Below are 107500 nucleotides of genomic sequence, written 5' to 3' on the forward strand. Positions count from 1 at the left end.
ATTCCCCGACACACACACATGCATGCACACACACACGCACACGCACACGCACACACACACACACACACACACACACACACACACACACACACACACACACACACACACAAACAAAGATATGCAGATAGACACCCATAAACACCCACTCTGAAACACACGCACACACAAACACACACAGCCACAAACACACAGATGTGCAGATAAACATCCATAAACACCCACACATAAACACACACACCCACCCACCCACACACACACACACACACACACACACACACACACACACACACACACACACACACACACACACACACACACACTCTCAAACACACACACACACACACACACACACACACACACACACACACACACACACACACACACACACACACACACACACACACACACACACACACACACACACACGTAAGGTCAACACCAAGGCAACAGGGTATAAACAGGATGAGAGATGACGGGGGAAGAGACGAGGAGTGAGAAAGAATAACAAGGAAACGGAGAAGAAGAAGGGGGACACCTGAAAGACAAATGGTGACCAGAAGGGGAGAGTCACAGATATCCGTCAGGTCCACTTGTCTCTCTGGGTGGCCCTGAGGAGCCAGGGGTGTTTCATGTGGACCTTTTGTTTATGCCACCGCTCTCCCAGGTCCAGGTCTCGAGGTTTGTTTGGATGACAGAAGTGCCGATGGCAACCTGCAGAGATAGCTGGTGTGTTTCCCAGGGTCCTCGATGGACAGCGGTAGATTCGTTTTCGGTTCGGCCTTAATCTGCGCTAATGGAGTGCGGCGGGCGTGATTAAGGTCGTCACCACAGAGGGGTATCTTAGCATTAAATAACACCTTGGATGGATGATGATGAGCACTGATCGCCGCCTCGTCACAGACGGGTGACGGCGCTATTAAAGTTCTGATCAACGCCTCGACACAAGCACACACTTTGAAATCTGTGTTGGTCCAAGGACACGCACACAAATTGATGATGGCATGTTTGTTACCCATGAAGAAGGAGGTGGAGGAGGCAGAGATAATATGCTTTTCCGCACCAAACAGCTGTTAGAAGGTATTTTTGTTTGTTTGTTTGTTTTTCTGTCTGTCCCACACAAACTTAAACTCTCTCCCTCTTTTGCTGACAAACACAACCACACACACACACACACACACACACACACACACACACACACACACACACACACACACACACACACACACACACACACACACACACACACACACACACACACATTCTCTCCGTGACATCAACACCACACACACAAAAAGACACACAGACACACACACTCGCACATTCTGAAATACACAATTACACACACACTCGCACACACTAAAACAATCAAACACACACATGCCCTTCTTCCTTTCTAATAAACACCACACACACGCACACAAACGCACACACACACACACACACGCACACACACACACACACACACACACACACACACACACACACACACACACACACACACACACACACAGAGTCCCAGTGACACCTCCAGGGCTAAAGTGGGGGTGAGGTCATGCTTCTAGGAAGGGATGGAAGCAGAGTCCCACCAGCTGTGTGGCTGGTGTTGCTGTGTTTGGAGGCCAGAACCCGAGGAGATTCTCCATCTGAATTCAGCAGCAGGCTTCCTCAACCTTAACGGACCCCCAACTGAAACTGCTCTGCTGTAACCATACAAACCGACAGAGAAGGAGGAGTTCAACCGGTACCAGAAATAAAGATCAAGGGGTTGAATTGCAGAGTTCAAATAAATTACATTAGGAATTAGTTTGTACTCATAGTTTCATTGAGTGAATATTCTATTTAGAGGGATGGTGGTAATGATTCCAGATTGAATAGAAAATGTCATATACGTCCAATTAACTGTGGGTAACTCGTTAGACAGATTTATCTTCTCTTTTTCGGATGTTGATGCTTTTAAGCCAAACAGTTGGGGGGATGTAGAAGCCTCAATGGCCTTCATTAGTACTTGAATTCAGAACCTCCTACTCTTAGTTTACTTACTCGCGCCTTAACATTAAATACGATGGGAACTTGTTAACAAAAGAGGATTTGTTTAGAGTGGTAGCAGTGTTTTTTTTATCAACAGAAATAAACAAACATAAAACATTTAGACTCTTCTCACCGGTTGTAAAAAAAAAAAGAACAGAAAAAAAGAAGAGAAAATAAAACGGTGGTGAAATAAATACTGGTGGACCGCTGATAGGAGGACTTGGAGAACAGCGATCCACCTGGAACATTATCCCAGAGCTCCAGGAACCCGTTCTGGCACAGACCGGTTGGAGAAATGTCAGCGGAGTTCATTGACAGGGGGTTACACAGGACAGACTGAAGGCATACCGGGATTGCATGCCGCTCATTGAGAAAACCAAAGCGTTTACTGCCACTGCAACGGGGGGAAAGAGAGAGAGCGAGGGAGCAGTGAGGAGACAACTGAAGAGCGCTCCAAACAGACCACAATAAAGCACAGATTCCAAGTGGCCATGTTTCTATCGAAGTCAATAACTAGTTCACAGAGGACTTTTGAAAAGACTGAAACGCAACCATCTGCCCACTTGCAAAGTCCCAGCCTAAACATACACCGTGATTTACCCGGTCCCTAAGCTTCTCCTTTAAACATGACAGAATGAGGAGCTCCATTATGAGGTTAGTGTGACCTCATACTACAGCTGCCGGTGCGATAATGAAAGGAAAAACTCTGGGCTACCCGTAAACAGAGACACAAAGACAGACACACACCTCATCTCATGGGCAGGAACGGGGTCAGTGCCGGGGACCCAAGGTGGCTGCCTGTATGCATACCAAGGGATTTCTCGGGGCGAATCACTTCTTAAATGCCACACAAGGCATGGCACACCAAGCCAAAGAATGTTTTCAGCGTCGTCCAGTATTTCACGAACTGTGTGACTTGAGAAAAGGAATCGTATGATAGCCTGGGGGGCTTCAAGGTCCACTGCCGCACAGAGGAGACTCATCTGCCAAATCAGAACATATTCATAATCCGAAAATACACGACGAAAGTGTTTTGTGTGGTTTGTTTGTATGTAGTTTGTAATTTTTTTTATAATTTTTGTCCTTTTTTATCTACAATACAATAAATTATCATTAAGAACGTTAATTAATTGTTCCAACAAATTGTATCTGGCTTGTGAAGAAGAAGAAGAAGAAGAAGAAGAAGAAGAAGAAGAAGAAGAAGAAGAAGAAGAAGAAGAAGAAGAAGAAGAAGAAGAAGAAAATTAGAAGAAGAGGAAAAATTTAAAAAATAAGTGGTGGAGAAGAAGAAGAAGAAGAAGAAGAAGAAGAAGAAGAAGAAGAAGAAGAAGAAGAAGAAGAAGAAGTAAAAGAAGAAGATAAATGTCTCCTTTGGCTTGCATCCTGGTCCCCTAGATTGAAGGCTCATGCAACACTCTCCTCTCCTGGCATAGACCAAGCTGTTTGGTTTTCCCCTTTGCAAGATTTCATTCACATCTGTTACCATGGCAAGCAGCAAACAATACACACACACACACACACACACACACACACACACACACACACACACACACACACACACACACACACACACACACACACACACACACACACACACACACACACACACACACACACACACACACACACACACACAAACCCCATTATGCAGTACAGCTGCGAAGTACAGTAGTACGTCATCTATATATGTGCAGAGTGAGCCCTCTAGTGGGCGATAATAATCAATACCAATGGATCTCTATCTTCAATTCATGTGAAAGAATCGCAACTCAAGTAGACCATGTGCTCTTTTAACAACAGACCAGATCAGTTGTTAAATTTGGTCAGTTGATAAACTGACCAGATTTTTGATAAACATACGTTTTTCGGTCAAACAAGGGGTTTATGGACATGATTGATTTGAAAAAGCCGAGAAATGCGCTCAATAAAATGGATGGGTGAGGCAAACAAAAACATAAATGCCTGTTTTCCAAAGGCAATAAAACCACCGAGTCATAAGCATGAGCTACTACTACTAATAATAATAATAATACATTTAATTTAGAGGCGCCTTTCAAGACACCCAAGGTCACCTTACAGAGCATATAGTCATCATTCAAAACTATGTAAAACAGACTAGGAATAAAAGGAAAACAGAGGTTAAACATGAAGAATAATAATAATTAATAACACTCAAAGACGCCTAAAGTGAAGGGGGGACCTCACTAACCACCACCAATATGTACTGATAGTATATCCTTTATGTCCATAGAATAACATGGATTTTCTCCTTACTCTGTGTAAGAAGAAAAGAGGGACATATAGTCAAGCTGTGAGTCACTGCTAAAATTGAAGAAAATGTTACAACTTGTTTTTGCCTTGTTAAAAAGCTATGAAAGGAGAGGATGCAGTTATATATTTTTTTGTATCTGTAGTTATTGCCTCATCCACTAGATGGGCTATTTATAAATTTAGAGCCCTTCTATTCATTGATTGCGCTCCAGAACATGAATTAGTTGATCGTATCCACTATGTGAAATGAAGTCTCTAGTTTCATTCCCCTTTGTCAGTCTTGATTATGTCCTCTCTGTGATTGACAAGCCTTGCCCGTTCCTTATAGCTTAGTTTATTCAGTTAGTAGTTTTGCTACCTAATTTCGCATTGCCTGTGTTTCTGTTTTCCTCTCTTGCTTCTTCTGCATTCGGGTCCTAACTCATCACTCACCATACCTTTTTACTACAGGTTTTAGTAAGGCTCCCCTCCGGCCCATCGTACATCCAGCACATGGTTCTCCAGCCCAGCCCGTGTATTAGGCTGTGGTGGGGCTGCCAAACATCCTGCCTGTCCCTCTACTAGGGGGCCCCAGCTGCTGCCTTACAAAATCTCGATTGTGTGCTGTCCTGGCTCCACAAATGTGAAACAGGCTCCCCGTTGAGATCAGGACAGCAGAAACCCTACACATTTTCCGTCACAGACTGAATACTCATCTGTTCAGACCGCATCTCTTGTTTCTATAATGTAGCCTATAGCATGGGAAGCAGTTCGGCTATTTTATTCGTTTTATGTCCTCGTACGTTTTGTACCATTTCCATACGTTCGATGTATGACTATTATACATTTTCGGTTGCATCTTAATGATGGAATGCACTTGATGTAAGTTGCTTCGGACAAAAGCGGTTGCTATAAATAAGTGTAATGTTGTAGTTGAAACATTATTTCTGTGTAGCTTAACTGTTTAATGAGGTGCTTCAGGTGCACGTTCAGGCATCGTCAAAGTCCCCCGTTGCTTACTTTCATCTAATGCATACTTTATAGTGGTCTCCTCCCCTCAACATCAACCATCTAACAACCAACCAACCAACCAAACAAAGGAACAACTTGCGCTGAACCCACGTTCCTACTCCACAGGGACGCAAGTTCTGCAAGGAGAGCAGAACCAAATATTGGGACCATGCCCTTCATCACTGTCCCATGTGTAGAAATGATGACCTGACGTTGAAGTGAATAGGCCTTGTCTCTGAGACATCGAAACAAAAGCCTATAAGCCCGTTTAGGGTGTTTGTCGCTAGGGGAGGGCTGGTTTCTTTCCATGATTTGGAAGTAGCTCGTATCGACTCTTTCACAGGCGTGCAGATTCACTGTGAAGATCTTTCCTTTCTTGATTTGATGTTTTATTACAAGGGGAAGATCCCACAAATAGGCCTACATTGGAAAACCGACATGCCGTGTTTATGTGTATATAGGAGAATATTGGTTTGCTTGTGCATTACAAATATTTCAAAATGTAAATAAATGCACACAAAAACATACATCACCACTTCCCCTTTGCATCATTAATCTCCTGTTTTGTATGTATAAGTATGGAAGAGATATGTCCATTAAGGAGAGATCAAAGCATACTTTTTGTTTTGGTTGTATGAATTTTACATTTGATTTGCTTCATAAAATGGAGCAATTCACAATAAATGCTCTTGGATACTGAAGTGAATGGCCAGCTTGTGGAAACTCCATTCAATTCAGTATCCAATGTCTGACAGAATTAATTGGAGAGGAGAGAATCACAAACTGTTATTGTCCTTCTCTTCCTCTTGTATAATGTGGACAGGTAAATAAAGATTCAGAAAGGAACCTTATAACCTTTTCTCTATTTCTGTTAGTCTCATTGCAATCATATTTTTCTTTTTGAAGGTCGTTACCAGTACAAAGAAAGTCTATCTATTGGATGAGTCATTTGCATATGAAAGTGAAATAAATAAATATTCTGCCTCATTATATGGTAAAGCTTATTCTTAGCTTTGTTTTGTTTTTTCTAAGTAGGGCATTCACACCTCTTTCTCAGTCTGTCTTATTACCTGAGTTATATATTTTTCAATCAATTAAAGTTGCATTCAATATATATTCAGTCAGATACACTCAATAATTGCAATTATTCCTATTGTTTATGGATTCATATTTTATGATGCACTCGTGCAAATATACAATTATTCAAAACTGCACAATGATAAAAGTCGATAGTAGATTTCCTTGAAGAGACAATTGAAATAATTCGGTCACCCCTACTTTATGGAAGGCCAAGCATGTCAAAAACTATCCTCACCAGTAGATGGCGATCCCACACAACTGAACGGTCAAGGCTGAATTGTATATTTTTCTTTCTGTGTAGGCCTACCTGTTCCATGGAACACATCACTTCTTTAGAAGTGGCTTTTCTCGTCATTAATGTATGACAGTTAAGTTTTTATGTGGGTGTCTTTTTGCTTTTATAGGGATGATTTCCTTTAGGCCTATAAGACTAAAATAGGAAAACTCTATAAATCCAATAGCAATCTCCAATTGCCGTTAGCAATCTTCTGAATCTCATACGGGTATGGCTTACTGTTGAAATTACTATTTCAACTTTGCCTTCTTTAAAGCAAACAACTGGCATCATTTCAACTAAACAGCATCAAGCTCAAGAGCTTTTTAGAAATTAAAACTCACTCAACAAATGTTGGATTTAACCCAATTAGGCCTATGGGCCTATCTGTTTAGAACATATATTTATTCTGGAGGAGTACTATATGTAAGCGATAATGTACAGCGAGTCAAGTTTAAAAAGTATTACTTTGCTGCGTTGTTATAATAGGCCTAATAATATGGCATTTGGTTGATGTATACAGTATTTATACATGGTATCATTATCTTAAAGACTATAACAATAAGGTATCTTCCAGAGAAACCCACAGGAAATAACTATTCAACCACAATTAAGTGGTTTCCTCAAACCTCTGCTACTACACACAAGTCTGCATAAAGCATGCAACCATAGACCTACCATCTAAAAGAGTTTTTGAGTGAAGAATGAGAAAGCTGAAGTTCCACACACACACCTGATGTTAATCGAGAATAGCTAACAAGTATGTCGATTACAAAAGTGCCACAAACAACGAAATACTACATCGCAGTAGCATTTCGTTTTTGGTCCAAAAGGCAGTAGCCTAATATGCAAAATCTGCTAATCAAACACTAACACAGAACACCCGCAGAATGCACTTGCGCTCAATATTGCAGGCATGTATTTTTTGGCATGTATTTCCGATCAGGGCGATACATAGATGTCAGATAGATGGATTGATGCAGCCTACATAAAATGTGCATAATAATAACAACAATGGGTACATTCAAATATTGCCCGGGGGCCAGATATCGTCAGGTCTGTTCTGTGTGCTCCCGAGCAACATTACCTGTCACGGCGCATTCCTTTACGCGCGCCCCCGTACCTACTCAACGTGCACGTGGTTAAATATTGACCCGCACACAGCATGTAGAGAGAGGAGAGTTGGACAGTCACAGAAGATGAACATATAGGCGCTCGCGTGTCTCTCAAATACTATTATTCAACATCGCTGTCGCCCATACATGGACGAAGCAGTTCAATTGTCGCCCATACTTGGATAACTACATTATGCCGTCTGTTTAGTATTTCCATCGCTCTGCGGTCCTTATTATTTTGAGTGTGTGGCGGAAAAACAGAAAAGATATGGATTACTGAAGATGGGATCGGCTAACGGAGGGGAACTAACTCCACCCAGCAGAGAGGGTTTGGGGCAGGCGGACCCGGCGGTGCCACAACACAGCTGACCATTCGACACTCTTGGCAAGTCCTCCGGAAAACTTCGGTGGGGCCAAAGTCCACTTTGGGTTGTGAGCCAAGTGTGTCGCACTGTACCGGATAATCACACGCGAGTTTTTTTTTTTTTTTTTTTTTAAGACTTACTGTAAAGATGGCGGTTGTACTGACGACGGGAGTTCCAGGTAACGGCCGAGTTCAACAAAGTGGGTTTCTGGAAGTTTTGGTCAAAGGGAAGTGGCACAAAGTTTTGGCACACTTGAACGAGGAATCCCTGACTCTGAGCTGTGATGAGGGGGACACCGGTACGACCGACGCCGTCCGCGCCAACAGCCTCATTAACGGATCTTATAACGGCAACAACAATACCGCCGGTCACCCCGGCGACCCCGGCACGGAATCCGACACGAGCCCCGAAACCGGGACCGAGCGGGATGCCCTCAAGGACCTACCTGAGCAAGTGTCTGAAGCAATAGCCAACCAGAAGAGGTGCGTCAAGGTGACCAAGCAAGAGGTCGGCGGGCTCGGGGTCAGCATTAAAGGCGGGAAGGAGAACAAAATGCCCATTCTCATCAGCAAGATCTTCAAAGGGCTGGCCGCGGACCAGACCCAGGCTCTGTACGTCGGGGACGCCATTCTGTCCGTGAACGGTGCGAACCTGCGGGACGCGACCCACGACGAAGCCGTTCAAGCTCTGAAGCAAGCCGGGAGAGAGGTGATCCTTGAAGGTATGCAGTGTGTGTATGTGTGACAAGGGGACTGTTTTTGCTGTTGGTTTATATGACAGATGGGGTTGGAGCTCCAGCATGTAGAAACAACGATATATAGTGTGTGTGTGTGTGTGTGTGTGTGTGTGTGTGTGTGTGTGTGTGTGTGTGTGTGTGTGTGTGTGTGTGTGTGTGTGTGTGTGTGTGTGTGTGTGTGTGTGTGTGTGTGTGTGTGTTGGGGGGATATAGAGCAGTATTATATGTGGTTTGGGTGGTCAAATTGATAGGCTTATCTAATGAGTTATCCTAATGACCACCTAATCTCTTTCTTGTTGTTTTACAAAATATCTGGCAACAGTTGCAAGGAAGACTCATTTTTTTATGTCAAATAATGTTCTGGTGATCATTAGAGATGCCACAAACTCTCAGGATCTCAATCCCATATTCCATAGCAGATGTGCTCCATTTACAAACAAATAGTTATACACGAATAAGGTTTAGGGCCAAGAAACAACCAGCATTCATCTACCAACGCAAATGAGCCAAGCTGGAACGATACATTTCCTGTAAACTGACAGGAAATGACTCACTATCGGTTCTCCATGGTGAGCCAACCACTGATCCTGTTGTCATATTGTATGTGTGTGTATGTGTGTGTCTGTGTGCATATCTAAACAGACATGTACGCACACACATACAGTCACCGGTGGTCCAGTCTAGACTCCGATGCCCTGCAGTGAATTCCAGGTCCTACTCATACAAGTAGAGCTAGGACTGAGCTTTGTTTTGCATTTGTATCACAGAACCAGAGACACCGGCACCTGTTTCTAGTAAATCAATGTTCATGCACCACCTATAATCATCTGATGAGGTCACTGAGAACATTTAAATGCTCAGTGACTGTTTTCTTGAGTGTTTCCTCATAGGTATTAGATGATTGCACCTATCCGGCTGGTCTCAGCAGAACTGTTCCATCCCGGTGTTTGTAGATAGACTGCGTGCTTTGGACACACTTTTAGCTGAGACGGCAAATTTCTGTCATATCCTAAACACATTCATGGACAGCAGTTGTCATAACACTTTCCCCAATTATCGCACTGCTGATATGGCCGTGCTTGAGTGAATCCAAAACTTCCCCAGTGGCAATGAGGTCTCTCTCGTAATCATGTCACATTGGTTATCTTGCTTTAAAGGCCAAATAATTATCCAACTACTTGGAAATCACTGAGCATAAGTGGTTGTCTGCTCGTGTGGAATCACAAATTGATTATATGATAGATTTTCTGATTTAGAAAAATCTACCTTTTCATTTAACCGAGTGAGTTTAAATGAAAAAGTTGATGCCACCAATCTTCCCAGGAGGATACATATGTATCTATCTACCTACCTACATTGGTGTCTGTCCACCTACCTACCCGTTGGCCAAGAAAGGTTGCTGCAATCAGAACCAGCTCCTCCCCTGAAATGTTGTTGTGATTGAGCTATAGTGGGGTCCTTATTCTCTCCTCCACTCTCCCCAACCCACCCCTCTCTCTCACACTTTTAAGAGAAAAGTCCTAAAGTGAAACTCTTCTAACCCCTATGCATGCACACAGCAGTTCCCTTGTTTCCCCCAAGGCCCAACAGGGTTAGACCTGGCTGAGCATTATCAGTAGGAACTGGCCCTATCCGTCTGCCTGCCCTGTAAGGTCCCCAAGTGGCGTCTACTCACACTATGCCCTAGCAAACGTGCTGATGATGCTGCAAAACAACCAACATTGTGTGTGTGTGTGTGTGTGTGTGTGTGTGTGTGTGTGTGTGTGTGTGTGTGTGTGTGTGTGTGTGTGTGTGTGTGTGTGTGTGTGTGTGTGTGTGTGTGTGTGTGTGTGTGTGTGTGTGTGTGTGTGTGTGTGTGTGTGTGTGTGTGTGTGTGCACAAACAAGCAATTTTAATGCCTGAACACTAACCGTACATTATTTGTATAAATTATTAACACCTCTGATAAACAAAGGGAAGATAACAAATAAAGCAAATAAAGTTTTTTAACTCGAGCAAGTGTGTGAAGAAATGAAGCTCTTCAATGGAACTCTTATTGGCTGTGACTCTGGGATTGTATTCAGCTTTAAACTTTTGCTATAACATAAGCAATATCTCTGATGATACACTCTGAATGACTTAATACATAGAAGGAAACAGGAGGGACGGCTTTGGGTTTGTTTAACAACTTGCGTGTTTGTGTGCAAATCTGGGGTGGAGGGCGAAACCTTATTTAAAGCTTTCTATCCTTCATAATTGTGCAAATAAAGCTTTAATTCAGCCACAGCTCTGAATAGATGGTGGAGTGGTCCCAAACCCCACCCTCTCTTCCCCGGCCGAATTTTGATATATATCGTGCAATATTGAGAATATGTTTGGCTCATTATCACAGAGTAGGCAGCAGCAGTTCATGCACACTTAACTCCCATTCCCTTAATGAAATATCAACAGACCCCAGAGGACGTGCACACACAGCCTAACGGGCATGCAGACCCCACCCCATCGGAGGTCTGCCTCCACGGGAAAGGAAAGACTGAGTCTCCTTCATGCAGAAATGCGCTTTCTATGCCCCCACTGTAGCCGACTAGCTGAGCCTGCCTATGTATTCTTTATGAACAAGTTCTGTGAAAAAACCCATAACTTGCACAGCAGATTCAATGAATACCTTCTGTGTGAATTAACTCATTCTTCCTTTGTTATGTTTTGTCTTTAAAGACGTTGATGATTTTATAAGGGAAATAATTTCTGCCTTTTCTCTCCCAGACACATGTAGTCATGAAGTCCATATGTTATTAGGATTCCAGTGTTTGGATCCAAGTACCGGTTTAGGGCCCTTCATCATGCGTGCGTGCGTGTGTGTGCGTGTGTTTGTGCGTGCGTGTGCGTGTGTGTGTGTGTGTGTGTGTGTGCGCGTGTCCCCCAGAGGAAATTCACTGGGCCTTATCTGTATAGCAGACTCCCTTTCACTAGTCAGTCTGAATTCCTCCCCCTGCGCTGTTTGTGATTCACTGACCTTGGTTTGTTCATCACTTTCATGTGTAGGCTCCGCCAGTCCATGTAGCCACAAACCATCTCCTCCCACAGTCCTTAAACATCCACCTCTTTAGTGATTCTTTCTATACACACTGGACATCTAGTCATGGCCAGTCATTAGGCATTACATCACATCCCATCACTGAAGTTCACTTTCCCCATGATGCTCTCTTTAAATACTTTTCACCCAATGGCAAGGTGTGCGTGTGTCTCCGTGTGTCCTGCGTGTGTGCGCGTGCGTCGAGTTGTGTTGGAATGTGAAACTGGAACGCGTCGTTGCTGGGGTTCGATTCAGGACACACTCATTCATTGTTCAGTGGCCTTGGTGCATCCTCACCTTGCTATCCCCCTGTCTCTCTTCTGCGGGTTGGCACTGCAGTCAGCCTTGTTTTATACGGACTGCTGTGGGAACTGACTCTCACTACTGGGTTGCTGCACGGATGCCCCCGCTGCCACCCAGAGGAATAGATTACTCGCTGGATCCACAAATGCCACCGGCATTATGCCAATTATAACTGGCAACTACACTGGGAAATGCCAATTAAACAACCGGGGCATTCTGGGAGTCCCAGAGAATTTAGGGCAACAAAACAAAACAAAAAAGGACTGCACTCTTTAGTTATTTTCTTCTTTTTTTTTAATTTGGCATCCTTTCCGAGTTCCCGTTTCCAGATATGGAAAAAGTAGTTCATTCTGGTATAGATTTAATTTTCCAGGTTTGGAAGATTAAAATTACCACCTAATGCACTGAGTAAGCTAATTGAACTAGTTTGTGTTCAGATCAAACTGAATTCTAAATTATGTTCTTTAAAGAGGGATGCACACTGGAGGTGTGTTTGTACAAAGATGTTCCGCCTTCCTCCTCAGTGCACCAGAAAGTAGTCCTACTGAATGTTGTGTGGGTTCAGAAGATGTGAACGTGTCTGTCAAGTCTTCTATCTAGGGCAGGCTTGAATACAGATGTACGTGTTGTTAATCAAGTGTGTTGACGAGCGAGAAGACGCACACAAACATATTGGAAATGTTTTCAATAAAATTGAACCTGGCCAATGACCTTCTGTGTGACCGTGGTTTCCCCCAAGCCCAATTAAAACACTGTAATAGTGCTAACCTTCAGAAAAGGCTTTTGCAACATTGAGGTTGTGGAAATGATTTTGATATGATTTGTGATTTGTTCATTTTGTGAAAGTCATGTGTTGCATAATTAGATGAAGAATGGAGCATTTTCCATGCACTCAAAGTGAGTTTGGTATCGAGGAGAAAGTCTGGACCATTTTGAGAGAAAAAGGGGTGAACTTTTTTGGAAAGAGTTCAGAACATTTGGAGAAGGAGAGAGTTTTAGGCAACAGTCGGTCACTCTCAAGGAAAAATATGAGAACTTTTAATTTGAAGCTTCCTTCTCCTTTCCAGTGAAGTACATGCGTGAGGCCACGCCCTACGTAAAGAGAGGCTCCCCGGTGTCGGAGATCGGCTGGGAGACGCCACCCCCCGAGTCGCCCCGGCTGGGCTTCTCTCCGTCCTTCCAGACGCCCCCAGTGGCCCCGCCCGGCTTCGCCCCCGCCCCGCCCCGGCCCCTGCCCCTGCAGGGCGACCGGCGCTGCATACCGCTCAAGATGTGCTACGTCACCCGCTCTCTGACGGAGGTGGACCCCGACAAAAGGTGGAGGGGGGGGCACACACACACACCGACACACACTGAATCACAGACCCTGTGTTTTATTATTGTCATGAATGATGCGTTCTCCAGTGGGACGTTGGCCTGGCATATATTGGATTTTTGGGTAGACTGCTTTCCTTCTGTAGCTCCGTGTTCTGTTACTTCTCCTCTGTCTCCCCCGTCCTATCCCCCTCTCCCCCCTCTCTCTTCCTCCCTTGTGTATTTGTGTTCCCATTCGGGAGGTCTTTGTTTTCCATCACTAGTTAACTGAATATGTCCATCCGTACAAATCTGATCTTCTCTCTCTCTTGGCCTCGTGCCCTTTTGTGTTTGGTTTTCCTAAACTTAATGAAGTCACTTGACAAACAAATACCCAATTAGCATGGAAAGGTTACAATAACAGTTTTCATCAAATCGGGGATTCATCAAAAACATACGAGACGGAAAGTGGATGAAATATTGGGTTCTTTGTATTGCTTCTTGCAATTCGGGTCGGTTTCTGATCCATCCACTGTTCGTTCCCATCCCTCCTGTTCTTCCCAGCCATTTGCAGAGTGAGTGAGTGTTTGTACTTGCTTGCTTGTTGTGTCTGGGGGCATAAGAGCTTGCGTGCGTGCGTGTGCGCGTGTGTGTGTGTGTGTGTGTGTGTGTGTGTGTGTGTGTGTGTGTGTGTGTGTGTGTGTGTGTGTGTGTGTGTGTGTGTGTGTGTGTGTGTGTGTGTGTGTGTGTGCGTGCACCCGCGTCCTTGCATACATGTTTTTTTTGTTGAAAGAAAGGCACAGCCTTTAGATAGTTCAACTTCACGTTTCCTCCAAAGCTATTGGTTGATAGAGACCGCATCAAAGTCACGTTGCAACAATACACAGCAGACGCTTCAAAGTTACATTTCATGCCTGGCACATCCGGGATTTGTTTAACACTTTAAATGTGCAGCAAAACAACGTAAACGTTTGCCGCACAATCACACACAAGCACACAAACACAAGTCAGGACTTGTGGGCAAGATGAGAAGGCTTCTCCAGAGATGCTGTTGGCATCATTTATGGCAAATGTATTTTAACAGAAGCAAAACCAGGAAATAAACACGTTGTATTTGTGCTGCATTCTTGCCAATGCCAATTTATATGAGTTATATTGTTTTGTTGCTGGCAAGGAAACACAAACTCCAGCTCAAGTAATATTTGGGGAATTTGAGAAGCAAGATAACATTTGTTAGGATATTTTGCAGCACCTGGGGTTTTTGTCTGTTCTGTGTACCGTGAGTCATGTGACTGAAGTGACTACACCTGAGTGGAAGGAAATGGTCAAATACTGAACTCAACAATAGTGTGCAAATGCCGTAGAGCAAGGCTTCCAGTTATGAACTCAGTATCTTTGTAAAACATGAAGATAGAATTCCTATTTCCTAAATAATTTATAAAATTCATCCGACTTGTATCTTCTTTAGATGTGAATGCCTTGCTTTGGTTTAATCTGTCCATCATTCTATCAAGCAAGTTATATTTTGGAGCTTAAGTACAGAAAGTAAAGATAAAATGGATACTTTTTCTTTTGCCAAGGAACTTCGCTGTTTCGTCACCGTGTTTTAAATATTGTTTAAGGTTGTTTCATTTACCAGTTGACTACTCGCTTCCGTTTATTATGTTTTTGCTGTGGTGTTATTATTCACATTTAATCTTCGCTGTGCTAGGCTACAATTATGTCCAGTCAGCGTTCCGTTTGGTCAATGTTTAAGAGATACCTCACTCAAAAAACACAAAAAACAACAGCACAAACCCTTAGGCTTTTGATGTTCCCACATCTTCATGTCAGTATCCTCGAGGGAGAAAACTAAACTCGACTTCAACTTTTGGCGTTCACATGTTCGTGACACATTAGCCCCAACCGATTCATCTTAGAATCCGAGCCTTTGTATTTGATTGGCTGTGTTTCCCGTGTTTCATTCAACATTAGCCAGTGGTGGAGTTGGAGCGGTCAAAAGGGCGAACTCGCTCGGTTGAGCATGTGAGCCTCCGAGAAGGACATGGAACGAGAAAGGAAGCGGGTGCTTGTCTCTCCGTTACTATAATTAGTAATGTTCTGCATTTCCCCATGGAATAGCATCTTCCTCAGGGCGGCAGATGTCTGCGAGCACCCACGAGCATAAGCTGACAGACAGCTGAAGACGAGGCTGGGGTTTATTTTGGAGTGCAGAGGAGCTAAAGGAGAGAGGGCCAAAGCAAGCGGGGGAACTACACAGAAGAAAAAAGAGAATAAATAAATTAGTGGGAAGCTTGAGAACAGGATTGCAGAGGGGAAGGATGAGCATGGATAATATTGACATGAGAGGCAAGACGAGAAGAACCCAGAAGAGACAATAAGGAAAGGGAAAGAAGTTGTGTTTTTTTTACATCATTTTTACGTTGGGATAAAGTCCTTTCTATTAAGTTACTCATCGTTGGGCCAAGAATCTTCTTTACACTTCCACGATAACTACCCAGCATTGACGTCATTGAACTTTTGTACGGTGCCTTATCTAAACAACGATGCCACTGTTTGACATTTTCTCATGCTATTTAGACGGTTCAGTTTAGAGCTTACTTAAGGGTAAACATAGCCCAGAGCTTTCAAATACTGTAACCAGAGGTTGCTCCAACCTAGAATACTACAGCACCGTGTACAGCAGTCCCATTCACATCACAGTAACTCTTGAGTATCTCTGGACAAAATGCTAAGTTTTGGTGTATCAAACGTAGTGTAGTGTAGTTATGTTTTCACCAGTGAAAGAAGGGGCAAGTATAAGTTGCAGAAGCACAACGCAAGCAAGGACCAATAGCCCCATAGGGAAAAGATGAGAACACAGTTCTGATGTGGGTTTGACGAAACATCAAGGTGTGCTGGATATCGAGAGGTTTCTGGGCTGAAAGGACATGTGAAGGACGTGTCGTCTGAATGAAGTCCTCTATGTAGTCTAGAGGGTTCTGTCGATTCCTAAACGGCTTCCTCGCTGTTGTTTTTCCAGTGCTTCCTTTCAAAGCCTCCTGGACTCTGGCCCCCACCCATCAAGCAGTCGAAGTCCCACTCTGGGACAAGCACCAGCATTGACAGCCCACCACACACACACACACACACACACACACACACACACACACACACACACACACACACACACACACACACACACACACACACACACACACACACACACACACACACACACACACACACACACACACACACTACAGAACTCCAGCGCAGACATCCCCCAGCCATGACTGGTCCAGCCTCCCCCCCCCCAACATACACTCATTTTAATCTATTTTTAGCCCAGGAACACCTGGAGCTCATCTGAGAGAGAGAGAGAGAGAGAGAGAGAAAGGGTCTTCCCCACACAGCCCACACAGTAGAGGGAAAATGGGATGCACGTGAATTGTGTTTATCTTTTCCTTTTCTTCTTCCAGAGCCTTGGAATAATTACACATTAAAATATGAAGGGGGATGGAGGTTTGGGGAGCATGGAACAGCTATTACTTGGTTGGGTATTTTTAGCATCTGAGTCAGCCGTTTCTTTAAGTGTAAGTAAACCCCACTGTTCGAGCGGAGACTTCTAGGAAGGGGAGGTGACTGGTGTCCCCACGGCTGGGACCCACGGTGACGTGGTGATATACTTCTTTAAGCTAGGCCCATTGTTGTATATCTTTTTTTTTATTTTTTATTTTTTATTTTTTTATTTTTAATCCCACCACCACCCCCCCTCTTCGGAGGACAACTTTATTTTTATTCAACAAAATTTGATTTACAAAAGTAAGAAATAGGAGAGAATAATAATAATGATAATAATGATAATAATGAAAAATAAAATAAAAATACTTATTATAAGTTATACTATAAGTGTTGGAGAAGCTTAGCCCTTCTACCAGATGCAGACATCAACATCAACCGCTGCCCAGACAGAGCTCCGACCGTCCACACACGCCTCGCCACCGGTGTCCCCTTCATCCTGAAGTCAGAGTGCCTCTGAAAAGGCTCTTCGACGTCTCGAAAAGAACGCAACTTCAGTTTGGAGCAGAGTGCAGAATGTTCACAAACTGGTTGGTGGTGTTGGCCGAACCTTAAGATTTTACCGCTGTTTTCTCACAAGTCTTATTGAAGTAAATGTGGTCAAATGGCATATATTACCATGATGAAGATCATGTAAGACGTATTAATGCTTTTAAAAAATGTATTTGCTTCAAGGTTCAGTGGCCCTTTTTGAGAGTTTATCCCCATAGCAACAGAGAACATCGCCGATGGCTCCGCTCCAGAATGTCAAAAGAATGTCTTATTTTTTATTGAACCTTAATTTATCGTTTTTAATTTATTAATAAAAACATTTTAGTTTTAAATCTCAGGAAGATTGCGGCATAATCATTGTCAACACTGTCAGTGTGTAGAATGTATCGACTGTGTTTGACGATTACTAGGAATAAAGGGAAGAATGATTACCTTTTAAGGTGATTTGTCAGGCCGGACCAAATTAATTTACAGTTAATTCCTGTCTCGGTCGCTCCATATTAGATCCTTTGGCAGTGGGTCCAGGTGTTTATCTTGTTGTTGTCAGGTTTTAGTAGGGGTATTGCCCTGAGGTTTATTCTGGTAAAAAATGATCCCCTATAAGTCTTGTGGATGATATCTAGAAGAACACCCATTCACTCTTATTTGTGTTGCTCGCATCCCCTAACAACCGTGTTTTTTTTCCATGAAACTTTACTTTCCTTCAATTGAGGCGAGTCTGCATGTAATTCTAGTTCTTACTGCAGCAGGCATTAGTATGCTGTAGTTCATTTAGCTGAATCCTGCTGAAAGAATATATTTATTCGCTACAATTGCTAATATCTGGCCACCGTCTGTCCGTGAGTGTTTTGATACTACACTACTATATAATCAGTTGGCGTCTGTTAAGACATACACGTATGGCTCTCTCTGATTCCCTGCTAGAGCCTTCTGCTTTTGTCTGATTATAACTGAAGAGAGGTAGACATATACTATTGTAAGAACCACCAATGGATCTTGTACATTCATGTATACTTGTGGATGATTAAATTGCAATACAAACCAACTAAACCCAAAAGCAGAAGATAACGATCAGTTTTAATCGTAAATGATCATAAGTAGACTAATGTATAAAAATCCCAAAGCCCTGTCAGGACACACAGAAATAAACCGAAAACAAGGTGCTAATTAACATCAGCTTCATACCTCGACACCACACAGACAACAAGCAATTACTTGGGTGGCAGGTCTTTCAGCGCCATTGCCCCCCAACTCTGGAATTCCCTTCCTCAATCCCCCCGTGACCGTCCCTCCTTCCCTCTTTTAAAGCTCATCTCAAGACCTTTCTGTTTCAAGAACACTTCTCCTCTTCCACCACTGCATAGACCCTCTGTATAATTTTAATTTGTATTTGTGTTGTTGAACTTTGTGTTGTGCTGTCTTGTTCCGTATGTGCTCATGACACTGTAAAGCGACCTTGAGTGTGTGCAGTAAACTTATTATTATTATTATTATTATTATTATTATTATTATTATTACTCATGGGTCAAATCACACCGTCTGGATGTGCACATCGTCTGAACTGCACATGTTCTGTTCGTCCCTGTCTGCGGCCGGCGGCAGGCACGTGGAGCTGCACTCCTCGGACGCCCGCCATACCCTGGTGCTGCGCTGCCCCGACCGGGCCACCAGCCAGGCCTGGTTCTCCGCCATGCACGCCACCACTGCCGCACTCACACAGGTAGGCTTCCACAGAGGGCCGAGGCCTCCTGGAGACGCGCCACCGTGTGTGTTGTTTGTGTGTTGCATACCTCAGACCTTACCCAAAACCACCCCTCCCTTTAGCTCGCCTCTCCTCGCCTCTGTTTATTGGTTTGTTGGTTTTGTGTTTGTGTTTGTCCTGCCTCTGAAGATCAAAGCTGCTTTCGCCGCGGGCCTTTCTAATCACATCCGCTTACGGGATGTTATCGCTCGTTATGTTTCCGAGTCTACTCTAACAGATTAAAGAGTTCGGTTTGACTGCGTCAGGCCGAAGGGTTTGATATATTCACAAGCTGGTGTTTAAATGGTTAAATAACACATCCCCATTCCTCCATTGTCGTCTCCTTTCTGAGCTGTCATCCGGTCATTCAGTGACGCGTGGATGCAAATGGGCCAGTATAGTGCGTGATCACTTTAAGTAAACGTTGTTAATAGTTTGCAGTTGCAATGTGATCATAAGATTGGGTAATGCTTTCCATTAGTGTCCTTGTTAGTGTAATTACACATGTAATAAACAATGCAACGCCCCATAACCGCATGTACTTAATTTGTAACGTTATGGACCAGCCTAACCCAAACCTACCCTAGAGTGGAGCTTGGGTATTCCTTATCGTAACCCCTTTACCACAATGCGTGTATCGATGTACTGTGCTGTTCCGTAGAGTATATACTTTTGCATGACGTTACGTTGCTAATAAGACAGTACCTGCATGTGTACAACTACATTGTTAGTGTAGTGTAAACCTAAGGTAGTTTTCTTGTATGATCTCAAACCCTATCCATGTATTATTGTACGATCCCTAACCCTATCCATGTATTATTGTACGATCCCTAACCCTGTCGTATTATTGTACGATCCCTAACCCTATACATGTATTATTGTACGATCCCTAACCCTATACATGTATTATTGTACGATCCCTAACCCTGACCATGTATTATTGTACGATCCCTAACCCTATCCATGTATTATTGTACGATCCCTAACCCTGTCGTATTATTGTACGATCCCTAACCCTGACCATGTATTATTGTACGATCCCTAACCCTATCCATGTATTATTGTACGATCCCTAACCCTGTCGTATTATTGTACGATCCCTAACCCTATACATGTATTATTGTACGATCCCTAACCCTGACCATTTATTATTGTACGATCCCTAACCCTGTCGTATTATTGTACGATCCCTAACCCCGTCCATGGATTATTGTACGATCCCTAACCCTATCCATGTATTATTGTACGATCCCTAACCCTATCCATGTATTATTGTACGATCCCTAACCCTATCCATGTATTATTGTACGATCCCTAACCCTATCCATGTATTATTGTACGATCCCTAACCCTATCCATGTATTATTGTACGATCCCTAACCCTATCCATGTATTATTGTACGATCCCTAACCCTATCCATGTATTATTGTACGATCCCTAACCCTATCCATGTATTATTGTACGATCCCTAACCCTATCCATGTATTATTGTACGATCCCTAACCCTATCCATGTATTATTGTACGATCCCTAACCCTATCCATGTATTATTGTACGATCCCTAACCCTATCCATGTATTATTGTACGATCCCTAACCCTATCCATGTATTATTGTACGATCCCTAACCCTATCCATGGATTATTGAACGATCCCTAACCCTATCCATGGATTGTCTCCCTATGCTAGCGGGGCCTGGCGGAGTTCATCCATAACGCTACGAGGGCGGGTGTTTCAGGCAGCAAGGAGATACGCCACTTGGGGTGGCTCGCAGGAAAGGTACAGCTTCTGGTATCTGTGTGCGTCTCAGGTGTCCAACCACATTTGATCACACATGCACGCGCGCACGCTCACACTCAAACTAACCTTCTGTGATTGTGCCTTCCATACAATGAATACCTATACAGTTACTTGGCAACACATTCTTAGCATAATGTTTAACAGACGACCCATGAACTTTGAACTTTAAAATCCTGAAATGTAATTGGCTGAAACGTTGCTACAAAGGGCAGCTCTTGTCCTTCAGCTGAGCTCAGCACAATGCAGGTAGAGTGATCAGTGATCCATATAAGACCGTGACCTTATATGGGATGTGCATCATGATTAACAACCGCAAACGGCATAGTAACGGGCTGTGAAAAACCTTTATTCTGACGTATGCATATTATATGACACATATTTGGGTGACTAAAGGCGCCGATGCAAACATACATACATACCATTTGGGCAATTGTAGCTGGGCCGATGACACCCATATGCTAATTTTGCTGTTCAATTTAATTGGTTGCGATAAAAATAGAGGGTTCAAATGATAATAGAACATATTAGAATTCTAAGGAAGTCATCATTAGGTGTTTGTTTTGTTTACTGTTTTCAGGCTTGTTTTCAAAATCTCAGTCTCCAGGGTTCCACTGGTCCACGGCCCAGTATGGGTTTAAAGCCCGGTGGTTGAGAAATCACTGCTCCCGTTAGTTGGTATTCACGGAACCAACCTCCCTAATGAATCCTGGATAAAGGTGTCTGCCATTGAGGATTACCGTATTGCTCGTCTGGTTTCCGTGGTGATCTCTGTGATGTCTGGCGGCCAGAGTTACGGGGGATGATTATTATTTTAAGTAATGTTAGAGAGTAGAGAGTTCAGACACCCCAGAGTTTAACCCTGTGTGATCAGCTGTCACGTCTTTCTTCGTGGTGGGGTACACGCAGCTCCTGGCAGCCGCTCAGTAGATTGGCTCATCTTTTGTTTATTGCCTCTTCCAGACCTTAGGTCATCATTACTCAGCGCCCTACAGAATGCTCGCTTCGTGGACCTTGGTATTACTGTCTGCCTGGGGTCCCCGGCCGTCCCTGGTCCATAGCGAGTGTGTTGCAGCCGTGTGATGCCCTCTCTGGGCGGTCGCCTCGGGTCCGGTGGGTCTGCACTGAACCTCCCCAGCTCTCCATTAGAAGGTCTTTCCTCAGAGAAGCAGTGTATGAACATGATGGAGGAGCTGTTCGTTCACTTGTGTGCAGTGTTCCTCTTGTGCCGTGTTACTTTTTTAATCTCATAATGTTTCCAACGCTTCCACGCCCACACGTTTCTCGCGTGTGGGCGTGTGCGTGTTCGGAAACCCGGGCAGGGAGATTAGGTTAAACGTTAGGCGTCTGCCCGTGTACATAATTGCATTTGCGTGCCTGTATTTGGTAAACATTGTGTCAGCGTTTAATCATCTGCTGGCCCGTATAGTAAGACACAAAGTCATATAAGGGCATTTCCCTGTTATGCTGCGCTTAGCGCATTCAGTGGCTGTGGTATCTTAGTGTCATGGCCCGCGGGCACAATGCAGTGGATTTTCCTTCCGGCCGGGGGTGGGGGGTGGGGGATGGGGGGGGGGGATGGTCTTTGTTGTGTCATTCAGCTGTTTGGATGACATCACACATGATCGGGTGGCAGTAGCCACTAACGCCTCTGCCTCTTAAGGGCTGAGGAAATCCCGACCATTCTTCACAGTGAAATTGAAAGATTGCGTTGTCCGCCGGCCTGCAGGTCCATTGATCTCCAATGGCCCTCCAAGGCCAATGCAGCAGTTTCGTATCAAGGAGTTGCCTTTTACTTTGATTGCACCATTAGACTTGGAATGAGGCTACCATGAGGCTAATTCATCAAGGGTTGATGAAGGGCATCTACTACAAAAAGAGGATTTATCTTTCACTAGTGAGTGAAGCCCTGTTTGGGATTAAAGCTCAATTGAATTTGCACCCATGTCTCAAACAGGAACTAGAGTTTGGTAATGCAGAGTCAATATTCTCAGTTCCTCTATTCTTTGCTGCACTATTTTAAGCCCAGCGATGTTGGACGAAGGTCCAGCAGTTCTCTACAGTCTAGAATACGGTCAGGGAGAGTAGCAAAACCAAACTGCTGTAGTCTAAGTTGACAAATGCATGGTCTGCTGAAATGCTCCCAAGCATTGTCGAAGACCTTTCTAAATAATTTTTCATCTTCCGTCTCAAGGATGGCATTATCCCCGTTCACGATCAAACACCGCACAAAGACTACCTACCCGGGTAACTGCCTTATTCACAGATCCTGACAAATCATGACGTGCGAAAGATAATATTGTTCCGATTCTCAAGAGAGAGTGAGAGATGTATTATGCATTGGAATGAAATGAGAAAAAGCCCCAAAGTGGGTCTCAATACTTTCCGACACCAGCAGTTACCGCTGTCTGTATCAATGGAACAGACCCTCGGCACCGCCCTGCTTTCTACTGGGCCGACGGGCCCTTCCTCGGCTGTCATCTCTTGCTGTAGAACCCTTTTAACAAGGCATATTTCAATAGTGGATGTGGGCAGCGCCGGAGCAACTATATAATGTATTGCGACATTCGAGTTTTAACACATTTTTAAAAACAATGTGATTCCTCTCACTTTTTCTCCCCATGGCACATCCCTCTCCGCCGCCATGGATATATCTATAGATCATTATTCATTTATGATACAATAAGAGCACTTGGTTCATCCCTGAAGGGGAATGCCGGGGCTACAGCAGCATAGAAGTCGCAAATGCAAAGTAGTCTGGAAGTCAAGGGGCTTTATTAACAGGGGCAGAGCTAAATGCCTCCGGACACGATTGGATAGTCGTGCAACCAATCAGAGCAAAAGGTGTGATGTAGCTCCGAGCTGAAATTAAACTTTGACCAAATCCAGTCAAAAGTGTGGAAAACGCAGGATTTTTTTTCAAGAAAAGAATATTCAAGGGTAGTTGTTCCTCTTTTAAAGAAAGGCTTTTGGATAAACGGTTGCGATTTGCCTAACCCGGGCCTGGTCAACTGGAGTCTGTCAGAACCGAAGGGGGACCGGACTACTGCCAGAGCAAATAAAATAACAGCCCGCAGAATCTTCTTGTTCCCAGGCTAGCATAAGTACATTGTCATACACACACACACACACACACACACACGCCCTAATAAAAACTACACTAAAACACAACAAAAAAGTATTTACATGCATTTTAACTCTGCTAACTTGTATGAGTCATACGATGAAGCATATCATGTTTCACTCTGGGTGCGTGTGTGTGTGTGTGTGCATGTCAGACGGAGAACGAGAAGGAGCAGTGGAAGCCTGTGCTGGTGGTGGTGACGGAGAAGGACCTGCTGCTGTACAGCAGTCTGCCCCGGAGGCCTGAGGCCTGGAGAAGCCCTGAGCACACCTACCCACTGTTAGCCACGCGGTGCGTACAGACAGACAGAGAGACACACACACACACACACACACACACACACACACACACACACACACACACACACACACACACACACACACACACACACACACACACACACACACACACACACACACACACACACACACACACACACACACAAACACTGGAGGAGCCCTGAGCACACCTACCCACTGTTAGCCACACGGTGCGTACACACAGAGACACACACACGGAAACCCACACACACGGAAACCCACACACACACAGAAACCCACACACACAAACACGGAAACCCACACAGATACACAGACAGAGACACACAGAAACAGAGAAAAACAGCGACAGTTTGATTAGAAATGAGATGAGCACCAGGTGCATTTTAAATTAAACCTTCAGGCCAAACACAGTTTGCTCAAGTATGTTGTTGAATAAAGAGCCAGTGAACCCGGCTGGAGTTCTAACACTGAGAGATTTAAAACGGGTATTTCTGTGTTTCGACCAATGGCAACTATTTTAGTACCGTCATTGTGTACGAGCTATATAGTGAGGGTTTTTTAAATGAAATGCGCCAGTCACCGTGGTGTTATACTGAGAAGATATTAACCCTCTCTTGCACGCGGACATCAAACTAACCCGCTGCCCAGACGGAGCTCCAAGCATCCAAACGCACCGAACCGTGATACCATTGGTGTCTGGGAAGCCTAACTCTCTCTCGGTCAACCACTGCCCAGAGAAGGCTCCACACTGCGACTAACAAGGTCATCACAAAAAGACTGTTACCCACGTACGATAGAAAGTGGAATTTTTGCAGTGTTTTGGGGAGACACCTGTTATCTCTAAAATACAGTTTTATTTTAGTAACCGTGACAAATTGGCATACATTAATATGTGCACGATGATATAATAAGTAGGATGTTATGCTTTGAACCATGTTCAAAGCAAAAAACAAATACAGCAGCAGAGTGTAAAGTCGTCTTTTCAGAAGTGATTAATGTAAAACCATTGCCTTTCAGCCATGGTTTGAGTGTCAGGATCTTTACAGGACAGAGGTGGCAAGACAGGAAAAACCTACCAATGTCTCCTAATCATGACTGTAGGCCTACCACATTAGGCAAACACACACACCCACTCCTCCTCTGTTATACACACAGGTCTACTACACAAACAGGTTTATTAAACACACGCACCTATACGTAAACCATCAGCCTCAGTCGCGCGCACGCACACACACACACACACACACAGAGAGAGTTAGGTCTGTTAACTGTTACATACAGAAAAAACACATCAATCATACCTTAAGCAAATATACACACACGCCTATTCTCTGTTTGCTCTCTCACACACGGACACCCCACAATACAAACCTACCAACTGTTAAACATAAGAAACCTTGAATTGTCTTTCGTTTGGCACTGATGGACTGCATATTTAAAATAAAACACTCCCTATCTTCAAAGAAACATGGATTTACTAAATCCTAAGAATAAAGGAAGGAACAATAAACAGCTCAACCAAAGCATCCCATACAACTTGCACACGGCTTCAGCGTGACTGGCAAATCTTTAAATGTCTAGTGATGTTGAAAAATAAATAGAATATACTTAAAAATAAATCCAGAGCCCCTTTTCCCGAGAGCCGTGTTGTATCATATCTCAGAGAGTTACTTTGACATGCTGGCTCGCATCAGTTGTTGGACAGGACACATAGCGGGTGCTAGGAAACAGCTGTTTGCAGGGTGAGGTCATGTCTCTGTCATTATTTACTGCGTCTGCCATCCTACAATGCAATCCATTGTTTGGTGGGATTTCTCCACCGGTCTCATGGTAGTCCTGAGCAACATTTGATAACTTTGGAAACTTTGCTTATTGAGATTGTAAATCTTCACTCAATTATCGTTATATCCGTTTTTCGAATACATTTTTGTGATTTGTGTATTGATCTCCATGACGTTGATCTTCACCGTTGTTCTGTGATTGTATGTCTACGTAAATGCGCTTTGGCTCCAAGGTATTTCTTTTGTATTTTCCCCCCACCGCTCCATTCCAAGCAACCCCAGAGTTAATTCTAAGCCCGGTCTATTCACGCTTTCTGCACACAGACAGGCTTTTATGTACTTATACTAGTTGTTAGGTTGCTTCTGCACAAAACATGATTTGGACCTGTCACTCTCTGTTTGTGTTTCATCTTCTTCCCCTTTTCATATATGTTCCTTTTGAGGAGCACCTATGGTAAGCTCCTCTAATCCTAACCACCGGACCAGTACTGGACCAGAGGGGTGGGTAACCTACCCTCGTGAGACCATCCTAATCTCAAAAGTTCACATTTCAGTCCCTGGCTAAAGATCAGTCTGGTTGGCCAGTAATTGATTCCAACATATGGACTCAGTCTTACGCGGTTAAAGAAAACTCCAGCCAGTCAGATTAAAGAACTAAGTGCCGCTCTTTCCAAGTCTAGTTGGAAGAAAAGCGATAAAATCTCCTCTGCCTTCAGGGTACAGCTCGGTTCATCTTTCAACATGGTTATTCGGTCGATTACAGATAATTGAGTTTCGATTGCCTCGTCGATTGCTACACTTGTGTCGGACACTGCCATTGTTTTTGAAGTGCAGCAGACAGCGGTTCAGCGCTTCTCGCTTTGTCGGGACCTGAGATAATGACCCTTAGTCAAAGCTTCCCCCGCACTCACTGCTCGATCCACATTACCCGCTTGGAAAGCTGAGTTGGCGAGGACAGATCCTACGGGCCAGGTGTTCATCGAGAAACTTCAGTGTGAGAAATCGGATCTTAAGCGGGAAATGGAAACATGAACCGGCCAGATCAGACCGTTGTCACGTGTCTAAGAGTCCCCCCCCCTTCAATAAAGCTTCACCTTCTCCTCCAGCGCCATCCTGCTCGAGGCTCTCCCACACAAGTGTGCATGTGTGGGGCGCCACGCTGGCACTCCGCCTACCATTAAAGGCTCAGTCCTCACCGCAGCGAACCGGGTTCGATTCCTGACCGTGGTCTTTTGTTCCTATGCCTTCCTATATCTTACTCTGCAATAAAAAGGATAAAACCTTCAAAAATAAGTGTGCATGTGTGACGTGTGTGTTTGTGTGTGACAGACTGGTCCACTCCGGACCCGACCGGGGGGGGTCGCCCCATCGCGGCACAGAGCTGTCCTTCGCCACCCGGACGGGCACGCGGCTCGGCATCGAGGCCCACCTGTTCCGGGCCGAGACCACCCAGGACCTGTCGGCGTGGACCAGGCACATCGTCACCGGCTGCCACGCCTCGGCCGAGATGATCCGGGAAGTCAGCACCAGTGAGTGGTCCAGCAGCTGGGGCTCCTACCGTGTACAGTGTGAACTCTGTTCTACACAGCCGCGCAGGAGTAGAAGGAGACCTTTTGGGTCTTAAGGGAATATTGGCGAACATTTCTGTGTTGTTTGGGGGAAATTCTGTTAAATGCAATGATTTCTGGCTAAAACCTCTTCTCCGGATTGGTCGTTTACTATTGGATGCCCACCCTTGCCCAAGCGAGGGCGACGTGGGTTTTTAACAACGTTTGGCCACGCCCCCTCACACTTGCTCCTATGGAAGCCATTGTGTCCGTTTTTAAAAACGCTAAAACTGTCACCACTTCTTGAATCGATTTTATTAGGCAGAAGCACTGCTCTAATGGGGGTTTACATACCCTTAGAGAATGGACAATCATCTTTAGATTGGAGACACTTTAAAATTGCAAGGCAATATATACACTACACTTAAGTGCTCTCAACACAACAAATCAACCACAGTTTGGTACAATTTGCAACTGCAAAAAAACAAGCATTTCTGAGCCATATGGAGAATGTGGACAAAACATCAGTTATTTACAGAAGGGGATTTGGGGATATCCTTCTATGTGTACGAGTGTCTTAAGTCTGCTTGTGCACTGCAGTGGAAACTGGCAGTCCTGGTATCTTTGACAATATCTTCAGTCTCTTTTTCTCTCTTTGTGTATGTGACTCTCTCTTTCGCTATGTCTCTCTCTTGCTATCTCTTTCCCTTTGTCTCTTTCACTATGTCTCTCTCGCTATGTCTCTCTCTCTCTCTTACTATGTCTCTCTCGCTATATTTCGCTCACTATGTCTCTCTCTCTCTCTTACTATGTCTCTCTCTCTCGCTATATTTCGCTCACTATGTCTCTCTCGCTATGTCTCTCTCGCTATGTCTCTCTCGCTATGTGTGTGTGTCTCTCTCTCTCGCTCTGTCTCTGTCTCTCTGTCTCTCTCTCTCGCACCCTCTCTCTCTCTCTCGCACCATGTCTCTCTCTCACCATGTCTCTCTCTCTCTCTCGCACCATGTCTCTCTCACCATGTCTCTCTCTCTCTCTCGCACCATGTCTCTCTCACCATGTCTCTCTCGCTCTCTCTCTCGCACCATGTCTCTCTCTCACCATGTCTCTCTCTCACCATGTCTCTCTCTCTCTCTCTCTCTCGCTCTCTCTCGCACCAAGTCTCTCTCTCACCATGTCTCTCTCGCACCATGTCTCTCTCTCACCATGTCTCTCTCTCTCTCTCTCTCTCGCTCTCTCTCGCACCAAGTCTCTCTCTCACCATGTCTCTCTCTCACCATGTCTCTCTCTCTCTCTCTCTCTCGCTCTCTCTCGCACCAAGTCTCTCTCTCACCATGTCTCTCTCGCACCATGTCTCTCTCTCGCACCATGTCTCTCTCTCACCAAGTCTCTCTCTCACCATGTCTCTCTCTCACCATGTCTCTCTCGCACCATGTCTCTCTCTCGCTATGCGTGTCTTTTCTTCTTAGGACATTGTTGTTGTGGCAGCTCTATTGTCTCCCTACGGTCCAACATCTCTATCTATAATTACACCTTCCCGAGTCACCAAGTCCTGGCTACGCAAGAGTGCAGCAACAGGTGGCCCGACCTTCTCAATGTTTCAGGATGTGATACATAACAACAAAATGCTCTCCCCAAATTAAAAAACAAATAACAAAAGTGAGTCTGTTGTTGCAAACTGCTTGTTAATAGCTCTGGAAGCTTGCCCGCGTCTTTGCGACTAGCGTAGCGTAGCTCCTCTCGCGCCGCCAGAGCTGACTTTTAAAATGCAGAGATTCAACAGCAGCTGCTTTAGAACAAACAATGTTTTGCCGCAAGTACGTGTACAGGTTAGGTCTGAGGGAGCGTCTTCTCACCGGCGCTTGGGAAGATTTAGACCCGTAAACATCGAGCATGACGCTTATTGTGCGTAACGAACACAACGTGGTGGAGACGGATCGTGAAATAATCGCCATGTATCCTTAAATAACTTTCTTCCCACCGGTCGTTATGGCAACCCACTTTCCTCCTCTAACCTAAAGTCGTGTTGTGCTCTCCGGAGTCCCTTTGCAATCACACTTTGTTTACCGCAGTCTTCAGCACAGCTTCTCCCAAACCCCCGCCCTTACCTTCACCACCCCCACCCTCAGCTCCTCCACCTCCTCCCTAACCTCCACCAACATCACATCCTCACCTCCACCACCACCCCCACCTCCTCCATCACCTCCACCACCAACTTCACCTCCTCCTCCTCCTCCACCCCCAACCTCACCTCTTCAAGCTCCACCTCCTCCACCACCTGCACCACCACCAGCCCCGCCCCTGTCTCCCCCCATTGTGATGATACAAGGCCCCTAGTCATTGCCTAGTGTGTGGGTGTGTCACACACTGCATGTGTGGAACTGTGTTGGTGTAGAGAGAAAGGCAAGGCGACTTTATTCAAATAGCTAATTTCATACACGAGGCCGGCTCTGGTGGCTAGTGTGTTTGTGTGCCAGTCACACACAATGGATGTCAAACATAAATATAGAGTGATGGAAAGATATTGGACATCCATTGTGTGTTGGTGTGTATCACGCTACAGCCATCCCAGTGTAGGGCTAGGAGACGATCAGCTGTCTGCTCCCGTTCATCTGTATTGTATTGATCAGCGGTGACATTAGCACAATGAGGAGGAGCTGGGAGGCTGAGGGGAGGAGCAGAGGACTGTTGTGTGAGGAGATCTGCTGTGGGAGGAGATCTGTTTTTGTGAGGAGATCTGCTGTGGGAGGAGATCTGTTTTTGTGAGGAGATCTGCTGTGTGAGGAGATCTGTTGTGTGAGGAGATCTGTTGTGTGAGGAGATCTGTTGTGTGAGGAGATCTGTTTTTGTGAGGAGAACTGTTGTTTGAGGCGATCTGTTGTGTGAGGAGATCTGTGGTGTGAGGAGAACTGTGGTGTGAGGAGAACTGTTGTTTGAGGCGATGTGTCCAAAATACTAATTATCAACCCCTAATGAAGCCTAAACGTGGACTTCAGGGATATAAAATAAGCATTCTGGAACTACGATATCGTCTTATCTTGATAGCCAGTTTTATAGTATCAATTGATTAAGATGAGCAGATATGGCAATATCAAATGATCAAATCTGAGGTTAGAAATTGAGAATAGGAAAACTAGCTTCAGTTTTAAATGTCTGTATACTTCAGTGTAATGACCCTCAGTTAGGCTAGCCTGAGATCGCCGAATTGCATACGGCAATTAATCGATAAACCTCTCTGTTCATTTTCGACTTCCACAGAACATCACAGACGGGCACAGACCAAAATGCCTCTGGACACAATCAGATAGGCCTACAGCAAATCATAGCAACAGTTGGACGTTTTAAGAATGGTCGGTTGAATTCATGAGCACAACGTGATATTTAACAATTATTTTGTAGAATTACCACTAGTGATCCCCGATGGTACATATCTCCTTATTTGCGAGCACTAACGTGGTTGTCAAAGTGCGTCAGGACATTGTTGAAATGTTGTAAAGCAAAGATGTTTCTGTGTCTCTTCCATCCATCTCCTGTTGTATACGAGGAACGCTGTGTTCTCTAAAGCCTAGAGCAGCGCTTGTTTGTTTAGATACTCTCAAGGTTTAGAATGGCGCACAATGTTGAACAAATACTTCAAGTTCCTCAATTACCTTGAGGAACTGGAGACAAGTATCACTTCACTGGGGTAAACGATGGGTTTTCTCTAGTTGTACACACACACACACACACACACACACACACACACACACACACACACACACACACACACACACACACACACACACACACACACACACACACACACACACACACACACACACACACACACACACACACACACACACACACACACACACACACACACACACACCACAACAACAAAAATGAAGATGTATCAGATAGGGGGGTAGAGAGTGAGAGAAGGCGTGTTCATGTGGTGGGAGAGCGATGGTGTGGTGATGACAGCTGGGCTGTGCACATGTTGATAGTCCCGGGGAACAATGCTGCAGAGTGGAAACGGCCACGAGCGGCTCCTACAGCAAAGAGAGAGCCGTCGGTTACACAGAGATTGCATCGGCCCGCACTCTGCAAGACCAAACAAGAAGACTGAGGTTACTAGAGGAGCGTGACAGAGACTGTCCGCCTCTATTATGAATGACACCCAAAGCACAAGGAGCATAAATTTCAGTGCGTATTTCTAGTGCGAGCCGCAAAAAAGAATTGGAACCCTATTGTTTTTAATGGTGCGAACCGCACAGAGCGCCGGTGTGGCGTGGCTGTGCCATTTCGGCCGCTTCATGAAGGACCCAAGTCTGTTTTTGCATTTCAAAAAAATGCCTTAATTGCCTTCTGTGTACCGACACGGCCATGGGCTTTGGGCTAGATGTTGCAATCTTGAAGGGGTTGTGTGTGTGTGGGGGGGGGGGGGGGGGGGGCTAGGATGGTAGCCTACCATGCTACCCTACCGAGGCTTGCCTTGCATTGGTGGTCGCCTCCAGAGTTCAATCAATCAATTGAAACTCGATGGGGTCATTGTTTGGGTCAATCTAACCTTTTTTCCCACGGTGTGCTCCACTTGTGTTTTGCTATTTTCTGTTCAGTGTAAGAATGGAACTGTGTTAGTTAGGACGAAGAGGGGGGGGAAGTGTCCCAGTGTTCATTTCAATACAGCGTGACGTAATAGGTGGAGATTGTATTTGCATCACCTGTCCCGGGTGTCTGTCAAGGTTAAGTCTGGTCACATGACACAATCCAAATTGTGGTAATATTCACACTATACCGACATGTTCCTCACAACGCTGAGGAAAAAACATCCTTGAATCGAGACAAGCGAGAACAACTTCGGCCGAAAAAACCCCACTAAAACAGGCGTTCGGGGCGTCTCGATGGCTCACCAGGTTCTAGAGCGCGTTACCTAAAGGACCCCGGGTTCGATTCCTGCCCGTGGTCATCTGCTGCATGACCTCCCTTCCATCTCCCATACCTTCCTGTCTCTCTAACCCTCATCATAAATCACAAAAGTGCACAAATGAATCTTTAAACCCATGGGGTGTCCTCCAGGCTGCCTGTACCAGGGCCAGGAGTGCCGCCTGGTGGTCCACTACGAGCAGGGCTTCTCCGTGCTGGCCGACCCCCCCGTCGGGCCTGCGGGGGGGGGGTGCAGCGGCGGTGGCGGGGGGGGGGAGGAGGTGGAGGAGGAGGAGGAGGAGGGCCGGGCGGCGCTGCTGGCCTACGCCTTCGAGAAGCTCCGCATGTCGTCCGACGACGGGATCCGCATGCTGTGCCTGGACTTCGGGGGCAAGGAGGGGGAGATCGTGAGTGTCCGGTCACCTCGGGAGTCGGTCCCGGGATTCAGAACACTGGCGCCATATAGTCAAGACGTTTATTTTTTTACGACCCATTTTTGCAACCACTGGAAAAGATGGGTCGTACAAATTAGTTTTGAATATATTGTGCCAGTGTATGGGCTGTTTGTTGGGGGATGCCACGTAAAGGCACCATGCATCGTGACCACAATGTATTGAAGAATTCATTTGTGCGACGTATTGCAGTGGCTGCAAAAAAAATGGGTTGTACACATTTAGAACGTTTGACAAATCGGGAAAATAAGCCCCTTCAGGGCGAACCGGGCCCCCCTGCTTCGCGTCGGGGCCCCCCTGCTTCGCGTCGGGGCCCCCCTGCTTCGCGTCGGGGCCCCCCTGCTTCGCGTCGGGGCCCGGTTCGCCCCATCGGGACCCGGTACGCCCTGAAGTGGCTTATTTTTCCGAAAGTGACCGGCGTTCTATACGTAACCCCTTGCATAAACTACATATTTGCATATCTCTCAGAGTGAGCTGTTACTTGATTTAATTGACAGGAGTAAAATAAGTAAATAGAAAAAGTAATCTGAAACTATCAAGCTCCACCAATTTAGGAATATTCTTTTTTGAATAATTTTGGTCTGGCAACATTTGTTAGTTAATAGTTGTTATTCTGCATTGGTTTAATAGGAATGGAGAAGCCATAACCATGTCTGGAGACATAATTGTCGCTTTAACACCAGTATGATTATGCAAGTCAGGTGTTTCATTACAGAAAAAACACATTTAGTTTATTTGACAGGTTGATGAAGCCAAAGATTTGATCTGTTTGGGAAAGAGGAAATGTAAACCATCCTATTTTTTTTTTGATTAATTTACTGTGAGCCGTGTGTGTGAGTGTGTGCCCCCACACATAGTCAAAACACCACAGATCTTCAATTGTTTTAGATTTCGATTTTGTATTCTCAAAGGATTTTAATGGTTTACAGCAGGGGACTTCAATGTTTTCCAGGCCAAGGACCCCCAAACTGACAGAGAGATGGAGCGGGGATCCCCTACTTATATATTGTATAAAATTGTGTTTTATATTAAACTGGTCCTATAGTGCCATGTATAAATGTACCTTGTTATTTTGCATTCAATACTAATCTATTTAAATAATACACAGGTTCATATATTCATGTTTTTATTTTAAACATGTGCGAGGTACAGTGAGTAGGGTGGCCATGGCACTGCCATTCATAAACATAACATAACATAATAAACTGATACCTGCCAAGATCAACAATGTCTATTCAAATAGACATTTTTAAAACATAAATGTGGAAACGAAAATTAGAGATGTTTGTTAGTGTCTTTCTTATCACTCCGCAATAGTCCGGCAACTTATCAACCCCAGTGTGTCCGGTTGCTAAGCGACGTCAACGTCTTTGGCGGACAATTTCTCTGCTGATCGCTTATTTTCCCGATAATGGCCGGCGTTCTGTACATTATCCCTTACATAACGGCACTCTCTCGCTCTCCCAACAGTCTTGGCTGCGCACTCTCATCAAAGTACGTATTATTTGCGGCGGAGGAGGGGGTAGATTAAAAGACCGGACGAGAAACTGACGTCACATTGCTATCCTCAATTGAAGGAGCAGGCAGAGAAAAGCTCTCTCCTGCTGGGCTTTCATTAAAATCAAATACATAAAAATGTCGCAGCAAGTCCTGATGTGTCAGGTGTGCGCGAGGGACATACGAACATACGCTTACCACTTTTATAAATGCCAAATATGTAGTACATCCGGATCGATAGTAATAGATCTATTCCGATTAGAAATCTGATCAAAAGTGTCCGTGTAAACGCGGCTAGTGTGTTGGATTCATGTTAATGTGTACTTAAAGACATTTCAATATGTGGAAAAAATTGCGGGGAGAATCTCTGATCAGCCAAAACTTTTGCGACCCCCTCCCCCCCCTCCTCTGCGGACCCCCTAGGGGTCGCGGACCCCATGTTGAAGAACTCGGTATTAAAGATTAAAACAAACAAACACACACATGCATTGTACATACAAAACCACTCGCACCATCAGCAATTCCACCTGCCAGGCATGGATGATAGTTTAAATCGCAAGGTCATAGCTGTGACTTCATCTAAATTCACATCCACACACGCTATACGAGTGCAAACAAAGCGTTGTACGTAAAGGCGATTGTCAGACTCTTCAAATCGCAAATTGAAAACGGCTGTGAGATAGTGATGCAAAGAGAAATTAGCTTCTTCCTCTAAGCAGGCACGAGATCCATGGTCTCTAAACCAGAGGTCTCAACAGGGGGTCTTAAAAGTTTTGGTTGATTCGACATTTTTTTTATATTCCCCCCGCAAATTTTTCCACAAATTTAAATGTCTTTAAATACACATTAACATGAATCCAACACTCTAGCCGCGTTTACACAGACACTTTTGATTCGATTTCTAATCGGAATAGATCTATTACTATCATGCGATCCGGATGGACTATATATATGGCATTGTACAGATGTACAGAACGCCGGCCATTATCGGGGAAATAAGCGATCAGCAGAGAAATAGTCCACCAAAGACGTTGACGTCGCTTTGCAACCAGACACGCTGGGGTTGATAAGTTACCGGACTATTGCGGAGTGATAAGAAAGACACTAACAAACATCTCTAATTTTCGTTTCCACATTTATGTTTTAAAAATGTCTATTTGAATAGCTTTTATGCATGATTCCATGCAATTGACAGACATTGTTGATCTTGGCAGGTATCAGTTTATTATGTTATGTTATGTTTATGAATGGCAGTGGCATGGCTATGGAGTTAGAATCATGCCAAAACCCGCACACACGCAAAACGTGTTTTGCTCACGCATAACGATTCACACACACACAAAACGTGTTTTACTCACGCACAATGATTCACACACACGCTCAGTGTGGTTTGCAAATGCAAAACATCATTCACAAACGAATGCATTTTGCTTCAGAAACAAATACAGTATGTTTTACACAAAGACAAAGTACAAAAAAAAATCCTTCAAGTACACAAAACAATTCTACAAGTACGGAACACGAAAGCTGCGCGTGGATCGGAATGCATTTGCGCACGGATCAGCAAGGCGGAAAATTTTAGTGCCAAAAGTCACGTGACAAACAAATGTCCTGTGATTCACACTACACAACAACAGGTGGCGTTGTTCCTGCCAAACCGCACGGATTCCGTACGGATTAGCACTTTTACCGCGCCATTCTAGGGCCAGTTAGTGGCCTTCTTGGCTTTCCATAGAATCCACACACGGTTGGCCGGCATCAAATAAAGATTTTGGGGAGAAAAAAAGATCGTCCTGGCGGCCTTAAACTGACTCAACAGCGCCACCTGCTGTTTTGTATTGTGAATCGCAGGACATTTATTTGTCACGTGACTTTTGGCACTAATTTTCCGCCTTGCTGATCCGTGCGCAAATGCATTCCGATCCGTGCGCAAATGCATTCCGATCCACGCGCAGCTTTCGTGTTCCGTACTTGTAGAATTGTTTTGTGTACTTCAAGGATTTCTTTTTGTACTTTGTGTAAAACATAATGTATTTGTTTCTGAAGCAAAATGCATTAGTTTGTGAATGATGTTTTGTATTTGCAAACCACACTGAGCGTGTGTGTGAATCATTGTGCGTGAGTAAAACACGTTTTGTGTGCGTGTGAATCGTTATGTGTGAGCAAAACACGTTTTGCGTGTGTGCGGGGTTTTGGCATGATTCTAACTCCATACATGGCCACCCTACTCACTGTACCTCGCACATGTTTAAAATAAAAACATGAATATATGAACCTGTGTATTATTAGTTAGTTATCTTAGTATTGAATGCAAAATAACAAGGTACATTTATACATGGCACTATAGGACCAGTTTAATATAAAACACAATTTTATACAATATATAAGTAGGGGGTCCCCGCTCCATCTCTCCATCGTTTGGGGGTCCTTGGCCTGGAAAACGTTGAAGTCCCCTGCTTTAATAGAACCTGGCCCTGACTCACTTGGCTAATGCTTGACTTATCTGTTGGATTCTCTGTATCATTCTGTTCCTCTCTGTGCCCCGTGTGGGCGCCTTTGTGTTCAGCGCAGTACGCGCCTTTCTGTTCAAACAGTTTTCTTTAAACATTTATCTCTCGGATGGGCCTCCTCGCATCCCTGACCTCCTTCTTCTGCCCTCTCCCCTCCTCTTGCTTTGTGTTCCCAGCAACTGGACCTTCACTCGTGTCCCAAGCCCATCGTCTTCATCCTTCACTCCTTCCTCTCCGCCAAGATCAGCCGCCTCGGGCTGGTGGCCTGACCGCACCCTTCATATCAGAGGCCGCGGTTTGATCGGAAACGGAAGAAAAACGAAAAAGAACCACAGAAGTGACTTATTGAGAACCTCTCTGGACAGGGGGGGGGGGGGGGGGGGGGGTGTTAGGGGAAGTCCACGTTATTATTTCGGTCTCGGACCCGTAGGTCTCGTTCTGTCGACCTCAGTCGTTCTGCTCATCCCGAGGCGGGAGCCGACGCTGGGACCGATGGGTGGGCGTGCACCTCTTTCCCTGCGGAGCCAAGAGGGAGAAAGCAGGGGGAGGACAACAGCCTGTGGAAGTGAGGACGTGAGACCCCAGGGTCGCGTCTCTTCCCAAGGAGAGGAGCCGTGGAGACGTGACCGACGGACTGAGTTCACATCCACTGTGTTAAGGGTTCCACGACACAACTTGGACTTTAAGTGGTTTACTTTTATTTTTTTATTTAGAGAAACCGAATTTGTGTCTGTCTTTTTGGCGGGAGAAAGACTTGATTGTAAAAATTGATCGTGTACAGGATTTAATGTGAAGAGTTTGTTGAAATATTTTATATTCCAAAAAATGCAAACATAAATTGAATAGCAATGGATGATGATGAATAATGATGCAGAGTTTCTCCTGAAATTTCAAGTAAATGTAGGTATTATCATTAGCCAACATCTGGCATAAATGTTTTGGATTTGAGTTATTATCGCAGGGACGGTAATATGAGAAATTGTTTAGCAATTAACATTTTGTGACCTTACAAAATGTTAATGATAAACATTCCCTTCTTTCAGCGAGGCACAAATTGCTTCAATAACCTCAACATGACATCTGATCAAATTAAATTGCTGCCAGGTTTTTTAGCACCAAGTTTATCTGACTTGGGGCACACAAGTGAAGTACATTTTGAAGTCTTGGTTGATTTATCATTAACCTTATTTAAATCACTCAGATTTTAGCCTATAGTTTTCTAAACATTCACCAATGAACCAATTGCAGAAAGTCTTGGATTATGCCTGGTATCCGGACTGCTCATTGATTAACCATGTATAATATTATTGATGAGAAGAAAGAAGAAGAAACCTTAACTATGCATGTGGCCTAGTCATGGTCTGACTAGACCTGAGGAAAGGAGAATGTGGAAGTAATTTCCTAAAATGTTTCCGACTGTGTTTGACTTCTGAATAATGAGTAATTCCCAAGTATGGTGCCGTTGTATTTCAAGTATCGTCCCTGATAAAATTCCAATCATAGCAACACTATCGGTGCGCAAAGGAGCAACGGTCAAACTTGTTTCTTGAAAATGTGTGACAGAATAGTGTTTTGTGTCCTCAAAATATCTGCTTGCCTGAACATTCCTTGTGCCTTCCAATGGCTGTCCAGAGAATATTTCTGATATTAATATTCCTACTTAAAATGTGATGTCACAAAGTAGCAGTTTCACCAGAGGTCAAAAGGGCGGTGTATGAGAGCGCAGTTTCAAAGGCAAGAACACAAATGATTTACGGTTTATATTTTGTTAACTCACAACTTTATTTAATGCCAGACAGATGTATAACAAATAACCATTTTATGTTGTCAAGTCCCACCTGGCAGCGGGAAGGAATGGCACCGCTAAATGTCGACTCGTACCATTCATCACAGATCTGCTGAATAACAGTGGCTGGCGAATATACGAGTTTCAAAACGATATTGTTTCAATCGGATCATGGCGCGCTCTGAGACGCTCTGAGACGACGTTAGAGGTAATTGGATGTTGTTGGCAGCTGTTGTACCTTCATTAAGGATGTTGAAACCTAGCGTTTGATCCAAGGCTTTGCACAAAAATCAAGTATTTATCAAATGCCTGATTGTAAAAAGTTTGTCACTCATTGCAACCAATAATAAAAAAACATGCTGCGGCTAATTGTTTGCCAGGTGGAAAAGAGTTGTTGATCTGTTGAAAATAATGTTGTTTATTTGCCCTGAAAGAAGATTTCTGAAGGAAGTGCAATAATTGTACTTTTTGGGGGGATTATGCTGTAGGGAAAGAATTGTGTGTGGGAGTGTGTATGTGCGTGTCTTGTAAATGTGTCTTGTGTCTTGTGTGCGTGTGGGCGTAAGTTGAACACTTGATTAGATAGGGTAGGATAAGCCAACTCAGCAGACTGTCCCCGGTCGAATGAGATGGAGGACGAATGAGTTTTAAGTAGACGATGATCGAAACAATCCACATTGTTACTTGATCACAATGAAACAAGGAGATGTCTTCATGGATCAAACCTGGCATTCACAGATAGGCTACATGTCGAATGTATCTGTGAATGCCACACACACACGCACACAACTCAGTGGGGAGCTTGCGTAACACAGTTATTGTTTCTGGATGATTATGTGCTTTAATCATATCGTTGAGGGTGCAAAAAAAAGTGTTTACATACTCATTCAAATGTCTATCCCTCCGGCTCCATTCCATTCATTCCTCTTGATAACAATGGCTTCTGCTTGTGGGCGTAAACAATCACGCACACACAGACAAACTCACAAGGCAAGTATAAGTGCACACCATGCAAGGTATTCCCTCAAACCTTCTTGTCAAGATGACGCATCAGCAGAAATGCAGATATAAATTAAAAGTAGCATTAAAGGCACCCAGTGCAACTTTCGAGGCTTAAAAATAAACATTCAATTTCTAGTCTATTTCTAGTCTATTTCTACAATTTCTACTTTTTTACACGTAGTAAGTTTCAATAACTCCATACCATTACATACCGACATTTAAGCAGCAAAGATGAGACGTCGTTGTGTGGTGAGAACTGATACAAAATCGATAACAACAACAATGCCGCCATTTTCTTTATTTTTTGTAACCTACAATAAATAAAGCAGGCTTCCAGTCAATGGAAAAATGGCTTCTCCCCACCGGCGATTGTTGTTGTTTACGATTTTCTATCAGTTCTCACCACACAACGACGTCTCATCTTTGCTCCTTGAATGTCGATATGTAATGGTATGGAGTTATTGAAACTTACTACGTGTAAAAAAGACTAGAAATTGAATGTTTATTTTTCATTGAATGTTTACATAAAGTTGCACTGGGTGCCTTTAATGTTGCAGTTTCCTGTCCCAGTAAGAACTGTGTAAAAATCACTCATGTTCGATGTGATATATATCTTGTAACCTTTTACACACACACACAAATAATAGGCTACCATTGACTACTTTGGCCTACATTGTGCTGAAAGGACAGCAAAACTACAAATTGCCTTTGTGATTGGATCGCACTCGTTTTTCATTGTCCTGCAATTGATTTCATTACCAAATTTGAAAACAAAATGTTCCTCCAGGGGACAGCTGACGTGCGACAAGACCACCCGTTTGGAACACTGATGCTGGGTTGGCAACGAAGAGCGTGCGCATTTAGTCCAAACTAATGAAAGAGAACATCGCTGTGCTACTGAGCCAGAGAGAAATCCACATCCAAACACACCAGAGATCAACTCTGAAGCCTCACTGATAACACACACCCATAGCCACACACACATCAGTGTTTTCTATTGAGACGGGGAGAATAGGACTGTAAGCTTCTCAATTGGTGCATTGGGTAACTGCCAAATTGGCAATTAGCATAATAGAGTAGTCCATGTGTGAGTGGTTGTGAGTGTGTGTGTGTGTGTGTGTGTGTGTGTGTGTGTGTGTGTGTGTGTGTGTGTGTGTGTGAAAGGGGACACTTCAACAATACCCAGAGTTATGCTTGTATCTACTTCCCCTCAAAGGGTCTCCGTTCGTGTGTGTGTGTGCGTGTAAGTGGAATGTGAATGAATGGCGTTTGTTTGTCCTCTGTCTCCTGCTGCATTCCTCCTCAGTGACAGGTCCTCACAAGTCCCTAACACGGCGGGAGAGGATGTGTGTGTGTGTGTGTGTGTTTACGTAAGGTTCAATCACTGTATATCATACTCTTATCTCTATAGTCACTTTCATGTTCAGCCCCCATGTTGTGTTTTGAAGCTCCTGTTATTCCAAAGAGAGTTATTATTGTTGGGTCGTTTATTGTTTAGGTTCCTCCTCGTTTTACTACTGCCAAGCAAAGCATGCAGAACAGAGGACAGCCATCTTGCCGTTGGGGATTCATTACTTGAAAGGTTTTCACAGGCTTACAGGCTTTGCCACCTTACCAAGTTCATCCCAAATATCTAAAGAGGATGTGAACAATAGATACTGTCAAAAGCTGTAATGAATCTCGGGTTGAAGATTTGAAAACGAATTAGGGTCTTTGTCAGTCAAATTATAATTTTTTTATTTTTTTTCCACACTTTCTTTATTGTTTTCACCGTATGTGCAATATGGTAAAAAAAAATAAAAAAAAATCTGAATGCGGTGCTCGTTATAGATGGATGTATAATTAAAATGATTGAAATGTATGTATGTATACGTATGCATGGGAAAGCTAAAAGGCCAAAGCATACATCTTTCCCTTGGGTCCATGTTAATGCAGGTGATGTAGGCCTCCTAGTCAGCTGCCTTTACATCTCCACTCTCTTAACTGCAAGGGCCAGAGACTCAATACGTTAGAATCTTCTTGAAGGAGGCAATCCTAAAATTAGCTCTAAAGAAAGATAGAAAAAACATAGGACGCTAAGAGAAAAATGTGCCTGCAGGCTTGAAGCACAATCCCAGCCGATTTAGGACCATTCCGCCAAATCCTACACACTGCATCATTTGTTTGTTTTCACGCTGGGTGGGTTAAAAAGTAATTTTGAAAGACTGCTGAAAAGACACCAAGAAATATTTTGCTTTATTCATGCCAAGCTGAAGGATGTTTGAGCAAAGACCTTTCTATATTATATTATCTATTATTCTGCATAGCCGGCTCAGTTCATCTCCAGAGAACCCTAGGGACCAATGAATTATCAATTGACATTATTATTAATGACACACATTATTATAATACCCGACCCTCTATGCACATGCTCAGTAGCCCCTCAGCCAATGACTTGTCTTGAACCCGCGATCCTCTAAAAGTTTACATTTTAGAATTCATCGGTAAACCTTTATATAATAACAATAACGCAGCACAATAATAGACTCACTGGGTAACACCATGCAGCGAAATAAGATCAACTTAGGATAGAGGAGGGGCTGGTCTATCATGTTTGATTAGAGCCCCGAAGCAACAACAAACTGCCTTTATATATGTGTGTGTTAGCATATGTGAGCTTGGCGTGTGTGATAACAGGGGTCCGGACAGAAATAATAACAACTTGTAAAAAGAGAACGAGGAAAACATGGAAGAAGTAGACACGTGTGAAGACGTGTTTAAGGAGCCCAGCTGAGGTGCCCTTGTAGGAGTTTACTCCACGTTGAGCCGTCTCTCTCTTCCTCGTAGTGATACACAGCCACCGCGTGTCTTACAGCATGGCTCCCCGCCGTCTTCCCAAAGCTCTCCCCGTCTCTAATGATCTCTCACTGGTCCCCTTCACTTCAATCTGCCGGCAATACGTAGCTCAGCATTTCAGAGGCACTCACTTAATATTCCCTTTTAAATTAGGGTTTTATGCAGCCTTCTTAATTTTTCATTGCCATCCTTTTGCAGTTGCAGCAGCAGTAGAGTCGGAGTGATTAGTGGCTATGGCGTTAGCAGCATTGGAGCTACAGAAAAGTGAGAGGTTCAATGCTCATAATCCTATAAGGATTTGTCGAATTTGGCTGTATGTCAAAAGCAGAAAAAGTAATGGGTGGAAGATCTTATATTTTCTATTCTTATTTTTCTTCCAAATGTATAATTCAGTCATTTATTTACTATGTTTAGGATTCGTTTATCTAGCAATATGCCTATTTCAATGTTGAACATGATAATTATGTTACTTTTTACCTTTGCGCTTTAACTCAATGAAATCCCCATTATCAGGAGTTGCCTTTTCCGTGTGTTGAACCCCCAAACCAAACCTGAGGCCCTGGTAAAACATCAAGGGCCAACATCATAACATTGGTGTCATAAGGCTTTGGTCAGTGACACTTAAGGATGCATTGATTTTTGACCCTTAATGAATATTGGTTAATGCAGTCATACACATTAACTAACAGGTAACTAGCAGTAGACTCATGGTGTAGTAATCACTGAGTAATATGTTCGTGTTACCTTACAGATGAATAAGAGACACATTATGTGGGTCATATTGTAAAAGGTTAGCCTCTGGTCTTATGAGGCAGATTACAATTTTCCAGGCTGTGGTTGTCAAGTGGCCACGGTCGAGTCGCCACTCGGCAGTGAGATCTGACTCAGGGAGAGATTATCTTCTCCAGTTTCTAGTTTTTCAGCGGCAGACGCAGGTAAATCTTCTGTATTGTTTGTTGATTTCACGCTTGAGCTGACCCTCCGTGTCGGGTGTGTTGTATTATCCACCAACATGGAATGAGAGGAGAGGAGGGACGGAGAGCCAGACGATCAGCATGCAGACACAGTGCTGCATATATATACAGAAGATTACACAACCTGTCTTTATGAGGAGAAGGATTTATGTTACACACTCGACATGTGCACGCACACACACATCCTCTCCTGCCGTGTTGGGGACTTGTGTGAGACACACACACACACCTATCTCTGACTCTCACAATTTATGTTACACACTGAAGATGTACACGATTATACTTCATAACACTTTGATGATACTTCTAGTCGAGACACACACACACACACACACACCTTTGTGACTCCCACGATCTGAAAGCTTTCAAAGAGATGACAAGATGAGAAAGTATCGCTATTTCTCGTACCTTCTCTTCATCACTCTAGCATAATCCATTGTCTGAGCTTTTTTTTTGTTGCATGCCTGCTCTTACTGCCAGTCACCATCATCTGAAGGTGAGAATGAAAGATAAATCCCAATATGGGTCAAATGACCATGAATCCCATTAATTTTACAGCACAAGTCAAGCCTGGGATCACGGTGGGTTTAATCAGGGACTTTATATTATCTTTATGGTAAGACTGGTGAAAGGCTTCACAGTCTAACACAATCAGTGCTATGGTAATGCGGTTATGAACATAAATGTTAACAGATGGATTTAAAAGAGAGGATCCCAGTTATCTTATAAGGTCTTTCAGAGGGGGATGGAAAACGTCCATCTGAGGAACATTATTTGTTTCATTCATGGGGAACAACTCTCCGCAATCAGTCCCATGCTGTACGAATGTATCGCTGGTGAGGGCTGAGGTCACCTGGTTCAAACAGCTTGGAGCCACAATATGCATCAGGGTATGGAGAGATAGCACGAACAACGCAGATAAACTGATGGCAGAAACGAAGAATGAGAATGAAAACAAAAATTGTTTTGTTGATGAAGACAACATTTAAAAAAAACATTTTATTGTCGCCTTGAGGAGGGATAAATATGACACATCTGTTAGGATATAACATTTAGAGCGGATAAAACCAGCGGAAATAACATCACAAATAATTGATAAAATGCGTTTAAAAAGCGAAAATAAAGACGGGGCATAAAAACAACACAAAACTAACATAAACCCTGGCGGAAAAACACAAAGGGAAAACAAATAATGGACATTGATAATAATGTTATAGTCTCCGGAGTAAAATAAATAGCACACAATTAAGGTTTGCATTGATTAAAACAGGCAAGACAAAACGCAAGACAACTTTAAAAGGAGAACTTAAGAAAATGAGGCAATTACTCCCAATGGCTCCCTGCTGGTGCCATGAGTTACCGTACCACAACATGAGTCTGTGCTGTGTGGTCGTGTTTGGTCCGACTGCCATTCCCTTCAAAGTAACACAAAAACACTACTGTGCGGAAGACTCGGAAATACAGTGGTAGAAGTTTCCGAGTTTAAGGTAGAAGAAGCCAGACCCTGGCTGGCTGACCAGACTTAATGAAAGGAGAAGCTGGCCGTGGACGTGATCAAAGGGGTCTGGAGAATTACTCAACAGAAGTATTGCATGAGGGCCTTGTTGTCGGCCTCTCTTACTGAGAACGAAAAACAGCAAACGTCCCTAACGACACAAGTGGGTACGTTGTCGACGCAACGCCGCATTTCCTCCGACGCGAAGCGCTTGGAGGGGCGCTTGGAGCGTCCCGTTGCCACGGGGACGGATGGAGCCCCGTCTTTGATGACCTCCGAAGGCTAGTCGTACGAAATGTTCTCTATTTCCCCGCTTTCTGCTTCTTTGAGGTCTTCTCCAGCTCCCAGTCGATAACCTACAGGGGGGGGGGGGGGGGTGGTTCAGACCAGAGGGTTCGCGGTTAGAGCGCTGCATAGGGACGGTTCAGTGACAGAGCTACCGGGACCAGGCCCGGGAGGGACGGAGGGCCTACCTGTTTGGCGTTGCTCTTGGCCGCCTTCTTCATCTCGTCGTGCAGACCCCGAGACGTCTTCAGATCCTTGGAGCAGAGAAGCACTTGTATCAGACGCAGAGCTTTGGACTATTGTCTTACCTTGTCATTTGATTCTAACTATTCTGGATGTAGTACCAGTTTCATTTGAACTATTCTGGATTGAACACCGGTAGCCTTGTTGTTTCCAACGCACGTTTGAAGTGTACACTCTAAGCTTGAAGGATGGCTTGCCATGGGTGTCAGTTTGGTTTGAAATGTGCTGGGGACAGAGACGCATTGGGAAGGGCATTTTCAGAAGTGCTGGGTACAATGAGGATGCACTCTTTTTTCTCTCTTTAGTGCCGTTAATAAAAGTTCTGAAAGACAGCATACCCATGTAGTCAATTACTGAGAAATAAAATTAATACAAAATCTGGCTGGCACGTTCTATGAAGAAAACTTTTAAAAAAAGCTTTAGACTCATGCACCCCCCCCCCCCCCCCCCCCCCCACACACTTATTCCAGAATTCAAGCAAAGCAAGAATGGCCAAAAGTCAATTTGTGTCAACAAGAGACTGACTCCAGCGACTATCAATTGCAAGTAAAAAACAGCCGACCAACAGCCGAAAAAACACAAAAGACCTCGCCACAGCACCAGCAAATCTTAAGCAATCAATATTGCATCTTACCTTTATTTATGTGGCAGTGGTCTGCAGATGCATCCCGTGGTATAGCCTACCACATCCATTACAACGGGTTATCGTTCTGATACTGTCCATGGTACTAGCAGCCTGCACTGGTGTTTCTTACCTATGTATTCAGGCTAAAATGACTTGATTGTCTGATGCCTCATCATTGCATCCCAGCCAAAGAGTATTGGTATTATTAGTTTTGGCTAATTGCAGCAGAGGTTGTACCGACATGCTGCTGCAGTTTCCCCCTCAGGGATGGAGAAAGTATCCATCTAATCTCATATAACCACCTGTGTTTCACCTGAAGCTTTGCCTTTACTTTAACCCTTGTACTTCAAACTCTTTGTCTTTCTGAGCATCCATCCAACAGCCTTCAAGGGGCATTCAATTAACTAACTTTACTTAAAGGTTAGTTTACTCTAACCGTGGATATACACGACCTTCAGTTAGTTGCCCAAGAAGCGATGATGGCTTTATTGCCCAACCTGAATATGTTGTATTCACCGCACAGTGTTTTGTCCATTTACCTGTCCACCCCCGGCATAAACGGGCTCAGTTTAAAGGCTTGGTTATGGTCCCACGTTGACGCAACGCAAGGTGGTTTATGGATCCATTATGTCCTTGGCTGCGGACTCTACTTACGTCCACCGCCAGGTCTTGACGTGCACCTCCCCAAATGTGTAACCTTGGGTCGAGGCGACGCAGCAAAAAAAGGGCTGTGATTGGTCTGCTCACTAAAACCGACGTCAAAGCGTCTGTGTGGTCATTGCGTCGGGTTGACGTGGAACCACGACTGAGCCTTAACTCAAGACGGGAAGCCGAGCGAGAGAGGGAGAGTGCCGGCGGGAAGTGAGTGTGCAAACCTTGAGGTAGAACTTGGAGATCTCAAACAGTCTCTTGCTGCAGGCGCTGAAGCAGGGGTGCTTGGCGGTGACACCGTGGGCCTCGAGCGTTTTAGCCACGACCTCCTTCAGCATCTGGGACGCACAGGACGACAACAAACACACGCCACATCAAACAGGCCGTGTAACTCAGGTTTACACGTCGATGTGTTGACACAAGAGCTTGACGTCGTGTTGGGCACAGTGTAACCCCAGCCTTATCGCGACTATCACTGGCGAGTGGGGGGGTCAAGTGCAATCACTTGTATGTATTGCAGGGCCGACCGCGTTCTCTGCTTGGTGTGAGTGCTAGACTCCAACAGGGGTCATTATCGAAAAACATAAAAGGGATAGTGTTTTTAGAAAGAAAAAATAACATTTCAATGCGTCACTGAAACCTGCAGACTCAAAACACTGCAATTTCTCTCGACCAAAAAGGGTCACAGATTCCTTTTTATCTGCGTCCAAAATAATCTCATAGCGCCGCATAATTCGTTTTTTTGTTGCTCTTTTCTGAACTCATGTCTGGGTGATAAGTGTGTTTGCACAATAATCAGCAGAACCCAAGGTCTTCCACGTCTGCCTTCAGATTGTGGAACCGCATGAGGAGCTAGTGTGTGTGTGTGTGTGTGTGTGTGTGTGTGTGTGTGTGTGTGTGTGTGTGTGTGTGTGTGTGTGTGTGTGTGTGTGTGTGTGTGTGTGTGTGTGTGTGTGTGTGTGTGTGTGTGCGTGTCATCTTGGCAGCTGTGCGCCATCGTTCACAAGTCACTGATGTGGGCCGGCCTTTTGTCTCACGCTCGCAAATCCTGTTCTGTTTAGCTTGAGGGGACGCGGTCCTGATGCAATTTATTCAGTCCGCAGAACATCGAATCCTATAAGAAATGCACTTCATTATGCCTCGGTGTGCCGGAGTGAGTGTTACAGTGCCACCGAGCATCAGTGTTTAATGTGTGTCTATTTGAAGAGGAGCAGGACCTGAAATGTGCTTTATATCCTGATCACCAGCTTGACAAGAGAGCAGATTTGGAAGCAGAATGAAAAGGCATCCCTATGACAATGTGGGACTTGTGAGGAAAACTCAAGGGAACCATCAAACATTTCTTGAGAAGCAAATTAAAACACGGTTCTCCAGCGTTAAAACTCCATAAGACACACACGTTGTTCATACAGATATCCTCCCCCCACGCCTCCCTCCCTCCCTCCCCCCCTCCCCCCCTACCCTGTGGTGCTTCTGGGAGCGGGACTCCTTGGCCTGCTGCTCCTGGCTGTGGACCTGGAGCGGCCCCTGGTGGTCGGGTCCGGTAGTGTCCGCCGGCGCCGCGGGAGGCTGGCCTGAGGGGGGACGGAGACGGGAGGGAGGGGCAGCCGATGGGGTGTGAGCGATGGTCAGTCAGCATGGGCAGTCTCGTCTTCCATAGGTTCCATGCGGGATACGTGGTTGGTTGGATGAGACGGGTACTTTGGAAACTTTTGTTTGTAACCGCGGCAGTAGAGGACTAAACGATATATCGGATATAATAATGTGAGTGTGAGTACAAGCCACAACTTAATTCGAATAGTGCATGGCGAATAAAATAATATGTTAATCATCATAAATATTGATGTGGTATTTCTATTAGCGTCTTCTTCTGAGCTCTTTGGTGGGTGAAAACTACTTTCTTTGTGGCCCTTTAGGCAAGGTCTCAGCGAGGGGGATTTTAATCTAACAGAGACATCTTCTTAGGTTTAAATAAACCCCCAAATCTCTGTCGGCTTCTGAAGTGCAAAGAAGGCCAGCTATAAATGGCCTTCCCTACTCGTACTCTGTTGTACTACATTCGGTCGCGTTTCGCAGTATTCAAGCCAGCATGCTTTGTTGGCGATTCTTCCCCACAATCCTTTGCTAAAGCAGAAGATACGTCACATCACCTGAGCCTACGACAACACGTGTGCTAATCGGTGAAAGCACCGGTAGTGTCTCCCAATTGTACGCGTACTGTGTGTGCAACAGTGCGTACTTTGTAAGAGCTGTAATACATTAGTAGCTGCAATACGTATTAAAAGTACAAAAATTTAAATGTATGCGATTTGGAGGGCAGCCCTTGATGACTTGAATGGGAGTCACCTGTGTTAGTGTACGATGACGCCTCTGTTAAGAGGGACTATATGCACGGATAAGAGCCACATCTACAGTGCATTGCGGGTGTAAAGTCTGCTAGCTGTAGACGGCCGCTTTTTCACATTTATAATGAAAAAGGAGGCTTGGTAATAATTTGTCAACACTGATGGAAGCCAGCAAGGTCTTCTTCTGGAGCGTGGTTTGGTGAGGGGTCAAAGGTGGAACGCTTTGTCCACAGCCCCTCGACCAGTAACAACCAAATGTATTAACGGTTCGTAGAAAAAGTTAGAAAATTCTGTCGTACGCACTCAATTCTGAACGAAAAAGTTTGGATCTCCAGCATTCATATCTTATTTTCATGGTCAGAGCCCGTTTGAATCCCTTTTATGATTACTCTGCTATGAAATATTTGAATGCAGAGGGATATCTTTCAGCATTTGAGCATTGAACTGTAGTTACATCAAGTCACATCAAAAAAGTATTAATTTGTATAAAGTCAAGTCACGCATTAAAAATAAATCTTAAAATGAAATGGAAGTTATAAGAAATATCAGCAAACAGGAGAGAAGTGCTAAACCTGCAGCATGTATGTACAACATACTGCCTCATTTTCTTTAATAAAATGTTGAAATAAAAAAAATGAAATCCCAGATTTTTCTCTCTACCTGAAGATGGACGACTGGGGGGAGGGGCCAGAGAGCTGGGTAGAGTGGAGGCAGAGGTCGACTGGGACCTGATTGGCTGCTGCCTCAGTGACCTCACCGAGGGGCGTGTCCCACTGCTGCCGCTGCTCTGGGAGCACAGAGAGTCACTGCTCTCCGACTTCACCAGCCTGGGGGGAGCGGAGGCGATTAGCACCGCGACAACACATAGGAAAAGTCTTGATCTGCCAGACAAAGTCTTCATCCCCACACACACACACACACACACACACACACACACACACACACACACACACACACACACACACACACACACACACACACACACACACACACACACACAAGACAGACACACACATACTTCATGACACGTTTATGATACAAATATTTATGGAACAAACACACACACACACACTCACAAGACACACACATACTTCATAAAAAGTTTATGATACCAATATGTACAGAACACACACACACAAGACAGAGACACACATACCTCATAACACATTTATGATACTAATATTTATGACACACACACACACACACACACACACACACACACACACACACACACACACACACACACACACACACACACACACACACACACACACACACACACACACCTCTTGCGCGGCGGCCCCCCCAGCGCGGCGGCGGCGTCTGCCTCCCGGGACCGGCACTTCAGGCGCACCACGTGGGCGTTCTGCAGCTGCAGCAGCGCCTCCCCGTCCGGCACGCTGCCCGGCTCGGAGGCCACGGCGGGGGAGGGGGCGGGGCCGAGGGGGGCGGGGCTCAGGGCGAAGGGGAGGGGCTCCTTGGAGCAGGTGGTCTGCGTCTCGAAGCGGACGAGGCGCGACTGGAGGCGCACGAAGCCCAGGTCGCGGTCCAGGGCGCTGAGCTGCTGCTGGTCCAGGCAGAACCTGACGGGACACAAGAACGCCACTCAGGAACCGTGTAGGGCTCAACCATCCGGGGCAATTAACGAATTGCGAATATTTCGAGCAATATGACGATGGCGATTTAGTAAGCGATTTTTCTTTTTAAAGTTCCTTATGTTCTGTGTTCACTATCAAGCGATGAATCATTGTATGACCAACACGACGTTCGCAGCAGTCAACGTATAAAACGGCTCTTTCCTTTGGGCCAGGCCTATGTGCTGAGATGAATGGACCTCTATTCAACTATTGACTTGGGAAAGAAAAATAAAATCGGACTGATCTCCAGTCAGTAAAAGTAACAAATCACCCACAAAATCGCAGCCTTTATTTACGGTCGGTTTGAATCCGATTAATCGTTCAGCCCCGACAACCAACCCGACTACGGCCCTGGCCGACGGTGTCTGCTGCAGACTTGTCCAACTTCAAAACCCTCACAAGTCGCCAATTCACCACCAAGGGGTGAATCGGACTGGCCCACTTGCACACAGATTCCCTCTTTCATTTCCAGCAGTGGGTAAATGCTAGATTTATACATTTATGCATTTATACAGCGCTTTTTTGGTCACCAGTGGCCGCCCAAAGCGCTTTCCATTCATGCAAACATTCACACAGCGACGGCGGCGTCAGCCATGCAAGGCGACAGCCGGGAGCCGTTAGGGCGAGGTGCCTCGCTCAGGGACACCGTGACACTCCGAGGAGGAGGAGCCGGGGATCGAACTAGCGACCTCACGGTTACCAGCCAACCCAGTTCTACCTCCTGAGCTGCTGTCGCCCTTGATGATGCAGAACCTACTTCTTTTTTTTAGTTGCGTTTGTATATCGGGCCGAAGGAAAGCTGCACTACTCTGTGGTCAGGGGGTAACCATGTGCTGCGTCCGGCCCAGAGCCCCGTCGCTGGCTCTGTGATGCGTTTATCCATCCCCCATTGGAACGCTACGCAGTGCCGGCGGTAAAGAAATAAAACACGCCTGTGACTGTGGCGTGTGTTCAAGGCCCAATATTCAATCCGCCTCAAAGTGAATCAATGCTCTGTCCCCATGAATTGGAGAAAGGAGGGAGTGAGTGAGTGAGTGAGTGAGTGAGTGAGACAGAGACATGGGAACCATCTCTCGCACGTCGATTGGGAAATTAGTATTCGGTATATGTTGCCAATCAAAGGCCCATAATTATTTTCTCTGACAAATTTGTGCTTCTATAGGTCGACAGGCAGCGACAGGATAGGACATCAATCATGTGGCGCCAGCTGACCCACTGTCGCAGGGCGGGACTAGGCGGGCGAGCGTCCATGACGGACATGGAGGGAGCTTACTCTATCCCGTGGTAGTTGGAGGCCGACGCCTCGCTGAAGGGCAACTGGCTGGCCCGCCCGGGAGACAGGTCCGGAGACATCTGGAACACGTTGCTCCTGCCAGGGGAAGAGCAGAGGCACGAGAGAGGGAGAGTTGAAAGAGGAATCCACACAGAGAGAGGGCGATCCACAAAATTGGGGAGACAGAAATGACCGTTGAGAAGATGGGTATGGTCGCGTTGGAGGAAAGACGGAGGCAACGGAGAGAGAGAAAAACTTAATAGTTTAAAATATTGTTCAAAGGAAGACTTTGGGATTTTTTTTACCTGCATCGTATATTGAGCCAATGTTGGGGCTAATGCAGACAATTTTTTTGGGTGTCTAGCGAAAGATAAATGACCACATTTAATTACTCTGTAGGCATACTTTCCATGTTAGAATAGAATTGCCTGTCACTGGCAAACACAAACCCTTTTAGAGGACGTACACTGTCTTGACTATGGCTCCTGCGTTCTGACTCAATACTGGACCCCTTCCAGAAGTTGCTGTCTGCATTAGTCCCTTACATCCAGAATGAGTGTTTTCCTTTCAGGCAATCTTATCTCAAGCCTTTCAAGGAAAATCCCCCCGTGCGCAATCAACCTCTTTTAAGGCTCATCGCATTAAGGTTGCAGAACAACAGAAAACCCATTACAACGTCTCATCAGAACCGCCTGTAGCCCCTGAGCCGTGAACACTCGACTCACAGTCACCATTGTGTACGCACCCGTCCATACATCCGATCCAACGGCTGAAGTTACGTTTATGAGGATCATTTATGAGTGAAAGTGGCGAGTCGACGGCCGGCGTTTGCCATCGAGAAACCGAAGCTCTGCGATTAACTTAGTAGTTGATGACTATGGAAGCACATCAACTCCAAGTCGCACACGATGCGACCAATGAGGTACGTGCTGCAAATATGGATTTGTTGTTTTGGCGTGCCTGATAATATACTGAGATAGAAAGGAAGGTACGGGAGATAGAGGGGAGGACATGCAGCAAATGACCACGGGCAGGATCTAAACCCAGGGTGGTTGCGTTCAGGACTGGCCCTATATGGTACGCGCTGTACCCGGTGAGCCCAGGGGGCGCCCCCAGATAGGGACGTTATAAACGGGAGGCCGACCTCCTTCCGTGTACATAGACCCACCCCCTGCAGACCACCAGAGGCTGAAGCTCCCCGGCGGGCGTGCCGTCTGCGCTGAAGTGCTTCAGCAGCTCTTTGGCGTCCAACAGCGCCGCGGAGACGCGCGGGCTCGCGTCCTTCGGCCCCAGCAGACTGTCGCTGGAGCCCGGCGCCGACGACGGACCAAAGCTGAGGGGGTAGACAAAGACAAAAGAAAAAGACACATCTTAATGGCCTGGTGGCTTCGACACACCCTTTCTCCATCTTTACACACGCAGCACAGAAGTGCGTTCACGGTGGATCAACTTTGCGCCCCCCCCCCCCCTGACTTGAAATCATCCAGTAATCAGCCGATTTCTCCGTGATTGTTGGAGCGGCGCGTACCGGTTCCTCTGGCGCCTTCTCCGGAGGTTCTCCACGTTGCGGAGCACGCTCCTCTCGGGCCACTCCGACGGCTGGCCGGCTCCTCGACGGGTCCCTGCGCGAGCGGAGTGAGACGTGTTGGGAACAGGAAGTCGTGAGGTGCGAATTTGATGCGTCTCGGTAACTAGCCGCACAGCCACCCGACGGCATGCCCGTGAAAACATCCAGACCCCATTCGCAACGTCATCAGAAGCTAGGTTATGTTTCCAGCCGTTCTCGGAGACGGAGAAAACCCTGAACGAGGTGAAAATCTGTACCTGTACTTTGGATCTCTCATTAACTCTCCCTAGATGCAAACAGGCCGAGACGGTTGTGAGGACATTGTGCCTTTCATGCAAACTGATGTGTTTTTAATCTAGGATTAGGTTTAGGGTTAGGGCCGAGTTCCCGGTCCAGATAGCCTACCTGGAGCCGTGGCGACGCTGCCCTGTTGGTCCTCCGGGGGGAAGGGGTCAGTGGTTACTCTCAGGTGCTGCTCTGCGGCCCGGGTCTGCAGGGTCTTTATGAGGCTGACCGGTATCGTGGCCGTCGAGTGGGCATCCACTCGCCTCTCTGAAAGAAATTTTAAATATAAAAAGGTCATATCTCAACTTAATTAGAAGTCAATCGCTTCGCCCGGCTTGCTAGAGCAAGGGTCTCCAAAACTGCTGGGTTGCAATTACACGCTGTTGTAACGAGTTTGAAGAGTCTCCCACAGGATGAAAGATTCTAGATCCAATAAAATATAGGACGTTCTGCACAGTGTCGATATTATATTACATGGCCCATGGTAAGGAAATCCATACATTTATTATGAAAATAAATATTTCTAAAAAATATATATATGTTGTTAACTGTTCTATACTAAACAAAGCCATAAATAGGAGTACAAAGTTAAATGGTGTTTATTATTTTTTGATTGTATTTGGCTGCTTCTGGTACAGATTAATTGTCCCAATCCTAGAGTATAAAAAGGCGATGAAAGACGCTTTGCCTGATGGGATAATTCCTTCCAATAACCCAAAGTGTTGGCGAATGTGTCGTGAAGTGTGGGCTGGCATTTCAACCACAATTAATATCGCTACACTGTTGGGACGTTCTCCAAGCACAAAAAGACGCTGCCTCCAACCCCAGCGGTGGAAGATCGTCACTCCCCCCGGAACCCACCCGCCGCTTTGATGAGCCCCTGCATTTGTTTGGCTTGTCTGCACCAGACTTCCAGCCAGGGTCTTTTGAACACTTGGAGGACACAATGGGGGCCTGCTGAAATAATGATGTGCCCGCAGGACGTTCCAGAGACAGTGTCGGGGAGAGACTGAGTGCCCCCTCCCTCCTCCCACCTCCTCCCTCTCCCTCCTCCCTCCTCCCTCCCCCCTCCTCCCCCCTCCCCCTCTCTGGTGTAAGGGGCTGAGTGCCTCAAGTTGGATCCCCTCTACCCGTCTTTCTCCTCAGGCGACGTCTTTAACAAGCGGCGCAGATCATCTGAATCCAATCTAAACAAGCCGCCGCGGCCATAAAGCAAACCTCCAATATGTCCCAGGCTTAGGTAGCTGTGTAGCTCGGGGTGGGGATGAAGATTGAGATATGTGCAGCTGCCAGTTACTATTGAAAGCAAAAAATGTTGTTGTCCATTTCGGAAAACACGCATTCATCCGATCGTATTCCTTTCTTCGCCGGCATTCTGGCTGTTAGGAACGACCGCGTTTCAAACAGGAAAAATAAAAACAAACAAACGTGCGTTGATTGAAAACGTAATAAGATGAACATTGAGTGCGTTTCCTGAAGGAGAACGATAGGCTGAAGATCCGACGGATGACTCCTGATGATATTCTGTGCCATTCCCCCCCATTGGCTCTGCAGGGCCAATGTTACTCCAACGGGGAGTAATATTTCATATCGGGTATGTGAAAGGAGGCTAGAGCCAACAGCTACAGCGTACAGAACAGGTGAGGGTAAGTGAGTCAGTTTTGACATTCTGTGGAGGATTTCAAGGACTCTGCCGTCGCACTCGCCGTTGGCTTTTAACAAGCAGGAAGAAATAGAAACCTGCCAATCAGCCGGCTCCAAGGGCGGGGCATCAGTTGACGATGTTGTGAAGTTGCGTCGGACAAATCCAGAAAAACATCAACGCAACACAATCCCCCACAGCTGGGCTTTAAAACACTGTCTCCTTCTGCTACATCTGTAGTGGAAATGCCCAAGGTCACTGGCAGTCTACAAATCAATAACGCCGCTATGGACTCAATGGGGGCGACCTAGGTTCCTCGTCTCACATCGACATGGGTTTAGCAGCGCGCCCCACAGGTTCTGCCATTCAACATGTACAGAGACTAATTGGGTGTCTGGAGGATAAAGGACTCACTCAGGCATTCCTTAAGAACCAGCGTCTGGGCCCGGCTCGCCCGCCGCACGTCGTCTCGGCGGAAGCAGGGCAGAGAGTCCAGGAGGCGTCCTTCTGTCTTTCCTGCTCGCGCCGGGGGAGGGAGAGGGAGAAGGAGAGGGGGGAGGGAGAGGGGGGAGGGAGAGGGAGAAGGAGAGGGGGGAGGGAGAGGGGGGAGGAGAGGGGGGGGGAGACGGGAAAGAGACGGGAAAGGTTAGAGTGAAAAATAGCCACACACACACACACGCACACGCACGCACACACACACACACACACACACACTCTAGATTTGACCAGGATTTCAGGCCGATGCATTTCCATAAAAGATTGCCATACATGAGTGCATTCCAGTGCTTTTTCACGAGATTAAAATTTTTCCTCTCTGGTTTGCAAAAATGTCAACAACAGAAATGTCAAGGCTTTCAAGTGGAACAGCACGGGCAAGAAAAGGAGTAAAGCCCACGTGCACAAGTACACGCGCACTAAATACCTGATGAGAGCAGAGACTTTTCTCTCAAGAGCCCATTTACGGTCGCCACGGCAGCAGCTCCATTGATCTGATTGGCCGAGTGGAGCATCCGGGCTCTGCAGGCTCCGCCTCCACCTTCCTCCGAGCCCTGGACCAACAGGAAGTAGTGGGCGCCCTCGCCTTTGACCTCCACCTCAGGCACTACACCCCGGAGCAAAGCAGGACCCCAGAGGTGGGGAAGTTAGTGTCCAGCCTGCCTGCCTGCCCTGGGAGTCCCTTGGGTGCGTTCTGCAGTGTGTCCATGGGAGAGATTGCGTTACCAGGCAGAGAGCTGGGCCTCTTGGCCAGGGTGTCCCTCCATCGCTGGGAGCTCAGCTGGCTGGCTACTGGCTGGGCCATGGGGGTGACCACACAGGACAGGCAAAACAATGCTCCCACCTGTTGGGGATGGGTTGTGCAAGATATATGGAATGTTTATTTTATGTAAAGGTGTAGGAGATTAAATGCAATGTCAAGGAGGCGCAATGAACAATCTGAAAAAAACAAAAGGGTGGATTTTATCCAACCGGGGGTGAGTGTGAGCCATTACAGGCTGTTTGAGAACATGCCTTTACTTGTGCTTTAGTGACATCACGAGTCCACCTAAATGCATGCAGGATAGATCAGTCTAACCAGTGGACTGAAGCAAATGCTGCTCATCTAGCCATCATACATCTAGGTGGACACGCCCACTTGGGATGTCACTGAAACACAGGAAAAGGCAGAGTTTCAAACTGCTTGTAACGGCTAAACACACTCACACCTGGTGTCATGATATCAACCCCTTTAAGCAAAGAAAGGCTAGGTACACATCACGAGTCCCGTAGCAGCAGCGACCAGAGAGGGAGCGGTTACCTCTCCACGTAGCGACGACAGCTGATCCAACAGAAGCTTGCACTTCTTGGACTTCCCAGACATGCGACTGTGCTTGTGAATGAAGGAACTATACACCGTTTGAAAAGGTCTGCCTCAACCATGGACATTCTGGGACCATTATTATAAATTGTTATTATGAGGCCGAAAAACAATTGTATGTAAATTGTTAATACTATTATTATAAACGAGATGTTCACAGAAGATTTTCGCAAAAAAGCCTGTGCCTTATGATTTATGGCCTCACAAAAAGGGGGTGAAAGGGACTGTAAGAGGGACCAAATTAAATGTACATGTACCACAATAAAAGCGTGGATCTTCCCAAATTTATTTTGCATACAGAAAACTGGCTGCCCCACCAAACCGCCACACACACCGCCACACACACCGCCACACACACCGCCACACACACAGACACATATACGGCTTCAGGATACAGCTGGAACTCTGTGTTGGACAACAGAAAGTCAGGTAGTTCTTTCAGGGAGACCATCTGCATCAGGTCCAAGACATTCCTGTAGTAATGGAAGACCTAGGGATGAAGAACAACACTGCATTATAATAAAGGGGGTCGGTGAGGGGGATGCATGCATGCAAGCAGCCAACAAATACATCTAATCATTTCCACATTATACTAATCATCGTGGCTTGTTTGTTCTAGTTTTTGGGATTCTGTTTTACTGTATGCATGCATCTTTTCACACAAATACGATTCATCATGTAAATATCTTTCAATGGATCAGGTCTCGTTAGGAAACAATTAATCAAATCAGATAATTATTACCTCAAGTTGAACTTGGGCGATACACAAAGCTTTAAAGGACCATGCCACCTGTGTGATTACATATAAGTACAGTGCTTGTGTCCTAGATCCCCCTCTAGCCTGAAAGGTCAAATATCGGAGTCACTGTTTGATAAATGCACGATTGTCTTTCACAATAAACACCCAAGAGGAGAGCTGCCAAGACATATACTCTATGGACACTTACTGTGGTATCATTTGCTTTGGGCCTATTTTAACAGAGTGTGCCACCTTACCCTTTTTTTTTTTTTTTTTTTTTTTCAACGTTTCCAATTAATAACAGCATGTAATTTACTTACTAGTCCAGAGGTAAGTTTGCTAGAGTGGATGTGATGAGCATGAATTTAACACGCAGGACAGCCATCAACCTTGACACGCATCCCCCCGTCCTCAGAGTACAATATCAGCTTTGTTCAAGCACCACGAGCCTGCTATGTGAGGGCCTGTGTGCGTGCATCATCACTAACAATGTGCAGGGTGTGAGTTCTCTCCATATATCCAACAAACTTTGTAGACAGAAAAAAACAGAAAGGGAGACGGCGAGGCGGGGTAATAAATAAATATATAAAAAGATGAATAGCAACCCAGAGAAAATTAGATAGAGATCAATCTCGCAGGCCCTCAAGACAAGCCCAGAAGATTGGGAGCTGTTGAAGCGGAGCCAAACTCGCTGCCAATTTACTTTGATGGGGGAAACGCAGGACGATACTGGAATGACCATTCAATCCCCGTCACTGTTGCTAGATTGCATCAGAGCCCGTGTGCGCCTGGCTGTGTCTCCAAGTCACACACGCGTTCTCCCGCGCCGCGTCCACACTAATTGAATCCTGTAGCTTTTCTTGTCATGTAGGGAGTGGTTATGAAATAAGAGAGGGCTCAGGAGAGCAAAAATAAAAAATATGTTGCGCCACAAATGACCTTAAATTCCAACTAGTTAAACACACAACCTGGACATTACAATATGATAAAAAAATCCACCGCGACTTGTTTTTCTCTGGCGTTGTTCTAAGCTACAAAAGGTACTAGAGTTACCCTGTGTGAGGACATCTTGTACGAAACTTTACAACCTACCGAGGTCTCGGAGAAAGCCAGAAAAATGGCACTGACAAAAGCACCCATAATGTCCCTTGAATAAAAAAAGTAATAAACGCATGCCTTGTCGATGCACAATAATCATTTATAAAGCCTGGTGTGGAAACAAAGGCATGCAAACGGCAACGCATTCTAAAAGCGCTCTGCTGTCAATCAATTATTTATTGTTCACATTGTTTTTTAGGCTTGGATCAATAAAACATGGGGCTACTCTCAGAGCTTGTCACTCACGATGATGGAAGGAGATCTTTGTCTCGTTTGGTCCATGATAAAAAGGGACGGCTGATCCCTGGCCGATCGGCAGCAGGGTTTCAATGAGATCAGGGTCATAGGGGCGGGGAGCGGGAACAACTGTGCTTTTGCAATTCACCAACAGCCAAAGCACTCACTAGTTATAGGGCTCGACTTCAACAGACCGGAGAAGAGGTGGCGATGCACAGGCTAAACAATCCTATCAATTTAATAATAAAACCCCAAATCCCAACCGTTTCTCTAACCTGATTACCACATTACCACAGCTAAACGGACAAGAAAGTTGCAAATCATGGACGGCAGTAGTTCAGGAGGTAGAGCATTTTGGCGGGTAAACGCAAGATTGCTAGTTCGATCCCCGGCTCCTCCTAGCCGAGTGTTGAGGTGTCCCTGAGCAAGGCACCTCACCCCTCCCGACGAGCCGGCTGTCACCTTTCGTGGTTGACGCCGCCATCTGAGTCGCACCTCCGAGGAATTTATGCATGAAGAGGTGAATGTCAGGCAATATTGTAAAGCGCTATATAAATGCAGCCCATTTACCATCATGAAAAGACCATGGTTTCTGCCTTGGTGGTTAAGCAGACTGGATTCATATGGTCTGTCTGTGTTGGATGTTTTTATTTACTGTCAGAAGAGGAAAAGCTTCAATAATAAAAAAAAAACACTCTTGACTGCGAGCCGTGACGGGAGGTATTCACTGCCCACGCATCGCCGACCCCAGCAACCGCCCTTTTGAAGACATTCACAGGGGCACGTCTTTACTCCTAGACGCAATTATGCCTCCGACAGGAGGGGGGGGGTCTTTGATTTTCAGCAATGGGTATTTTTTATCACACACACACACACACACACACACACACACACACACACACACACACACACACACACACACACACACACACACACACACACACACACACACACACACACACACACACACACACACAGTGATTCTGGGCCATCTGCAGCCGCAGTGGGGCATTACGCTTAAGGCATAACAAAAAAAGAGCAATTAGTCTAATTGATACTGTGACGTCATTGGAAGGAGATAAACACAAAACTTTCATCACATGTTTCAGGGATATGTCCTCTATGTGCATGGACAGTTTCCAGTTCCTGCCTCCTTCGGACTCAGACTTGCTAACGAGTCTGGGCATATAGCTTAGCATTTATTCAAAGTACATTTTTTTAAATATCAACCCAAAACATTGACGTTTTTTAAGGGGGGGGGGCCTCTATGTCCCTAAGAAGTTTCCAGTCACTGAACCACTTCTCAACAGTAGTTTTAATTGATTGAATATTGAACAATTTAGATTTCCTTATAAAATTGCCATTTTTATAAATGTATTTTAACTCTGAGTGGGGCGTGTCCATAGAGCATGGGTACGTCACTTTGGGAACATAGACAGCCATTGTAGGTCCGAGAGGCAAAATTCTTCAGCATGCAAATAAATGACAACTAGGTATCCACAGATACTCTGTTGTGAATACCTCATTATAATAATAAGCATGATAATGAAACATCAATGTAGACTCTACCGGATCCCCACCCTTTAAGCTAATCCCTTTGGTTTCATACAGAACATATACTTGGTTTCTTTGTAAATCTGAAGAATTGTGGTGCGGTACATAGAGAGTAAGAAGAGTCAAAAAGAGACTTCCCTAATGCCAGACGGCAGAATATAATTAGTTTTTTAGATCACAGCTTTTGTGTTTTCCTCTCAAGGACACGACCTGAATGCAGACATGACAAAACAGACCCGACTGTGAACGGATCGGCCCACTCCCAGCATACCTACTGTATCTCACTCCAAAGGCCTGGCAAATCCGGGCCTACCTATTGTGTCTCACTCCCATGACCTGCCCACTCTCAGCCTACCTACTGCGTCTCACTCCCATGCCTCTGTGGCGGTCTTCCCCCATTGATCGCTGGCCGAAGAAATAGATAGATGAATAGAATACATCATCTTTACGTTTGGTTTTGGTATCAACCCCTTGAGTGAGCCCAATCTTCCATAACCATTTAGCACAAAATGAAAGCAATGCATTTAAAACAGCTAACCATGCATTTAAATAGGATATTTCTCCCGTGTCATCCCTTGAGAAGACTCCAGCCCTAAACAGCGAATTTAGGGTATACAGGGCGGGGAAAAGAAATACAGAAGATACATACAGAACTGTCAAAGTGTTCCAATTTGCACACGCAGCAAATCATCCCTGTTATGAGGCTGTGAGTGTGTGTGTATCTGTCTCCGTGTGTGGGTGTTTATGTCTTTCTGTCTAAGGGTACAAATGACATAAACAGCTCCTCCATGAGGGAAAAGGTATTCAATTGAAGGTGGTTGAGAAGACTGTCAGAGTATGTACCCATCATTGGGTGCCAGAACAAAGCCATCTGGCGGGTTGCAGATCTAATGAAATACCTTTTGCTTCAACACACACACACACACACACACACACTGTCATACAACACCTTATCGCATGAATAACCCACCTGCGGTCACATAGTACTCAAGTTATCATCATGGTAAACAAATACTTGGAAACAGGCGATAGTTACATATAATGCATACAGACACGTTTATGATGAACACTACATATTGTTAATCATGTCATTATCATTAGAATTCTGTTGTTGAGGATTGTAAGCCAATTACAATTCCACTGAGGAGTCCCTTTGCGGTGACTAGAAATCGATGTCCGAAAAGATTTTCAAAACGGCTAATCACAGTCACACCTGGTGGTATAATACACCTTTAAACCTTTGGTATGTAAACAGCAGGAACTGGCTGCTACGTCAGAGCGCTACGACAAGTTGTGCTCGATTACAAGCCTGTCACTCATTGACTTTTTCTCCCAGACGGCTACAGTGTACATACTCATTATTAGAACAATCGTTTACGTGTTATGTGGATAACACACGCACGTGTGTGTGTGTGTGTGTGTCAAAATCCGGAAGGGAATGTCTTCAGGGTATTGAGAAAAATTGTCAAATGCTTTATTTTCTAATAGGAACTGCCAAGTGTTGTCTTTTTTTAACGAGATTGGTGTTTATCACAACAAAAGTAAAGGAGTATGAAAATGGAAAACGGGAATTGCCAACAAACCAATCCCAGTGAAAAACCTTTTGGCTACAATAAAACCAACCAAGAGATCACATTAAGTACACAAAAAATAGCACAGTGTGCGCGTGCGTGCGCACCAGGTGGAGTCCCTCAAGGCGTGGGGGCCGGACGGACTCGTTCAGACTCACCTCGGGTTGCAGGTGCTGGGCAGCAGGGCCGGAGGAGGAGCACCTGGTCGGACCGTCACCCTCTGCAGTACGGAGGGAGAAGCCCCCGAACCTCAGCTCTGAGGCACACTGAGAGACAGGTGGAGAGAGAGACAGAGAGAGAGACAGGGACATAGAGAGAGAGAGAGAGAGAGAGAGAGAAAGAGGGACAGAGAGAGAAAGAGGGACAGAGAGAGAGGGACAGAGAAAGACAGAGAGAGAGGACAGAGAAAGACAAAGACAGAGAGAGAGAGAGACAGGGAGAGAGAGAAAGACAAAGACAGAGAGAGACAGAGACAGAGACAGAGACAGAGACAGAGACAGAGACAGAGACAGAGAGAGAGAGAGAGAGAGGGAGAGACAGGTGGAGAGAGACAGACAAAGAGAGACAGGGAGAGAGAAAGAGAGAGGGACAGAGAGACAGGGAGAGAGACGGGAGAGAGAGAGGGACAAAGAGAGAGAGACAGGGAGAGACAGAGAGAGAGAGAGAGACGACACACGATAGAAGATCAACTTAATGAATCAATTAATATATTGAGAAAACGTATTCTCTGCATCTAACCCATCCTAACTGGCTACAGGAACAGTGGATTGCCACACAGGGTCACGCCCGGGGACCAACCCCAGTTGTGGGCGCCCTGCCTCGGTAATGGGCGGGGAAGCGGAATCTTGAACACTTTGAGGTGCGGGGGGAGGAACCGGAGCTGCCAGAGGAAACCCAGAAAGACACTCTGATTTGAACGGCCTCAAACACAGAGCCTGCTTCCTCCCCACACCGACGGTGCTGACTGAGCGACTGAACCACCCTGCACGCTCAGTAACTCGCCCCCACACACACACACACACACACACACACACACACACACACACACCTGCAGCCGTCGCCGTCTCTTATTATATAGGGGACCGCCTCAGTGAAGCGCGAGAGAGCTTTAATCCCGGTCGGCTCCTTTGCATCCGGAGTTGGGGGAATTCTTCTTCTTGGTTTGGCAGCGCTCTCCCGCGGTGACGCCCGAACTGATTGACTGGCAGGCTGCCCGTGCGGCTGCCTCTTCTTAAAAGCACGCCTGGTGAAAAGGTCACCCCGGCAGGGACGCTAGGAGTCTGTCTGCCTGCCTCAGCATCCCCGGCTCAACCCCAGTACGAGGGAAGCGATTGCGCGAAAACTTTGGCAACTAGACAAGGAAATGGCTGTCTCTCGGAGTGCGGGCAGAGATGGACGCAATCCTGAAAAGCTGTGGGAGTTTTTCTGCTCAAGCAGGTAGACTCCTGTCGACAGAGTTTAGGGAAGTGGAAAGTCCCTTAGCCGCTCTTCTCCAGTTGCCTGGGTTCATTGAGGGAGCTGGATGGTGCCAGAGTTACTAGAGCGGAGGCAATACAGGGTGAACCCGTATCAGGCCGAGACAGGAAGGAGTCTGAGTGCATTGAATGTCTTGGAATATGTTGAATATTGTGTCACTGTTGAAAACTTTTTATTTTCATTGACACAACATGCAAGGTTTTGTTCCTCACACCAAGACACACACACATTATTTATTCTAATGAATAATTTTTAAGATGTTTGGTTGCTTTCTTCCCTCCTCAAACTATCTTAGTCCAGAGGGGCGTTTAAGGTCAGGTGAGAGGTGGCGCTGATAGGGCAGAGCAGTTTATCACGCATCGCATTCATTCCACTTAGCATGACCTTTATATTTTGTATTCATTTTCAATCAGACCCCTCTATTCAGGTCAAACTTCTTTACATAAGACTAAATCCATAATGCTAATCATCCTCTACATGTCCTAGCAGCAGAGGGGGGAGGCACACTACCACGGGTGGCCACAAGGGGGCACAGAAAGGTTATTTTATGCAGGGTTCCTCTCTCCTTGTGGACCCTCCTTGCATCCAACGCAAGGGCCTGACCTGCACCTCCCAAAAATGTTAACCTTGGGTCGAGGCGACGCAGCACTAAAACGCTCACTAAAACCCGACGCAGAACCAAAACAGGTTCACAACTGCGTCGAAGCGCCTGCGTGGTCATTTGCGTTGCGTCGACGTCCGACCATAGCCAAGCCTTTCGCCTGTGGCCCCGCAAATACCACAAACAGCTTACCTTTTTCTCCCTGATCAGCAGAGCTCCTCTCCACTGCTCCTTGTGGTCTATGCAGCTGTCCATCTCAGCAGGCCCCACCACAGTGGCACTCAGAGAGGAAGCCACCGTCTGCCACCTGCACACATGATAATACGGTCTGGGTTTTCAGTTGTATTCATGAAGGGATCCCACAGGCTAGGATCCAAACGTTATCATTGTGTTAAGGGACTTGGATCGGTTGCTTGAGAGGCATGCTATAGGGAACGAAGGCAAAGTTCACACTCAGCGTGGATACTATTGGAACTATTCAGGCTTGAAAGGAAGGGCTGGTTGGGGAATTTGTGGATAAATGGTTATCCATTTTTGATCAGACAATAATAAAAATGCAGAGGAAGCTGAAAAAAGTAACTACCTTTCCAATATTTCCAAATCATTTACACGTGTTAATTAGCCTGACTCAAGCCAGACTGATGGACTGAAGTCAAACATTTCCTAAAGCACAAACAAAACCAAAAAACCCATAACGGGCCTTTTTGCTGAACAGATGGCACTGCTCGTACCGTTTTGGGGAAAACATACCGTTCCCTAAAGACGGAGCATGTGCTCGTTGTACTCATGACCACTTCTGATATGCTTCCAGGAATGGTAAATATGCATATAAAAACAGAATGAAACAAGATATCGGATCTTAGGAGGCATAACAAAAACGTCTCTGTGAAGGAAAGGCCAGATACTGTGCTTCAAATGAACGTTCCCTAGAAGCAGGAGGGTTCTGGGAAAAAGCCGGCCCATACAAGCTTCTTCCATTCTGGGCCATTGCCAGGGATAGTTTCAAGGTTTGAAGATGAGAAGGTGATGCATCGGGGAGAGCAGTCGATGCTGGTTTCTTCAGGTACATTATTATTCTATTCCATGTCGTTCCCCTTAAATCATCGTACTCCGATGAACTACAGGAAGACCAAAATCTGGAGATGACCTCCATCCACAGCCAGCCGAGGGAGGATGATCTACTGGGTTAGTAAAGCTCTCCACTGTTTCACTCGTATTCTCTTCAGTGACAACCTGAGAGAAGGGTTAACCTATAGACAAAGGGGGTGGAACCCCTGGAGACGTGATTCAAGGCATTACCCATTCCAAACTACTTCCCATTTCCCGGGAAATAATTGTTTTATTTTTGTTTACTTTTAGATCATATTAGAATAGGCCTATATCTGTAAAATATGCAAGTCTCCAGTTACTTTCCACAATCAAGCAGCCGTTAAGACGCTCCTGCCACTATTCCGGCTACGTCAGCTCAGGCATGGAGCATTTCTGTACAGGGACCATCTTTTGAGTACAAAGTCCCTCGAGTTAATTGCTAGAAAGCCAACTTAAAAAAAAAAAATGAACTAAATAAGTCAACCAAGATTTCTATTAAGCAGTGTCAGTTGTTATAAGCCTATGACTATTTGTCTAATATTTTGTCATAATGCAAGAGAGCAGTATGCCTGTTCTGTTCTTAAAAAGTGTAACAAGTTGATTTGCAGTCTGCACATGCATTGACATGCACTTTTTTCTTTTTTTTCTCAGGGTCGAATCCATTTGATTTATGACTGGACGCCTTCCTGTTTTATTTAGAATCGGCCCTAGCATATTTTGGGTGATTATGCTGTGAATTTAGTATCATTATGAGCCATATTCAATCCCCTGTATCGGCAGCTGTTTGCAATGCTGAAGTAAAGTTAAAGAAATTGGTCTGTTGACTTTGGGTGATGATTGACTTTATTACTATATATATCTCACGCTGCTTGGCTTTTACATAAGGCTCACACCAGCAGTCTTCCCCAACAGAACATTGAATCCGTCTCAGCTTATAGGAATGACGTTCAAAATGCCAAAATTACTTGCTTTAACAGAGACGGATCACATGCAATGAACTTTGCATTTCATTATCCTTGCAGCGAAAGTTAAGATCAAGCTGCATACAAAAGTGAACATTTTGTGTATACTAATGTGGATTGACATAAATACAGTTTAATGGCCTTACTGATAATTAATATCCCCGAATAATACACTGAAGCTGAGGGGCAGGTTGGGAACCCATAGGTTTATGAACATATTTCCTTCTGGCATTAAGTGTTACTAGAAATATAACCAATGCATTTTGACGGCAGCTGAAGTTAAACCAAAAAAATAAATGCAGTTCCCGGGATATAGTTTGCTTCAGTTGCCGGGAGAGAAAATGTTCCTGTTTCCAGGAAAAATAGAAGACCACAGCCAGTACACATGACAGCTTGGACAATTGTTGATCAACTCCTCTTCAGAAAGTTCAGGAACTCATGCAAACAACTTTGGCACAGAGCGAATGTAAATCTTAAAATCACACCCATACAGTAAACGTGGCCCACAGCCAGTTAATCACTACGTCCGTGCGGAGTGCTGCATGTTCGCTCACCCTGCGGCATGCGGGGTCACCAGGGTGATCTTGGCGGAGTGCCAGCACTCCATGTGTTTGAGGGCACCCATCAGAGGCAGCAGGTCCCTCAGGGAGGTCGGAGGTGGAGACCCGCAGAGCACCAGCACGTCCACCAGGGCTTTACCTGGCCACAAAGACAACACGCAGCACACCTTTAGACCTGCACCCTGTACCCGTCACCATCAGCAGCCTCTAATGGGTGGAGATATAGCTATGGTTCTAGCTATATTGGATATTGTTTTAGTTTATGTTTGCTTTAGATTTCCGCTAAATCTTAACCACATTGCACTTTCTATTTAACTTTGCCTTTGTTTCCTTTAGTTATCCATTTTATTTTATCATTTGACAATGTTTCAATGTGAAGCACATATGAGTCTGCCTCATGTATGAAAAGAGCCATATAAATAAAGTTGCCTTGCCTATATCCTTTTCTAGCGTCTGTCGTCTGAGATTTTCCCAACTAGGGGGTGGTGGTGGGGGGGCTAATAAAACAATTTATAGAGAATAGCTCCATTGATGGATTCAGTTGTTGATGGGCATATTGATCTACAGTAGAAATTCACAGTGCAGTTTTTATATTAATGTATTTTTAAGACAATTTGTAGTGTATAAACCAATCTCCTTATCTGCATAACGAGGTCATGAAGGATGGCAGGAAGGTCATTCTGGCAGGCTGTGTTGTTGATAACAATAACACGATAAGCCAAGTGTGTTTAATGTGCACTAGTTCCTGAATGCTAACCTATAGCAGTCAGCAAGTCTGCCATTGCTGATAATATACCACTAGAACAAGTTATTTATTCACAATGGCTGGCAAGCAACATAGCAATTAGTCGTTTCTGTCATCCTTGAAAAAAACTAATTATGCAACATTTTGACTTGATCTGAGCATCAAATGCACCTCAACACAAAATACACTCCAACTGTCTGTTAAACCACCTCCATATGGATAGTTATTGTACCAAAACAAACTTGGGAATTAAAGCAATGACAAACTCCTCCCTTGAGTCAGACAACGATGAAAGTGTGTGCTGGAATATAAACAAAAAACAATGTTCTATCTTAAACTAAATAACATTTCTAAAGCTTATCTAAAAAGTATAAATGGCCGAGCCTCAATTCCGTCCCAGTGCCCAGTCGAGTGTGGCTTTAGCATTTGAAGAGAACACCATTCCTAAAGGGATTACGAGAGGCGGCTTTTAAGGCTAATGGCTGAAAGATTGGCCCGGAGTCCCAAACACTGCATGGAAGAGTTCAAAACTGTTGTAATTCCTGTTGTTCGGTCACCCCAAAACTTAAGTGAAAGTACTGTGTCAGCACTGTGATGGTGCGTTAATGTCCGCATTAGGGATGTTTTCATAGATCTTCTATTCATATCTCAAGCTGATGGGTTTAAATAAAAAACGCTTTACCTATGTTGTCACTTAAACCAGCAGAAACACTACACCTATGCTTCTCCACTACCCAGGCCTAAAAAAAAAATTTGTTTGGTTCCGGTTTCCGACCGACCCTGTCAATTTATGTGCGACCCAAATTATTTTATGAGCTTTATAAAAAAAAAATAATAAAAAAAATAAAGATTTTTTTGATGCAAACTATAATTACGTTTTGGTACAGCACCTCTTCATTCTGTACAAGGATGAGCGAATTTTCTCGTTTTTAAATGAAAACAACCTACCTATCATTCGCTGCCGCTGGAAAAAATAAAATAAAAAAATAAAAAAAATCCCCTACCTACCCATGACCTCAACTGACAACCAACAGGAACCAAACTTTTTTTTTTTTTAGGCCCCACACGTAGAGGAGGACTGAAAATCCAATTACTAAAAACAAACATATTGGTTGATTATGCTCACACACATCACGTGCACTATTGTGCCATGATGTTATTGTCAGTAAATCTTCTGAAACTACTACTGGACAAGTCAGGGGACACAGTGTCACTTTCTTCTGCCCATCCCATTAGAGGGGATTTTTTTTAAGGAATGACATTGTGTTCAACCATGTGTGACTTCTAATAGAACAGCAGATTGAGGTTCAACTCTCCAGGGGTACTGCAAGGCGTTTGGCCCCACGATCAATCAGCACCTTCTCAATATTTCAGGGATGGTGGTGGAAACGCACGTCTAACACACCTGTCCAAAATCAATCCTCGGAGGTTTTTAATGGAGTTCTCTTTTGGACATTGCATAAGCAGTGTTTGTTTCACCAAACTCTTTTAAGTAGTAGAAAATAAGTCACTATATGCAAAAATGTTAGAGACCAGCTAACTGGTCTCTGTTCACTGCTTGATGCACTCAGAGTTTTTACATTATAAATATGAAATATGTTCATGTTCTCTTCCCCTTGTAATTGCTGATCAGCTCCACCAGGAGGCTCTAAAAGTCAACTAATCATAAACGTTGCGGCTATTTTAAACAGCTTATGAGAGCCTACATAACCAAGTCCCCAAGAGTACCCCAGAGAGAATGATATTGAATTGTTTTGCGAATGCTGTTTGCATAAAACCGCACCATATGGCTCAGGCAAAGTAAAGTACAGCAGAGAAGACGATAAGGTTGAAGACCTTACTTTTTTTTTTTCTACATACCTGGTGGTGGTAGTTTGTCTGACAAGAGATGTAGTCCTTCTGCTGCCTCCTCAAACAACCTGTCAGGACATCAAAACTGAAACTCAAACATCAGGAGAACAGACTGTGATCAAATACACCATGTGATCACACACATTAGCACACACACACACATGCCCATGCGACACAACCATGCACAAAATGAAAGAAGAACTTACTCTGCCAGTGCAGACTGCTCATCCTGTGTCTCCCCTTCTCTTCCCTGGTCCTGCAGAGAGCTGTGACACAGCTGCCAGGCGCTTGGGCTCTCCTCTTCCCTGTCCCCCTTCGGTTGGCTTGCTCTCCCCTCTTCCCACTCTGAACTGCAATACTAGCACAAACACATGTGCACAGAATGGCATTGTGAACCTACACACTCGACTCAAGGCAATTCATGGAAAATAACAATGTTATTAGTTCCTGAATTTGGTCGCGACATCCACTGAGTCTTGCACAATGTGGCACTTATAATACCACTTAAAATGATTGTCCGCTCCAAGGAGGGACGGATGTTTCAAGCTCTTCTTAAATGGGTCACATTGTTGTGTTATAATTTTGAATACATGTTGTGTATGTGATAAAGGCTAGTCATTATGTGTATATCGTCAACATACTAGTGCATGCATATTGTCGTACAGCAATCGCATGTTGCCATGGCAACATCAGAGAATAACCTATGAACGACTTTAGCGGGCAATAGCCTTTATATAGTCATTTATATTGAGGCATAAAGAAGCAAAGCCAAAAGGTTGTGAGATGTCAGGAATCTAAACCAGGACATTTCAGTTGGGAGAGGAATAACCAGTCGTCTGACTTTCCTACTGCCTTGAAAACTATTAATTAAGCATTTATAACCACACACAGACTTCAAAGGTTTCTCCAAATGTTCAGGGGTATAACTGCCTGCTGGTGGAATGTGGGACTCAAATATTGTATATCATTTTGTAGTTACCTGACCAAATCCATGGACAGCCTCGATGGCAAAGAACCACCTCTGCCCTGATGGGTAGCCACTAAGCGAACAAGCTAGAGGAAATGACAGAGGGGATTTGAAAATATTCACACAATGGGTTTGACAGTAAAACGAAAACTGGACAGATAAGCAGAATCCTACCTGGGAACGCGGAGACCCTCGGAGATTCGTCACAGGAGATGCCCCTTAGACCATCATATATTTGCTTCACTTTCTCTAAAGCTGGGATAAATGGCAGGGCAGGTATAATCAATGCAGTAGTTGTATTTGTTTGATGCACAATCATGCAAACATGTTATAAGTGAAAGAAAACATAAATAATGAAAACAAATATATTAGTAAGTGAAACAGAAATACTAATTGTGCAAACTAGTGTATGCCGTGGATCATAACAATAGCAGTGTAATATACGACCAAAAATAGCATGTCAGCACGAAGTAATCACACTACATAACAGTCGCTCATAGACCACAAAACACCATCAAACAAATAATGTGATATTTCACATATTCTGAGTAGCAAAACATAACCTACAGCAATATCTACCATTACTGGCGACCATGTACCAGTACGGTGACCCAGTTCCACTGTAACGTAACAGTTCATTGGTATAGCTGGGCGAGTAAACATTGAGGAACAACCACTATGCCGTAATAGATTGAACTACTCACAACAATCGTAGTGCGTCTACTGCATTGATTACATCATGATATTGACAGACATATTACTTCTATCGACTGAAGTTTCGAAGCTCGAGATAACGTGATAGCATGTACGGTTAAGGACATTGTCAAGAGCAGGTTAGTAGCTATGGCTTACGTTTAAAATCATCCAGACATTCCGATAACCGAGGACAGAAGGATAAAAGCATCACGTATTTATCCATGTTAAATAATTAAAAAATGTATGCTTAAAAAATTGCGATTAAAATGTGATAAAAGCCTTCTCGTAGTGTCAAAACTCCCGCTAAACTTTAAAGGCCTAAACTAGCGGCAGCCGATCTACTTCCGGGCCGAGATGTTCAAAATAAAAGACATACGACTTTCTACTACGGCGGGCTACATGCTGGAATACAGAGATAGCGTAGTGCTTTGAAAGGGTGCAATGATAACTACTTAATATGAACTATGCCCGAGGAAACATGCAGTACGTACTTATTAATATTTATCGAAGTTTGTATAGCTGTTAATCGTTATCATAGTTTAAAGGGATTTTCTTTAAAACTGAAACAGATCAAGCACACACAGTCAATGCCGGAACTTCTCATCCAAGTTTCGCGCAATATCTTTTGACGGACAAATGCAGGCTCTATCCAACCCATTCTCAGCGAGTTACGTAGAAGGTGAACTGTGTCGTAATACTCATATCGAAGTTTGCAATGTTATATGTACAAAGATGCTACTCAGCGACCTGCAACTGTGTACCTAATGTACGACTGCCGGGATCGAACCAGTTGTGCTGTGTATAGGTTTGTTATTTTCACAATGTATAAATAGCTAGTTACCTATTCAGACAACTGCGCTGGTTTAGCTCAGTGGTTACTTCCTACAAATAATCTATTCTGATTTCCTGTACCATCCCATCCCGGGATCGGACCACGGGCGCTGTCCAGCGTTTTTTTTTGTTTGTTTGTTTTTCTGTATTCCAAATAACGTTTATAATTAAATGCTTAGTGTTAAAGTAATAGCAATCCCTCAGCAATGCATAATATAGTGGTTAAAATCCGATTGGGTTTCCTGTATCATCCCACGCGGGATCGAACCAAGGGCGCTGTCCAGTGTTTCTCATTCACAATAATGTTAATGCAATACAATTCTCTCTGACGGCCTAATAGAAATCCGTCAACAATGTGTAATATATATATAGGATTGTTTGCACAAGAATTTGTCAAACCAGCCCAATTTTCTCTGCTCCATGTCTCCATCGTCCTGTTCAACTCCCCCATGACTAAATGTATAAACTAGACAAAGGCTGCTTTCCACATATAAAATGCTCCAACATGAAGACATTTATAAACGACATACTTTCCAAAAAAAAAAAAACAGCTTGTACGTTGGACATAATGAAAGTAACCTCTTTGAAGAAGGGCACTGGTTTAGCTCAGTGGTTACTTCCTACAAAAAATCCCTTCTGATTTCCTGTACCATCTCTTCCCGGGATCCAACCACGGGCGCTGTCCAGTGTATTTTTATTTTTCTGGCCAAAATTTTTTTTTATAATTAAATTCTTAGTGTTAAAGTAATAGCAATCCCTCAGCAATGCATAATATAACATCCTGTGTACAAATGTTTGTCAAACCATCCCTAACTTTCCTCTGGTCCATGTCTCCGCCAACCCTGTCCAGTCCACCATGGCGATATTTATAAACGAGATATACATTCAAGAAAAGAAAAAAAAGTGTCCAACCAAAATGTGCACGTAGTATATAATGCATGTTACTGCTCTGACTGTGCGCGCTGGTGTAGCTCAGTGGTTACTTCCTACAACAAATCCAACTGGGTTTCCTGTATCATCCCACCCGGGATTGAACCACGGGCGCTGTCCAGTGTTCTTCATTCACAACAATGTTAATGCAATACAATTCTCTCTGACGGCCTAATAGAAATCCGTCAACAATGCATAATATCTATACATATATATATAGGATTGTTTGCACAAGAATTTGTCAAACCAGCCCAATTTTCTCTGCTCCATGTCTCCATCGTCCTGTTCAACTCCCCCATGACGACATTTATAAACTAGACAAAGGCTGCTTTCCACATATAAAAACGACATACTTTCCAAAAAAAACAAAACAGCTTGTACGTTGGACATAATGAAAGTAACCTCTTTGAAGAAGGGCACTGGTTTAGCTCAGTGGTTACTTCCTACAAATAATCTCTTCTGATTTCCTGTACAATCTCTTCCCGGGATCCAACCACGGGCGCTGTCCAGTGTTTTTTTATTTTTCTGGCCAAAGAAAATGTTTATAATTAAATTCTTAGTGTTAAAGTAATAGCAATCCCTCAGCAATGTGTTTGTCAAACCATCCCTAACTTTCCTCTGGTCCATGTCTCCGCCATCCCTGTCCAGTCCACCATGACGATATTTATAAACTAGATATACATTCCAGAAAAGAAAAGAAAGTCTCCAACCAAAATGTGCACGTAGTATATAATGCATGTTACTGCTCTAACTGTACGCGCTGGTGTAGCTCAGAAAAAACAAAAAAGTTTGTACGTTGTATATAATGCAAGTAACCTCTTTAAAGAAGTGCACTGGTTTAGCTCAGTGGTTACTTCCTACCAAAAATCTCTTCTGATTTTATGTACCATCCCTTCACGGGATCCAACCACGGGGGCTGTCCAGTGTTTTTATATTTTTCTGGCCAAAAAATGTTTAGAATTAAATGCTTAGTGATAAAGTAATAGCAATCCCTCAGCAATGCATAATATAACATCCTGTGTACAAATGTTTGTCAAACCATCCCTAACTTTCCTCTGGTCCATGTCTCCGCCAACCCTGTCCAGTCCACCATGGCGATATTTATAAACGAGATATACATTCAAGAAAAGAAAAAAAAGTCTCCAACCAAAATGTGCACGTAGTATATAATGCATGTTACTGCTCTGACTGTGCGCGCTGGTGTAGCTCAGTGGTTACTTCCTACAACAAATCCAACTGGGTTTCCTGTATCATCCCACCCGGGATTGAACCACGGGCGCTGTCCAGTGTTCTTCATTCACAACAATGTTAATGCAATACAATTCTCTCTGACGGCCTAATAGAAATCCGTCAACAATGCATAATATCTATATATATATATATAGGATTGTTTGCACAAGAATTTGTCAAACCAGCCCAATTTTCTCTGCTCCATGTCTCCATCGTCCTGTTCAACTCCCCCATGACGACATTTATAAACTAGACAAAGGCTGCTTTCCACATATAAAAACGACATACTTTCCAAAAAAAACAAAACAGCTTGTACGTTGGACATAATGAAAGTAACCTCTTTGAAGAAGGGCACTGGTTTAGCTCAGTGGTTACTTCCTACAAATAATCTCTTCTGATTTCCTGTACAATCTCTTCCCGGGATCCAACCACGGGCGCTGTCCAGTGTTTTTTTATTTTTCTGGCCAAAGAAAATGTTTATAATTAAATTCTTAGTGTTAAAGTAATAGCAATCCCTCAGCAATGTGTTTGTCAAACCATCCCTAACTTTCCTCTGGTCCATGTCTCCGCCATCCCTGTCCAGTCCACCATGACGATATTTATAAACTAGATATACATTCCAGAAAAGAAAAGAAAGTCTCCAACCAAAATGTGCACGTAGTATATAATGCATGTTACTGCTCTGACTGTACGCGCTGGTGTAGCTCAGAAAAAACAAAAAAGTTTGTACGTTGTATATAATGCAAGTAACCTCTTTAAAGAAGTGCACTGGTTTAGCTCAGTGGTTACTTCCTACCAAAAATCTCTTCTGATTTTATGTACCATCCCTTCACGGGATCCAACCACGGGGGCTGTCCAGTGTTTTTATATTTTTCTGGCCAAAAAATGTTTAGAATTAAATGCTTAGTGATAAAGTAATAGCAATCCCTCAGCAATGCATAATATAACATCCTGTGTACAAATGTTTGTCAAACCATCCCTAACTTTCCTCTGGTCCATGTCTCCGCCATCCCTGTCCAGTCCACCATGTCGATATATATAAACTAGATATACATTCCAGAAAAGAAAAAAAAGTCTCCAACCAAAATGTGCATGTAGTGTATAATGCATGTTACTGCTCTGTCAGTGCGCGCTGGTGTAGCTCAGTGGTTACTTCCTACATCAAATCCGTCTGGGTTTCCTGTTTCATCCCACCCGGGATCAAACCACGGGCGCTGTCCAGTCTTCTTCATCCACAATGATGTTAATGCAATACAAATCTCACTGACTGCCTAATAGAAATCCTTCAACAATGCATAATATCGATATTTATATAGATAGATAGATAGATAGATAGATAGGATTGATTGCACAAGAATTTGTCAAACCAGCCCAATTTTCTCTGCTCCATGTCTCCATCGTCCTGTTCAACTCCCCCATGACGACATTTATAAACTAGACAAAGGCTGCTTTCCACAAATAAAAGGCTCCAACATGAAGACATTTACAAACGGCATACTTTCCAGAAAAAACATAACAGTTTGTACGTTGCACATAATGCAAGTAACCTCTTTAATGAAGGGGACTGGTTTAGCTCAGTGGTTACTTCCTACAAAAAATCTCTTCTGATTTCCTGTACCATCTCTTCCCGGGATCCAACCACGGGCGCTGTACAGTGTATTTTTATTTTTCTGGCCAAAATAATGTTTATAATTAAATGCTTAGTGATAAAGTAATAGCAATCCCTCAGCAATGCATAATATGTCTGGGATCCTGTGTACAAATGTTTGTCAAACCATCCCTAACTTTCCTCTGGTCCATGTCTCCGCCATCCCTGTCCAGTCCACCATGACGATATTTATAAACTAGATATACATTCCAGAAAAGAAAAGAAAGTCTCCAACCAAAATGTGCACGTAGTATACAATGCATGTTACTGCTCTGTCTGTGCGCGCTGGTGTAGCTCAGTGGTTACTTCCTACAACAAATCCAACTGGGTTTCCTGTATCATCCTACCCGGGATCGAACCACGGGCGCTGTCCAGTGTTTTTCAGTCACAATAATGTTAATGCAATACAATTCTCACTGACGGCCTGATAGAAATCCTGCAACAATGCATAATATCTATCTATATAGATATATATATAGGATTGTTTGATCAAGAATTTGTCAAACCAGCCCAATTTTCTCTGCTCCATGTCTCCATCGTCCTGTTCAACTCCCCCATGACGACATTTATAAACTAGACAAAGGCTGCTTTCCACAAATAAAAGGCTCCAACATGAAGACATTTATAACGACATACTTTCCAGAAAAAACGAAACAGTTTGTACGTTGTACATAATGCAAGTAACCTCTTTAATGCAGTGCACTGGTTTAGCTCAGTGGTTACTTCCTACAAAAAATCTCTTCTGATTTCCTGTACCATCTCTACCCGGGATCCAACCACGGGCGCTGTCCAGTGTATTTTTATTTTTCTGGCCAAAAAAAAAGTTTATAATTAAATTCTTAGTGTTAAAGTAATAGCAATCCCTCAACAAATGCATAATATAACATCCTGTGTACAAATGTTTGTCAAACCATCCCTAACTTTCCTCTGGTCCATGTCTCCGCCAACCCTTTCCAGTCCACCATGGCGATATTTATAAACGAGATATACATTCAAGAAAAGAAAAAAAAGTCTCCAACCAAAATGTGCACGTAGTATATAATGCATGTTACTGCTCTGACTGTGCGCGCTGGTGTAGCTCAGTGGTTACTTCCTACAACAAATCCAACTGGGTTTCCTGTATCATCCCACCCGGGTTTGAACCACGGGCGCTGTTCAGTGTTTTTCATTCACAACAATGTTAATGCAATACAATTCTCTCTGACGGCCTAATAGAAATCCGTCAACAATGCATAATATCTATATATATATATATAGGATTGTTTGCACAAGAATTTGTCAAACCAGCCCAATTTTCTCTGCTCCATGTCTCCATCGTCCTGTTCAACTCCCCCATGACGACATTTATAAACTAGACAAAGGCTGCTTTCCACATATAAAAACGACATACTTTCCAAAAAAAAAAAAACAGCTTGTACGTTGGACATAATGAAAGTAACCTCTTTGAAGAAGGGCACTGGTTTAGCTCAGTGGTTACTTCCTACAAAAAATCTCTTCTGATTTCCTGTACAATCTCATACCGGGATCCAACCACGGGCGCTGCCCAATGTTTTTTTTTATTTTTCTGGCCAAAGAAAATGTTTATAATTAAATTCTTAGTGTTAAAGTAATAGCAATCCCTCAGCAATGTGTTTGTCAAACCATCCCTAACTTTCCTCTGGTCCATGTCTCCGCCATCCCTGTCCAGTCCACCATGACGATATTTATAAACTAGATATACATTCCAGAAAAGAAAAGAAAGTCCCCAACCAAAATGTGCACGTAGTATATAATGCATGTTACTGCTCTGACTGTACGCGCTGGTGTAGCTCAGAAAAAACAAAAAAGTTTGTACGTTGTATATAATGCAAGTAACCTCTTTAAAGAAGTGCACTGGTTTAGCTCAGTGGTTACTTCCTACCAAAAATCTCTTCTGATTTTATGTACCATCCCTTCACGGGATCCAACCACGGGGGCTGTCCAGTGTTTTTATATTTTTCTGGCCAAAAAATGTTTAGAATTAAATGCTTAGTGATAAAGTAATAGCAATCCCTCAGCAATGCATAATATAACATCCTGTGTACAAATGTTTGTCAAACCATCCCTAACTTTCCTCTGGTCCATGTCTCCGCCATCCCTGTTCACTCCACCATGTTGATATATATAAACTAGATATACATTCCAGAAAAGAAAAAAAAGTCTCCAACCAAAATGTGCATGTAGTATATAATGCATGTTACTGCTCTGTCAGTGCGCGCTGGTGTAGCTCAGTGGTTACTTCCTACATCAAATCCGTCTGGGTTTCCTGTATCATCCCACCCGGGATCAAACCACGGGCGCTGTCCAGTCTTCTTCATCCACAATGATGTTAATGCAATACAAATCTCACTGACTGCCTAATAGAAATCCTTCAACAATGCATAATATCTATATATATAGATAGATAGGATTGATTGCACAAGAATTTGTCAAACCAGCCCAATTTTCTCTGCTCCATGTCTCCATCGTCCTGTTCAACTCCCCCATGACGACATTTATAAACTAGACAAAGGCTGCTTTCCACAAATAAAAGGCTCCAACATGAAGACATTTATAACGACATACTTTCCAGAAAAAACAAAACAGTTTGTACGTTGTACATAATGCAAGTAACCTCTTTATAGAAGGGCACTGGTTTAGCTCAGTGGTTACTTCCTACAAAAAATCTCTTCTGATTTCCTGTACCATCTCTACCCGGGATCCAACCACGGGCGCTGTCCAGTGTATTTTTATTTTTCTGGCCAAAAGAAATGTTTATAATTAAATTCTTAGTGATAAAGTAATAGCAATCCCTCAGCAATGCATAATATTACATCCTGTGTACAAATGTTTGTCAAACCATCCCTAACTTTCCTCTGGTCCATGTCTCCGCCAACCCTGTCCAGTCCACCATGGCGATATTTATAAACGAGATATACATTCAAGAAAAGAAAAAAAAGTCTCCAACCAAAATGTGCACGTAGTATATAATGCATGTTACTGCTCTGTTTGTGCGCGCTGGTGTAGCTCAGTGGTTACTTCCTACAACAAATCCAACTGGGTTTCCTGTATCATCCCACCCAGGATCGAACCACGGGAGCTGTCCAGTGTTTTTCATTCACAACAATGTTAATGCAATACAATTCTCTCTGACGGCCTAATAGAAATCCGTCAACAATGCATAATATCTAGATAGATAGATATATATATAGGATTGTTTGCACAAGAATTTGTCAAACCAGCCCAATTTTCTCTGCTCCATGTCTCCATCGTCCTGTTCAACTCCCCCATGACTACATTTATAAACTAGACAAAGGCTGCTTTCCACAAATAAAAGGCTCCAACATGAAGACATTTATAAACGACATACTTTCCAAAAAAAAACAAACAGCTTGTACGTTGGACATAATGAAAGTAACCTCTTTGTAGAAGGGCACTGGTTTAGCTCAGTGGTTACTTCCTACAAAAAATCTCTTCTGATTTCCTGTACCATCTCTTCCCGGGATCCAACCATGGGCGCTGTCCAGTGAATTATTATTTTTCTGGCCAAAATAATGTTTATAATTAAATGCTTAGTGATAAAGTAATAGCAATCCCTCAGCAATGCATAATATAACATCCTGTGTACAAATGTTTGTCAAACCATCCCTAACTTTCCTCTGGTCCATGTCTCCGCCATCCCTGTTCACTCCACCATGTCGATATATATAAACTAGATATACATTCCAGAAAAGAAAAAAAAGTCTCCAACCAAAATGTGCATGTAGTATATAATGCATGTTACTGCTCTGTCAGTGCGCGCTGGTGTAGCTCAGTGGTTACTTCCTACATCAAATCCGTCTGGGTTTCCTGTTTCATCCCACCCGGGATCAAACCACGGGCGCTGTCCAGTCGTCTTCATCCACAATGATGTTAATGCAATACAAATCTCACTGACTGCCTACTAGAAATCCTTCAACAATGCATAATATCTATATAGATAGATAGATAGGATTGATTGCACAAGAATTTGTCAAACCAGCCCAATTTTCTCTGCTCCATGTCTCCATCGTCCTGTTCAACTCCCCCATGACGACATTTATAAACTAGACAAAGGCTGCTTTCCACAAATAAAAGGCTCCAACATGAAGACATTTACAAACGGCATACTTTCCAGAAAAAACATAACAGTTTGTACGTTGCACATAATGCAAGTAACCTCTATGTAGAAGGGCACTGGTTTAGCTCAGTGGTAACTTCCTACAAAAAAACTCTTCTGATTTCCTGTACCATCTCTTCCCGGGATCCAACCACGGGCGCTGTACAGTGTATTTTTATTTTTCTGGCCAAATTTTTTTTTCATAATTAAATTCTAAGTGTTAAAGTAATAGCAATCCCTCAGCAATGCATACTATAACATCCTGTGTACAAATGTTTGTCAAACCATCCCTAACTTTCCTCTGGTCCATGTCTCCGCCATCCCTGTCCAGTCCAACATGACGATATTTATAAACTAGATATACATTCCAGAAAAAAAGAAAAAAGTCTCCAACCAAAATGTGCACGTAGTATATAATGCATGTTACTGCTCTGCCTGTGCGCGCTGGTGTAGCTCAGTGGTTACTTCCTACAACAATTCTGACTGGGTTTCCTGTATCATCCCACCCGGGATCGAACCACGGGCGCTGTCCAGTGTATTGTTTTTTTCTTGCCCAAGTAATGTCCACAATTCAATTCAATTACATTGTATTTGTATAGCTCTTAATCCCTGTCACAATCTCACAGTCTTAACAGGCCAAATATTTATGAAACCCCCGTGACCCAAGCCCCCAAGTAGGCAAGAAAAACTCACTCAATCAACGAGGAAGAAATGATGAGGAGAAACGCAGAGTGGATCCTTCCTTCCAGAGATGATCCGGTGTGCAATTGGTGCCATATACAGTACACTGGACAGCTCCCGGTGGTTCAGTCCCGGGAAGGAATGGTACAGGAAATCAAAACAATTTTTTTTGTTGTTGTTGGAAGTAACCACTGAGCTAAACCAGCACAATTAAGTTCTCAGTGACACCCAGTACTCCATCAATATATTACGTTGTGTACAAATGTTAGATAGATAGATCGATTGATACTTTATTCATCCAAAAGGGAAATTTTAGGCATCCAGTAGCATGAATATATATACACAGTACACACACATATGAATCTAAAACACTCTCAAGTACATACAATCAAAGGGTAAGGAGTACAGAGCATGTGGAGTTATTAGGCCTGATAAAAACAGATTATATTATACATTGCCCATGAAGATAAGGTGCTATGGCGGAGGAGTATAGCGGTGGTAGTGCAAAGGTAAACAGTGTAGGGACATAATTAGTGCAAAGTGTTGTCGCTTGTTAAATTTGAAAAATAATATAAGGAATATAGGCCTATATATATAATATTAATATTAATATTAATACAGTGAGAGTATAACATGATATGAACTTAAATGAACATAGGCCTACATTGTTTGACAGAATTATATACCTTAGGAACAATGATATACTTTAAGGAAAGTAGAACAACAGATAATTAGAATACATTTTTAAGATAGATTAAAAGCCAGCAGGGTTTATGAAATCAGTCAAGATAGGGGGTAATCTTGCAACCCAACATAGCCTGTCAACTGTAGTGAATCAGAGAGAGACTCATGCTGAGAAGTTCAATTCTCTCGCTTTTTGTCAGTAACTGCGCCGTGATGTGGTGTGTGTTGATAAAATGTTTGTCCAACCATCCTAACTTTTCTCTGACATTTATAAACTAGACATACTTTCCCGAAATAAATGCTCCAAAAACTGTTTGCATTGTTTTTGTATATAATGGAAGTAACCACTTTCAAGTAATGTTCTGGTGTAGCTCAGTGGTTACTTCCTACAATTCCAAAATCGTTTAACCTGTACCATCCCCTTGTAGGGATCGTACAGGGATCGAACCATGTGCACTGTCCAGTGATTATGTTCAAATTAATGTTAACGCAATATAATTTGCCCTGAGATACTAATCCGAATCCTTCAACAAGGCATAATATGTTAAGTAGGCTATGTTGTGCTCAAATATTTGTCAAGGCCTAGTACAGTAGTACATGTCTCCACCCTCCTGATCAACATGACGTGATCATCAACATGACCTCATGACGACATTTATAAACATTCTGGTCCAAATAATCTTCACAATTAAATGCTCACTGATATACTAATAGCAATCATCCAACAATGGATAATATGTATAGGATGTTGTGTACAAATATTCGTAAAACCAGCCCGAACTTTTCTCTGGCCCATTAGAAACTAGACATACTTTCCAGAAATAAAAGGCTCCAACAAAAATGTGCACGTAGCATATAATGAAAGTTACCACTCTGTTTTAGTGCGCTGGTTTAGCTCAGTGGTTAGCCTACGTCCTACCAAGATGTAATCTCTCCCATCGCGGGATCGAACCACGGGCGCTGTCCAGTGTTTTTATTTTTTCGGCCAAAATAATGTTCACAATTAAATGCTCACCAAATTGTAACATCAATCGACGGGTCACATAAAAAGGTCTAACAGCGATCCCTGGGGTCACACTCTATGTTGGGTCACAGAATACGGTGTAACAGCGACCCCTGGGGTCACACTTTACAATGTGTCACAGAATACGGTGTAACAGCGACCCCCTGGGGTCACACCTACTGTGGGTCACAGTATAGGCTACCAGTGGGATCGGAGTCGGACCACGGGCGGTGCCCCACGTTTTATGTTATTATTCTGAATAATGTTAAGGCGGATAAACGCTCATCGATCTACTAATAGCAATTAAACAACAGTGCATAACATGTTGTGTACAATTATTAGTCCAACCAGCCCTAACTTTTCTCCGGTCCGTGTCTCCGCCCTTCTGGTTGCCTCCCCCATGACGACATCTGAATCCTCCCAATGCGGTGGCTTTGTGGATGTGAATTAGTGAGCGGTGGGTGAAAAGCATGCATTCATCCTGTGGGGTGTGAAAAACACACACGACGTAATGTATCAGTCAGCGGGTAGACTGCTTTTTAAAACAGTTCATTAACATGAACCGCATTGTGTCTACACTGTAAAAAAAAAAGAAGAAGTTGCTGCTCCGTTTATTTGCCTGGTTTCAATGGAATACTGCAAATGTTTCATTGGCAAATAGGACTGCTATAGCTGTCACTTGTGAGCGTGTGCATTGCTTCAATCGTGGTCTGGAATGTGATATATCCTAATCCAGAAGTTATACTGAAGACGACTTATCTTCCGATGGTACTGCAAAGGTAAGACCTTTAACGATTCTACACATGTTACCTCTGCACCACCCAATGCCGCTCTGATTTAGCGTTAAGAAATCCCATCTGTCAGAATGAAAACTAGTTATTTATTGGCCATGCTGTGCGTTTCACATCATGTTTCAAGCTGTCAGACATAAAACAAGTTCTCACACGATGCAAATTTTCTGTGGTGCGTTATTTGTTTTTTTTTTTAACGTGGACATGTTTTTGACAGAGAAATAATGGATGGGATCGGCAACACGATGCAAAAGAAGGCTGCCGAGCTGGAGCGCATGGCCGAGGTGCTGGTCACTGGAGAACAGCTGAGGTAGGCTGACCACAAAAAAACAAACGTTTATACGGTGAAAAAAAAAAACATGTTTTTTTGTCCCGAATGGTGTTTCAGGGGTTCATTTAAAGATTTGTGCATTTAAAACGCCCAGCGCTGTGCATACGCTTAGCATTGAACACGAATGCATTTAATGAATTTTACCCAGAATGTAGATTAAAGGAGCTGAACGTCGACGTTGAGTACTACCCAACCCCAATGCTGTACATACAGTCAAACAAAGGCGTCCATACGTTACGCACAAGCCCCTCCCATTCAGTTCACCACGGCTACATACATACATACCATGCATGTATGTATGCATTCACTATCCGCTGCAAGCCAAGGACTACGGCTTGCGTAACACTGCAGCGCCATTGTATTGTAAGCGCAAACCCGTCACTAAATGCCAATGTTGTGTTTATTCAGTCCGCTGCAGACGCTACAAGTTGAAACTATTGATTGGATACATCCAAGTTTAACTTTAACGCGTGCAGTGGCCATTCAATAATTATTCAATTCACACTCAATGACCTCCACTTGTGTAGTACAGGCTATCTTTCGTGTGCGTGTGCATGTGTGTTTTATACCTCCCAGCTGGCAGGAATAAAGCATTTTTTTTCAGTAGAGGTGGCTGTCCCAAGCTTCCAAGAGATTCTGTTCTGTCAGTTTACTTTTCCTGGGGCAAACTCCAGAGAGGGGGGCAGTGAAGACAAGCTGACAGCTGTCACTCAGTAGCCGCCTTATGTGTTTTTTTTTACCTTCACCGCTGTGTAGAGGTGCATACTGTGCACCACTATCTACCACATGAGTGCCTCACACAGGTATAGTCCTCCGGCTCCATCCTCGACTCTGCCAGCAGTTTAGACCAGTTTGAAGTCAATATTGAAGAGACACTCCAAATCCCACAAAAAAGCAATATTGGTATCAATTGGTATCAATTGGGATTTGAGAGGATGGCTAGGCGTTCCGCGGTCTGTGCCATGGTCGGAGCCTTGTATCACGCCTTGGACCCACGAGGCCACCTTAACTGCCCCTGATAACAGTGCCCTGATAAGAGGCAGCCAAGTAGCCCGTGTGTTCTGTAAATACATATGTAACTGTCCCGGGCCCAGCCGATACAGGACGGAAGCACTGATTAAATCTGGGCTATCAAAATGAATGAATAAATGAATCGTACTAAAAGCAAGAACAGGACATGCTTAATTGATGCCTAGCTACAAATGGTTGATGCCTCGTAGTTGCGCATGCTACACTGAGTGTGTGCACACTAGCTTAACGTTAGTGTATTTTAGAAGGGTGGGGTATGCTTATGTTTTTTTTTTTTTTTTAATGTAGACCTTGTTGCATTTCATGCTCTGTCTGCTTTGCAAAACTAGGATGTTTGCTGATAGGTTGTTAGGGTTGTCTGCACGACAGTGGCAATGTACTTTGTAAATTAAACCGTTGCATTGTTCAATTGATTTCCACTTCATTGACCTTGTGTTTAATCTAATGATTCAGATGATTACAAATAGCTAATGATCACAATGACATCTTTTGTTGGGGGCAAAGCCGCACAATTTTCTAAGGCGCAAAGGAGAGTGTACATGTAGAAAATGTAAACATGAAACTCTACATCTGGCTTCAGGAGGAAGGAGGATTTAGTAGCAGGGGTGTTATTACTGGTGTTGGTCTGGCCCGGCCAGATCAAGGCAGGCGGTCGGTGCTAATCCTTAGTGAGGCTGCCCTCCGCCGCGGAGCAGCTACAGGCAGAGAATTTGGCCCAGGCCGGAGATGGGCTGTTTTACTTGGGTCAGGAAGAGGTCACACTGTGGGACAGAAAGTGTTTTTCTTCTACCTTAACCATTGGCTGCAATAACGGGAAGGAATACATGCATCATGTAAACGCTTGATTTAGTTAAGCGGTTGATAAGATATATTATTAATGTCGGATAGGAAATGCAGGCATACAAAATAAAACTATGCAGAAAATATGTCGAAAATAAAAAACATTAATAGTAGAAAGGTAGGTGCAAAAATATATGTTTACATATTATTGACAGGGGAGGCATACATTTTATGCTACATTATTCCATAAATGTATTATCAACCATAATACATAAGCTTTTACATTTTCCTTAAAACGTCTGTCCTTAATAAGAGCACCCTCTTAATGTGTGTACTTTAAACATCACCCTTCCTTTCGACACGTGTTGTGTATCTTAGGCTGCGGCTCCACGAAGCGAAGGTGATCAAAGATCGTCGACACCACCTAAGAACCTACCCCAACTGTTTCGTTGCCAAGGAGCTCATCGATTGGCTAATGGAACACAAGGAGGCCTCGGACAGAGACACGGCCATCAGGATCATGCAGAAGCTGCTGGACCAGAGCATCGTTCACCACGGTACGGCTGGGGGGAGACGTTAGGACTGTTTGCTCATGTTGCTCTGAGAATCCACACAAAATGGGGAATATTGACATAACCGAGTTGCACCGAATCCAGCAATGGTCGACTTATCACATAACATCTCCAACGGAGGCCAGATAATGTTCCAGTGTTTCTGTTAGGTTCACTGTTATTCTTTCACGGATGCGTAAATAAATGTTGAAATAAATGTGCGGCAACTGATACCACTGGGTGGATTGCTAGCTCATGTTTAGGCCCCGTCCACACGGAGCCGAAACGGGCAAAAACGATCCGGTTTCGTTTTATGCGATTCAGGAATATCTCCGTAAAGATGGAGTCATTGCGAAACCGCATCGAGCTGTAGAAACGCTGTAGTAAATATTCAAGGTGCTGGTTCTCCCCGACAAAAGTGGAGCTCATCAAGCCTGCACGCTGTATGCGAAACCGCATAGATCCGGATAGCTCTGAAACCACCTCCGAGGGTGGTTTCAGAAATGTGCGGTTTCGGGCACCGGATTCGCCGGCTCCGTGTGGACGGTCGGCCGAAACGCACAAGCCATGTCGTTTCACCAAAAAATCGTCTCCGTATGGACGGGGCTTAAGTAGATATTCGATATATTCGATATTTTTAACAGCAACGCTTTCTTTATACTTAGTTAATCGTAATAGTATTACGAATCCTGTAACATGAGATTTGGTATGTTGTTCCACTCCTGCTTTGTTCTATACTTTAAAGTCAGACAAAGACCAACTACATCCTTTTTATTTTACTTTGTATTTTGATGGATCATAAGATAACTGTGTGTGTGTGTGTGTGTGTTTCTTCGTGCCTGACACATTTGTTTGATTTTCAGTATGTGACGAGCACAGGGAATTCAAAGACCTGAAATTGTTTTACCGCTTCCGGAAAGATGATGGGACCTTCCCCTTGGACCATGAGGCCAAGGTCTTTATGAGGGGACAGAGGATTTATGAGAAGTATGTCAAAGACACACACACACACACCCACACTCATGTACGCATGCACGCACGCATTTGACGTCAATTGTTTATTGGAAAATGTAAGCACAAGTGCTAAATCTAGTGGATGGGTTGATGTCAAATGTGTGTGCGCCGCCTTTTTAGGAAGTTGAACACCCTGTCCACAATAACAATAGGTGACTAATGAGCCCACTAGTGTGACGACAGAGGCTACTGCTTATGCCTGCTTTTTATCTCTATATATTTTTTTTCGGTTGGATGTTTTGGTTTATTTCACCGGAAATGGATGATGTTGCTTATATCCCCAAGGATTATCTCTCCTTCTCCTCTTCAGTCCCTCCCTCTCTCGGTTCTCTGTCTCCTTCTCTATCGTGTCAATCTTTTAGTGCCCAATGGCTCCATAGTATAGATAAACACACCACTAGAATATATATATACATTTAAAAGTTGTACTTAATATTATTTTTTACAATCTTCTTTTCATGACCTCTGAGTGCCTAGGCTTCAAACTAATCACTTAAAATAATCGAATGTCCCAAATGATGATCAAGTGTTTCTAAATGCCATTTAAGTAAAGTCACACACACGCACAGACGTGTGGAGTTGTGAGCTGGGACATTATGATAAGAGCCAGTCTCAGCTCTCTTTCGTGTCTGTTTATGTAATCGCCATGGTGCATCAGGGGACAAACACACAAACAACCCCACTCTCCAGACGCAATGGCCGCTTGCCTTGAGATCCTCCCAGAGCTGCTGCAGCCAGGGTCACAGCTCTTAGGTAAACTCAGTTTGAGCAATACAAGTATAACAAAAGATAACCATGTTGGAAACATCTACACACAGAAACTGAAATATTTAAAGAGTCACCAAACCTATAGAAATATCACCATTACTGGACTAACGATGACAAAACTTGCTAAGATAAAGGATTATGGCTGTTCAGTGAGAGCACAATGGTAGATGTTCTTCCTCAACACATCTGGATGGACAGACCTGTGTGTGTGTGTGTGTGTGTGTGTGTGTGTGTGTGTGTGTGTGTGTGTGTGTGTGTGTGTGTGTGTGTGTGTGTGTGTGTGTGTGTGTGTGTGTGTGTGTGTGTGTGTGTGTGTGTGTGTGTGTGTGTGTGTCTCTGTGTTTGAGATAATGCCAATGCATGTATTACATCTGTGGTATTGGCTAACTATATGTTGACGAGAATGAGCATGTAGCCCCGAGGGGAAAATCTATTTTGAACCGATAGAAAAAGAACACCATCTGTCTCCATTGCTATGGCAGCCATTAGAGTCTTGACGTCTGTCATTGTCATTGTCACAAATGCAGAAAAATGAAATCATTAAAAACGACTGTATAAATCAAAGTTGTTATACTGCCTTCTCTTATCGATTCAAGGGGGAACATCTTAGAAAAACCACCCTATTTTCTCCTCCTATTCGTTAAATGTTGTTTAATTCAGTCTCCCAGTCGATCTTAAAAGATAAATGCAAGATAAGATGCTTTTATGCTCACAGTCCAAAATGTAGCATTCAAGATTTTAAATATTCAGACTAAAATAGGATCAAAGTGTCTTTACTACACAGGGCTGGAGAGCTGCCTGCTCACCGGCTACGACCGCTAGCTCACTGCATTGTCCTCGGACTACTAATGTAGGCCATGGCAGCATGCCGTGCCACTCGTATCGGGTCGTCCTAGATACGTGCCATTAATGCTTTTATCCAACTGCGAGTGTCTATTATTGGAATGCAAAGACCTGGTTTGAAACGTCACCTTTTTACGACGTATTGTTCAAGCCGGGCCGATAGAGACTTGTTGAGCAGAGAAATGATTTTTATCGTGTTGTTCAAGGACCTCATGTTGTGTCCATCCCGTCGACTGCCATGAAGTCTGCATCCGTCTCATAAATACAGAGGGCTGTTAATAGTTGCTGCAGTGTGTGAACTTTTATATCGCAGAACACGTTTTGGTGATCCTGGGTGTGTGCGGGCGAAGGGGACGTGGTTAATTTTATACCGATGAGTGCAGCTTTTTGCATTGGTGATGCATGCAGCACCGTGTATCATCTACTGCTGACATCGTCAGCATGAATCCCCCTCTGAAGGAAGGGGTTTAAGCCACTCGGTTGAAACTGTAGAGCGTGTCCAGAGTTCCATAAGTTATGTATCAAGAATGAAATATTCAATTATGTGGTATTTTCATAGATCTTTCCTGGAAATAAAGATCTGTTAAATCACTATCGCTGAATGAGATGACACAATGAAGTTATTGAGCCTAGCTCACTGATGAAAGCCCTTGTATTTGCAGATTGATGAAGGTTATGAACTTGTCGACAAGACTGTTTGGATCCCTGGGGAAAAATAGATCTTAGGTGTCGGCAAAGAGAACGAAAGTCTTTGAGATCACCACTTTAGATTCATGACGGAGGGATTGGTACTAAATCAGTGATTCCTAAGTGGGGCTAAGTCAAAGCAATGCATTGTTCAACCTACCTAAAATGACGGTTTTAAATATTAATATTTGAGTTTAATAAATATTAAACATGTGTTTTTTTATTTTGATGGTTGAAGTTGAGAAATATAAGGACAACTCAGCTTTTGCCAAGGTCAGTATACAGTATTAATTAGGAAAAATAAATAAATGATAATATTAGCCAGTTTAAAGGTGAATATTTCTGGTTTCGTCCCAATGGAGAGGTACTTCGTCCATACTAATGGGGTTGTGGGGACAAAAAAGGTTGGGAAACACTATACAAACCAACAGCACTGTTCCCTATTTTAAACCAAAAATCCCCAAATCATTTCCCCATCTTTATCTTGCGTAATATTCGGCAGTATCACACATTTCTTAATAATTCCACCTCAGGCTTCACTTATTGTGGTAGTCCTTCCACTGACAATCACAATCTTCTTGTATAAAGTCCATCACCCACTCCCTTGCTTGACATCTATGCTGCTTTTTTTTGCTTCTGTTCAGGAAATTAGATTTTAAACAAATTGACTAAAGCCATATCCAGGGTTGCTGCCTGTTGTTTAGGCTGCCTGGTTCACTGAGCAGACTGGTTGATAAGGCTGGGCCAGGCTAGATTACAGACAACTGCAATAAATTAACTGAGGAAATATTGAACTGTTGCCATGTCAGTTCTAGTCAGACCAGCTGTAACCGCAATTATCCAAGGGATGCAAGGTACAAAATAAATCCTTGTCATCAAATAAATAAGGCTCCTTAACCCTAGAGTAATACAGTCGATATAACTATTTAAACTTTTGGATATTGAGGTTTTAGTGATGATATGTGTTGAATGTTCGCTATGAAGGAATAAATTAAGAATACAACATTAGTAGGTATTCCCGGTTAGCTATGTAGCTAGCACTTGTGCCTGGTTGTGTGAACTTGGGTAGCGGGGTCAAGCCTGGACATGTTGCTTTAGCACACAAGGTCCCAGACAAAATAAAAAAAGCTGGTTGTTCTAGTTCTCCGTCTCTCTATTTACATTATCTGGAGAAACCGACCTAAAGTAAACATTTCATCTTTCAACATGATTCATTTTGTTTTAAATGGTGAAAATCCACTTTAGTCGAGTGTCTACTGGGGGAATAAGTTGCATACCACCCACTTTCAGCATCGGGCCGACTAATGGATGTAAAAGCAAAGAACACAATTTCTTGTTTTTTACATTTATTTTTACGTGTTCTTGGTGGTGATTGGATGATCAACCGTCTTTCTCTCCCACAGGCTGATGAACATGGAGAACAACCTATTGCAGACCAGGGAGGAGGAGGACGGGGCCTATGAACAGACCTTGGTGGCCTCCGAGTTCATCGATTGGCTGCTGCAGGAGGGAGAGATCGCGACCAGACAGGAGGCAGAGCAGCTAGGCCGGAGACTTCTAGAACACGGCATCATCCAACACGGTGAGGGGTGTGCGTCATGGTAACACGCAGGCTATGCTTCCCCCCCCCCCTTCCCCAGTTTTTTTGGTTAGCAACTCGACATGAGCAGCCATGTTGCTTCCCAATGACAATCTGCTGTTCACTTCCACAGAGAAGCGCACAATAAAAGCATTGTTGTGTTTGGGCTGCTTTGTTGCGCTGCTGAACTCAGCATTTTAACACACTACAGTCACACGTCTCAGACACACTCGAGAACCGGAAGGTTTTTGAGGTTCATGTACCTAAAGTGTAATCAAAACGCAAAATGTACAGTTCCACTTTAATTCCACACAAACATTCTTGCATATGTCAAATCAAATGTATTTATTTATAGGTCACATTGCGAACAGGGAAATGTGGTTTAAAACTGCGACGGCTGCCTCCTACTTCGATCTACGCTATTGATAGATGGGTGGCGTTCAAAACGTGCTTTTCTTTGTGCCGTATCAGGCACCAAAGAAAGCACTCTGCCCTCGCTGTTTGCCATCGTTCTGGGGCATGCCGCCTTACGGAGCACCCCGTGCCGTCACGCCTGCCAAAACCACAGCACCGTGAGCTATCTGCAGCCCAGACGATACTGGAGACGTGTGGCTTCCAGACCAAACATGTCGCGTGATCCATGACCTTCTGTCCTAAATGATGCTGCGAGAGGTGAGCTGTAACGCTCCTGTTATAGCAGGAGTTTGAGGTGAAACGCTACTGCTATGGTAGAAGCTGGTCTGAAACGCTACTGCGATGGTAGGAGTGTGATCTGAAACTCTACTGCTACGGTGGAAGTGTGATCTGAAACTCTACTTCTATGGTAGTAGCCTGATCTGAAACTCTACAGCTATTGTAGGAGTTTAATCTGAAACCCTACTTCTATGGTAGAAGCTGGTCTGAAACTCTACTGCTATGGTAGGAGGGTGATCTGAAGCTCTGCAGCTATGGTAGAAGTGTGATCTGAAGCTATATTTGCTATAGTGCTGGAGTGCTTCTTGTGGGTTGAGTCCAGTTGAGTTGTGTGTAAACCTGGCAGAGGCCCAGCTGGTTGGAGCAGGCTGTGTTGGCACATCATTCTTCTTCTCAGGGCAAGCGACTCCCCGAAACGTCCTGAGTCTTGGCAGCCAGCCCCCTCTTAACTCTCCCACAATATATCTGATCTTCTCACTAGCCGTCGTCATATTTCAACTGGTACGTACTGTCCTGTGTGAACAGGACAGTACATTAACAATAAGATAAAAGCGTCGGTTATAGCATGGTTTTTTTCAAAGTTTGGTTTCCGTTGTTAAAGGCAAATGTTTTTAATTTAAATGTAACATTATTTGTAAAACAATGAATGAGGCTGATCATATAATATATCCTTCAATGGTACAATCCAATGTGATAATCTGTGACAGGAGCATGTTTATTGCACCTTTTGTGTCCGCTGCGGTTTCCAAAACGACACTGTGCTCACATTGAGTGTAGTCGTGGTCAGCTGGAACATTTGGTGGAAGGTTTATTGTACCATGGGGGGACAAAGGTCTGTGTGTTGCTCAAGGACACCTTAAAACGGATCGCCTGCTGTTGGCACACGCGTCGCGGAGAGTAAACATACGTGACCGACGTATAAAGCGATAAAACTATGTTTATTCATCATGGAGTGAGAGTGAGTGAGTGAGAACGGGAGAGGGAGAGAGTACACAGTGGAACAATAGCTTGGCAGCTCCAGATGAGTCCACTTTGTTGTGGGTGGTGTTGAGAATGTCCCCATCACCAGCACCAGCCTATCAGCATGGTACCTTCTTTTTGTTTTTTTAAACACTTTCCGCTTCTCCTGCCAGGTAGGCTGACATTTACATTAGCCTGCATTATTGAAACAGAACACAAGCAGCTGAAACTCAGGAAAAACGCATTTAAATTCAGAGCGGATTTAACAGAAGAAAGACACACACACTGCTCAAAATACAACTAAATCCTTCTTGTTTGGCTGTGCAAAACCATTCTGACGACATACTGTCAAACGGTCAATCTGAATAATAGACAAACAACCCCCACATGACACCACTCGGTATACTTGGTTAAACAGAGCTCGTACTGAAAATGGGTTACAACCTCTGTAAAGGGGTCAAAAGAGGTCTCAACGGTAAGCAATCGCTACAATTTAACCCACAGCTTGTATGGTAAGGGTACCAGCATTTAACCTGAGATCTGCTTTTATTGTTATTTTTTGTGTGCATTCCATACACTGTGTTGCTGTAATAATTTTTTCTCGTAAGGCTTCGTTATGGTTCCATGTTGACGCAACGCAATGACCAAGCAGTCGCTTCGACGCAGTGGTGAACCTGTTTTGGTTCTGTGTCGGGTTTACGTTGGCGGTCCATTCACAGTGTTTGCTGCTGCGTCGCTTTGACGCAGGGTTACGCAAGGAGGGTCCGCAGGGACGTAATGGCTCCGTAAGACCCCATGCGTTGCGTCGACGTGGAACCATAACTAAGCCTACACTACTCCCCTAAAGTCTTCTAACTTTTCTCTTTCCGCCGTCTTTCGCTCCCGCTCCACCACCACCACCTACACCTCCATCACCACCACCGCCACCACCTCTCCAGTGAGCAATAAGCACCACTTCAGCGACGGGCCCCTGCTGTACCAGTTCAGGATGAACTTCCGCCGGCGCAGGCGTCTGATGGAGCTGCTGGCCGAGCGTGGCCGGATCCCAGAGAGCCACGACAGCCCCTTCTGCCTGCGGAAGCAGAACTCCGACGGGGGCAACACCAGCTTCCTCTCTGGTGGGTGTGATCTGTTGCTGCTGCTGCTGGGGTGATGGGGAGATGGGGAGTGGGGGGGGGGGGGGGTGATGGGGAGTACGGGGGGACGAGGGGGTCAGCGGGGACGGCACTCCGCAGCCTGCCATACATTTTAGCTGTTTAACATTTCTTGATGTATTGTTGGGATTATTGTTGTACTTTATTTTTGTGTATGTATTGTATTCCTATTCTAGCGTTTGTTTATTTGCCGTATGTCCCGAGGCACGCGGACGGCCGGGACGGACGCAAAATAATATTATTTTAAAGGTTACATCTTATACCACCTAGCCGTTTCAGGTCGTTTTGAAAATCTGCCCCTTGTGACATCACAAGTGGGCGTGTCCACCGAGAGGTGTGCCAACCCACTTGTGACGTCACAAGGGGCAGATTTTCAAAACGTCTTGTAACTTGGTGGGGTGACACGTCACCTTTTTTAAATTTTTCGAAATTTCCAAAATAGAATCGGAGATCGAGAGAGCGCTACTTCCACGCTTTCTGTGCTTTTCCTTGAAACGGATCCGAAACGAAATATGTGCTCTGTGTGCTCCCGGCGTTACACCTGAATTCACCCCCTCCCAGGATTAACGCTAACGTCTTATCTTCTCCCCCCCCCCCCCCCCCCCCCCCCCCCCCCCCCCACCCTGCAGTGAGCCCCACCAAGGAGATCAAGGTGGTGGTGGGGGCGCGGCGCAGCAGCATGAGCAGCAGCTGTGGCTCCAGCGGTTACTACAGCAGCAGCCCCACCCTCAGCAGCAGCCCCCCGGTCCTCTTCAACCCCAAGTCTGGTGAGAGGGGGGGGCACACGCACGCACACACACACACACTCACACACACACACACTCAGGGGTACAATTTAGGCACAATCCCATTTCTACCCCTTACCCCTTCCCCTTACCCCTCCCCCTTGTTTTGAAGGGGTAAGGGGACACCCCTTACCCCTTCATTTATAAAAATACATTATGATATTATTATTATTATTGTTATTATATTTAAATTAAATGCACTGCGTTTGTAGCAAGAATTCAGTTTTTCTGCATTTGGAGAAAAACAATAGTACACAGTAGTCAGTTTCACAAACACACATCATGCATTCAACAGGTCCCCGGAGGGGTAAAGACGGATCAACAACAGCTTAATGTTGTGGCCTGGCATCTCGTGCACACACACACACGCGCACACAAAAGCAGAAGTGGAGGCCCATCTAGCTCAAGGGCCCTCCTGCTGCGAGGCCCCTCTGCTCAATCCTTGACCTTTAAGTGTGTGTGTGTGTGTGTGTGTGTGTGTGTGTGTGTGTGTGTGTGTGTGTGTACCTGGTCTTTGATGTGTAATTCGGTTCCTTCCCAAGTTTCGTTCTGGGCCTTGTCCAACCGAAAGTAACAATAGGCAGGAAAGGAATGAAAGCAATGTCTCACACACTCAAACTCACACACTCACTATCCAAGGCTGTTGCTGTGACCTTAGCATTGTGTTACAGCATCCAACATCCAGATGTAGAGGCTATTCAAGTGGGAGGATCACTTTCTGTCGGTCGGTGGAGACAGACTGGCTCACTCTCTTCCATTCTGCTTCATCTCTGATTCTATATTGTAATATAGTCTAGTGTTATTTTCATCACACAAGCCGATGCCGGTGTAAATTCCCAGTATTGCTATTCATTTATATAGATCACGTAGGCCAATGTTGGCTTTCCCGCACATCACAGTGGTCTTTAATAGACCCAATATCAGGTGAATTGTCTCTGTAATCCCTCCCTCATCTGCCTCATCCCTGCAGACGCAATTGTCCTGGACAAAATGCGCTGTTGTGCGTCTTGCGAGCTTACCGGCTTTTCTTCCATCGATGCGTAATGGCTCAAGAGTTCTACACTGACCCTTATGTACCATGCAGAACCACATAACCACAGTCTGATATGTCTCCATTGGATCTTTACATGCCTAAATAACACCCAATACAATATCTAACATGAAAACTGATTATGAATAACTGGAAGTTTCCATGGTAACCCAACCATCTGGAACCTCAAATTAGAAAATGTCTGCCCCAATGCTCGCCTCCGAGGCTGGACGTGATGGCAGCTAATCCAGTCGTCTGTTGTACTTTCCGGGAAATGACGGTTCACCCGAGAAAGAGCTCAAATCGCCTAAAACATGGGTGAACAGAAGAGATCTAATGCCGCTTTTCCACTGCATGGTACCAGCTCGACACGACTCGACTCGACTCAGCTCGCATTTTTTGCGTTTCCACCGCGAAAACATGGTATCTGGTACCTGAAGTGGCTGCTTTTTTTAGTACCGCCTCGCTCTAGGTTCCAAGCGAGCTGAGCCGATGCTAAAAGGTGACGTCGGCAGACGGCCGGCCACTGATTGGCCAGAGAGTGTGACGAAGTCACGAGAGCGACATGGCAACCATGCTGGTAACAGCCATAGCAGCGCCGCAGCCAACATATTCCACTTCTTCAACTTCTTCAACATGCCAGCTAATAATAGTAATGTTATCGATGTCCTCCGTTGTTGTTATGTGGGTTCTGTCCATGTGTGGGTCGCGTAGGTGTTGTTTGCGTCGCGTACAAAAATACGTCACGGCCCTTTCGCGCAGCCGACCCCGCCCACGTCCAGGAGGCACTATTTGCGGTGGAAAACGACCCGTGCTGCTACCGTGTCGAGTCGAGTCGAGCTACATGTGCGGTGGAAAAGCGGCATAAGAGGACCCGAGTTGGTTGTGAGGATGTTGAGGATGTTGACGGCAGGTTGTGAACGTTCATTAGTGGGTCAGGAAGTTGTCTGGCTCGGTTAAGCCACGTTGGCACTCACTGACTCACTCGTAGCTCTTCACGACTGCCACTTATACTTGGTTCGTCTTCAATTTGTCGAATCTATTAAATCTATTTATAATGTGCCTTTACAGTACCATATCGGGCCAGGCTTTCAAAACGAATTGAACTGGGTTGGTTATGTGAATGGCTTTAGTTTTTTTAACACTGATTAACAAAGCGCTCAGTGTCGCTCACTATTCTCAAATGACGGCATCCGTTGGGTTTGTGTGTCATACACCTCGTGATCTCACTGTGTGCCTAGTAACCGATGCGTGCGCTTTGCTTCTGTTTCTGTGTAGTCTTGAAGAGACAAATCAGCCCCGAGGAACTCCAGGCCCCGGGAGGAGCTTTCACAAAGAAGACTGTCACTGTACGTACACACACACACACACACACACACACACACACACACACACACACACACACACACACACACACACACACACACACACACACACACACACACACACACACACACACACACACACACACACACACACACACACACACACACACACACACACACACACACACACACACACACACGCACACACAACACAGGGTTACTCTCTCTGAAAATGTCTGTGGATTACCTATTTCCTCTGGGGACGGCACATGCGCCTCGCCTGTGCGCGCACACACACACACACACACACACACACACACACACACACACACACACACACACACACACACACACACACACACACACACTCGGTCACCCATTGGACAAAATACACAATACGGTTTGAGTGATTGCTATAATCATTAACCCGGGTTAATATCGGATAGAGTGTGGGAACGTCACTTAATACAAAGCTCATGTCATCCAGAAGATAGCAGCTGTGTGTATGTGCATGTGTGTGAATGTAGATGAACCCTATCCACTGACTCATTTTAAACGGAATGTGCATAAGCTGAACTATAATGTCAAGAGTCAAGAAACACACCTGTTGGTGTGGTTGGACTCCATGTCTAGCAGTTAGTCCTAAAACAGGAACAGGTACAGGAAACTCAACCCTTGATTGTGTACGTCTAACGTTAATGACGTTGAGACTCAAATATATGCATTGAGACGGCACCATGCACAGGTATTGTAACGTCCGAGTGGTTCATGAAGACCAGAAAGTCTTGATGAGAAAATCGTTACTAGCATGAAAAAATGACTAGCAAGACTTAGCTTAACGCTTCCACCATTAAAACTCCTCAGTCGTCCGCCTCAAGAATTTTCTGCTTGGTTTAATTCAAACCAATAATCTTAATATAAGCCTTTAACATTGCGTTTTATCAAACCAAGTCAAATTCCTCAGCAAACAGCTTTGAATCCTCAGCACATAGATTGGGATAATATTCCAGTCATAAATTGTTATCGGTTTTCCGCCTCATCGTGTTCATTACCTGCCTGGTTGTCACACTGCTGTGTTTATGACCCCCCCCCCCCACAGATCGTGGGGGACGCGGTGGGCTGGGGCTTCGTGGTGCGGGGCACCAAGCCGTGCCACATCCAGGCGGTGGACCCCAGCGGGCCGGCGGCAGCGGCCGGGATGAAGGTAGGTGGCCCTTTGGGGGGGCACGGGTTCAGGGACCCCCACGTGGTACGGTTGGCCGATGATCCGGCCCCACCTGGACACTTGACTGTGTCAAGAGAGTATCATCAATGAATAGGATCTAGGTAGGATGTAGGCTATAGGATACAAGTAGAATATAATATAAATGATAATTTTATGATGTACGGGTAGGACATAGTATACGGGACATAGGATATAAGTGGGAGATAGGGAGAAACCTTATGTGTAGGAGATAGATAGTTCATAGAAGATATAGGTTATATGGTATATGCCCTGATGTAGGATATAGGACAGAGCAGCAGAAAGAAGGAACACAAAGTCGAGACTCACCTGTTCAGAGTTCACCCAGACACTGCATAGCCACCCGGTCCCTCCTCTCCTACTTGTTGTATGTTGTACGTCCTGGCACTTCTCTATGCACTTATTGTCTGTCGTATTTAGTTATAGTACCTTGGTTATGTAGCATCTTATCCTAGCTATCTTTGTTGTATACGGGGAATGGGTTAACCTAGCGATTGTTAGTGCTTTGCACTTGGTTCTGTGAACATCCTTACTGTACCGACAGCGATATATTGTTGAACTTTCTTATGACAAATGTACTTATTGAAGGCTTTGGATAAAAGTGTCTGCTAAATGCCCTAAATGTAAATTTAAATGTAAAGTGTTGGAAGCTAAGTGCATGGCATGGGTGAAGAAAAGAGATCTGAATGAAAAAGGGGTGAAGATGGATGGAAATCACGAGTACAGTACCATGATTGTCATCGTTAATAACCTTTTGAATGATGGTAGAAGAGATAGTTGAGTAGTGAAAGTTGTTAAAAAAAAAAAACGGTTGAATCAAGAAATGGATTGGAAGAGCAGAGGAGGCCGGCTTGGAACAGAAGAGGCCCTGACTTCACCACAATGCTGGCATGAAGGCATGCACACACATTGGCAGCAAGGAATGCTGGGAATGCAGAGTGCAGTAGCGGTCACCGAGCCCACGGCATTAAGTAGAAGGGAGGTAGGGAGGCCAATCCAATGATTAGGAAGGATGGCCGGGACAGAGAAGTATTGAAGGAAAAAGAAAAGAAACACAGAGACAGCAGGATGAAGTTGAAATTGGAAGAGTGGATAGTTTAACAGAATGGGACCATATTGGAGGACGTTGAAAGTCCTGCTTGTTTGACACATTACAGCTACAGTATGTGTACGCTGTGGTTTGCAGTGTCTGTGTTTTTCAGTTCACTGGTGCGTCGGGTGTTTTCAATGCCAGCCGGACCGATGAGTGCGGACCTGGTCTGGGTTTTTGAAGGGGATCTAAGGAGACCGATCATTGAGCGACACATTTTCGGGTGTGAGGTTTACTTATTAAACTTTACTTCAACCCATTTCTAAAAAAAAAACAGGGAAGTGGTGTATATATAGGCTCGGAGTGTGTGTGTGTGTGTGTTATAATCAAGAGGCAGCCATAGCCAGCTGGTTGTGAAACCCATGCAGAAGGGCCTAACATGTAGTTCACCTAACGGCCTCTAGGTTGCTCGCAGTGGTTGGATGATTGCAAAACGAACACCATTGTCCATTCTTAGTCAATGAAAAAAGAATCAATACATAGCGAATAGATGTTTTTGTTTGTTTTGATTTCAGTAGCTTGTTTATCTATATATATAAATATGGATAGATTTTTTTTATAAAGACGTTTAGATATACATTTTTTTCCTTTTTAGATGGATATTTTTTAATATCGCCTATATTAATATTTTTTATTTTAGAGGTCCCGTTTTACTTGTTATTATCAATGCGTTTTCGCCGTGGACTTCTGTGAGGCGGCCATTCCATTTCGACCCTCGAATGTTCTGGATCCAAAAGAAAAGCAACGGCGGTGCCCATAACGTCAAACTGTGTGCATATCATTTACAGTGTATGGTTGGAATAGAGAGAAGCCAGCAGCATGAAGACTGGTAGATATCGGTGGCGGTGAAAAGCCGAAGACGATTGGATCAGAAAGAGGAAACGGGCTATGGGGGAAAAACATATCCCTCCCCCCCCCTTCTTATGTATGTTCTGCTCCTGTTATTGTGTCACGTACTGAACGATACTGCGGCTATGTTCATCTTCCAACAGCTCCTTACTCTTTCACCCACTTCCTCCTGCCCCCATATCTTCCTTGTGTTTTGTCACTGGGACACAATATCTCCAGTCACGCGTCCAGAGTTGTAAAAAACAATTTGTATTCTCTCTCGTTCATTGGTCGAGGCGTTCAGTGGTGACAACAACAACCCGGGGCTGGGGGCGTGGCGTGGAGGACTGGCCCGGGACCATGCCTGATGGGGGAGCAGTGTGTTAGAGGTCTCCCATGGGGGGGGGGGGGAGACCCCATGGGAGCTTTCGGCTACAGGGTCTGATGCTAGACCCTGTAGCCGAATGCAACAGTATGTTTCTTACCTCACTTAACCCTTAAAGGCTCTGCTTGTGAGGCATTTCTGTGTCCTGCTGGACCGGGGGCCAAGCCCAACATGCAAGCCCGGCGGAAACGGGAAGTGATATGGGGGAGGGGGGGGGGGGATTAAAAATATATCATTTTCTTAAAGAGCGGAGAAACACAAGGAGGTCCTGGGGGGATGGGGAACAAGCAGTGTTAAGATAAGAAGACGGTGGGGGAAGGGAGGAGAAGGCAAGAGTTTGCGTCTGCTCACGTACAGGACAGTCTGTTTGCGCTGTGCAACCGTGAGCATGATGTGAAGATCGGATGTGATAAGGATTTACTAGTATTGGTACTCGCACTTTCTCTACGGGACGTATCTGTGACCCCCCCCTCCCCAACTCTCTCATTCTCCTCGCCTTCTATCTTCTCTCTTTTTGACCTCTGCTTCTGTGAACAAGCGCAGTCAAGTTGAAGGGGGAGCTTTTTTCAAGCTGAAAACCTTAATAATCGCTGCTCCTTTTCATTAAGTTCGTAATGAATGAATTTCAACCTTCTTTCACAGACTGCAGGTCTTGCCCCCATAAAAACCCTGTAACCAGAAACACACACACATGGACCAGCCAATACATACACACACACATGCACAACGTTGAACCCCATCAACTATGATCCTTTTCAGCTTTCCTTGACTCTTATCTCTGACAGTCCTCCATATTTCTAACCACCAGCGACCTTACTGTCGCTGAAGGAATTAGTAGCGTCTGCGGGCTCCCATACCTCGCATATCTCGCCGCCCTGTATCGACCCAACATAGGAAGTCTTTCAACCGGGTTTTTAACCAGAAGCACACGTCTATATGTCTGTCTGTTATCTTTAATCAGAGCTGCCCTGTTGGAGTCCTGAAGACATTGATAAGACATTGATAAGGCCTCGGGCGTTGCTGCGGAATGCTCATGTTCACCTAAACAAACTTGTTGTTTAGGTTGTCTCTAGGACACTGTTCCAAATGTGTCGACGGGTTCAAACGATATCTAGGAAAGGGTGCAACTCGACACTTTGAATTTTTTGGGTTGTTTTTTTAGTTAGACTATCTAGAAGAATACATTTATCTGCCTCAGCTGACTGAAGCAGTTTTTGTGTCTGAGGCTCGTTTTACGTTCCTTATATTTTGGGTGAGCAGTTATCTTGACGTTACCTTGGAGAGGTACCTTGATTGTTTGGAAATGGCGAAACTGTCTGAAGGCTGTTGTAGAGAACCCGTGAAATCGTCTTTGTGTTTGCTCGTTCGTCGTGCATGAGAAGTAGTTTGCGGTTAAAAAAGGTGTGAACCCGCGTCCGTCCCCCCCGACGACCTCTGTACACCCCCTTGTGTCCTCTCTATCGGACCACACCCTTTGCTGTGCCGCCCACGGCACTACAATAACACACGACCCAAGGCGCCGCCGAAAGGCTCCTGACTCGATTCCCCCCTCTCCCCCAGGTGCGTCAGTTCGTGGTGTCGGTGAACGGCCAGAGCGTCCTCTCCCTTGACTACCGCACCGTCAGCGACCTCATCCTCACCGGCCCCCGCACCGTGGTGATGGAGGTGATGGAGGAGCCGTCCTGCTGAGAGACGTCCGACGGGGATGTCGTGGCAGGCAGCACTTCTGGTGGTTTAAGGGAGCAACCTTTGGCAAAACCTTCTGGACTAAAAGTTATGGACCACCATAATCGTTTTTTTCCCAGAATGCTATCTTTTTCAAGAAACGCTGGCGTATGAAGGTGTATTTAGACGGTAAAAAAGACCCGCCAAACCAGGTAACTTTATAAATCACCATAAACAATGAGGTAAAAGGCTCTTTAATGGCCGTAAATGGTCACAGAAGGCCATACAATGTTGCTCATTGTGTTCCTCTCTAAGAATGGAGATTCATAGAAAACCTCCATAGCCTTTTCTTTGTATTCTGTGGTTCACTCTCTCAGAAGGTGCATTTCCTGCCGCCTCCCCCTCTCTTTGATTGGTGGTACTCAAAACCGTAAGTTCTCATTCACTTTTCAGGGTGGAAAGGTTGAGTTGACCTTCCCTCAGAAAAAGGAAAACTGGCTCCACACTGCCCTCTGCTGGGCATATACACAAACAGGGAGGAGGTGTGATCTGACTGTTCCGCTTTTTATTGAAGCTTGGTTTTGGGGAGTTTCCACATAAGCTCCGAAGATATTTCCACTCTCGGAGTCAATCCCAAGTATTAATCCTGAAGGGACGATGTATTAGAATAGAGACCGAAGGAATCCCTTCATATTGAGACATGGCATACTATTTTGACATGATAATCTTCTAATCAATTTATAAAAGACGTCCATACAGAAAGACCTAAAGCACTTAATCCAAAAGAAAAAAATCTCTGAAAACTTGATTATGTGAATTTTTGGGGCAGATTTGTAAAGTAGTTATACATAGTTGATGTGGTTCCTTTTTATATAAACTTTAATCGGTGAAGAAATGTATGGTTTTATACAATAGCATTAGTTATCCTATGCCATTCATTTAATTTCCTCCAATATTATACTAACCCTATTTTTTTTTTTGTAAGGTTTGTAAAAAAAAAAAAATCTCCCATCCTTGATTGTGGTAGGCTTGCAAGCCAATAATCCCCCACACAAAAAATTATCTAAAATATCTGAATCTGAAAGCTTTTGTGGGACAGATTTTTGTTTTGAAACAAAGCACTTAAAAGTCATTTTAGCATTTCAGGTAATTGGCTGGCTATAATTAGATAATTATTGTATCCAATATTCAATTCTGACTGTTAGGATGAATATATGTAAACGTGTCATTGGAGCATAACAAAATCTTTCTACATATTCAAAAGCTTCCTAAAGTTGATTGGTCTTGATAAACACCATGTAGACAGAGCTTTTTTATGTTTTTTTATTTTTATTTTTGCATTAGCATTAGCTCCCATTGTCATGCTGCGGCTATTAGAACCGTTGTAGCGTATTTTTTGTATGTTCATTAGCATTTCCTTTAATCATTCAGGAGGACGAATTCATCTCCAACTGGATTTAAGAATTTGACGGGAAATAAAGCAATTATTTGTTGATGGTAATAACGGATTCCTCCCATAGTGGGGGTTCAGAGCACAGGAGGGGTACAGAAGGACTTCTGCAATTTATGATTCAGGTAGATTATTTTTTTTTCGTTTTTTTGCTTTTAATTCAAATCCAACTATGTATGTGAGGTGCGCAAATACACTGTACAAGCTATTCATAGGACCGTTCAATGTTTTGGTTGTTTAATGTTTGCTGATGCCAAACCCGTCCTCCATTTTGTTACAGCTGTTGCCATACATTCCAGAATATTCTGGTTAAAGTTCCACAAATCGCAACACACTGCTTTTGCGGTTTTACCAATGCTAACCTATTTGAAGTTTATCTTTTGTTTAAGTTTGCTCTGTAGTTGGTTCTGATGATTTTTATAATTGCTGAGGCATACCTTTTTTAATGATGAAAGGAGTTGATTTGTTTGTTATTGTCTAACCCTATGAGAGAAATATCACTGATATGATTTTGGATTATTCTTTACTAGAATAGTTGTGTGAATGCAACCTGTGCATAGCATACTGCGAGCAATTCATTCATGAATGGTAAAGACATTAAACCAGTAGTTTGAGAGACTTTTGAAATGAGAACATCCACATTTAAAACTTAACATTTGTTTTTCATGCTAAAAAGTGGATCTAATTTTTTATTTTGGATCATTCATGTAAAATAAGCTTTTTGGAAGTAGTATTTCGTTTTTTCATTGCTGGGTTACTGTAGTTTGGAGAGCTATCAGATATATTGCTAAGCTTGAGAACATTTGCCTTAAGGAATCCTAATTTGCTGCTAGTTAGTGTTGCTCTCTCTCTCTCTCTCTCTCTCTCTCTCTCTCTCTCTCTCTCTCTCTCTCTCTCTCTCTCTCTCTCTCTCTCTCTCTCTCTCTCTCTCTCTCTCTCTCTCTCTCTCTCTCTCTCTCTCTCTCTCTCTCTCTCTCTCTCTCTCTCTCTCTCTCTCTCTCTCTCTCTCTCTCTCTCTCTCTCTCTCTCTCTCTCTCTCTCTCTTATTTCTTGTATTACTTACCAAATGTGTTTAGACAAATGTGTTGAAAGAGACTCTTCCTGACTGGTTGAGCTGGGGTTTGAGCATTCAGGCAGCGATGTTCGCGGCTGTTGATCACTATCAGAGTGAGGTGAAGACAAGGATCTCACGGTACCGTAGTCTGTTTTTAATGACGCAGCTTCAAGGCATTCTGACGTTCAGATGTATTACAGGTTCATCATGTGTTTAATAAACATACCAGTTTGATCAGTATGTGATTTGATTGGGGTTTTTGAGTTCAATATGCTTTGTATTTGTCATGTTTTTGATTTTATAGACATTTTACTTCGCCACCATGTATTCTTTTAGTAGACGTAAGAGTCTTATTTCTTAAAATAAACAACTTTATAAATAATTGTAAATGTACAATATCGTAGAATGGTCCAGTTAATTACTGTTAAAAGTAACATCTGACGTACAGATTATTAAAGGTCCCTTTGTGATGAATAATATTTGATAATAGTAATATGTAACATGGCACCTATAGTCCTTTTACCTTTCATGATGGGGGGGTGTTATCGGAGCATGTAATCCACTACCAGTCTGGTGATGGTGATAAAAGGCAGTGAACGCTCACCGCACACGGGTCAGTGGAAAGGTGCGGGAAAATAAACACTACCACCAGAGAGCAGTGTTGTACTATTCTCCGTCTCTTTCGCTCACTGTCACTCCCTCAGTTGAACCCATTTTATGTCTGCTTGGCAAGCGGTCCTTCTATACGTCACACACACACATTGATTGACACCATGCACTATACGGTGCTTAAAAGCAATAGTCAAATACGTTTATTGACTATATATAGGCCTACAGGTAGGCTTATGTATGTATATAGGCCTATGTGTATATTAGGGCTGTAACGATACACGTATCAAACCGAAAATCGCGATACTCAAAGCCACAAACCTGTCTCGCGGTGTGAGAAGGCAGAAGCGCGATATGCCCTTTCTAACTCTTCGGTCAAATTGTCCGATTGAAATTTGCTAATAATTTGTCTAAATAATAGTCTGCTGACAGCGCCCCCTCCTATCGATGCCGTAAATATGTGACGAGATGCCCTCTCTGTGATCACAGCTCTCCGTGGCTACGGAGGATTGCATTTCTCCACAGCCGTCGAAGTCCTCATATGCGATATGAACGACATTTATCCAGAGTGGGCCAAGCGCGAAAAAAATTGCCTGTGTGATCCTGTCTCTATTGTTTTGTGTGATTTGACTGGCAGTTTGTCTGCTTATAGGTCGGAATGAAGCGGCCACCGATTATTGAAAGGATGGGTACTTTATTCTACCGGACTCGTTCGCTTCTTCACTAGACACACGCGCTACCGCTCCCCCCCGTCAACAATTCAGCGCAGGGGGGCCCATCAGTACCTCTTGTATAGGGGCCCAGGACTTGGTGCAACGGCCTGCACATAGCCTAATAAGAAGCGCTATAAGGATATTTGAATAAACCAACCAAACAGTTAAAGGGGCCCTATTATGCCTATACCAGCAAAAAGCATCCTCCAACTGCAATCTTTGGTTATTTCTTTATTAATTTAGCTATAGGCCTACTTTAATAGTATTCTTTCGGTTCAAATCTGTTCAGTGTTCCAAATTATTTGTTATTAAATGTTACATTAAGATAATTGGTATTTAAGTGTTGTTTAAATAAAATGCTTTTTAAATTTAAAAGAATTTTCGGATGTATCGAACCTTGGGTCAAAAATCGTGATACAAACCGAATCGTGAATTTGTGTATCGTTACAGCCTAGTGTAGGCCCCTATATATATATAATAAACTTGACTGGACGATTTGAGTTTAAATCTGCGAATCCAAAACTTGGGGTATGACAGGAAACTGACTGAAGCCATACAAACCATAGGCCTACACAATAAATAATAACGAAGTCTACAACTGATACTCCGGTGAAATGCTGTTATCACTTCCCACAGGCGGCAATCCTTCCCCAAACCCACCGCTGTTTTCCTTTCTCCAATCTCCACACCTCTAGTTCTGCACTCGCCTTTCTCACATTTTTCAGCACCATTCGTCATAGGAGAAAAGACCCTTATCGGAGATATATCAGACAAGGCCATTTCTGTCAGCCATTCATCCATCCATACCCACCCACCCAGCCGTCCATCCATATCCACCCCATCTCTCCTGGTCATTTATTCAGTCTGATGTCCATCTATCCAACCTGCACTCCTCCGTTGTCTGTTGTTCCTCCACGCTGTCCATCGTCTCTCTGCTTCATGTATGCGGGAACGCGCACGCACGCACGCGCACACACACACACACACGCACACACGCACACACAGGATATTACTTTAGCAGTTTTACCACATTGCTTTCCCCGCAGGCACAGAACAAGTCTAAACCAACCTGTATATATTCTTAATATCCGTATTTATCAATTATTTTGAATTAGAGTAATTTATGCTTTCCTTCGTGGATACTTCAGTAGAGCCGAGGC

General features: G+C 44.3%; 3 protein-coding genes across 4 annotated transcripts; 2 read left to right on the forward strand and 1 right to left on the reverse strand.

The window, feature by feature from the left end:
- The first annotated feature begins 7627 nt into the window (after positions 1-7627).
- sntb1 (syntrophin, basic 1) lies at positions 7628-39369 on the forward strand. The gene is made up of 8 exons (XM_060064180.1): positions 7628-8844; positions 13282-13531; positions 19163-19280; positions 20991-21080; positions 24377-24513; positions 27614-27813; positions 32890-33143; positions 37372-39369. Exons 1-8 carry the CDS (start codon positions 8271-8273, stop codon positions 37462-37464), a joined length of 1716 nt encoding a protein of 571 aa, XP_059920163.1. The 5' UTR covers positions 7628-8270; the 3' UTR covers positions 37465-39369.
- Positions 39370-44776: 5407 nt separating this feature from the next.
- Positions 44777-72285, reverse strand: mtbp (MDM2 binding protein). 2 transcript variants are annotated; one of them, XM_060064497.1, is made up of 23 exons: positions 71998-72285; positions 71320-71400; positions 71158-71231; positions 70385-70536; positions 70188-70246; positions 67577-67721; positions 65164-65278; positions 63053-63160; positions 58091-58185; positions 57636-57702; positions 57062-57179; positions 56763-56942; positions 56255-56356; positions 54319-54465; positions 53875-53968; positions 53515-53679; positions 52347-52442; positions 50723-51019; positions 50097-50263; positions 48553-48665; positions 47316-47429; positions 45761-45826; positions 44777-45643 (listed from the first exon to the last, which is right to left on the reverse strand). In XM_060064497.1, the coding sequence occupies exons 1-23, from the start codon at positions 72062-72064 to the stop codon at positions 45590-45592; spliced, it is 2676 nt and encodes an 891-aa protein (XP_059920480.1). In that variant the 5' UTR covers positions 72065-72285; the 3' UTR covers positions 44777-45589. The 2 variants fall into 2 exon arrangements, with proteins under 2 accessions (XP_059920480.1, XP_059920481.1); XM_060064498.1 differs by lacking the exon at positions 71998-72285 and adding an exon at positions 71713-71826.
- Positions 72286-83400: 11115 nt separating this feature from the next.
- deptor (DEP domain containing MTOR-interacting protein) lies at positions 83401-105287 on the forward strand. Its single transcript, XM_060064171.1, has 10 exons — positions 83401-83762; positions 83992-84084; positions 86293-86471; positions 87329-87452; positions 91181-91359; positions 93948-94127; positions 94793-94930; positions 97257-97327; positions 98403-98507; positions 102410-105287. The coding sequence occupies exons 1-10, from the start codon at positions 83749-83751 to the stop codon at positions 102536-102538; spliced, it is 1212 nt and encodes a 403-aa protein (XP_059920154.1). The 5' UTR covers positions 83401-83748; the 3' UTR covers positions 102539-105287.
- The last annotated feature ends 2213 nt before the right edge of the window (positions 105288-107500 follow it).

This window comes from Gadus macrocephalus, chromosome 11, assembly GCF_031168955.1.
Source record: "Gadus macrocephalus chromosome 11, ASM3116895v1".
NCBI classification, from domain to species: Eukaryota; Metazoa; Chordata; class Actinopteri; order Gadiformes; family Gadidae; genus Gadus; species Gadus macrocephalus.

What these genes read in the sequence shown, in the direction of transcription:
- deptor (XM_060064171.1), top strand. An exon ending in CAACACCAGCTTCCTCTCTG is followed by an intron (nt 94,128 to 94,792) that starts GTGGGTGTGATC and finishes CCCACCCTGCAG; the next exon opens with TGAGCCCCACCAAGGAGATC. An exon ending in CCTCTTCAACCCCAAGTCTG is followed by an intron (nt 94,931 to 97,256) that starts GTGAGAGGGGGG and finishes GTTTCTGTGTAG; the next exon opens with TCTTGAAGAGACAAATCAGC.
- mtbp (XM_060064497.1), bottom strand. Translation starts at nt 72,064, where the DNA reads ATGGATAAATACGTGATGCTTTTATCCTTCTGTCCTCGGTTATCGGAA. An exon ending in GAGGGTCTCCGCGTTCCCAG is followed by an intron (nt 71,232 to 71,319) that starts GTAGGATTCTGC and finishes CATTTCCTCTAG; the next exon opens with CTTGTTCGCTTAGTGGCTAC. An exon ending in AAAGTCTCTGCTCTCATCAG is followed by an intron (nt 56,357 to 56,762) that starts GTATTTAGTGCG and finishes CGGCGCGAGCAG; the next exon opens with GAAAGACAGAAGGACGCCTC.
- sntb1 (XM_060064180.1), top strand. Translation starts at nt 8,271, where the DNA reads ATGGCGGTTGTACTGACGACGGGAGTTCCAGGTAACGGCCGAGTTCAA. An exon ending in TGGGGTGGCTCGCAGGAAAG is followed by an intron (nt 21,081 to 24,376) that starts GTACAGCTTCTG and finishes TGTGCATGTCAG; the next exon opens with ACGGAGAACGAGAAGGAGCA. An exon ending in GGGGCAAGGAGGGGGAGATC is followed by an intron (nt 33,144 to 37,371) that starts GTGAGTGTCCGG and finishes TTGTGTTCCCAG; the next exon opens with CAACTGGACCTTCACTCGTG.